Source organism: Crassostrea angulata, chromosome 6, assembly GCF_025612915.1.
Source record: "Crassostrea angulata isolate pt1a10 chromosome 6, ASM2561291v2, whole genome shotgun sequence".
NCBI lineage: Eukaryota > Metazoa > Mollusca > Bivalvia > Ostreida > Ostreidae > Magallana > Magallana angulata.
In genome coordinates, this window is record NC_069116.1 from 30,815,673 (window position 1) to 30,942,781 (window position 127,109).

General features: G+C 32.7%; 9 protein-coding genes and 2 long non-coding RNA genes across 17 annotated transcripts; 5 read left to right on the forward strand and 6 right to left on the reverse strand.

The window, feature by feature from the left end:
- Positions 1-2,232: 2,232 nt before the first annotated feature.
- LOC128189572 (uncharacterized) lies at positions 2,233-18,491 on the forward strand. 2 transcript variants are annotated; one of them, XM_052861230.1, is made up of 19 exons: positions 2,233-2,631; positions 5,003-5,125; positions 5,514-5,625; positions 6,415-6,537; positions 6,874-7,000; positions 7,309-7,482; positions 7,926-8,009; positions 8,118-8,255; positions 8,601-8,713; positions 9,162-9,314; positions 9,779-9,870; positions 10,028-10,108; positions 10,436-10,568; positions 12,210-12,340; positions 14,609-14,715; positions 15,258-15,360; positions 16,006-16,139; positions 16,533-16,710; positions 17,108-18,491. In XM_052861230.1, the coding sequence occupies exons 1-19, from the start codon at positions 2,467-2,469 to the stop codon at positions 17,231-17,233; spliced, it is 2,397 nt and encodes a 798-aa protein (XP_052717190.1). In that variant the 5' UTR covers positions 2,233-2,466; the 3' UTR covers positions 17,234-18,491. The 2 variants fall into 2 exon arrangements, with proteins under 2 accessions (XP_052717190.1, XP_052717191.1); XM_052861231.1 differs by having other exon boundaries at positions 8,118-8,246.
- A 1,446-nt stretch (positions 18,492-19,937) lies between these two features.
- LOC128189783 (serine/threonine-protein phosphatase alpha-2 isoform) lies at positions 19,938-24,108 on the reverse strand. The gene is made up of 7 exons (XM_052861542.1): positions 23,909-24,108; positions 23,118-23,249; positions 22,214-22,444; positions 21,985-22,089; positions 21,421-21,644; positions 21,184-21,318; positions 19,938-20,854 (listed from the first exon to the last, which is right to left on the reverse strand). The coding sequence occupies exons 1-7, from the start codon at positions 23,961-23,963 to the stop codon at positions 20,750-20,752; spliced, it is 987 nt and encodes a 328-aa protein (XP_052717502.1). The 5' UTR covers positions 23,964-24,108; the 3' UTR covers positions 19,938-20,749.
- A 945-nt stretch (positions 24,109-25,053) lies between these two features.
- LOC128188428 (serine/arginine repetitive matrix protein 1-like) lies at positions 25,054-41,502 on the forward strand. Of its 2 annotated transcripts, XM_052859476.1 has the most exons (16): positions 25,054-25,244; positions 25,977-26,348; positions 26,778-26,906; positions 27,356-27,510; positions 27,822-28,040; positions 28,377-28,452; positions 28,581-28,724; positions 29,094-29,302; positions 29,568-29,780; positions 30,142-30,250; positions 30,368-30,579; positions 30,922-31,291; positions 31,586-31,895; positions 33,854-34,139; positions 35,628-35,656; positions 38,738-41,502. In XM_052859476.1, exons 1-16 carry the CDS (start codon positions 25,226-25,228, stop codon positions 38,757-38,759), a joined length of 2,874 nt encoding a protein of 957 aa, XP_052715436.1. In that variant the 5' UTR covers positions 25,054-25,225; the 3' UTR covers positions 38,760-41,502. The 2 variants fall into 2 exon arrangements, with proteins under 2 accessions (XP_052715436.1, XP_052715435.1); XM_052859475.1 differs by lacking the exon at positions 35,628-35,656.
- A 237-nt stretch (positions 41,503-41,739) lies between these two features.
- On the forward strand, positions 41,740-56,182 carry LOC128190177 (potassium voltage-gated channel subfamily C member 3-like). The gene is made up of 2 exons (XM_052862110.1): positions 41,740-42,208; positions 55,207-56,182. Exons 1-2 carry the CDS (start codon positions 41,741-41,743, stop codon positions 56,134-56,136), a joined length of 1,398 nt encoding a protein of 465 aa, XP_052718070.1. The 5' UTR covers position 41,740; the 3' UTR covers positions 56,137-56,182.
- Positions 56,183-57,153: 971 nt separating this feature from the next.
- Positions 57,154-72,263, reverse strand: LOC128189220 (E3 ubiquitin-protein ligase Bre1-like). The gene is made up of 19 exons (XM_052860747.1): positions 72,187-72,263; positions 70,080-70,202; positions 69,788-69,955; positions 69,587-69,656; positions 69,112-69,465; positions 68,602-68,816; positions 67,965-68,186; positions 67,530-67,655; positions 67,210-67,383; positions 66,928-67,063; positions 66,692-66,813; positions 66,201-66,466; positions 64,812-64,896; positions 64,172-64,354; positions 61,152-61,280; positions 60,687-60,859; positions 60,101-60,278; positions 59,382-59,483; positions 57,154-57,763 (listed from the first exon to the last, which is right to left on the reverse strand). The coding sequence occupies exons 2-19, from the start codon at positions 70,191-70,193 to the stop codon at positions 57,587-57,589; spliced, it is 2,994 nt and encodes a 997-aa protein (XP_052716707.1). The 5' UTR covers positions 70,194-70,202; positions 72,187-72,263; the 3' UTR covers positions 57,154-57,586.
- Positions 72,264-72,310: 47 nt separating this feature from the next.
- On the forward strand, positions 72,311-81,585 carry LOC128190185 (ankyrin repeat domain-containing protein 27-like). Its single transcript, XM_052862122.1, has 19 exons — positions 72,311-72,423; positions 73,012-73,117; positions 74,000-74,036; positions 74,392-74,468; positions 74,675-74,730; positions 74,856-74,912; positions 75,225-75,292; positions 75,621-75,660; positions 75,909-76,025; positions 76,305-76,381; positions 76,685-76,844; positions 77,069-77,140; positions 77,268-77,343; positions 77,617-77,654; positions 77,867-77,970; positions 78,129-78,219; positions 78,681-78,888; positions 79,285-79,354; positions 79,954-81,585. The coding sequence occupies exons 1-19, from the start codon at positions 72,346-72,348 to the stop codon at positions 80,012-80,014; spliced, it is 1,593 nt and encodes a 530-aa protein (XP_052718082.1). The 5' UTR covers positions 72,311-72,345; the 3' UTR covers positions 80,015-81,585.
- A 2,138-nt stretch (positions 81,586-83,723) lies between these two features.
- Positions 83,724-88,369, reverse strand: LOC128188794 (uncharacterized). 3 transcript variants are annotated; one of them, XM_052860066.1, is made up of 3 exons: positions 88,230-88,369; positions 85,437-85,589; positions 83,724-84,883 (listed from the first exon to the last, which is right to left on the reverse strand). In XM_052860066.1, exons 2-3 carry the CDS (start codon positions 85,537-85,539, stop codon positions 84,546-84,548), a joined length of 441 nt encoding a protein of 146 aa, XP_052716026.1. In that variant the 5' UTR covers positions 85,540-85,589; positions 88,230-88,369; the 3' UTR covers positions 83,724-84,545. The 3 variants fall into 3 exon arrangements, with proteins under 3 accessions (XP_052716026.1, XP_052716025.1, XP_052716024.1); XM_052860065.1 differs by lacking the exon at positions 88,230-88,369 and adding an exon at positions 85,897-85,994; XM_052860064.1 differs by lacking the exon at positions 88,230-88,369 and having other exon boundaries at positions 85,437-85,845.
- A 22,814-nt stretch (positions 88,370-111,183) lies between these two features.
- On the reverse strand, positions 111,184-112,835 carry LOC128190518 (uncharacterized). Its single transcript, XR_008244361.1, has 2 exons — positions 112,148-112,835; positions 111,184-111,729 (listed from the first exon to the last, which is right to left on the reverse strand). It is a non-coding gene; the product is annotated as an uncharacterized LOC128190518 (long non-coding RNA).
- An 811-nt stretch (positions 112,836-113,646) lies between these two features.
- LOC128189464 (uncharacterized) lies at positions 113,647-115,057 on the reverse strand. The gene is made up of 2 exons (XR_008244240.1): positions 114,654-115,057; positions 113,647-114,209 (listed from the first exon to the last, which is right to left on the reverse strand). It is a non-coding gene; the product is annotated as an uncharacterized LOC128189464 (long non-coding RNA).
- A 3,528-nt stretch (positions 115,058-118,585) lies between these two features.
- On the reverse strand, positions 118,586-123,275 carry LOC128189880 (translation machinery-associated protein 16-like). Of its 3 annotated transcripts, XM_052861665.1 has the most exons (4): positions 123,185-123,275; positions 121,619-121,659; positions 119,952-120,192; positions 118,586-119,566 (listed from the first exon to the last, which is right to left on the reverse strand). In XM_052861665.1, exon 4 carries the CDS (start codon positions 119,562-119,564, stop codon positions 118,968-118,970), a length of 597 nt encoding a protein of 198 aa, XP_052717625.1. In that variant the 5' UTR covers positions 119,565-119,566; positions 119,952-120,192; positions 121,619-121,659; positions 123,185-123,275; the 3' UTR covers positions 118,586-118,967. The 3 variants fall into 3 exon arrangements, with proteins under 3 accessions (XP_052717625.1, XP_052717626.1, XP_052717627.1); XM_052861666.1 differs by lacking the exons at positions 121,619-121,659; positions 123,185-123,275 and adding an exon at positions 121,415-121,529; XM_052861667.1 differs by lacking the exons at positions 121,619-121,659; positions 123,185-123,275 and adding an exon at positions 120,307-120,482.
- Positions 122,662-126,199, forward strand: LOC128189879 (uncharacterized). The gene is made up of 5 exons (XM_052861664.1): positions 122,662-122,811; positions 123,237-123,510; positions 123,792-123,936; positions 124,579-124,753; positions 124,841-126,199. The coding sequence occupies exons 2-5, from the start codon at positions 123,252-123,254 to the stop codon at positions 125,333-125,335; spliced, it is 1,074 nt and encodes a 357-aa protein (XP_052717624.1). The 5' UTR covers positions 122,662-122,811; positions 123,237-123,251; the 3' UTR covers positions 125,336-126,199.
- Positions 126,200-127,109: the final 910 nt, after the last annotated feature.

Sequence of the window (127,109 nt, forward strand, 5' to 3'; positions counted from 1 at the left end):
GTGGGGTTGGAGTGGTCCTGGAGAAAAGTTCAAACTTAGCATTAAAGAAATTCCCACAGTAAAATTACCAAAATTCAACCCTCTGGCCTGGCATGTTCATGTATCCCTTGGCACCCTCCCCTCCCCCCCCCCCCCTTGAATTTTTTTTTATCTTCGTACGTAGAGAATTAGATTTGAGAGAGAGAGAGAGAGAGAGAGAGAGAGAGAGAGAGAGAGAGAGAGAGAGAGAGAGAGAGAGAGAGATTACCATAAAATTGGTTTTAATTTTTAAGTACCTCGGCTTTGCCCTTAAAATAATAATTTAGTTTATTCCATATGAAACTGTTCTGTAATTTTACTTCTTAATTATGTGTACTTCTATAGCTTTAGTATAAATATTGGGGTTAGCTTTTATTAAGTATTCAGAAATCATTCTGTTAGATTTGACATTATACAACTGAAACATTATTTTCTCCAACTCTTAAAGGGACCTAGACACGATTTAAGATGAAAAGTTTAATTTTTATATTTCATGTATAAAATACAGGTTATAAGAGGGATACCGATGTATGAATTCGATCATTGAACTTTATGGAAACAAAGCTCGAGTCTTATACATGTATTTGTTTACAAATAATGTAAAGTAATTAAGGAATCGCCATTTCTTTGTCAAACTGACTCGTGGCACACAAGATAAACTGATTCAATATTATCAACAGAAAAAGCTACATTTGATAGAAATAAAACACACATATAAAAAATAACAGGACATGAGCGTTGTTTACAAAACAACAATTTCAAACTCAGTATCTAGCTTGTAACTCAGTATTTGACTTCCAAATTTTGACAAAACATTAAAAATACCCATATTCACAATTCTAAACATTAACAACAGAAAAATAAAATTTAAATTTTTGAGCTCAAGTCGTGTCTAAGTCCCTTTAATTGGTCATTGCATCCCGTCATGAGTTGAACATTATTTTTCATCATTACGAAATGATAAATATGCATGCATATCATATATTGAATATGAATTGATTAGGTAATATTATTTTTAATTACAATTTTAGAAAGTTAGAAAATGAGTTGTCAAATGGTCTAGTTTTTTCTTTTAGAAAAAGAAGTATTTATTAAATCTCATAAGACATATGAAGGACAACAAAATTCCTGGAAGTGATGGGTACACTGCTGAACGTTTTTGAATTTTTTTGGAAAGATATTGAAAGATTTGAAAGTCATTATCCAAGCTACACCACGTATATTACCTATTTATACAGGGAGCAAGTCCGTTTTGAAAGTAATTTTAATGTAACCGTAAATAAAGGTTGCCGCGTTGAAATTAATGCATGTTCATACGGGTTTGGTCGCAGTGTTTATTACGCAATTCAAGATAAACGAATGTATACATGTATTTCCTTTCATTCCAATCTGGATTTTTTCTGGATATTTATTTTTTTTCAAAATTTTTGGTTGATTTACATGATTATTTTCCGATATACATGTACATAGTTTCGACGAAAACTAGCCCATACTTTTTTCAAACTTTGGTAAAGTAAAAAAAAAAAAAGGTCTATTGAACAGCGTATCAGTTTGGGGGGGGGGGGGGGGGAGAACATAATTCAAATTGAACCTCAAAAAGAATGTATAGGTCCAAACAATTTGTAATAGTTTAAGAATTCTTATATTTAATATTGCTGTTAATACTGGACGCCGAGGATATATATCTATATAAATTTTATCATCAACAAATAATAAAACAACATTGAAAAAAATACTGTGTCGGAGAACTGAATTATGATATATATATATATATATATATATATATATATATATATATATATATATATATATATATATATATATATATATATATATATATATATATATATATATATATATCAATAAATACGTTCGAAAAGTAAAAGAAAGTAGATCTTTTATCGGCTTAAAGATAGTACATGTATTTCCTTTTTTTTACAACAAAATCAAGTTGTAAAACACAGACAGCCCGTCGTGTTAAAATTTTCAGTTATTATAAATAATCATTGAGTAATTTAGAGAGAGAGAGAGAGAGAGAGAGAGAGAGAGAGAGAGAGAGAGAGAGAGAGAGAGAGAGAGAGAGAGAGATTTTCTGTATTATCATGTTGTAATATCATTTTTGTTTCAAAAATTTAACAATATGATACTACATATATTTTACACGTACATATACACGTACCTTTGCGTTACACGAACCATTTTCCGTACGCGCTATCCACGACATAATGGTCGTCATGAAAAAAGTGAAAGCAGAATTTAGGATATAGTTGAAATTCACGTTATCGAGTGCTTGCTACTGTAAATCTAACGTTGGCAGTAATAATGACATCTGCTTGGGGATCTGGCCTACAATGCTAGATAGAAATACCTAGGATATCGCCAAAACATCACCGGTTTCCGTAAGAGACTATATCTAGTATATTACTCATGTACAAGGAAAATTAAGTCATGGCAGGTCAGATTTCCAGAGAATATGTGAGCGTTCTTATCCCAAGAACAAGAGATTCAAGAATTCTTCTTGTGAATTTAGAGGAAAAGGGCATGTGGATGCCAACGACTCTTCGGCAGGATGCTGACACATTTCAAACAGTTGCCAGTAAACTTATAACAGAGGTATATCATGTATATTCTCATACAATGAATACTATGTTTTGTTTAATTTTTAAGGAAAGAGTGGTTGTGAAGAATTATGTGTTTACTTACATTTTAAAGAAGACATGACTGTCAAAAAGTTCAATATTGAGAACGTTGATGATGTTGATAGTAAATTTATATATATAATTTTCACCGACTGATGAAGACCGGTAACACGGTCAAAATATTTTGAAACGGTGTTTTAAAATATACATGTGTGCGTGCGTGCATGTGTGTGCATTTAAACAAGTTGGCACCAGGTGGCCAAACATGGGATATATAACGTTACAGAAAGTGGAAAACTATATATTTGGTTTTGAAAAAAAATAAATTCACATAAGTATAGACATTGAAGTAAACAATTTAGTTAGCAGACGAGCAATAGATGACTTTCAAGTTGATGAAAGATATGTTTGAATAACAATGTCATTGTGGGCTCAATTAGAATAAATCATTCCTTTTCTTTTTAATTAACATGACCATCTTCTTGGGCAGTCCTGGCAGGGTATACCAAATTAAAAACACACAATGTTTACGTTTAAAATAATTATCTTAATTTTGTCTTAGCTTTGTCATTATATATTTTTTTTTAAATTACGAAATACAATTGAAAGGATTTAAGGACTAAATTACACTAAAAGTTTTAAAATTTCAAGATGCCAATGAAAGAATGGCACAAATTTAACTGTCAAAACACTCGCTTTCAAAGGTTTAAAATATTTACAGGGGAATACTGCGGACCCAGTACTGCTAATAATGGATACTGTAAGGATAGTAACTGTTTTCAAGTAAAGCTAGGGGGATACATTTAACTTTTATGAATATGAATGTCAGCTATTAAACCTCATTTCGGATGTTCTCAGGGATTAATCAGCTAATCAAAAGGGTTCTGAAAAAATGTTCCTCTAATGTATTTAAATGCCAAGTCTTTATTGCTTGGGTTTTGGGTTTGGTTTTTTTCGTTATAAGTGAAAAGTACTAAATAAGAAATTGGTCACAGTAGTAGTTGTAGAGTTGGTCATGTTTGGCTGCATGCAATTGTGAATTTATGTGATGGCAGAACAACTTAATTGACTCTCAAAAAACATTTCACCAAAGTCGATATATCATCAGTCCCAATATAAAAGCAATGGATCTTTATTTAGCTAAGTGCAATACTTCGTATGTACTTATAGGTTAATTCATATACAAATGAATATTTATGTGAATGCTTTTCTCTTGTAATTAAGCTAGAAACTGCATCCAAGCAAAAATTACCATGATTCTAACTTAGCTTAAATTCTGAAATTCTTACTGTCACCAAGCCCAAGTTGTGATTTTTACACTTGAGTGATTATGCACCTGCTTATAAATTGTTTTAGGCTAATTACCTGCTATTGTAACAGGAAATCTACATTTTATCATGCTTGTAACCACACAACCATATATGTAAAGAAGGCTTATTCTATATATAGGAAAAACGCAATTTCTTTGATGATCACATTCCATTACTTTGATGCTAGATTCTATATATAGTAAATACACAATTTTCAGCTATGATATTTCTTTACATAATTTTATAAAAGTATCAAAGTGGAACTCCTTTGTATATACAATTAATCTTCATTAAATATATATTCCTCATTGGTTCTGATGGATATTCATGTAGATAGCTTCTATATCTGTTTGCTAAGAAAGGCAAACTATCATTTGGGTGAGAGGCTTTCAAGTTTCTTCAAATGAAGGATTTTATGCCAAGGAAAGATAATTCATGAAAGGAGGATTTATCGATAAAGCTTTCTTCAAGTTATTAATACCCATACTATCAATTTAAAATCTTTTAGATAAGCTTCCAAACAAATGTGGTAGATTTTTAATTTTTAAGATAGGGTAAATTTATCATGTTATAAATTCTGCAAGATGAAATGCTTTGTAAGAGTCTGAAATTTAACAATAAAATACTTGAAACAAATGATGACAATGCATAGTTTGGTAAAAAGTAAATGATGTGTTGCAGTAATTTAATTTGTGAAACATTTTTAATACAAGATGGAGTTGGGGTCAGTAAAAAAATACGCCAACTAAAAACACTTGATAATTTAGTGCAGTACTTCAAGGAGAAGAATGTAGTTATTTTATAAAGCAGTTTAATTCATGAGTAAAAACTTGCCATAGTTTCCTTATTTCTGAGTAACAGCGCGTGCTATCCGCCCAGCAATTGCATACTCCAAAGTTCGTGCTATTATTCTACAAAGTATTTTTTGTGGCTAAGTGCATTGTACAAATGTACTAATGATTACATGTACTATGAGTAATTACTTTCAATACAATGAACGTGTAATGACAGTGTCCTTGTTGCTGTACATTGTAGGCCACTGGACAGGACCTGGGTCAGTGTAAGGGGATCATTAAGATGAACTTCTACCACTTCAGCGGCTCTCCCACTGTCACACACTTCATATTTCTGTCCAAGCCTTTGGAGAACTGTGAAACAGTAAAAGCAAAATTCTTTGTTGTTTAAACATCTGATTTTAGTAACATCCATCAACAAAACATCTAGTATAGATTGAACCATGTCAGATTTGAAACATATCGGTACTTTATAAAAAAAATTCTAGATAATGAGTGAAGTGAGATTTTAATAAAATCAGCATTTCAATTTTTAACCAAACATGATTTAAAGTTTAAACTATATATATAAGAATTTTTTATTTATTAAGCTTTTGGAAATATGAAAAAAATATCCTTTTCTGTCAAGGTTTTTAGGAGACTAGTAAATCATATGTTGATACATAAAAAGTCAATATTGTATTTAGTACAAGTAGCTCACCAGCTCTTCCAAAATTTTCTGTTATATTTCTGTATATTATTTTCACCCACAGTGCTGTGATGATGCCCTGTGGTGTAATGTGGAAGAGATGGAACAGCAGTTGCAGGCTGAGCCAGGACTTCTGGGATTGGAGCCAATTAATCTGGCTAAACACCTCAATGGGGGTAATAAATGTCATCTTATGCTTGTCAATACAAAGAACTACGGTATGCAAAGTGAAAGGCAGTCTTAAAAAAACAGCTACACATATACTGTATGTACATGAAAATATTTGCCCCCATTTTATTTTTGTCCTTTTGACCTTGATGCCAGAGGGCAAATTTAAGAATGGGCAAATTCTAATGTCTCAAGTGATCTCTTTTTAAACACATCTTTGCACAGATGAATTATAGACAAGTGGAATTGTCCAGAATTAGAAAGGCGGAAATAACACAGGGCAAAAATACCATAACCCTGTATACAGTATATTACTATAGAGCAGCTGTTTTAAGAAGAGCTTGGACTTTGGGCAGATCGTGTCAAAATCAAATTTGATGAAGGTGTGGTCTGCTCATGGTTTATAGCTTTCCAGTCATTTTTTAAAAGATATGAATACATTGGAAACAACATTTGTTCGACTTCATCCAGGGATGTATGTTTCAGTTGAAACAGTGTCAATTTCACACTAAAAGAGAACACCTTTAGAAAAAAAATTCTGATTTCAACAGTTTATGAATGTCAGTGAGCTTTTCTAAGCAAAATTGATAGAAGGTGCTTTGTATTTGTTGTTTTACTTGTATTGATGAGCAAAAAAGATAGTTACATGAACATTCCTTTGAAACTCCAAGCTTTTGTTAAAATGACTATTATAAGTACATGTATGCTTACTGAGATTAAGTATTAACAATGATAATTTATGAAATTATATGGTTTTACAAGATTGTGATGTTCTCTTTAATGATTTTTTTTGCTAGAGACCCTGCAAATGAATGCCCTGAGTGAGATGGGCGTGGACTACATAGACACAGAGAAGGAAGACTCCTCCCAGCTCTCAGCCCAGGAGGCTGTGGTCAAGTCAGCCAAACTGGGCAAGAAAGGTCAGTTCATAGTCCAAGTGAAGCTGCACTATTTATACATGTACTTCTTGACTTGGGAAAAGCTAAAATGCCAGATTAAGCTCTCTTTTATTCTCTTATCTTGAGGATTAGATTTTTTAGTTTTGTATCTCGTTCTGCTTAGCTGAAAACTTTTTGTTGGTCATTTGAACTTATATTTATTTTCACCCATTTGACCTTGTTGTTAATGGGGTAATCCCCCCAAAAATTTTACTTAAAGATACAGAGTTGATAGTTACTTGTATAATAGATTTTGATGTTTGAGATACCAAATTTGAACTACATGAAAATGTATAACTACATGTATGTCTGTTGTAGAACAAGAACTTCTCTATTATGAGTTCATGGACTGGTGCTTGCCCTGTTCAATGATGAACAAAACTGTCTTCAAGGAATACATTGTTCACAAAGGGGCAAAGGCTGAGCAAGTCGAAGCCCTATTCAGGTAATTTTTTGATGACTTTGTTTTTGGATGATGATGATGATGATGCAATCATGAGAAAAAAGAAAAAAAAATTTAAATAAAAATATGTTGAAAGATATGTTTGAGGTTGTGTTTTTTCATGTAATTTAAATGTTTTCATGGGTCATACATGTGCTGGTCCATGCAAGTTAATATTTTTCCAAGATTTATTTGTATCTAAAGTGTGAGTAATATACAGAAATTCTCAGAAAAAAATGAGTTCCATACAGATCTACAATGAAATAATAGTAATGGAAACAATAAACATGTGTTAATTTTGTTGTTTCCAGGTCTTTTGATTTCCACAAGAAGAACGTCTTACAGTTTAAGGATATCCTGGTCGGATTAGCAGCATTAGAGCCATCAACTCAACATGGTGGAATGCCAGCAGAAGTGAGATGCAGATATATCTTTAGGTTCTATGATCAAAACATGGACGGTTTTCTGCAGTTTGAGGAATTCAAGTAAGTTTGCCTGACTGGCATCATTTGATTTATAGTTCACCTAGTAGGCAAGTGAGGGAACAATTTTGCAGTAAAAGAAAAAAATGAAGTTGAACCTTAACCTTTGATTACTTGATTACTATAAATTCCTTATTTTACGCGAGTACTTAATTCCGCGATTTAACAGATTTCCATTAAATCGCGAGAACATAAAATCGCGAATACCTGAAATTTTATTATACCCGGTAGTTTCATGTAGTTTATATATGTAAAAAATTAAAAGCGAGATTTTAAAATTCTCACGATTTTACGCAGATAATAATTCCTCGCGTTTATATAGGAAATCACTGTATTTTTGCAAAATAATATGAGGGAAAAGTTCTGCAGTTAACTTTATTTTTTACCCATTAAAAATTCAGTTATCCTAACATTGTAACTAACAGTGTTCTGTTTTTGATTTTAAGATGTATGGTCAGAGATATTCGGAAAATCAAAGGTCTATCCCTGGATGACGATTCTGTCACTGAAGATGCTCAGAAAAGTGCAAAGTGAGTACCCTCTCGTTTGCTACATCTAGCAATGGCTTGACCCAAATAGTACATGTATTAAATTAGAAACTTTGACCCCTTATGTTGATTTTCTTACTTACTTTGTAGATTATTTGGAAACGAGACAAAGAACAAGCTTCCCCTGGGGGAGTTTTTGACCGCTGTCGGACAGCTGAAGTTCCGAGGGACATCTGTTCTGTTCAGATTGCCCCAGTCCTGTGTGGCCTTGCTTAAAGGGTCAGTAAGGTAGCATTTTAACCGAGTAAATACACATATGTGGAAGGTGGTATTGGACACCTTTAGATATAAATGTGGATAATATTACATCATATTAATCAAATTATATTGATCTCACCGTAAATGAGCTTGAATGATTTTTGAATATTATTAGAAAGGTAAACAATGTATTTTAAACTCATTACTAGAAACTCCCAAACCTATTTTGTTAAACATGGGGATTGTGAAAGAAAGAGAAGATTGTTGTTTATTTTATGGATCATTTTTGAAGAAAGTATGTCTCAATATAGAGTTGTCCATGCCCCCTGAAAACATGTAATTTGGGGACTCTAATATTGTATTTTCATTTTATAGAGCTGAAAACAGTGCAAATCAAAATGGAGAAACTATGGAACCACCTTTGAAGAGATGTCGGCCAAAGCTCTTGGATTCTGTCAAATCTCCTCCAAGGAAATTGAATGCCACAGGTAAAATTCTTGTCTCAGTACCAGAAGCAGTATAGATATACATTGATATTATATATATGGTTTAGCAATTTTTAGTGTTTTGTGAAAGTCACTACCTCTTTAAGTTAATTTCTATACCGTATATCCGGTAATTTTTGCGATGATCTAATTTTTGCTTTTTTTCGCGATCTCTTTCAAAACGAAAAATATTAAATACGCAGAAATTATATCCTGTGTTATTTTCTTTAAGAAACTTTTAAAATCACCAAAAACGACTGATGCAAATTAAAAATGCATTTTCGCAAATTTTGTGTCACGCAAATAAACTGGATATACGGTACATGTGTTTTGTTGATGATAGTGACAGCCATCAGAATATAGGAGTAACTGGGAGGTCTGACTTGAATCAGACTGTAATAGCGGATGTCATGAGATTTTATATACTGGTAGATGTCATTCTCTTGAACAGATACAGAAATGGAGGTATTCAAGCTTCCTGAGGGGAGGCCTTTATCGGCTGGGAGGTTCGTCACCCACATCAGATACGAACTAGCCACACACACTGTCAAAGTCCGGCGAACAGGAGTGTTGTCTGATGTAGTCAAACTATGGGATCTACAAGGTATAAACCAACTTTATTTCGCAATTTACTAGACTAGAGATAAACTGGTTTGCAGCAACTACCGTGCACAGTCAAGATGTAGATATTAAATCTGGATAATAAAATACCCAAGACATTTGAAGACTGGTTTGCAGCAAGAAATATTCATGAAGACAAAGCTCTTTTAAACCTTATAAAAAAATTTCACTTGCGTGGGCATTTTTTTTTCTAAGGGGGGGGGGGATATCTCCTTTTAATATAGGATTAACATTGTTTTGATTAGTGTGAAATTTTATTGTTTGCGACCAACAAATCTTATTGGTGTTGGTTTTTTAAAATGAATTTTAATGCATTTGAATTATCTTTAAATTGTAGATTTTATTTTTAGAAAATTGTTTCACTCGAGTGATAGATTTATTTCTCTGTGAAAATACCATTTGATACATTTGTTCTATTTTTGATTTGATTTTGACGACACTCTGCAGGAACATCTGCTGTGACAGAAAGTGCTGCCTGTCATTTAGAGGGAGACATTTCAAGATTTCAGAGAATGCCATCTATAGATTCATTCAATGCAGTGAGTGTTGAATTTTTTTTAAAACTTAAATTCATGTGCTTACAGTAAACAGCATGAACATGCACACCTTTATCTTTAGATTCTCAATAGCCTAAACTTAGTTATAAATACGTATAAACTCTTACACCAGCCTCGCTCATCAAAGGTTTATTTGTAGAAATCTCATCCCAATGAAATGCTGACTGGTCTGAGGTATTTTGAGAGAGCTATCAAAGGAGATAATGGGGGCCCAGCAAAGGTAATTTGCAATATATATTTTTGGGTAAAAATTTGTGTCGCATGATAATGTGAATTCAAGTATATATGTATAAAAATGAAACACATTAACATGTAATTTGCTTGACAATGCTCTTTCTTTGATTCAGTGAAATATGCATGTAATTTTTATCATATATAGTTATACAAGTAATTGGATAAAAGATAAATGCATCATTTTTTCATGATTTATGATTGAGTGAATGGTGTCAAACTTTCAGCAAGACTTTATAAGTGATGAGATTTTTTTTATGAAAGTATAATACATGTCCCATATTTTTGATGTTATTTTCCTCTCTTTCATGTACAGCCTGGCTTTGACTGGGGACAGGTGGACACCAATGCCCTTGCCAAGTGTCTCCTGACCTTGTGTAGAGAGCTCAAGGACACCTTGTGTCTGGAGCCGCGATTGGTCAAACTGAAATCCCCTGTGTACATTCTTGGTAAGAAGTTGGTTATTTACATAATCAAATACAACGTACATAGATTTTTTTTTTTATTTTACAATTATAGATAGGAAAATAGAAATTATTGTTGTGTTACATATTGCAAAAATACCTGTACATGTACAGCAAAACTCGTTTATAACGAATTTCAAGGGACCCTAGAAAAAACTTCGTTATAGCCGTAATTCGCTATACGTTTATAACGAATTCGTTAAATATATGATAGCGAATTCGTTATAAAATAATTAAAGGTTTTTCCGGCTAACAGTTTTCTAAACTATCGTAAGTTATAAAATAAGTATTACCGTCATTTACCAAAAATGTCAATATAACCATTTTATTTCAATTATTAAAAAAAATTCCGTATACCAATTAAATTTGAATATTTTATATATGCATCTTAAAATTGCATGTTTCTTCAATGAAATTTGAAATGGAAAAAAATTCGTTTTAAAAATGATAAAATACGTTAAAATTTTGCCAGCGGGGGTCTTAAAATTACTTCGTTATGGCCGTAAATTCGTTATAGTCGTGTTCATTATATACATCAATTTTCTATAGGTTTATATAGGAAATTTGCAGGGACATGAATAATAATTCGTTTTAGCCGTAAATTCGCTATATCCGTGTTCGTTATATTCGAGTTTTGCTGTATATGGACAGGTATTTACAAAGTAGATATATTGTTTCAGAATCCAAGCTTAATTTGCATGGAAATGATCAACGTCATGAACATATTGAAATTATCGTCACAATATTTTCGCAATCAACATTGAAAAGAGGAAAACTTTGTACTATTTACTTATATATTTGTACACCTATTCTTTGCCCCACTTCTAGAATTACATGTACAGGGTGTCCCATAATATCTGATACCATTTAATCTTTAAATAACTTCTGATGAAATTTATTTTACAGAAAATGAAAGACATTTTCATAACTGTATATAATGTAAATTTTCAGTCAACAAATTTCACGAACATTCATAAGTTTTACACAAATGGGCATTGATTTTAAAAACACAACAAAAAAGAGAGCGCGTCAAAATGACGTCCCTCCATCAATGTCAATAGGATGAGTAAAATTCCTCGCAACGACCACTGTACGGATCCGGTTTTCTCAAATCATCTCACTATATAGAGAAAATTTTGTCTGTTGAGTTGTTTTTTCTCCAGGGTATTCTTATTTTATAATTTGTACAACCATATATGGAGTCTGTGTTTGAAAATACACCTTTAAAACAGAAGATGCCTGTTCTCTTGTACGATTCATCTTGAAATAAATTCAATGCAACCAAAGAAATATGATGCAATTCTGTGACATCGTAATTCTATAAAAAGCACGTTTTTCTCCCACACGTTTTTGTGGGAAAATATTAAACAATTTTACTTTTTTGGAGTCACAATTTATATGTTTTAATCAAACATTACAAAATTTATATGAATTTCAAATGGTATCAGATATTCTGGGACACCCTGTACATGAATTTGTTTCGGACATGACTGATGATGAGTTAATCTTAAATTTGATTATTTTATTTGTCATGGTGCATGTACAGTATGTAAAACATTTACAATGAAATGTTATGTTTGAAAATTTCTATGGCTTGTCAAAGACCAGGATTATTGTCTGTTACAGGGGATATCCATGGCAACTACAGAGATTTGGTCTGTTTTGAGAAGGCTCTGTGGAGGATGGGGCCCCTGCTGACTCCAGCTTCCTTCCTGTTCCTGGGGGACTATGTAGACAGAGGGGAGTATGGAATAGAGGTGAGTAATGTATAGTGTATGAATCAGTAAAACAAATATAGGAATGTTAGGAATATCATTTTCATTTCATTATCAGACCTTGGCCAATGGCAAAACAAGGTATTGGAGATTGATACAGACACAGTGTATTATATTTAAGAGATTTGATTACGTTGATAATCATAATCTTTCGCAAGGTATATTCAGCTGTACATGTACATTTTTACCGGTAGGTCACCTGAGTAAACTCAGGTGACCTATTGCTATCCGTTTTCGTCAGTCGTCGTGTGTTAACTATTTACATTTTTAACTTCTTCTTAAAAACTATAACTGAAGGCTGATTGTTACCATCTTTGGTAAGAGGAATCTAAATTGTGAAATTCATGGCTCTAATACCCCCGGGCGCCACATGTGGGGCCAAATATGAAAAAAAAGCCAAATTTTCAAAAATCTTCTTCTCTACTTACGCACATGTGAGGAAAAAACTGATTGCATAGTTATGATGTTCATGAAGCCCTCTACCAAAATTGTGAAATTCATGGCCCCTGGGTCAGGGGGTTCAGACTCTAGGGTGGGGCCAATATGGCCATATAATAAAAATGTATTAAATCTTAGAAAATCTTCTTCTCTACTCCCATATTTATTTGTTAAAAACTAAATGCATGATTATGATGTCCATGAAGCCCTCTACGTAAATTGTGAAATTCATCACCTCTGGGTCAGGGGTTCAGGCTCTAGGGTGGGTCCAATATGGCCATATAGTAAAAATGTATTAAATCTTAGAAAATCTTCTTCTCTACTTCCATATATATTTGTTAAAAACTAAATGCCTGGTTATGATGTCCATGAAGCCCTCTACCAAAATTGTGAAATTCATGACCCCTGGGTCAGGGGTTCAGACTCTAGGGTGGGGCCAATATGGCCATATAGTAAAAATGTATTAAATCTTAGAAAATCTTCCTCTCTACTCCCATATATATTTGTTAAAAACTAAATGCATGGTTATGATGTCCATGAGGCTCTCTACTAAAATTGTGAAATTCATGACCCCTGGGTTAGGTGTTCAGACTCTAGGGTGGGGCCAATATGGCTATATGGTAAAAATGTATTAAATCTTAAAAAATCTTCTTCCTCTCTACTCCCATATATATTTCTTAAAAACTAAATGCATGGTTATGATGTCCATGAGGCTCTCTACTAAAATTGTGAAATTCATGACCCCTGGGTTAGGTGTTCAGACTCTAGGGTGGGGCCAATATGGCCATATGGTAAAAATGTATTAAATCTTAAAAAAATCTTCTTCTCTACTCCCACACATGTGGGCAAAAAACTGAATACATTGTTATGATGTCCACTAACTCCTCTACCTAAATTGTGAAATTCATGGCCCCTGAGTCAGTGGTTCAGGACATGGGGGGGGGGGGGGGGGGGGGTAATATGGCAATATAGTGTTAATGCATATAACGTTTAAAAATTATCTCTCTATTCTCACACATCTGTATAAAAAACTGATTAATAATTATGTTTACCAGGAAGTCCTCTACTGAAATTTTAATTTTCATGTCCCCTCAAGGATGGGTTTTGACTCTAGGGCAGGGCCAAAATGGATGTATAGGTGTTAATGCAATGCCATATAATGTTAAAAAATTATCTTCTTTACTCCCCACACCTGAAAGGAAAACTGAATTCATGAGTTTGCAGACCAGATCTTTCAGTTTTTCGCCAAAATTATAGGTTTGACAGTTCTTTTTTAAAGATTTCAGTCATTACAAATTTATAATTTTTCTACTCCAGTATGAAACCTAATTAATTAGATGCATATATGAGACTCCTCGACAAGTTTGTGTATGGGTTATATGCTACTCAGGTGACCTTTAAGGCCAATTGGCCTCTTGTTTCACAATTATATTTACTTTCTTCCTCAATTGATTTAATTTTAATGCAACAATATGTATCTGCTTAAAAATTAGAATTTACCTATTAATTTGGCCACTTCATGTACAATATCCTTGCTATTTTCAGTTAAAGTTTATTAAAACCCAATCCAACATATAAATAAAGGTTTCACTATTAACTACCGTAATTTGAAAATACATGTACTGACACTTGAAATTCTGATGCTGCTATATTCATGATACTGTACTTAATATATATGTAAAACTAGCTATTTAGTCTGTCATCAAAAGGTTGTCCTTTACATGTATTTATTATATTATAATAACAAAGAGATCTGAATATATCTAGTTGTTTTGTGAATTGTAATTTCGAGTCTCGTTTTTTGTTTTCTAGGTCATTTCTTACCTGTTTGCACAGAAAATGCTAGCTCAAAATAAATTTTATCTGCTGAGAGGAAACCATGAACTGAGGTCGGTCCAGGAAATGTTTTCTTTTAAAAAGTAAGTATGAATACTGAATATTTCCTGTTCATACTTATAATATTCTTTCACATGACAGGTGTTTTTTTGTTCTTTGATACAATAAGGTAAAGTGTTAAGTTTCTACCAAAAGAACCACCACTGTTAGAATGTAAGGTTCAATACAATGAATTGTTGTTGTATTCAAGTACCATGGCTTAGGGTCCTCCACACCAGAAAACTTCTGCAAGACTGATATGGATTTCTTGCATATGTTTAATTTGAAAATGACAGTTAAAAAAATCAATTTTGGGGGAAAACTTTTAGAATTTTACTGCTATTCATTAAATTAGATGTCCCTGCAGTTTTCAACCAGGGACCTGCAGGTTAGTAGAGTAAAGCTACATCCATTGTGCTACAGAGATAGTCACCAAAATTTGGCAAAATAACTGTTCCATAACGGGTAAAAATCCCTGTGTTGTGATGTACTGTCAGAAAAAAGTAGAAGTCATGGGATGTTGAGGATTCTTAACAACTAGAAATTTTTTATAAAACTGTATTTTTTTTATGTTGTGTTTTGACAGTGAATGTGTTCAGAAGTTTGGGGAGTCAGTTGGACTCCAGGTTTGGGAAGCTGTCAATGAATGTTTTGATGCCATGCCAATAGCTGCCACAGTGGATGATAAAGTGAGTAAATAGCCAATATCTGCCATTAATAGTGTATGATAAAGTGAGTGAATAGCCAATTTCTGCTACAGTGGATGATAAAGTGAGTAAATAGCCAATAGCTGCTATAGTGGATGATACTGTAAATAGCCAATAGCTGCTACAGTGGATGATACAGTGAGTAAATACCGGTAGCCAACAGCTGCTATAGTGTATGATAAAGTGAGTGAATAGCAGTAGCTGCTTAATGGATGATAGCTGCTACAGTAGACTAATTAAGTAAATAAAAAGCTAATAGCTGCTACAGTTGATGGGAAAGTGAGTATAAAAAATAATTTGCCAGCAACTGCTAAAGTGGATGATAAAGTAAGTAAATTTCTAGCATATAGCTGCTACTGTGGATGATAAAGTGAGTAAATATTTAACCAAGAGTTGTTACAATGGATTGTTACATTAGATAACCACATGTGGATTTGAACTACTATTGTTTGTAGTCAAACAATGATAAAACAGGTAGTATAAAATGAGTATGCACTATTTGTTCAGGTACATGGATTACACTTGTACTATCATTTAACATTAGTATCAAGATTAATTCTTGTTTTAATGCATTTTAAAATGTCCATGAACGATGAGAAAACTTTATGTCTCCTGTTCTCTCTCTAGATATTCTGTGTTCATGGTGGAATCCCCTGCTCGGATTTAAACATTGAGAACATTAACAAGATCCCGGTGCCCCTGAAGGACCCAGAGTTAGAAAGTCCCTTGGCATGGGAAATCATGTGGAGTGATCCTGTCAGGTAGATACACATGTACATGTATCTTGTCCTGTATAAAATCTACATATCCACAAGTGATTTCACTTTTGATATTAAATATTTTGTATGTCATAATATACATGTTGTTCTTTCTTAAAAGAACATCTAATTTTAAAATCAACACTATCTAGATCAGGAATTTGATTGGATGAAAGTTTGTGAATTTTATTTCTGTCATTCATATGTACATCTATGACTCTACTGTTATGTTTACGTAAAAACTTTTATGTTCACATCAGTTGAGTATTTTACTCCTAAATTTTTTAAGTAAAATTAATAAAAAATGTCTTATGGTACTGTTTAAAACTAGATAAAATCAGCAAACCAACTGCATGACATGTCCATGATATAATGAACAAAATTTTGATTTTAAAGCATGGATCTGATGACACCAGAAAATATTAAAGACTTGAAGGAACACAATGGATTCATTTACAACACTAGACGAGGGACTGCCTATTTCTTCAGTTGTGAGGCACTAATGGCTTTTCTGGACAAAAACGGACTCTCACATGTCATTAGAGCACATGAAGTTCAGGAAAATGGATTTCAGGTATTAAAGTTTAATACAATTGTACTTAAAAGCCAACATTTTTCACCAAGCCATCAGGATGGAGAGTAAAATTTAGCTGCAATAATGTTGCCCTCTCCCATTTCATTAACATGTATTTATTTACCGTATATATATTTTTTATATCAGAGAGGGCTACATCATTGAAGCTAAGTAAACTAGAACAGAGTCACTGTATTTAAACTACATTTATTAAGTAATGCTTGCCTTATTTCCTAATTAGATGAAAAATTGATATGTCAAACTTAGGATATAAAAACCAAACTTACACAAAAAACCACTAATTTTAGTATTCATATACAAATAAGTGGATTTTTTCTGTCAGATTGATGAGATTTGAGGATACTCATAGTATAAATTTGTTTGTTTTTTGGTCCAGGTACAACAACAAGGTCGGCTGATGACAGTTTTCTCCTCCTCCCACTATTGTGGAGGATCTAACGAGGCGGCGTGTGTATTGGCTGACAATTACAAGCTCAGAATGATCAGGATTGACACCACGTGAAGTTATTTATAAGCAGAGTACTGTCCCCGAACTTACCCTGTGTGTGACTTACAAACCCAGCATTCAATTGATACTCCCAGAATTCATTGAGCTTAGAGTCGGTGATCTCAACGACAGGCAGCTGTGTAATAGAACACCCGCAATGGCAGAGAGGCGAATTTCCATTTGTGTATTTTTTTAAATGAAAACAGAGAATTCTGCTTGTGTTTTATTTTTAAATAACATTGTGGCATACATTGAAAACATTTTATCGTAATCGCAAACATTCCTGTTGTTAAATACATGTAAATTAATGTTTGTGTAAATATTTTATCTACATGTACATTTTTTAAAGATTTGTTGATATTAACTCAAGGTATTGTAAATTCCTTTGGCAATCTGAGCTGATTTCATTATTAGTTTTCTTTTTTTTTATTTTGTCAACTTAAGATTTTAAGGAACATACCAGTAAATGTATGTATTATCTATAGGTATATCCATGGTTTTATTTTATTCAGTATATTTTGTCAATTACTTGTATGTTATTGACGAATTAATGAATTTTATTTTACAAGTACATGTATTTGACATGACAGAGTCCAAAGTATTGAACATGCATTTATTTATTGGGTAGGAATTGAGATTATGTTACTGTAGATTCTTAATTTGATGTGAAGAATTAATATCCGCGTAAAACTGCGAAAAGCACATCTCGCAGATTTTAAAATCAAGCTTTTATTTTTCGAAGAGATGTTAACAAACTGTAACTTTGATTAGAAATCTGTGTTTGCGATTTTATATTCTCACGATTTGATTCAAAACGGTTAAATCACGGAATTAAATACTCACGTAAAATAAGGAATCTACAGTATTCGTGTTTCATACACGATATTGTGTTTTCAACAGATTTACCTGTTAGGTGCTTCTAATAAGTGAAGACATCACACATTTGCATGGAATTCAAATACCAATGTTTTCATTCTTTGGTCTTCTGATTTTATATATACATGTACCAAATAAATCTTAAGACCTTTTAGGGCTATATATACAGGTAAATTTAGGGCTAAAAATGGTCCCCATAAATAAACATTAATTATCATATTAGGTAAACTCTGTACAGATTTACATGTATATAGGCCCATATGTAATTTATTTATGGTTTTATGTTTGGGTAATATTATACTTGTATATTTTCAAGCATATTTCAATCCAGAAAACATTAAAAGCACTTGATCAATCAGATTTTTATATTTCATTGACTACCAGGTAATCACACACCTGTTCAAAGATGCACTATGTTTTTTCTATTTGAAGAACTAAGGTAGTTAAAATGAATTTTTATCAGATTCTTAAAGCAGGGCGATTTCTGACATCTTACTACAGTATATTGCTAGTGAGTGCAGAGACAAATAGATCATAAACAAACTATCAAGCAAAATGTCAAAACGTTGATTTATGGGGACCATTTGACCCTTATCACATTTTATGTATTTGTTGGATAATACACACATTTGCCACTTTGATGTGCATATTGAGCTCACATGACCTTGATTTGACAGAATTTTTAAGCAATTCAAGAATGTTTGCAATTCTTATGGTATATATGAAATGTGTACCGGTAATTTTTTGTCCAAATTTTGTACAAGTACAAAAAATACTTTCCAGTTTGCATTTGTGAGTAAAATTTGCTTAATTTATCAACAATGGCTTTTTGAGTTTTTGGAGGGGGTTGTGGAAATGTTCTCTCTTGACAAGTTTCCAGTATTCTTTCCATGTACAGCATGTTTGAAAGAACATTGCGGCATAATGAATGAATACGATTTTGTCACACAAGACCATGTTAAACAACTATCCTGGAGATCTCAGCTGTTGTGCAGACAAAACAAAGAACTAGGATGAACTGCATTTTGTGTTGAGCATCAAACAAGAGAATTGGGGACCTTGGGAGATTATCAAATAAGATAAAATGCTTGCTAATCTTGCCAAAACAATCAAGACTCCTCTAAATCTGTGGTCATGTCCAAAGAAGACAAGTGCTCTTGGGATTTTAAATGGCTGTGAATTACCAAGCTATAAATCTTCCTTGAAATTGTTGTACAATTATGTCATGCTCTTTCCAATTCAAGCTGCACTGTATTATTTACACACAATCCAATCTTCCTGCATGACCCCCCCCCCCCCCCAACAACATATAATTAACTTCTTTAATGCTGAACACATTACTCTTTTATAAAAAAGGCATTGTCCCCTATATTTCTTTTCTATTGCAGCTATGCTATTAGCTGCAGACGGTCTGACCTCTTAACAGTTCAAAGTATTTTGCTGTAGAGGTCTCACCTATGTGGACATACATTTTGTATTAATTTCATGAATTTTAGTAACACTCATAAGCCTTTAAGTACAGCAACTCTCAATTTTACAAAAATATTGACAGGTACTTTATCCGAAACTGTCCTTTGCTACCATAAACCTTCAGCTTTAAAAGAAGAAATACTTCTATAACATTTTTGTCATTTCAAAACATTGGCAAATTAAATGTACCTTCAGGTGGCCTTTGACCTCATGATTCAGTGACAACTTATACATAATTTGTTCACATCTATTTGAGAGAAGATTGGTTAAACATACATGTACCGGTAGCCTACAGACAGCTAGACCACTCTGAATTGGGCATACCTAAAGATTTTCCTTAACATTAACGAATGTAATATAAACAACTCATAAAAATAGAAAACATCCTTTATTTGTTCTTCATATTTATAAAAATTTCTTTCAACAGCAAATGCATCCATTGAGATGCTTTCTACTGAAGGACATCATTATTAATGCGGAGTGAAAGTTTATGTTTGGCTTACTTGCTATTTCATCGTACACATACTATTACCAGGAATGCAGTAAAATGACCATGCAGTTACAATAAATATTGATAGTAACATTATTTACACAAAAAATAAAATAACACTTTCTATTTGAGATAAAAGTTATAAAGGTGTACAGTATTATCTACAAGTATTTGAGTACAACAGCAATTACACGAAAGATCTCAACTCACATCAAGTTTTGGAGGAAATGAGGACTTTGAAAGAAAGCCGAAGAGCCCAAGCATGTCTTATATTACAACAGATATAATATACAGTTTTTGCACTTTCTCCTATCCCCATCCGCATTTCCACCAGTCTATTATAGTCGGGGCCTCTGACAGTTTGCTCCTAGCTCTTACACAATTCTATCAATTACACTACACAAAAGCTATAGGAAAGTCATTACTCTTTTTATATCTCAAATGCACAACACGTGTATATACAAATGAATAATTCCCTAGGCTTGGATTGCCATGAGCTTTTTTTTTTAAAATCACAATGTATTCACCAATAACAACACTGTCGGCTTCACAAAACCGTTCTATGCAATTCGCAAAGTTCATGTCGCCCGATGAGTACAGTGAAATCAAATGAATCTGGTGATATGGTGTTTACATTTCTGTGTTGTCTGAGTTACACTAAAAACTTGAAGGTGGGTCTTTGTTTTGCCAGTCCCTTACATTTTTCCTTTGCCCTTAGCCTGACCCCGTGGAGGGGTGACAGGTCGGCCTGCGTTTAGTCCACCATAAGGAAACTTCTTCTTGTCTGCAGGTTTAAGTATCTGCAAAACAAATACATGCTGAATATTAGTATGAAAATGGGTTCGAAAATGCGTAGGAAACCCCAATACCATATTTTACTTACAAAATCTACTTCTTAAGAATTTTTTTAAAATAACATCTTAATAATTAGTCCTGAAAACATTCAAAGCATTTAATGCACAAATGTTTGTACGAGAGTAGTTCATAATAGCTCCAAAGAAAGGCATGTCTACTTCAAACTTTCATGTCATGAAACAGACCACCTTCTAGTGCTAGATGTAAATTAAAAGTTTTTAAAACGATATCGTATAAAACACAACTGACATTAAAATGCAAACTAGTCACTCACCTGGAAGGAGCACATGAGTGTCTCATCCACACTCATCATAGCACCTGCATTGTCAAATTCACCACAGTAGTTGGGCGCTGAGAATAGTGTGACCAGCTGTCTTTTTGCAAAAAATTCATATCCATCCTCTACCACCTGTCACAAAAATTAACAATCATTACAAGACAGGAATTTAACAAGACCACTGAAAATTAAGGATTCAAAAGAAATGTAAGATTGATTAGGTTATATACATACCTGATGAGCTCTACAAATAAGGTCAAGATCGTGTTTGTGTAAGAATTTGGCAACAACTTCTGCTCCGAATGTGAAAGACACCCCCCTGTCGTTTTCTCCCCATCCCATTGTCTCTTTGTCTGGATCAGACCACAAGAGATCACATAGAAGACCTTGATCTGGAACATCTGTGGGCCTCATGATTCGTCGAATTTGTTCCATGGACTGCAAGTCAGGACTTAAACCTACAATAAACATGTATAAAATTGCAATGAAAAACCATTTGTTTCATTAGATTCAAGCAGAATATAACTCAATTAGAAACAAATTTAACTACATAAAAAGTCATTGAAGATAAAGCAAAACTGTTTCTCAATTTCCAATATTAGAGAACAGATAATACTTTGATATTAGATATCAGAGATCGAAGTTATACATTCTTCATATTCATATTTTTCAAAAAAATATAATGTCATGATTCAGAATGTTATGGCTAATGTGTCACCTGGAAGAATATATTTTCAGACAATTACTTCATGTTCTATTATTAACATGAAAATTGACACAGCTATTACAATGACCTACCGCCATGACAACAGAATATTTTTTCATCAATAATGGCTGCAATTGGTAAGCAGTTGAAGCAATCTGTGAAGGTCTTCCACAACTTAATGTTGTATCGTCTCTTGCCTGTAAAAAAAATAAAAGTATTAATATAGATACTGTTGTTCATTATCATATATAAATTTACAAAAGAAGTTAAACATTCTTTTGCTTATGCAACATGGAGACATTAATATTAACAGGAACTTACATTCATCATAAAACCCATAGATTCTGTTGATGCTGGCACACTCGTGATTTCCACGGAGGAGGAAAAAGTTTTCTGGGTATTTGATTTTGTAGGCCAAGAGAAGACAGATTGTTTCCAGTGACTGCTTTCCTCTGTCTACATAATCTCCGAGGAACAAGTAGTTGCTCTCTGGGGGGAATCCACCATACTCAAACAATCGTAATAGGTCATAATATTGACCATGGATGTCACCTATAGAATAAATCATACAGTGTACACAATAGAGGTTCTCACTATTTTCGTACATTTATAGTTTCATCATTTTCACTATCATTTTAACCACTCCTATACCCATTACTTTAGCGAAATTGGATGGAGTAACAATAAGGAACACTGATTTTCAAGGAATAGGTGCATTTTCCTTCAAGAAATGATGGTTGAGTTAACTTTTTAGGATTGGAAAAGGAGTACTGAGTATGAAAAAACAAAGGGTCATGAACAATTATGAACGAGGAGAAGAAATTGTCAAGTGATGGCCAATACAGGCCCCAATGTTTTACATGTAATGTCAACCCTCTTATGCTCAATTGAATACTTTACACATATATCCTACCAAGATAATCAACAGTATGTTTGAATGTATTAGTTATAAATATTGCGCAAACAGTTACCTAAATATTGATCAAAACAAAGATTTGTTTCACTGCAATATCCTCAGTTATTTTAATTTGTTATTCATTAAGATTCAACCTTGTTGCAAATGCAGACACTCAAAAGTCTTCTTTTTTTGTTGTTATATTTCTTCCCAATGTTTTTTATATGACCCAATATCTGAACATCATGTTGATAACTGTGTTGCAGTCGAATTGTGTGGTGCCTGCTGATAAGTGAGAAACACCCATAATATTTTAATCAAAAAACTTACCACATATTTTCAATGGGGCCTCCAATTCCAGCAATATAGGCTGGCTTAGGAAAATTTCCCGTGACTTAAGGCAGAGACCACGGATCTCTGACTCTGTCAGCTGAACATTTTTTCCTGGTCTAGATCCCCTAACTATATAGAAAGAAAGAAATGAAAAACAAAATGTATTATTAAGATTTCATGATGAGTATACACTATATAACCTATACTGATAAATGTTACACTACAGAATAATTCCGTATCTGTTTACTCTCATGTCAACACTAGTATCTACCACCTACTGGTAGAATATTTTATACTCTGAAATACATACTGGGTTGGAGCAGCATATGTTTTATAAAAACAGCTTTGCTCTTTATTAGGTGAAAAATGTTCAACCTACAGTTTACATTCAGATACTCTATAGATATTAAATTCATTCATACTGCACGAGTAATGCAACTAGTAAGTCTGATATTAAAAGAGACAATAAACGAGAAAATGGTATTTTCTTGTAATTTGTGTGAAGACAACATGAGAAATCAAATAGTTCAGTCTCACAAAGTTATCTCTGTTTTTGATCAACATAGATCTGCCATTGAATCTGCTACCGAATAAACAATGCGCAAAATAACATTAATCACACATTCTTTCATGCAATTTTACTATAGACTTTTTTTAATAATTTGAAAGAGGTGAAGTTTTGCCTGCAGTCTTTGGAACTGCGTAGGTTAGAGCAACTGTTTTTCACCTTTTTCAGCCGGAAGAACTACTTGAAAGATTGTTTGACATATCTAACAACCAAAACTTACCTTCAAGTAATCTAGCTATAATACTGTCTATATTAAGTTTATCCGTATCTGCCATAACAAGAATGCCTGAACTCCCTCTTCGATAAGTTATTTGGCTTGCAGGAGTTCAAATAAAGCAGATGATGGTGGATTTATTTAGGTTCCCCCCTCTAATCAAAACAAGAAAGAAAATGGCGCACGTAACGAAGGATGTTGATTTGTTAAGTCGTTCGTGTTCTACTCGTGTGACATTGACCCGGCGAAACTCACCTACCTGAACATATTGTCTAATATTGGCTATCGAATATTATAAAACTAAGAAATTGGGGATTTTTAAAAATTTTAAACAACTTTAAGTGTATGACATTTATGAAAAGTTGCATGATATTTCCACAAAAGATTTGAATGGGATTTTTAATATTTTTTTTAAATAATTTTTTTTATTCTTATTTAAAAACTTTACAACAGACACATTTATATACGTCTCTGCTTGCAAGAAAACATTTACTGAAGATTTCTAAATAAGAAAAACTTTATGCATTTTCTGCAAATTATCATCTTTACTTTTATCAAATAAATCTTACATTGGACGTAAGTCAAATATATATATACTTGTCTGCATGGCCAAATCTAACGCAAACTAATTTTTCTCTTATGAGGGAAGAGAAAAAAAGCAAAGGTTTTTTAATGAAAAAAGCTGTTTTATTCATGATAAATTCCCCCTTATTAACCTTTTAACAACATTGTAATTTAATTAAATTAATTGTTAATTTCTTTAATTTATGTGTTTGTAGATGACCTGTGAAGAACATATTTAAAATTATCATTTTTTTCAATATGACAAGAATGTGTATTATCTTTTTTTAATTCTCTACAATGTCTTATATGAAAAGTACTTCTGAAGAGAAACGAAAGGAAAATTTATCGCTAAAATAAACATGCCTCCCGCCGTTTCGAAGGCGGACGAATACATAGCAACAGAATGGCGCATGAAAATATAGTTCACGAGTTTATTGGATATTATTTTGTATAAAAATGTTTTAATTAAAGAAATACTGCTAATATAAAGCATCCAATTTTTTATTATGAAATTTCTAATCAAAGAATAGAGTAAATATTAGGATTTATTTGATATTTTGATGGCAATTGGAACACTCTTCCGCATCAATTGCATCATGGGAAAATAACAAATGGCTGCCGAGGGCACCTAACATGGGATCATAAACATGATGGAGGTCAATAAACCCACGATGGGTACTTGCGATTTATCGCAGTCCTCAAGATTTAAGCATGCACATTAATTTCAATGTTTTTGACAATTTTTTGTGACTGAACAAAATGGGAATAAAACGGAAAGGTAAGCTGAACAGGTCGCAACGAACGTCTTATCCTGTAAACAAACTTTGATAGCAGTGCGGACATCGAGTTCAAGGATTAATGAACAATTTCAGCTATATTGCACCATGCCAGTTTACTCTAACGCAATTTTATCCGTGATATGTTTTCATTAATTACAAAGATTTTCAAAATCCATTTCTTTTAAATTATCCTGTCCTTAGTCTGCACCACATTTTACTTAATTTTTCTATATTTCAAGGTACATACTCATTCACTAGCATAAAAGAATTTTAAATTTTCTTCTTGTAATGCCTTTTTGCTATGTTGTACATGGTTGTATGTAATGTTGAAGAACATGGCTATAAAACTGTTAAGCATGTCTTGGATCATACTATTGAGATCCTGCACTGCAAATGACATTAGGGTACTTTGGTGATAATGCTGAAAAGTTATTTTAAAAACCCTCAGAATATTAAAAACAAGGACAGATTTATTCCATCTGCATAAAAGATATTTTTCAAGAATAAAAGAACCTCAGACATAGTATAGATACTGGCGTGCTACCATTTCTCGCGGAGTACCATTTCTCGCCAGTGCAATTTTACAACATTTTATCAACACATACAATTACGTATGAAAATGATGTAAAAATTCACTGGTGAGAACTTGTCGCACACCAGTAAACAATTTATTTTTATTCAGAGAATGGGATTATATATAATTTACCATGAATTTCAATTAATTTTGATAGATTTCCAGAAGGCTGCTGCTTTCATTAACGAGTTTCTGCTGAAACTAAATGAGGATGCAGAAGGTTCAGAACTTAGAGACACCCTAAATTTAGCTCTCCTGCATATGCAAAAGTATTATCGAAAGTTACAAACTAGATCACATGAAAAGAATGCAGAAAAGACACTTTCACTCACAGCAAGAGGATTCAGTCCTATGACACCATTTGTTGATGCTCCGGATAAATTTCAATGGAAGTGGGTAAACTTAGACAACCTGAAAAATTTGCAGGGCATTATGACAGATGAAAGTATGAATATCACGACACTGCCCCACATAATGCATGCTGTAAAACAGAAAGATTCAGATTTACTTATGGAGCTTGTTCAAGGAGGTAGGATATTTTTTATGATAAGATTGATTGTTGCAATATTTCTGAATCAAAACTTTAATTTCAGTAGGCATAAAGTGCAGGGTTTGATCATTATCTAGGATTATTTTTATAATAAAATTTTGCTTCCTCAAAACCTTTAAAAAGAGAGATGTCATCATGAGTAAAAAACAAATATTTTTGATCAATAGATATTTAAACTGTTACCAGTATTACCAATATGTTTTACTGTAATATGATCTGTGACATTAAGAATTTATGTTCTCTTGTGAGAGCATGACCATATTGATCATAAAGTTATCATTCTGTTAGTCAGTGCCTTCTCAGTGCAGTGCTCACGTGACTGTTAAGACTCATGGGCCCCTTATTAGAAGTGTAACTTTAATTGCTCTTGTTTGATCTGATTTGAGAAAATATGTTTCATTTTTCCAGACCCAAGCTGTATTGATGAGCAGGACGGCATAGGAAGAACAGCACTCTTCTATGCTGTACACTTTCATCAAAATGAAATGCTGAACTATCTCCTGGAAAATGAGGCAGATGTTAACATTGCTAGTCATGGTAAAATGCTATTTTTTTTTTTAAATCCCTGAATGTAAACACCATGCTATTTGACAAAGGCATTTTGTCTGTTCAATTTTAGCAATTCTTTTCATGAAAGAGAAAGTAAATTAGAATTTTGGCATTATGCCATAGAATTTGAGAAAATTCATTTTGCTTTATTCAAAATTCATTTAAATGTATGATCGAAGTTTGTTAATGACGCTCTATAGTAGTTTATATTTAATAATGCCAAATTATAATGGAACATCAGATTTTTTACAGAGTTAGCACAAAGAATGACTATGAAACATGATAATGATCAGAATTTTGCATGAAAACCATTATGCTTTTAGCTTAATGAGAGAGTCGGCCAGCCATGTACAGTGGATCTTTGTGGTTGTATGCATTATTTATGAAAGATACTCTTGATAAGTTTATATGAAATCTGTATCTGATTTTTCACTTAGATGGATCTACAGCACTTCACCAAGCCTGTCACGATGCTAACCATGTGGCTCTCAGCCTTTTACTTCAGTACGGCGGAGATTTCACAATTCAAGACTCGCACGGTAGAGCACCCATACACTGGACAGTGACGACCAAGTCTACAGAGTGTCTGAAGGTATGGGATAGTAAAGCTCATATACTCCATGTACTGTTTGTGCATTGCAATGCAAAAGACTTAAACTAAATTAATACTCTAATGGAGTGGTAATCGCCTGTAAAAGCGTCATGCGTCATGAAAACGTGCAGTTATTTCAGAAGATATTAGCACATAATCATTGAGTGATTGAAAATACTTATATATTTATTATTATTGTTTCTTAATGAGGAGATAAATGCATTGTCATTAGGTACTACATGCTGATGTCACTGAGGCATTGCCTTTGAATGTCCTTTCATTCATGGATTGTCGTTAATTTTCGGTTACAGTACTTAATTCAGCACAATGCCGATGTCAACATCCGTGACAAAGATGGCCTTACACCGTGCATGTGGGCGTGTCGACTGGATCACATCAAACACTTTGAGTTACTAAGTAGCTCCCCAAACTTTATTGTGGATGAAGCTGATGGCATTGAGAGGGACTTGAATGGCAAGACGTGGATGCATTGGTCTGTCAGAAGAACAGAACCGCTGGAGTGCCTACAGGTAGTTTTCTCTCTTTCTTCTCTGGTTTCTGGGTTTTCTCTCTTTCTTCTCTGCTTTTGTGATAATGATTTTCCTGACAAAACTATATATATTATCAATAAACACCACACAACTGTAGCAAACTTTAGGGGTTGTAAAAATTTGACAATTTTCTATTAAATTTTAGAATAATGAGATTCTTTGTACCTGCAATTGCAGGTAACAAATTGAAGGCAGCAGTAGAACTAATGTTGGACACAGTATTTTGTACTTCATTTTAATATTTCTACCTTGATTGAAAAGTGTTCTTGAAATGTAATTGTTTCCTGTCTGATATAAATTTTTGTTTTCCTACAGACCTTACTGACCTCAGAGACTGCAAAGATCAAAGATGAAAATGGTAAAACTGTTCTCCTATTGGCTGCAGAAACAGGTAATTTAACCAACTCATATTTGATTTAAAATTGCTAACTAGGCCTGCAACACTAAATATAAAATAAAGTTGTTTTATGTTATGGAGTATTAAGGATTTTAATATATGTGTCGGACTGTCCTCTACAGGTTCATTACTGGCCTGTAAAATAATTCTGGACATAGCTGGACGACAGCGGGTGGTGGACCGGGACAACAATGACCGGTCAGCCTTACACCTGGCCTCTATCAATGGACACGGGGATGTCATCAACCATCTGTTAGACTATGGAGGTATGTAGTATTAGTTTATTGCTAAGTCTTCGATGCTTGTGAAAAATTTGAATCCTTAACTGATGACTAAGTGAACTATAAAGCAGTTGTTCTATTAAACTTTTGTTGGGATACTCATACTTAGGTAAGTTGAGTTTATCTAGTCAGTTTGACTTGAGATAACTGAAACAATTCTTCAGTTTATTTACAATCGAAGAGATTTAGTAATCACAATTTTATTCGACTTTTCTAGACTCATTTCCAAAATCTGCAAAATACTAGACCAATTTTTGAAATATTCTTAAAGCAAACAATTGTGTTGACATTTTTGTTGCTTCCCACATTTATTTTTATGTCAGAAACATTATATAGGTATACATTTTTTTTCAGCTGACTTAAACTTGCTGGATAAGTTTAATGCCACAGCTTGGGACTATGCCAGAAACAAGCAACTCCATTACTGTCAACTGATCATCATGTCCCACCAGCGACAACGCCTCCAGAGTAACCCCAGCACCCCCATACCTAACCGCATGGGCCTGTCCATGACCAGCTTCAATGGCTTGGGAAACGGGGATCTGGACTATGAATATATGATGGTGAGACAGTGCAAATATATATGAACCCAGACCATTGAATTTTCAGTGAGAAATTAAATATGTACTGTGTAAAAGATTCTAGATTTACATGTAAATTAGATATGTTCTTTGAAATCTGTTAAAATTGCAATTAAACTATTTTTTACCAAGAAGTATTGTTTAGTGATAGAGATTTCAGTATCACTGATAATGTTTTTATAATTCTATTTACTTTTATTAGATTTTCTCTGTGATGTATTTATGTTTTTACAAATTTGAAATACAGGGTAGCAGACAGAGCACTGATTACAATACCCCCATCACTCCCCCACACCCTCCCAAGCGACCCAGAACCATGTCCACCCCACGGACACCCCTCAGGCGGTCACAGAGTTTGGGACTGTCAGAGAACAACCAGTCCTCCAACTTTATGGAGGATAACCGACAGTCGTCTAGTGCTGGGGGAGAACTCAATAACAGGCGGAAAGAAAGGATAGAGGTAACTGTCTTCCCTCTTTTTAAGAGGGCTCGATGGTCATGGTCATTTATTGGACTGTATTGACCTTCTGTAAAAGAAGAGCTCTATATAAGAATACAGGAAAATGCCTAAATTTAAATGTAAAATATATGGATTTTTTCTTTACTAAATAATTGTTTTCAGTTAGAGACATCGTATCTAAAAGAATTAAGGAAGATCTGATGACTAATTCGTTGACCACGAATTATAGTTTTACTAAAAAGGGTTGGGGAGATAAAGTCTTATTTACTTATAGGCCCTACAAAATTACTGTAGAAATAGAAAAGATAGTGTTTAGATTTTGTATTTGATCTATTAAAAGATCCTCTTGTAAATATTGCAGGTTCAGCTTAACCATGGTAGAAGAGGTATGGTGAATGGGGAAAGCCAGTACACTAATCGAAGTCATCGAGAGGACATTGCAATGATGTCAGATGATGAAGCTGTGCAAGGTTAGGATTTAAAAAAAAAAATTGCAAATAATCCAATTCAAAAGGCATTGAAAAAAAATGAGTGAAGATACACTAGGTTAATTATGTTCTGATGGAATTCTTTTATTTCACTTGTAGATGAGGAAGATGTGGATGGAGTGAGTGTAGGAGGGATGGATGTGTCAGACATTGAAGATGAGGAGCATGATGGCATGTCCATGGCTTCACATCAGACTGGGGGTCATGCTAGTCAGAGGAGCTACAACAGTCAGGGATCACTACAGCCCCGCCCACCCCCGCGTTACCCCCACCAACCCAGCCCACCCAAACAACATTTCTCTCAGTCTCAGGTAGGAAATGTAGCTTCTCATGGGAAGTAACTCTGTTACGCCTTATTGTGTTGGCATCTTGATCTTGCTGTTTGATTGAATACCAATACTCAAGATTGCTGCATAAAACTCTGTAATACATGTATTATTATGTATAACAGTTTAATTTTTTATACCTCTATTTTACCTCTTTTCCCGTTTTCCTTAAAATAACACATATTTTAAGTGATATTATAGATGCAATTTTTATTTTATAGCAAAAGTAAGAATTATTTGAGTTTTTTTAAAATAAATACTTGAAACATATTTTGACCATCCCAAGAAGAATGTCATTGTACAAAGATAAATTGGATGAACTTTTAGGAAGGACCTTTGACCAAACAAAGGGAAGAAAACCAAGATGGCTTCCAAGTGCAGAGAGGAATGCAACCAAAGCCGCCTCCAAAATTTAACCAGAGGGTGATTTCTCCTCATTTTAATCAGAATGTGAGTCTGCAAGAGACTTTTCCCCCTAGTCGACCCAGGCCAGCCCCCCGTCAGGCCAATATCTACAGACAGAACCCCCCTAGACCCCCTCCCCCTAGGAGGACTCCCTCACCAGTGCGGCCGAACTCTGGAAACAAGGACCAGGACCGGGGAAGTTTCAGTCCAGAAAGTCCAGAGCAGAACTTTTCCAAGAAACCCTCTCCTCCAAGCGAGCAGAACAGGCCAGACTCTGGAAGCAAACCCCCAGGTTAGTCTTTTAAGATTGATCTTCACCAATAATATTGTTGTTCATCTGAAATGTATATGTATTGTTTTAATCAAGTAACACTAAAATTTCCAGTACAATTGACATTGAAATTGATAAGAATGAAACTTAGCAAACAATATTATCAGTATTTTATCACTATGTTTATTAGGAACTGATGTATAAAATCCATTTACAAACAACAACAAATAAAAAACAACAAAGCATTGAAAAACTAATACACAATACTTGAATATGTTTAAGATCAGACCAAATTGGGAATTCCTGTATTTTTAGGTGTGGTTGAAGGCAGAAAAATTCCTCCCCCAATGCTCACACCTTTGGAGAATGCTCCATTGCCACCTTCTTTCAACTTATTTGAAAAGAAAGAACGAAAAAAGAAGAAGAAGAAACGTGAGAGGGAGAAAGAAAAAGAGAAAGAGAGAGAAAGTGACATAAAATCTCCACCAATGGATATAGAGCCGCCCAGGGGATATGCTGCACCCCTGCATCCCCCACCCTCAGCTAATATACGCTCTCAGCGAGCTCAGTCAGGGATTCCAGCACCAAGATACTCAAAACAGCAACCTCAGAGGCACGAGTCACGGTAAGTTGTCCTTAATCAAAGTACTGAGAGTACTGACATGCACAAAGCACATGTTCATGATCACATCTTGTTGAATATGGTATTGAAAGTAAATATTTTAAAGCTGCTTGGTCCAATTTTATATCAAATTTTATGCACGCTTTTAAACAATGGTTTTGCTAAGTATATGTATAATAATAGACTTTGCAGTCAATTTAGCCAAATTTCAATGAAGAAAAATATGTACAAAATTTGATAACAAAACAAACGACATAAAAGGGTACCACATTATTTCGCTTCATGTTAAAGTTCACCCCTGACAACGAGATGGGAATGGTTGTATTACGACTTTGACATCGCTTTAAATAAAGGTCGAAATGATTAGACAAATTACAAATAAGCAAGTGTACATTTTGTTTGCTAATATTTCTGAAGTTTGCTTTCTTTACAATCGATGCATAGCATGCCAGTTGAATAACCCCAATTATTCGGGGGACGAAACCAAACGGTTTCCTTTTCTAAACATTCCGGTGATGCATTTTGGTTTGTTTTTTTGTTTGCCCAAAAAGAAATTATTTTTATTTACTTTGAATATTTCTAACTTTGAAAGGAGACTGACTTTGCTGGTGTAAGTAGGAGAAAGTCCATAACTCTCTAAGATAAATGGTTTGTATAGAAAAAAAATTATACTGTAATAACAAAAAAATCAGAGCAAGCAGCTTTAAAGAATTGACCTGGTCACAAATAATTTGCTTGGGAATTCACTGATTATTTACATATTGTTTTGGAATAGAAATTCAGTGATGTAACATATGGTGATACCAGTAAATACACTGAGCTATGCTGTATGCTTAGTACCGTGATATTTGAATTGGCATGTATGATACTTTTCTCAGTCTACTGAAAACAACATGCATAAATACATCTCCTACTTGTTGTGTTAACTACCATTGAAATGACAAAAGTGTCATAAATTATGCAAGTTAATTTCAGGAAGTTTGTTAATGTCACAATGCATGACTGGATAAGTTTTCTTAAAACATCTAAAACCCTTTACTCATTTGACGGTCATGAATTAAACATAATTACAATTACGTATTCCTTTGATGCTCATCCTATTAAGGCTTTCTTGGCAGGAAACATCAACAATTGAATTATACTTTGTGCATTTTTTTAAAAATTCCTCATGATATAAAGAGAAAAATACATTCTGTTGAATCAATTACGGGCATATCCGTGTGATCAGTTTTTGTGCATTGTCTAAAACTCGCTTGTTCGTGGGGTTGATTTATCTAAGGTTTTTTTAATTAGTACATGAACTCAACTTGAAAGAGCGTCAAATAAATGGGAAGATATATTTAAGATACAACATAAAAAATTCAAACTGGAGATATGATTCTGCAGTACAGTTACTGGTTTATACATATACAAATACGAGACTCTTCTAAAATTTTGTTCATGTAGGACTTTTTGTAGGTCAATCCCTGTTTAACCAACAGTATTTTAATTGCTCGTTTATGAGGAAAATAACATTATTGGGACATTCAACTAGGTACCACATGTAGATCATAGGAATTATCATTTGGCAGTCACATTTTACAAGATTTAACTAAGTATCTTTTATTAAAAGATTAATATTAGAATCAAATGAGATGAATTCATAATTTTCTTTGATCTCTCTCAGAATTCCTGAATGGTCTCTGCTTTCTGATACAAAATAACTTTTTTTTAAATAAACTACTTGCTATTGGAAATTGATTGTAGTGAGAAGTTCTTAAATCACAAATAAAAATAAATGATGTATATATAAATGCTTGGTTTACAATATAAGCTTAAGCAATTTTCTAAAAATGAAATGTTTTGTCCAAAAAAAAAAAAATCCTCATGTTCTTTTTAGCATATCGTGATGGTTTCTATGAAACTTCCAAAATGGCATTGAGTGAAAATAGAAATGTAAGAAGGTGAATATTTTGTTGCAGGTATGTTGATGAGAGTATGGATGAGGAATACCGAGAGGACACTAAGGGCCCCATGGTGAACGGCCATGCTGTCCCAGTGAGGGAGTCCCCCCACAAACCATCCCCCTCCGTGCCCCGCCTACAGAGCATGGACAGTGAGGACTACCCAGAGGAAAACGGGGACACAATATTACAGGACATCATCAATGAAGAAGATGACACTGCTGGACCCCTGATACCTCCACCCCAGGGATTCCGAAGCCCGGGTCATGCCCAGGGTAGGGCGTTGTCCCAGTCAATCCCTCAGGTAGGCATCTTGCTATTTTTGTTTCTCAAATACCTATTATTATCTTACATGTATATACATTATACAGTTTATCAGTATTGATTTATATTTCTATGTAGAATATTATGTTGTAATTTGATAAGAAAGAGACATCCATTTTGTTTATTGTGTTGTCAATAATTTATCATATCCTCTCAAAGGTTAATATTAAGCACTGTTACAAATGCACAAAAGGTCAGTGTTTTGAATTCTAATTTTAGATTAAATATCTGAATTGGGAAGCTTACTGATAATTAATAGCATAATTGTGGATTTTGTGAAGTCTCATAATACAATCTGTCTTGTATCTTCTTTCAAAATTGTCTATTCATGAAATTAGGTACCGATGTTATTATAAAATTCTGATTTTCAATGAGATTGAATTATTTAATATGAATTGTGTGTGTTGTGAAGATAAAGTACATGAATTTGAGTTGGTTTTAAAATGGAAACAGAAAGCTTTCCTGGATTTTTACTTTCCATTTCCTTTTAATCAATGTAAGAAAAATTTCATCACAAAACACTCCAAGTATCATTGAAATATACTTGTCTGTCAGTTGCAGATGGTTACCCTCACAGTGAATACAACCTTCAATTCATTTCCATTTGCTACAGACCTATATTTCATAAAGCCTTCATATTTATTTGTTGATTGATTAAGTAGGCAATATTAATTTTTTGGTAGGCCTCTCAGTATATGTGTATTTTATTGTGTGTCTCGTGACATACCAAAAGTTAACAAAATCCTTTTAAATACTTTTCTTCAGAAATAGATTTTGATTGTTTGTTTTACGTAACTATATGTTGAAAACGCTCAATAAAATTATCTCCTCGTTTATTCAAACGATTTCACTGATGGGGTTTACATTCAAGCTTATCAGTTTGTGTACTAAGTAACCTGTAAAAAGCCAGAATATTTATAATTCCTTTCGACCTTAATTTCAATCTAGACCTGGCACACATTTCATACAGTTAGCAGTGAATACAAAACAAGGTCTTTGTTTCCTCTCTAAAGTATTTTTTATAGATTAAAAAAAATGTTTAGATATAATGAAAGTACTGAGGAAGGAAAAACACATTGCATAAAAATAAATATCATGAAGTTTGAAAATGGTTAACAAAGCATTCACTTTCAATGGAATTTGCAAATGCATGTAATGCAAAAAAATATCATTGAAAAAATACCATGAGACCTAATATGACTTGTAACACTTTTGTCACAGAATTGTGTATGTACAGTTTTCTATGTTGCTTTTAATACATCTGCAATAGCCAAGTAAGACTTCGATGTTTTTAAAACTTGCAGAAATTGAAATTTTGCAATGTCAGAGCACATCACAAGTACATTTTATTATTAATTAACATTGTCTTGTCAGCATTTTAAATAGGGGTAATAGGTAGTTTGCAACACAATGTTCTATCATGGAATATAATCAATTTAACTGATGTTTTGCACTTTGTTTATATAAGGATGAAAATCTCACTGAGAAACCAGCAGAGTAAGTGACCTTGACCTTTGTAATCAAGAGCATGTTTAGTGTTGTTGCATGACCAGTGGCAGGGCTCATTTTTTTGGTGTACATCATTGTGTAGTGCGTAATAACACTAGTACTACTGTCAGCTGTATAATGGACACACCATCACTGCCATGTCAAGGCTTATTGGTGTATTCCTTGCATGAATCCTTGACAAAAAGTCACTTTCATTTGTTTAAAAAAAGTCAGGGTTGTCAAAAGATAAGTGATAAAAATGAACTACATTGGTCTGATAAGAGATTCTCCATAGAAATTGCTGCAATTATGTCTGGGGTCGGTTTGTTCATTGTATTAGATGACTGCACAGACAACAGGTTAAGAAGTTTACATACTGGTAGTTACAATTTTAAAATGATAATGAAACATTGAGCAAATTGTCCTATTTCGTGTTAATGATTTAAGAGTCTAAATTTATAATTAATTCCCATTACTGATTTGGGGGGTTTTGAAAAATATATGAGGATAATACTTGTAAGGACATATTAACTCTGTGTTGGACAACAGGAAGACCTATGTGTGCCCAAAGGCCTGGAATATTGAAGCATATTTAGGACTTTTCACCAGCATTTGGTGACATTTCAATATGAAATGAAAAAAATCTTGACAGCTGGTGTGCTAAACATGCAAACAATCATGTAAAAAAATAATCAATCAAAATTATTATTTGAATACATTTTTCAAACTAATTGATATAGTGGTAGGGTTTTTGTTTTTTCTTTGTTTTGTTAAAAAGTAGTTTGGAACCGTGATATCAGAACACAATTAGTACTTTTTATAGTCCATTTATTTAAGGGTTAGTGTGCCAACCATTACAATAAGCCTTGACATTGTGAAAATGTAGACATACTATGAATTTACTAATTATTTTGTATTACTCAAGATCAGTATCATATTCAGCTACATATATTTTCATGACAATAATCAACCATACTCCATATTTTTAATGTACCTGGTTTATGTATCCATGGTAACATAGTTTTTCTCATGTTTATTTGTACTTTGAGGGAAATGCTTTTACTAATGGGATACAGTCAAACTTTGATATCTCGAACATATGTAAATGGTATACAGTATGTTGAAGTATATGTGTTCGAAGTCTCAACTAGTGTGTCTCTCTGTTATTATTATTCTACAGACCTTGGATATCTGGATGGCTTTCCTATATATAGACCTATTGAGTTCAAGATAACAATGTTTGACTGTTTGACTGACAAAGGTCAAGGGCATGCAAATTCAAGCAATCTTATGAATTCAATCGAAGTTAATGGAACAGCAACATGATATTCATTGTAAACTTGCCAAAGAATTTACGATTAATGTACCTTTGACCAGAACAAAAACCCCCAGTTGAAGAATGGCAAAACACTGTTTATTTTGAATTGAATTAGAAAAAACAAAATGTGTCAAATCTAATCAGTATTTGATTATCCATGAATTACTTTGCACTGCTATCTCAAATTAATGTCTGAAAACAAAAACAATAACTGGATAAATGTTTGGAGTAAGCCAAGTATACTCTTTACTTCTTTTATGTGTGCAAATGGACAACTAAAGCAGTGACAATTTTTGGGAGCAAGCTAGTACTTAAACATTTTATCTACCAGGATTTTCATTCCTATGCAGTTATTTTTATCAAATCTGTTGTTCATCACTAGTCTCTTGTATAATACACAATTATAATCATACTAAAAAGTATACAGGTTGATTATTCCCTCAGAATATAAAAGAAAATCCGGGACCAGGAAATGCAACGCACAGACTATACAATAAGCCAATAACATGATATTGTATGTGTTTATAGTGAAAGTCTAAAAAAGTCTGTTGGGAAAACTGATTTTATAAAATGAAACTAAAGGAGATATACTGTTAGATTGATTTGTTAGAAATGCAGTTCTGAAATAACAGAGAAAATCGATACTGTCAAAATACCGGTACTCATTTGGAATTAGTTTTCCATTATTCTTAGGAAAGAGGGTTAGAAGAGATGATCATCCAGTACCAGTAATACATGTGGTAACATTCATGGTAAAATTAAAGGATTGGAAGCCTGGGTGTATTTAAGTAATGGTCTATTACCTGTTATCTATATGTATTAAGTAGCCACAGATATTTTTCATATTTACGGTACATGTTTTATAAAGTTCTAACCAATTTGATTATCTACTATGTAATCAAAGCAAGAGTTGTTGAAAAATAATTAGAACAGACTGCAGAAACTGGTGCATTATACTCTACCTTCAGTACATCTTGCTTTTAAGTCGAACTCTGTGTCGATTTATAGATAAAGTGTAAAGAAAGTCTTGTAATGTTTGTACAGTACTTTATATTTTTTTTTTGTTTTGTAGTGGGAGCATTATTTAGATTATTTTCAAAGTGTGTATTCATTCAAATAGGATGATGTCACCCTTTACATGTACATGAATATTATATATCAAAACTATCACTAAAATTTTGAAGTTATTCTAATTAATATCAGGTATTTTCATGTATCAATTATTCATAAATCAGAATGCTTTTCATACATGGCTTTTTGATTATGGCTTAAGTTGGGGTGAATAAGCTTTATTTCTGGAAAAAATTCTATTAAACTTAATCTATTATTATCTATCAAAATTTCCTGTTACAGTTACTGTATTAAATTATTTATTGAAAGTTATAAAGTAATATTTTGAAAGGTGATACTTAAAATTGGTTGCCATCCTTAACTGCAGAAAAATCTTTGTTTTCTCAAAGGTTGTTTCTCTAGTCTTTCCATCTTATGTTTTGATTGCCCTAGGATGGGGCTACCCATGATAGAAAAAAAAAATTAAAAAGCAAATGAACAGTATTTTCACAGAAAAGGAATAACTGCGTTTTTTCTCTTTTGTCATTTGGGTTGACCCCACAAAAAACACAACTCGATTCAAAGTGTGGATTGGACTACTGTAAGAGTAAAATATACTGCTGCTCTTGATGTCTTTGTTAGATAAAGAAATTTTATAACATTTTCATTACATTTTTATTACATTTCTTGTATATATTACATTTTGTTTGATGTTATTGTAGGACGGCAGAACCGCCAGAATGACCCCCACAAGTGCTAAACCTCCAATCCCCTCCGGCAGGAGCAGTGCCCGTAGCAGTACGTACGGGAAAAGCCCCTCCCCCCACACCAGACGTTCCCGCCCCCCTACCGGTCGATCATGACCGCCGTGCCTCACCGATCAACTGTGATTTATTCAATCTGTTCTCGTGTATCTTATTTTCAGCCAGAGTAGAAAGTGGAGTTAGGTTTTTATACGTCAAGTAATGTGAAGTGCAGCTTCCATTAAATTATAGTCTGTGATATAAAGATATGTATTATACTGTATATATTCTCAATTCTTTAATTTATTATTGGTCTGAAAAAGGAAAAACGAAGAAAATTTAGAGCACAGTTATTTATTATGTGTGGGTGTCGAGAGTGTTATCGGAGAATACATGTACATGTTTTGTGCAACTTAGAGAGGTTATCGTGAATATTTATGTGTATTTATACATTTTGACTTTGATTGATGAAAATACCTTTACTATGTTTATAATAAATGTCTTTTATAAATCATTGTGTAATAGCTAAGCTTACTAGATTGATTGCACAAAGTTGGAGCACAATTAAACAGTTAGGAACAGAAAAAAGAGATAGTTTTCTTTTATAAATTTTTTTGTCAAAAATCCGTTATGTTTGACAATACATGTATTCATATAAAAGTTTCAATTTGAATAAAAAATGTTTTCAACGTAACTAAGCAGTAACCAGAATGTAATTAACTTTTGATATATTCCTGTTAGTCAATGAAAAACCAGGTAGTGAATTAATTTTTTTTTTAGTCACTGTGTAAACGGTACGTTATATTATAACATGAATACATATTGCAGTCCCTCTTTTTTACTAAAATTTATTTGAATGTATGGCAAATTTTATTATAGATATGAAGAAAAGTTTGTATTTATTGTAGTCATTAAATCCGTCCATATGTGTTATATATACCTTGAAACGTTTGTTCTAGGTATTTTACAAGATGTGTTATTTATTGCTATCTAGTTTTGTATTCAAAGTTTATTACATTCCTACATTTAAATGTAAAGCCGTCCTCTGTATTACCTTGTTAATTTTTTTTTTCTTTTGTTTAGTCTTTTTCTGTTTCTTCAGTTGTATTTTGATTGTTGCACATGTTAATTAGTCACTCATAGCAACTCCCACTCCATGAATGATGAAGTTTTATTCATTTTCATTTTGTATTTAATTAGTAAAAGAGAAATTTTAATTGTACTAATTTGCAGGACTGTTCTGTATTCACCCTACTTGCGACTTGTATCTGTTATTTAAAAACAGAATCTGGAAAAATCTAGGATTAGACAATGCTTTTTCATCTTAGTCGATATTGATTGTTCTAAAAAAGCAGATAAAACAATTAAATTATTTATCAAGATTTGCTTTGTAGCAGTTCCATTACTTCAAAATTCTCTTTGGATTGAAATAAATGCATAAAATTTGGACATGATAAGTTTAACTCGGTGATAAAAAGGGGGGCATTACATGATTGTAATAGTTTTTTTTTTATGAAGAGAAGAAAGATGTAAGTAAGGTGAATATGGTAATTGTCACATTAATATAAACGAATAGATTTAGGATGGCGGTAACTGGTTTCTAAGGTAGTCTGGGTTCAAGTCTGTTAAGCACTGACTCATACTTCTAGAATGGTATTAGATTTTGCAAGCTATAGGGCCTAGTCCTCTTTAAGCCATTGAAAAGATCAAGTTCTTGTGGTCTTGTCACATTCTTGTACAAATAATTTTGTCTGTCAATTGATGTAGAAAAAAATCTGTGATATTATACATTTCTTTGTTTTTTGCATATTTTAGTTATACATTTGTATTATTAAAGGGCCATCTTTTTTGAAAACTTTTAAGTCATATCACTTTGTAAAATTATATACTAGTATAAGATATATATAAAAAAAATGAGGAAAGATAAAGTAGATATATTATGTATACATGTATTTATATACAGGTGAAATTAGTCATCAAAAATGTGATTTTAGGGGGAAGAGTACCAGTATTCAAATGCTGTGTTAAACTTAATCCTTGATATTGAATTTTTTAATTGAAAAAGTGTTTGTGTATTAAACATTTTGATTTTATATAAAAAAGGCAAACTTTAACAGAATAGCCGCAGATGAAGGTTTTCTTTTACCAGCAGGAGAAATCTCATTCAATACTGTTACAATACTGAAACTTTTAGGCATTTATAAAAATCTATCATTATGTATTCAGCTAAACTCAATAGGTTAAAGCAAACGTTTATTATTTTTTAGAATAGCTTAAAGTAACAATATGATGCTGATATGATTCTGGGCTGTACATTATTTAATAATTTAATAACACAGTATTTGAACACGCCCAAGTTCCATTTTTTCTACATTTTATATTTAATTAATAGTTTACAAACTCAATAATTCTATTGCAGGGGTATTCGGTCAATTATACATATTGGGGGAAAATATGAAAAGAAATGTATGTATTTCTAAAGAAAAAAAATGACCGTGCATTATTGGTTGATTAATAATGCAGATTTCAGGAATTACGGAACCCCAGGGTTTGTTGACAGAAAATACCTTGTTCCCCAGAAAACGCTCTCCTAATCTGATATTAATGGCAAAATGAAAATGCCTTTTGTAACCTCTATATAATTACGATGGTTAGTCTCTTGTTCAATCTATGTATAGATAGCAAATATTCAATTAAAATATAGATCACTTTTTAGCGAATTAAAAATAAAGAAAATAAATGGTCTTGTTTTTCATTTCCTTTTTTCTCTTTCTCTCGTGAATGTATGTGTAAGTGATCGATACTGTACAATATCAGTTTTGACGTTGAACTACAAATAACAAGGCCCGAGTTAGCTTGAGTGTTTGCTTTGTAGTGATTTAACTTAAATCAATGAGTATTAATTTTTTAATGCCGCTTACTCTATCATGCCTCACTTTCATCTTTCGAAATCATATTTCTATCTGCCGCTGAGAGAGCAGGATGGCGGAATATATTATCAAAATTAACGTTGGGGGATTAGCTTTTGAAACCAAGACTTCAACTCTCGCAAGATACCCGGACACTTTGCTAGGAAGACTTTCGCAAAACTCCAAGTTTTACGATAACAAACGGAAATGTTATTTTTTCGACAGAAACCCCAACATTTTTGTTTCCATCCTGGATCTTTACCGTACAGGATCCCTCCATTTTCCCTCGTATCTCTGTGGAACTATCATTCAAGATGAACTCGAGTTTTGGGAAATTTCGCCCGGATTATTGGGTGAATGCTGTTTTGAACAGTATCTGAAATCGGAGGGAGACATGAACTCTACTCGGACGCTGAAGGAGACATTTGAGCATTACGGTCTGGATTACACGGATGAAGAGTGCCGCACAAGTAAACGTAAACGAATTCTTCGGAAAATTTGGCTGCTCCTAGAAGAACCATCTTCATCTAGACTAGCCAAGGTCATTCTCTCTCTCTCTCTCTCTCTCTCTCTCTCTCTCTCTCTCTCTCTCTCTCTCTCTCTCTCTCTCTCTCCTAGTGAATTCCAATTGAAATAAGGTCTAAAAAGTGTATTAAGAGATGAAAAGTCGTCATAACGAGACGATTGAAAGTAGTAATTAAGAGATGTAGAGTTATTTTTACGATATAACGAAATTGTAAGTCCTTATGAGATACGTCGTAAAATACTACAGAAAAAGTCATTACGTGTATGACAGTATGTCCGTGAAGTTCATTAAGGAACTCGATATTAATTTTGCTTGGGATGACAGCAGAACGACTTCTATTTAGAAGAAAATGGTAGATAATAGATATCGTTGATTCTAGTATATATTTTTGTGAAGTTTACGATCATGCAGTTCGATTTCTAATTCTGCGTCGGGTGTTTAAAGCAGACGGCAGTTCGGGTATAGGTACTTAGTATCGTGCTGGACTTCGTGTGTCATAGGATCACTTTAAAACTTTCTAAGGGACAGGAAGAGGAAACAATTATACATATATAAACCGTACATTATTTTGCATCTTTTCTTTGTCATTATGTCACGTTATTATTTTATCCCGTTAATAACGACTATGAAAGTATTTTTGTTTCCACGTCACGACTTTTTATCTCGTTATAACGACTTTTTTTATTTTACCTTTATCGTCGGCTGAACTGAAATCAACATTTTGGTTGCTTAAAAATGTATACAAATAATTAAAATTATGAATATTTACTCTCAAATTTTTCGCCTATAGCTTCCTTGTGAATAAATACCGGTAATAGCAATCGGGTTTCATGTAATTATAGAATGCAATATTAACATGAATATATTTGAGTTAGGTACGATCAGTATTTAAAGATAAAAAATAAACAAATAAATTTATTTTTTTAAATGGACAAATACAGTAAAAGGTATTATATAGACACTCGTGTCCACTGAATACAAATAACTTCCGTTTTGAACCGGCGCATTATTAGTTTTGCCTTTTCGGATAATACATAGGAGCACTTGTAAATATTTCGGACAGGACATTCAAAAACAATTGATCTGCTAAACAGTCCGACTATTTTGGTCCTTTAATGGAACAAAATTGATATATTTTATACCTACTAGTATTTACTTATATATAGTGGTGTACTATTCACAAGATGGTTTTGGCTAGTGACGCTACGATCTTTATCACATATATATACAAGTCCGTTTTATTACCGTTCTCAACATATGCTGATACATGTACATGTATTAGGGGGGAGGGGGGGGGGGGGCCGAGATGAAAATAAAATTTTGATTTTAAACTTTGGTTTGCCCATTAAAAATCAAGTATTCAGCTTGTGCACGTGCACACGTACGAAAGATGTTTGAGCTCAAGTATTTTTGCTACTTAATAATATATTAATATATACATGTATATTCTATAGGTGTAATCGGGGGTTTTTTTTTCAGTCACATGCAGAAATTCGTATATCTCTTTTACAGAAAGATATAAATCATTAGTCTTTTTTAATCATTAAAGATTATATCAAATAAAAAATATCAAAGATGATACAGAGATAAAGCATGCACCTTTTTACATTTTTTTTTAGTTTAACAACTTTTTTTTTGTAATACAGCTTGTGTTAAATTTTCCAAGTGGTAAAGGAGGTTTACTAGTATTTTTTTTAAGTGGAACGCTCTATATTGCAATTAAGACATATCGTACACTGTGTGCAAAGTTTAGTGTTTATACGAATAATTGAATGCGTTATTTATTTGCGCAAGTAATGCGTTTATTTACGAAAGTTGCGCGTTTATTCGCAAAAAGTTTGCGTTATGTCGCAAAAAGAAAAAAATATCCCTAAGAAAATGACCTCAATGGGTTTTATGTGTACATTGAATCAGTGAATTTTATTTAATCTGAATTAATAATTTGTTTAATCTAAATTTAATTCAATTTACATGTATCGTCTTTCCTTCTTTTATATCTTCTATTCTGTTTCCTAATTCATAAATTACATTTGAATATAATTGTCTAAGAACAAATTTTTTTAAGTTGTAAGTTAGAACTAGCATTCAATTATCTTTATGTACTTGTATGTAAATATGTAACGATATGAAATATTGTTCAGATCAATTAAAACCCGTCTTTTACATGTGATGATATCTGTGAAGTCTACTTAGATAACAGATCATCAAAAGAACACCTCCAAATCGAAAGATATCGTTTTTTCTACATTTATAATAATGTAACAATGGATTGCAATTTCAAGTAAATTTATGTGTTTAGCAAATGCACAGTTATGAATGAAAGGATTGGTTTATTTTTCTAACTATTACACGTTTTAATCACGGAACAGTAGGTGTTTAATTTACATTCATGAGTTTATGGGTGTATAGTTAACAATTGTTTTTAACACGCACGGCCATAATTTGTTTTAAAGAAATTCATCGGCAAACATTTTGCTACGAAACCCGAGAGCGGTAAACATAAAAGATATCGTTGAATTAGCATAACTTCAATGATGGTATTTTATAATGACCTTTGATGTTGTCATTTTTTCGTTATAGTGTCAAGTTTTCACAGGTGTTTACAGTTTACATAACTTGTACCCGATCCTATTGTATATACCATCTTAACAATAGAATATGTTCAAACCAACTATAATGACCACTTTTATTTTAGATAAAAGCAGCGCAATAAATAAATAACAGATATATGATTAATTAATACATGTAAATAAATACTACTGTAATAACAGCAATTGGTCATGGACAATGAGTACTAGATAACATCTAACGACGTTTTCTAGACAGACCCGTTGCATATAGTAAATAAAAGAAACCAAAAATAGAATCCCATATTTTTAACTTAATCCAATTTTAATCAATATGGAAACTGAGAGCATTTCTGAATATTTTAAGACCAAGAAATCATGTTGAGTATCAAACTTTTCAACTTCTATTCTATTTCATTAATGTATTCTTCTCATTAGCGATGTTCTATTCCGATCAATTCTATTTTAACCCAAAGTAATGAAAAGAATCCCCTTCACTGCATTGGAAATATATTTTACAGGAACCAAACTTCCTGCTAAAATTTTTGTTTTGATTGAGGAAAATTTCTTTTCTTTTGTTGAGTATACATACATGTAGAGGTATTTCGTGAATTGATAAATCTGTTCATAGCGTATACAAATATACTTTTATATCTATTCTCCCCATGCATGAATATGTGATGGTTGTCCCGACAGGTTCATTGGTTTATTTTATCTTTATGTTAGATTTGATCGCGCCCCGACCAACATTTTCAAAGAATGATTCCTTAATACTTATATTTATATTATATTCAGCAATTGTACGTTTGAATATTTAAATATAAATAAACCCCGCTTGCGCCCCAATTACACGTTGAATTTATTGGATGTATAGTACAAAATTGATTCGTTGTGTTATCATGTTGATGTGTGCAGGGAAAGGCACTGGAACATGTTAACATTTTCATGAAATTAGTGTGTCTTATAGCATGCATAACATGTGCTGTACATGAAAAAAAATAGTGGTTTTAAAATGTTGTTTTAAAGTATAGAAATTCGAAATAATATAAATATAAGTAATAAGAAATCATTCTTTGAATATTATGAGGTGATAATTTCGGTCGGAGCGTGGTCGAATCTATCATAAAGCCCTTCGGGCTTTATTGGATTTGTCCACGCTTCGACCGAAATTATCACCTCATAAAACTCGATCAAAGAATGGTTCTTTATTTCTTAAATAATTGAACCTTTTCCCTCATTTGCAAATAGAATGCATTGTAGAATTTCACATCTCCAAGGAATATAGAAGTTTGGGATTGTATGCAATACGTTTTCCAGATGATTGTGTTGATGACCTTACATCTAACCAACGTTGACACAATTTATAGCGTGTGGTTCAAATTATGATAATTTCAATCGCCTTATTTGAAAGAAATAAATAAAATAGTAATATCGGTAATGATACAAAAATATTTCCTCTGAACTTCCTGAAATCTATTTATTGATCAGTATCTAGTTTATCACTTCATATAATAACCTATGTAAGGCAATATATGGCGATTTATGACGAAACCCGAGGGGTAGGCTTGAGTTCGTTTAAATAATAAATAAAGCATATTGTATAGTAGAACTAAAACGTGCTTGATATTTCGATGAATTTTGTTTTAAAAATGTCAATTGTTTATTGAAAAAGAATATAGTATTTAATATTTGTAAACAGTTTCACCCAGGTAATTAACATCATACCGGAAAAAAATTTCAATGAATATTACCACGTCAATAAAACTTGTCCAGAAACAATAGCTCAGCCGACGACATCAACTTTGCCAACGAAAGAGACAAGTACACAATCTCGTATGTACATGTAATAAATACAACCCTTCTGTTTTGTGATGGGATATGATTTTTATCCAACGAGCTGTGCGTTTTCTGTTTTCTATCACCCAATGCTTTTTTTTTCAACGTTTAATCCCACGGGCCTATGACGTTATTTAAACCTTTTTCTAATAACGAGAAAAAAGTATTGGGATATATTTTTGCGACAGAGATAAATAAATAACGTTAGATTCACTTGTATGATTCAAATAAATATACCTAGTACAAAGCATGCACTGTTATTCTTCTTGAGCGGACTCAAAATATTTTTTTTTTGGGGGGGGGGGGGGGGGGGGTCAAAGGAATAATAGGGTTTGCCAAAGGGTTCGGTGCCTATTTTTGGTTAAAAAAAAATTATGAGAATTTAATAAGTTTGAATTTTCCGAGGGGGGGGGGGGTCCGTCTAGATCCACGCATGTTTTTTTTTTTATGTTTAAATTTTCTATATTACCGTGTTTAAAATTTTACTTCTGTTATAATTCCTAATTTATTTTGTGGATGAATACCTTTTATAGATAACGGATTACTTTAAATGTCTCGAAGGTTGTACGAAACACCTGTCAAATTTATTATCTGAAATATTTTCTAAAAAAAAATCGTCAATTTCCATTTCTTTATTCACAAAATAATTGCTTAATATTATGTAAAAGTTCATTTCAATCCATTGTCTTAAGAAATATAAAATAAATAATACCAATGAGTTACTCAATGCAGAAAAAAAAACTGAGGTATTTGGTGATTTGAAAACCTACAATTGAATGGTGTTTATTTGATTTTTGTGAAATTTAGCCTTCTATCATAAAAAAAAAACAAGTAAAAAGTGTTCTTTTCATAGTAAAACCTGAAATTTAAACGCATTTATAGCTATTGTTCAGACTTACTGTCCATCAAATTCAAGGTAATATCAAAAGGTCAAATATGATGACGTCATCTAATTTTTTTTATTAATTATCACCTCGGTCAAATATACTTAAATCTCAATCAATATAAAACCCACCGACAAATTTTCATTAATTTGAGATATATTATAATAACATTCATACTATTAAATTTTATTTAAATTTGAATTGAAGGCCGTCAAGTGCTGCAAATCTTTGTCCAAAATAATTTACAAACGCTAGATTTTACATTATATTCCATCAGAATTTACCTAAAGATACCAGATAGAATTTATTTTAGTGTCTCCAAGTAACAAAATATGTATCTTGTATAAAAAGCAACATTAACAGTTGGAATATCTTCTTTCTTTCTATTTTATCAGCATTGGCATAGCAAAGGACCATTTCATTTTAAACTACAGTAAAAGCAACCCCAAAGGGTTGATATAAGGCGATATAGGCAAAAATTGAGACGTCGGACCTCAAAAATTTACAGGTTTCATAAATTAGAGGAAAATGTTAGCTTATCTTTTGCGTCTGTAAGAATAAATGGCTTATTTTTTTTTAAGCCAATATGTATCCATTATTTATTTCATTATGTTTTAGAATGTACACATTTTGCAAACGATAGAAAAATGTTTTATCCAAGAAATACTATGAACACCCAAAATATTATAAAACGAGCTGATGAATACTTATGATGTAGAAAAACTAAAAATATTGTCAAGATTTGTTAAGAAACTTTTCTGTATATTTGTATAAGTCCTTTTTATTACTGTTCTCAACATTTGCTGATACATGTATAACCCCCCCCCCTTTTAAAAAAAGTGGAACCGAGATGAAAATAAACTTTAGTTTGCCCATTAAAAATCAAGTATTCACCATGTGCATGTGCACACGTATGAAAGATGCTTGAGCTCAAATATTTTTGCTACTTAATAATATAAGGTTGTTTTTTCTTTGTTTTTTTTTTACAAACAAATTTTACCTTTATGCAACTAAACACTAAACTTTCGCGGATTAATGCGAAACTTAACAAACAGCGACCATGTTAAAGAATACCAAAACGAATTTGTTTAATTTTCTATAGGTGTAATCGGGTTTTTTTTCTAGAAACATGCCGAAATTCGTATTTCTCTTTCACAGAAAGATAAAAATTATTAGCCTCTTTTAATCATTCAAAATTATATCAACTAAAATATATCAAAGATTATACAGAGATAAAGCACCCTTTTCCTTTTGTTGAGTTTGAACAAAGTTTTTTTTTTGTAATACACTTGATTATGTAAATTTTTCCAATAGGCCAAGGAGGGGGGGGGGATCCGATGTTTGCTAGTATTTTTGTCAGTGGAAATTTCTATATCGTACTGTAACACATTTGTTACACTGTGTACAAAGTTTAGTGTTTTATTCGAATCATTTAACGCGTTATTTATTTGCGCAAGTAATGCGTTTATTCACGAAAGTTACGCGTTATATCGCAAAAAAGGAGAGAAAAAATATCTCTACGAAACTCAATGGACTTTCGTACATGCTGAATCAACGAATTTTATTCAATCTGAATTAATAATTTGCTTCACCTAAATCTAATCCAACTAACATGTATCTTTTTTCCTTCTTCTATATTTTCTTTTCTGTCTCATAATTCATAAATTACATGAATATATCTAAGAAAATGTTTTTAAAGTTGTAAGAACTAGCATTCAATTATCTTTATGTATTTGCATGTAAATATGTAACAATATGAAATATTGTGCAGATCAATTAAAACCCGTCTTCTATATGTGATGATGTCTGTGAAGTCTACTTAGATAACAGATCATCAAACGAACACCTCCAAATCAAAAGAGATCTTTTTTTTCTACAGTTGTAATAATGTAACAATGGATTGTAACTTCAAGTAAATTTATGTGTTTAGCAAATGCACAGTTATGAATAAAAGGATTGGGTTTTTTAACTATTGCACGTTTATAATCACGGAACATTAGGTGTTAAATTCAATTTACATTAATGAGTATATGGGTGTATAGTTAACAGTTGTTAACACGAACGATTTTAGTTTGTTTTAAAGCAATTCGTGAGCAAACATTTTGCAACGAAACCCGAGAGCGTTAAATGTAAAAGATATCGTTGAATTAGCATAACTTCAACGACGGTATTTTATTATAACCTTTGATAAATGTCATTTTTTCGTAATAATGTCAAATTTCTAGATTTCACAGGTGATTACAGTTTACAGAACTTGTACCCGATCCTATTGTATATACCATCTTATCAATAGAATATGTTCAAACCAACTATAATGGTCACTTTTATTTTAGATAAAAGCAGCGCAATACTTTAGTAAATAGATCAATAATAAATAAATAATGAATTAATACTTGTAAATAAATACTACTGTAATAACAGCAATACTGGTCATGGACAAAGAGTATTAGATAACGTCTGACGACGTTTTCGAGACAGACCCGTAGCATATTGTAAATAAAAGAAACCAAAAATAGAGTCCCATATTTTAAACTTAATCCAATTTTAATCAATATGGAGATTGAAAACATTTCTGAATAATTTAAGACCAAGAAAGTATGTTGAGTATCAAACTTCTATTCTATTTCATTAATGTATTCTTCTCATTATTTGTATGTTCTATTCCGATCAATTCTATTTTAACCCAAAGTAATGAAAAGAACTCCCATCACTGCATTGGAACTATATATCACAGCAACTAAACTTCCTGCTACAGTATAAGTTTTATATTTTTATTGGAGAAAAATCCTATAGGCTATCGTTGAGTATAGAGATTGTTCGTGAATTTCATATAATACATCTATTCCTAGCGTATAAAATATCTACGTTTATATCTTTTCTATTCTCCCCATGTATGGATAAGTAATAATTATTCCGACCTGTTCAATGGTTTTATTTTGTCTTCAGTGTCAATATAGGAATTAAAATTGCAAAAATAAAATATAAAAATGCTCTTCGGGTAATGATTTAATGATCCAAATTTACAGTCTTAATTAAAACATGCTAGTCCACTTTTGTGGTTTTGATCTTTTCCAGGTGCCTCAGCAAAAAAGAACCCTCGATCGATATACACTTGAGCAGTGATTAATAAAGATACTTTTAATTCTCTATGATTGAACCCTTTCCGTCATTTGTAGGTCGAGTGCATGGTTGAAATTTCATATCTCTAAGGGATTAGATGCTTAAAAATATAATTATTGTTTTTGTTTTGAGAATATACTCTTCATTACCCTGGATACTTTTGTCATGTACATTTTGCACACTGCTTTGTTCACACGCAGTCTAATACAAGATTTTGATGTCTTTAAAAAAATGTCTACCACTGTTTGTTCACTTTACTTATGTATATATGTTAAATCTATGAATCGTATTGTTCTTGGTAATAAACAATACAAATGGGCTTGTATGCGAAACGTTTTCCGGATGTGTTGATAACTCCTAAACCCAACCACCACTGATACAAATTATACAGTGTGGTTCAAATTACGATACAGTGTAACTTGCATCGCCTTATTTGAAAGTAAGAAATAAAATGTTTATGCCCGTGATGATAAAAAATATTTTCTCTGAACTTCCTGAAATCTATTTACATGTACTTTTTAGTATTGATCTGTATCTAATTTTTATTTTTATATAACGCAAAATATGGCGCTTTATAAACGAAACTCGAGGGGTGGGCTTGGGTTCCTTTGAATAAAAAATAATGCATATTGTATAGTAAAACTAAAATGTGCTTGATATTCCGGTGAATTTTGTTTTAAAAATGTCAATTGTTCATTGAAACAGTATAAAATATTTTTAAACAGTTTCCCCCACGTTATTACATGTAATATATTACCGGAAAAAAATTCAAGGAATAATTGGGTTTGCCAAGGGGTCCGGTGCCTATTTTTTCGGTTTAAAAAAAAAATTATGAGAATGAGGTTGAATTCTCCCGGGGAGGGGAGGGGGGGGGGGGCGTCTAGATCCACGCATGTTTTTTTATGTTTACATTTTTCTAAATTACCGTGTTTAAAATTTTACTTCTGTTATCATTCCTAATTTATTTTGGGGTTGAATACCTTTTATAGATAATCGATTACTTTAAATGTCTTGAAGGTTGTACGAAACACCTGTCAAATATATTATTTGAAATATTTTCTAAAATATACACAAAATAATTGCTTAATATTATGTAAAAGTTAATTTCAATCCATTGTCTTAAGAAATATAAAATAAATAATACCAATGTGTTACTCAAGGCAGAAAAAAACTGAGATATTTGGTGATTTGAAAACCTAAAATAGAATGGTGTTTATTTGATTTTTGTGAAATTTAGCCTTTTATCATTAAAAAAAAAAAAACAAGTAAGAAGTGTTCTTTTCATAGTAAAAACCTGACGCATTTATAGCTATTGTTCAGACTTTATGTCCATCAAATTTCAAGGTCATATGAAAAGGGCAAATATGATGACGTCTTCTAAGTTTTTTTTTTTTCTTAATTATCACCTCGGTCAAAACTACTTAAACCTCAATCAATATAAAACCCACTGTCAAATTTTCATTATTTCGAGATAACTTGAATATTGAAAAATAATTTGAATTTTAGAGACCGTCAAGTGCTACAAATCTTTGTCCAAGATAATTTACAAACGCTAGATTTTACATTATATTCCATCAGAATTTACATAAAGTTACCAGTTAGAATTTATTGCAGTAATTGCAAGTAACAAAAGGTATCTCTATAAAAAGCAACATTAACAGTTGGAATATCTTCTTTCTTTCTATTTTATTAGCATTGGCATAGCAAAGGACCATTTCATTTTACACTACAGTGAATGCAACTTCAAAGGGTTGATTTGAGACGATGTAGGCAAAAATTGTGACGTCGGACTTTTTTCTTCAATTTATAAATATTTAAAGGTTTCATTCCAAAGAACAAATATTATCTTTCCAGCGAAAAATGAATTATAGGAAAATGTTTGCTTATCTTTTGCGTTATACCTTAATTGGGAAAACGTTCCGTAAGAATAAATGGCCCAGTATTTTTTTTTAGCCAGTATGTATCCGTTATTTATTTCATTATATTTTAGAATGTACACATTTTGCAAACGAGTGAAAAATGTTTTATCCAAGAAATACTATGAAATCCAAATATTATAAAATTTAACGAGCTGATGAATACTTATGATGTAGAAAAACTTCAAACTTTTCAAACATTATTTTAAAACGAATTGTCTCATGAAGTAAAGGATGAAAACAAAATGAAAGCATGTCAACTAATCGGAAGCGCTTTGGTTGATCTTGCAATTTTCCAACTAGTAAACGTTAATCTTATTAAAATTGATCTTTTAAGAATAGAAAATTAACTTTAACAAAAATGAATTATTGCGGAAATTTGCATGTCTAGAAAAAAGTGATAGTTGAAACATTACGTACATGTAACATATCACACATGGACACAAAGAATGTAGCTAGATTAGGTTATCATTATAGTCGGGGGGGGGGGGGGGGTTGTTAATATTTCATGACAAAATCACAGGGGCCAAGCCCGTTTTGACATTAATTTCAATGTAACCATAAATAAGGTTACATTGAAATTAATGTCAATACGGGCTTGGCCCCTGATGACAAAATAATAATATAAAGCGTTTATATATATATATATATATATATATATATATATATATATATATATATATATATATATATATATATATATATATATATATATATATATATATATATCAACTTATCTTGCATGGCAATTAGTTTCTAGTCTGTATTTGAATTACACTTTTTTTATCATATGAATTTTTAGACTTTTCCGACAAGAATTTCGAGAAACCCAATATGAATCATGTTGTGTAATATTTAAAGATAGATTTCAAACTATGTATTAGTAATCGAAACAATTCTAAGAATCGTATGGATCCAGATATCGAAATCTAGTCTCGTTCAACCAGATGCTCGGCTGTCTCCGTTAATCGACGACAAGCAAGAGAGCCTCTCTGCTTGTCGGAGATTTACGGAGACAGCCGAGAGTCTGGTTGAACGAGACTTTATTAAACTATGGCGTAGGAACACATAAGACTACAAAAATATCTAAATTGTTCGTATTATTTGAAATCTGACTATTTTCAAAGTGTTTATAGATAAGTTTCCTTGAAAAACAATGCTTCAGCATACATAACATCGAATATTTCTATTATTTTCAAGAACTAAGTCTTGTCAGCGGTGATGATTTGTGCTAAGGTCCAAACACTGTTTCACGTTCGGTTTGAGTAACTGCATAGGAGAGTTGATTAAAATCAACTCCCAAAAATTGTTCATATCAACAGACAACTCTGTAATGTGTTGCTATTTAGTATGAAAGGCAAAAAACAAAAAACAAACAAAAACAAAACAATATCAACACTGGGAGCCATTGTAAACAAATACACCCCTGCGAATGTTATTGTCATTTAAATTTAGACCACATGGTTTTATTTGACCCTTTCAGTTTCGCAGTAAAAATCGTGCCTCGTGTTTATAGTCTATTTCATAGAATCTATAGGTACTTGTAGTCAAATATAAAATCCAGACGTTTATTGATTTTAAACTTTATCTTAATTAATTAGAGGATAAAACGAGTTCTAGGAATAAATATGACAATAGAAAATATAGGTTTTTTCTACAATTAACATGCTTAGTAGCGGTCCCCCTTTTATTATTAATTTTTGATCCGCGCCTGACCTAGTAATAGCATCAATAGTGAAACAGACTATAATATTTTATGCAGAATGTTACTTGAAAATAGCTCGATATACGAAGTTTTTATACAAAACAGACACCCATTCTTTTTTTAAAAAACATGGTATTGCACGCCAAAAGCCTCAAACAGGGCTATGATTTTATTAAGCTACCCAATGATTATACTTTCAACCACGTGTGTGGTGAATGAACACGAGCGATAACTCTGTTCTGAATATCATCGTTTAATTTGAATAACCTCTAGATGATCAAATAAGACATATATCTTAATAGATTTTCATGTTTTAACATAAATCAAAGAAGGATATGATATGGAAATGACCAGTACTTACGTATTTTGAGAATATTAGCCAAACACTTATACTTCCGCTCGAAATTTGACAGGAACTGAACAAATCTCGGTGAAGTCTCGTAAACTTTCATTCGAGCACCTCTGAATTAATTACATACTTAGCAACGACAAAGAAAACATCCCGAACACATTCGCATGAGTGAAATATATTATCATTTATCTGGACACTTCACCTATTCGGACGAAAGACTTTTAGACTGAAATAACTGAGGCTCCACTGTACGTTGGTGAACCTCATATATACCAGTGAATTGGTCTTGAGCGCATAAAAATATTTAAATTTAATTCAAAAACACCTTTTACGATATTAAACGCATTACAAAAAGGTCTGCTTAACTGTTAGATTAATGTGCGTTTCCTATTCGTACACGTATCAAAAAAGTGTATTTAGTAAAAGATGTTGATTATTACAAAATGGCAGAAAATAAATGACAAACAATTTAAAAAATGCGCGCCAGAGCTACGTCAGCTTCAAACACAAGAAATGATAACACACAGCATCAAGGGTTTTCAGGACCAACCGTAAGAGTATTTACACGACGATTTAAAGAATATGTTTTTGATACCAGGGCACGTGAACATTACAGCTCAATTTCTATTTCAGGGATTCAATGTCTTCTTCTTGACAGTTGTCGTAATTTCCATGGCAACCTTCGTCCTGGGATCACAGCCATCCTTCAGAGAGAAAAAACTGACACACAGCTATCTCTTGTTCATCATCGCGTACTCAAACATTCGATTCTTTGATGAACTAAATTTGCAAAACCCGAAAGAAGTCATGCTTGGTACATCGTTGCCGAACAAGGCAATAAGGGACTGTGAGATTTTCACCTCGGTTTTCTTCACCATAGAAATGATGTTACACTTCATTTCTTGTCCCAGAAAGGCCCGATTTTTCACGTACCCACTGAATGTCATTGACCTTCTGCTGGTAATTGCCATGTGGGTGACCTATGCCCTCGAACAAGACTTGACCTTACTAGTGACGACATATGAACTTGTGCAGTTTTATTTGGTGATGAAATCGTTGTTTGTGTTGCGTCTTTTTCGAGTTTTCCGCTTGATGAAACTTTACTCAGGCTTACGAATAATGATCATGTCGATCCGCGCGAGCCTTAAAGACCTTCTACTGCTATCGCTGTCGTTTCTTCTGGCGTCTCTGTTCTTCGCCAGTTTTATCTACTATGCAGAATTCTATGTGTCCGACACGTTTCCAGACATTTTCATAGGAATATGGTGGTCGGTGGTAACTATGACAACCGTTGGATACGGCGACATGTTCCCAAAATCGACCTTTGGTTACTTTGTGGGTGGAGTCTGCGCTTTCTCGGGGATGCTTATTTTAGCAATGCCCGTGGCAATTCTTGCAACGAACTTCAACGATTTGTACCAGAAAAACAAATTGCGTGAGATGAAACACAAACTTTTACAAACCAAAAGTAAAAGAGAAGAAACACTACACATCCACGTTGCAACTGTTTCTCCTATTGAAACTCAAGGAAAACGTCCTGCCACAATAAAGTGCAATTGGTGATGAATTCAACGGTTTGTTTTTGTTTATGAAATGCAATAAAATTAGAAGTTGGTCAACGCTGTTTTTCATTAATACATGCATGTACTCGAGGTGGTATGGGACACCTGTCGATATGAATGTGGTTAAAAGTACATTGTAATCAAAATACTTTCACCGATTTAGAAATTTCAAATTTTACAATATTTGACCCCAAAAACCCCGTGTTTTTTGAAATGTTTGGAAATGTAAAAGATATAAAAGCCCCAGCGGGATTCGAACTCATGACTTACATATTCGTAGTCAACGATCTAAACCATCTCGTTACGCTGTTAGATTACAACTTGGGGAAAGATAAAAAAATATAAAATTATATTTGTTTTTATTTTTTTGAAAGGAAGTACGTCACAATATGGAGGTGTCCTATATTACCCTAAGGCCCAGTATCATGTGAAGAAGTGATCAATGGTAAAACTATTCTAGAATTTGCAGTCAGCAGAATAATGCACATTTATTATTCTGATAACCCTTTCCTTGACACTGGTACCCAATAGGGAGTTATTTTCAAGTTGTGGGGTCATAGATAAAATGAATGCGTGTCCACTCACTACTCCGTGAAAAAGTTGACCCTTTGGAAAGGTACACAGTCAACAGTATACAGAACAAGATGGGACTGTTTAAAAACTTCGAGATATCCGAGTATTTGAAAAATCGAGGTTAAAATAGTGAAGAAATAAGTGGTTGGGACTTACAAATCACGTAGACAAATCAACTGTATTCCAGATATCAGTGTTCGAGATACCAAAGTTCAACTGTATATGTTTCAAAAACATTTCTTGTTTTTTATTAAAGTATTTTAATTTTTTTGTACATTAAAAATATTGAATATAAATTCTATTTTTATAAACAATACTACATTTCGTTTATCTCACAAAATCGAAATGACGTGAGTAAACTTACTTCATATTTTGACGAATACAATCATAACAATATTGATCTCTACATTGTTTTTTTGGTTATAAAATCACTACAACAAACAAAATGTATAAAATTAATTTATTCATATACATGTATCTACATTTATAATACAAGGGCATCAAAATATGCCTTCCAAACAAATTTCGTAATTCACACACAACATACACATCTAAAACTTTCGTATAGAATCCTAGATCAGATCCCAATCCGGATCAAATCTCCCATCCTTACAAAATGAAGCATCTCTTTTTCCACAAGTCCAAACAAACACAAATATGATAATGGAATAAAAATGTTGATCGTATAAATGAATGATCATGTGCCCACAGGAACACCTTTTAAAATGTTTCCGTCAGACGAGAAGAAGTTAAAGTTTTTCTGGCAAAAATGAACAGATTTAAATATTGAATATTAATGATGTGAGGCGAACTTCTCTTCTCCGATACCACACTCTTGACATATAAAACACAACTCGTCCACTCGCTAGAATGCCCTGCTAGGAGATGTATAGTCGGTGATAGTCGTTGGCGCCGAATCCGCCGTTACACTTGGGACACTTCCTTTGTCTGGTCTCATAGCGGGTCTTTAGACACTCCAGACAGAACACATGGAAACACTTTGTCAGTACTGCATCCTTCTTGTTCACTTTGCACGACGGACAGGTTAACTGCTCCTGTGAAGGAAATAAAACAAGATTTATTGTTGAAGAATTGTTGTCTTTTAATCTTGCATGGATCTAGAGGGCGGGTCAAGGGAAGCCCCCCCCCCCCCCCCCCCCCCCCCCAACGATAAACAAATTTCTTAAATTTACATAGTAAAATTACCGGAAATATGCCTTATTCCCCCCTCTTACCACTGGAAAATTTTTCTAGATCAGCATACATCAATTTATTACTGGTAAATGAAAAACCATTTTTGTTTCGCTCTAGTAAGATGATGGGTTTGTAATAAAGTCAGTGGTAGATGAATGGTACCTGCAACTCACATCAATGGAAGCGTTATGCTATTCAAACTGTATATTCCTTCAAAATCTTATCATTTGAATAAGTCTCTACAATCATTAAACTATTAAATTAAAAGGATAACGAAATTCTTTTACAGAACCCTTCATTCCTTATTTCTTTTAACACTAAAATCAGTTGAAGTAATCTAATTGCTATAATAATGAATACATATATATGTACCAGCGCTTTTATATTCAAATACATGCAGAGAAATAGCTTCTTATTCAATATAAGTATATAAGACTACATGGACCTTGTTTCTTCCCATCTGCATTTCTATTAAGAATTCATACATGTACAAGCAACTGTGAAATGAACTATTTTGAAGACAATAGAATGCTAACCACACTATTAATCATTCAACAGCATGTTACACTTGCAAGTCCTTCAAAAGGGTATGTTCCATCACACTAAAACTAAACTGATTAATGTTTAAAAGAAATATGTTGTTGATGGCCTTAAAAAACTCCTTTGTGAAGTGGATGATGGCATTTATTAATTGTTTTGAAAGATAAAGAATGGTAAGAAAACGGAATTTAAAAATTTGTCACAAGAATTTTTTTTTCCATCATCACAAGTAATGCCAAAGCAGTCACTTGTCTATTACTCTGGAAGCAGAATGCAAATGCATATTCTACACTGTCATCTTTGTACAACACAATGAAATAGTTTACGATGGTTTGTTTTATAAACAAAATTTCTACTTTGTCATAAACATAGATGCATAGACTGGGGTGTTAGGACAATGTTGTACTGTAGATAAAAGGAATAAAAGTATCTACAAGCAATAACAAGTCCACATAATACTTGATTTTGCTGGTTTTTATATGATCTCAGGATACAACCTTTTGCCTTCATATTTCCTAAACATAGGAGTTCTACAAAATCATTCTCATCTAACTTTTCTCTCGAACATGTTATTTCCTTTATTCTGCAATTCATCAGTGGTACACTGGTTTGAAGCTACTTATTTTCACACTCAAGACTACGCAAGAACTCCTAAACAAATGTGTAAGACATTAAATTACTAGATCAGGCTCACAAATATTTGCTGGGATAAGGTTCTCACAGACCTTGAGAAATTTATTTTCCTAGAATGCAAATTAAAGATAAAGTACAGGTACAGCAAATATCTATCAAGGAAACTCCTCAGACCTTTAACTCAACTTACCGGTACTAACAGGTATCAATCTAATTCAAACCATCATCCCTCGTATAACTCAGACAGTAAAAAAATACAACACCTATGACACAGAAATAAACATCAAACAAGAAGACCCCACTGACCTTATACTCAGCTATTTCTGCCATCAGTACTTCATCGGCAGCTCCCGCCATCTCTATCTTCTTGCTTCTCTCCAACTTTCTCTGAAGTTTAGCTATCTCCTCCTGATGAAAGAAGAACAGATATGTTTTTCTTTACCAGGGTATATTGTTTACCATTTTCATTACACGTGTCATCATTCAATACCTATAATTCTTTAATATCATAAGTGCACGTCCATGTAATAAAGAAAAACTACATGCGCCAATGAAGAATTGATATACATGTATTGTGTGGCAGCTCAATTTTCATGGATTTCATCAATAACCTTCACTCAAAACTTTACATCCATCCCTATGGAATTTAGAATCTTTTTTTCAGTTTTCATTCAAGCTTATTCATGAAATTACATTCCAAAAGAGCCATCGAAATGCGAAAATTAACAATCCATGAAAATTGGCCACAAAATGAAATGATTCTAAAGTCCAATTTTCATGAGATTCTATTTTCAATTTACATGACAATTGCTAGGGTAAAGCAGTTTATGTAATGCTTTAAAAAAAAAAAAAATTCACTCATAAATGTCCTAAATAAATCAATGAATGTCAATCACTATCACAATCCTCAATTATAACTTCAAATTTTTCCGAATATCAAGGCCTATCATACTTAAGGTTGGGCTCAAATGTGTTCATGTATATCAGTACCAAATATTGCACTGCTTAATATGTAACAAGCTTACCTGCATGCGTTTATATTTGAAAGATTCCTGCTCCAGAGCGCCTGTTTTTTCAGCTACCGAGACTTGAGCCTCTTTGAGTTGGGCTTGGTATTTGTCAAGGTGAAGTTTTAGATCAGCCGCTGTTTGCGAGCTCTCCACCGCTTTCCTTTTGTGCATCTCCATTGCTTGCTGTGTTAACCTACAGAAAAGTCATACTTATGTTTAAAAAGCTAACAACACGATGGCTTGGATAAATAATTTCAATAACAATTAACATCATACATTAACATTTGAAGCACACATACAGTTTAAGAATTTTATCGATATCAAATGACCATGCAAAAGATTATCATTCTACACTATGCATTTTTCATGACCACACTGATTATAGATGGGAGTTGTTGATTTGTTGACTTTATCATGATGAAAAATGCATAGTTTTTCGAAAACTCCCATCTATAATCAGTGTGGTCATGAATTATGGTGTGCAATTGATAACGTAGGAACAGGACCAGGACCTATTTCAAAATGTTTAATACATTTACATCGAAGTACTTTGATCATAAGTGCATTCTACTGACTGAGTGTCAGGCTTGAAAGTTCTTACCCTAGCTCCTTCTCCATGGTGGTGACAGTGTTCTGCAGGATCTGCTCTTTCTCCTCCAGCTTGCGTACAACCAGATTCTGGGCCTCCACCTGAGACTGCAGGGTCGCCACCTGGTCCGCCAAAACTTCCTTCTCCTCCCTCAGCAACTTCTGGATCTGGTTGGCTTTTATTCTCTGTGTATTCAACAGAACATGTATCTTATGATATTGCTTCTGAGAGATGTCAAAACTTATGCAGAACTCGTATTCAGCTACTTTTACTTACTTAAATTTCATACATTAATTATAATTTGACAGGTTAAGCCTTGTGCAAAAGCCAAATGTGTTTTTAATTTGATTCTTCAAGGAACAAGCTTCAGAAGCTTCATATAAAGTAATAAAAGCTCTAAAAGTTTGCACAATTTTCTTCATACCGGCAGAGTCCCATTAGTTTAGGAGTAAAATCAAATATCAGCTGCTTCATTACCTCTGACATGAGTTTAAAATTAGCATCATCCTTCTCCTTCAGCTGCTGAAGAAGCCTCATGTTCTGTTCCTGCATGTCCTCAAAAGCCTGACCCGTCACTTCCATCTCACTCAGTAAGGCTTCTTCTCTCTGAAATACAGCATTGCTATTGCTATAAATATATTGATCTTAAATTCTGTGAGTAATGCTATGATTTTGAATTATGTGCACACTCCTTCATGTCAGACTCTATTCTCCATAGAATACTGGTACTCTCCTTTTACAGAATTGGCACTCTACTAATTCACAATTACAAGTTCAGGTAGGTGTCCTTCTATGAAATTGCTATTAAGCACATCTCTCAATTTTTGATATGAAACATAGGTAATCATAGATTACTAAGCTCACCGAGACGGAGCATCACCCTTATGAGACATCACCTTTATAAGACCACCTTTATCATTTTATATGAAAATCATACTTTATGATCTTGCCAAAAATGGATATTCATGGATTCTGTTTTGACAAAATATCGTATATCATCTGACAAAATTTTTTATGATAATCATATGTTCATATGTTAATCAATACAATGATATAAAATGAAATATTGCATCATGTCATATTTATAATATATATTATATAATACAATAAAATACCGTAATAAACAATAATGAGATATGATATTGTAACGTATGATATGACATTGTATTGTGTTATACCTTATTGTATTTGATCACATAATACAATATCATAAAATATAAAACAATATAGTATTATATTACAATATCATATTATAAAATACATTATTATATTATACATATTGTATCATATGACACAATAATATATATTATAATATCATATAATACAATTTCATGTGATATGATAATATATCATATAAACCAATATCATATCATACAATATCGTATGATACAATATTATATAACATTACAATATCATATTATACAATTTCATGTGATATAATTCTATATTACTGAAACCAATATCATATTATACAATATTGTATGATACAATATTATAGAATATACAATATTGTATCATAGGATACAATATAATATTTTGCAATATCTTATGTAATTGTATCATGTGATAAAATAATAAATTAAAAATACAATATAATATTACAATATTGTATCATAATATACAATACTATACATAACAATATCATGATGCAATATCATATAAAATATAAAAAAAATTGATACAATATCATATCTTATCGTATAACTTTTTATAATATAACATAAGATATCATATTGTATCATATCAAACAATATTGTTTCATATCATACAATACTATATCATAGGAATCATTTTATATCATTTATCAACAAACACATCTATCTATCGAGCTGGTTTGAGTGAGGTAGGAGATTTCTTTAGCATCCTTGATAATGGAGATCAGGCTCTGCATCTGAAGCAACCTCTGCATTTAATTTATAATAAAGTTAAATCAACTATGCAAGCTATCATCTATAAAACATGTGACCTGTTCCAAAAAACTAAACCTCATCCAGCATCCGAAACCTATGGCTCAGATTCAGCATTCAAGCCCATCAGGTGCATTGGTATCATAAGACGCATCATCCATGCAAGTTTGGTGAAGTTTGGACCAGTAATAACTAAGATATCATCATCAGAGGGCACTAGCAATTAAAACCTTAACTTCCTCCAGCATCCGCAACCTATGGCTCAGATTCAGCATCCATGCCTGTCAAGTGCATCTGTATCATAAGACACACCATCCATTAAAGTTTGGTGAAGTTAGGACCTGTAATAACTAAGATTTATTTTTTAGCATCCTTGATAATGGAGATCAAGCTCTGCATCTGAAGCTACCTCTGCGATTCATTCATATTACAGTTAAATCAACTATGCAAGTTTGAAATAGTACTATCATCTATTAAACATGTGACCTGTTCCTAAAAACTTAACTTTATCCAGCATCCGAAACCAGACTCAGCATTCAAGCCTGTCAGGTGCATCAGTATCATAAGACACACCATCCATGGAAGTCTGGTGAAGTAAGGACAAGTAATAACTAAGATATCATCATCAGAGGGCACCTGTTTCAAAAACTTTATTTAACCAGCTCTTGAAACCTTAACCTCCTCCAGCATCCGAAACCTATTACTCAGATTCAGCATTCAAGCTTGTCAGGTGCATCAGTATCATAAGACGCACCATCCATACAAGTTTGGTGAAGTTAGGACCAGTAGTAACTAAGATATAATCATCAGAGGGCACCTGCAACAAAAACTTTAACCAGCTCTAAAAACCTTAACCTCTTCCAGCATCCGAAACTTATAGCTCAGATTCAGCACTCAAGCCTGTCTGGTGCATCAGTATCATAAGACGCACCATCCATACAAGTTTGGTGAAGTTAGGACCAGTAGTAACTTAGATATTGCTATCAATGGGCACCCGCAACAAAAACTTTAACCTGCTCCAAAAACCTTAACCTCCTCCAGCATCCGAAACCTATAGCTCAGATTCAGCACTCAAGCCTGTCTGGTGCATCAGTATCATAAGGCACACCATCCATGCAAGTTTGGTGAAGTACGGACCAGCAGTAACTAAGATATTGCTATCAAAGGGCACCTGCAACAAAAACTTTAACCTGGTCCAACAACCTTAACCTCCTCCAGCATCTGAAATTTAGGACCCAGATTCAGCAACCAAGTCTTTCAAGTCCATAAGTAGGTCCAGATGCATCACCCATGCAAGTTTGGTGAAGATAGGACAAATAATAGCTTAGATACAGGACCTGCAACAAAAACTTTAACCAGGTCCGGACGCCGACGCCACCGCCGACGCCGACGCCGAGGGTATAGCATAAGCTCTCCTTGACTTCGTCTCGGTGAGCTAAAAATTGCCTTGACAAATTCAATTAACAGTTTGTACAAAATCTTCTTAAAAGTACATCAACTTAAATTTTATTCCCAGTTTCAATATTATCTTTTTAACGGAGCTGAGCATGACTTCATATGCATAATAACCACCATAAATATACCCGGTACCTGTTTTTGTGTAGCTAGGTTTTTGGACAGCTCAGATATTTTCTCTTCCATTTTGTTGATCTTCTTGATGGCATCTTCCTCAGCAAGCTTCCTCTTCTCCTTTCTCTCATTCTCCTGCATTCTTTTGATCTGAGCTTTGAGTTCATCAATTTCTTGTCGAAATTTCTTTTCACAAGCCATTAACTGAAATCACCCAAAGAAAAAATAAAACAGTTATAATACAATACCCTTCAGTGCTAATAAACATGTACATGAACTAACATGAAAACGACTACCTGGTATTTAAAAAAATGCAGTCTTATAAGGCCAACTTTAAAAATTCTTTGGTTTAGAATTGCTGCCTGGAGGTTTCTAGACCAAGGAGGTAGGGAGGAATTTTTTTGTTTGTTTTTCAAACCTGAAGTTTCATCAATCAAAAATTGGTAAAAAATAGAAATCTCCATATTGATAAAAAGAGCTTTAACTTTTGCTAATAAAAAATGTTTCAAATAGGTGGGAGGCAATTCAAAACAAGGATATTATTTTAGCCTTTACCAAAGTCGCTAATTGCCATGTGTTGTAACACACTCAAAATAAGGTCTCTTATTTTCATGTGGTTTTTTTCATTGGAAGTTATCAGATACAAAATACATGTACACACCTGGACTTTATCTCTCTGTTCCTTTGGAGCACTCTTGTACATATCCAGTAACAGTTTCAGCTCCTTCTGACTGGCCTGCGACTGTCTGAATTATTGGGAAAGAACTTGTCAGTATGCTTTAGAATATTATGATATATCCACATATAATAAATCTATACAGTAGTAACCCTAATAATCTAATAAAAAAAATTTCCCATAGAAATAAAAAAAATTTTTTAGTTTAAATACATAGCTGTTCTTTAATTAATTTGCAGAAAAAGATGAAAATAACATTGTCAGTAAATATTGATATTGTGTTTAAAGTTTTGATGATTTTCCCTTTTTCTTCATTTACATGTAACAACTTCTAAGTTTTCAAAAGTTTTGAAGGCATAAAATGAGTATTTTCTCATTTTGTAACTTTCAAAGTACATTCCTGTGTACATCTTCGGTTTCTTCACCTTCTTACTTTTACATGCAATTATTGATTCAGTCCCTGTCCAAATCATTGTAGCATAAAACAAATGAACATCAGAAAATATAAATAGAAAATCATTTTTCTTCCACTTTTGAGAATTAAGAAGGCTGAATGGTGTGGCCATTTTTGGACTAAAATGATCTCCTTGAGAAGAAAAGCTCTGAATCCAGATAAAGGAAAGTAAAAGTTAAAACTAAAATTATATGGAATTTTCTTTACCAGAGAATAGTTTACAGCTAGAAAAATCATAGATAAAATTAAATTAAAATTTTAAGGTAGATCTGATGACTGCGCAGCCTTCTTAAAATCTATACAATGTAGAATTTAAAAAAATCAAAATGCATTCAGCTGTTCACACCATACCTTTTATAAAACCTAATAAAGAAATGTTTATCAACCAACACAGATTAGAATTTGTAAATCAATTAAAAGTTTCTTTCATATACATGTATGTGCTGACATAAATGTATGAAACACTGGAATATCATATACTATGGTTTCTTCAATACATCTGAAAGATCCAATTTTCATTAACTTCTTTGTCAAATTCAAGAACTCATAGAAATAAGACATGCAATTACAAATTGTATTGGCAATACATTGTACCAATGTCCACAAATTTAAGTATCCCCAAATTTGTGAATTTTTTTTAATTCCATAAATATTAATGAAACCAAGGTGTATCAAATGAATGTACTCTGTATCTTCAGTATGAGTGCTTCTTCAAGGCCTTAGTGGATTTATGTTTACACTATATAATATGCAGATTTATGCTGTATATAAACTTAATGTAAAAAGACTTCTACAATTGAAATATTCAAGATTGATTCAATATGCAATGTACAGAAATAGAATACAATACATGTAATCCAACCATTTTCATACATTTCATCCATGGATATACACAATATCACAGATAAATCTCAACTTACTTTAACTGAGCTCTCAATTCCTTGATGACCTCCATGTCTGTTTTGCCTTTTTCTCTGTAATCAAACTCCTCTTTCTCCTCCTCCTTCCCGAGGTCCCCCTCAGTCTTCATGCCTGGGTGGGGCGGTGAGGGGGCTGACTGGGTGGGGGTGGAGGTCCCTGGCTCCCCTCCCCCTCCTGATCCCCCACTCTCACCCTGATCACTCCCCCCTGCAGGATTTTCGGTCTGTTCTGGCTTCTCCTCAGGTTTGAATCCTTCTGCCTTCATCTAGTTCAGAATGAAATAGGTTGTCTCCTCATCAACTTATCCACAATCTTTTTATGCAAAAGTTATTGCTTGTAGACATAAATAGCCCTAAGGGTATGTTACTTCACACTTTTTACCCTCTCAAACATTTGGAAAGAGTCATCAAAGACACATAAAAAAGCGATTTTTTTCTTTCACAAAAAGATCCCTGTCAGTTTTTTTGTAAATCTATTTGCATTAACAGACCTTGTTCATATCTGCCTGAATTTCCCGAGCTCTTCTTCTGGAGCGACTAGCCTCCGCTTTCAACTGCTGGTTATGTTTCTGTAGACTCTGGATCAGGCTTCTCATTTCATGGTTTATTGGAGCTAATAGAAGTAAAAGTAACATGCAACTATCTTTGTCATCATAAAATAATCAGCAAAATATATTTCAATGAATTGTATTCTTGAACACCAGTCATTCTGGTTATGGAGACTAACCTGTCTGTTCATTCTGAGCCAGTGTTCGCTCAAACTCGATCCTCAGCATTTCATACTCTCTCCTGACCTGAGCCAGATTGTCTTCCAGTTGTAAGCACTCTGACCTCAGCTTTTTCTGAGTCTCAAGTTCATCACACTATCAAACATAAAACATTCTCTAAATATATTTCTTTTTAAGCATCTAGCATTTCTTTTAACATTACACATCTGCAACATCATAGAGTTTATTCACAATTAAAATGCAGTCCATATGAAGATTAGTACATGTATTAAAACAATTACTTCAAGTTGCTCCAGATGCCTGAGATGTGTGTTTTTGCTGGTCTGGAGTAAGTTCCGGGTGTCATCCAGCTGTGTCCGGATCTGCATGCTGTCATTGTACAGCACAGAGAACTGGGACTGCAGGCATTTGTACTCTGTGCTGTCCACGATTATATGTTCTGGCAGGTGTTGAAGCTACAAACACAATATGGCTAGCCCAATATTGACCAAAAAAATGATAGAGCCTTTTCAGTAAGACTTTCAGTTTGATGTAACTTTCTAGTTTATGCAGAAATTGTTCTTTTATCCCAATACAATGATGTATGATGCATGTAACTTACATCGGTTTTAAGTTTTTCTATCTCAGTTAAAGCCTCTTGATGATCTTTGCTGAGTTTCTCTAGCTCTGTCAGTCGATTCGTGGCCAGCTCTTTTTGTTCTTCTAGCTCGTACATCATCTCATCAAACTATAAACAGCAAATTACAAAATCAAATTACTATTGTACATAAAATACAATATTATCAGACAAAAGAATCAACAGTTTGATACATGTACAGTAACAATCAGACCCAACCGATGAGAAAACACCAGATTCTGATATTTTTTGTAACATTTTAAGTATTATCTGTTCGGCGAATGAAAATATAGCTAGTTTCGAATTAGAATCTTCATGCACCTTTGAAATAATTAAAATAAAAATATCAACAAATGTGTTAGGAAAGGGCTTACAAACAATATCCAAAAAGGTGACTTATGCCAATATATGATAATTTACCTTGCTTTTGGCTACACCTGTAACACCTTTGCCAGAGCCGTCATGCACCACAGTAGTGTCCTCAAAGCTCTTCAGTTTCTGCAGGGCATCATTTAGATGTCTATCCAGCTTATCCACCTGTTGACTGGCACAGCCGTGGTAATACTCGAGGTCATCCATTTTGTTCTTCAATTCCGCAATCTCCGTTTCTGCAGCTGTCAATTTATCCTGCAACTCAGCGACCTGTAAAAAATAACATCAGCATTGCCTTATACCCACTTGTACTATTTAAAAGTGCTATAATATACATTTTTTATGATACGTTTGCACCAATATGCAGTGGATAAGTTTTTCACATTACACTGTGATGACGTCAAACTGAATATTTACACAATACTGTTGAAATGCTATTAGGATCTATGTTTTATCAAAAACCCTATAAAATAGGAATGCTCACATTAAAACCCAACAAAATAAGTGGGAAAAAGAATCTCTCTTGATATGTGATGGTAAATGATTTTTGTCCACTTATCTGAGTGAGTTCTCATCAAGCCTCTCGGATAGAAAACACATTATGAGTAGGAAAAATGGTTCGAATATTTGGATAAAAATCTTATACTCTGACAGATATAATATTTTTTTTGCAATGTACAATAACCTCAAGTGTGTGCTCATGATGTCTCTGGTGTAGATAGGTGGCAGTGTTGTGCAGGCGACGATTCTCTCGCTGAAGCTCTGCCAGTTCTTCCTTTACGATCCCCTGGAGAGACAGGATTTCTGGCTTTTCTTCAGAGGGCTCCTCTTCCTTCACTGAGACTTTGGTCTCAGTTTCTGAGCTTTCTTCTTCTTTCTTGACTTCAGTTTTCTCAGTTTCTAATATAGAAAACATTGAAATTGATAATCGTTATATATTAAATAAATACCAAATAGGTAAACGTACCAGTACACGGTATATCATATATTAATGCAAAATACAGTCCTTTTTATCACTGTGTTTCCAATTCTTGGGAAAGTGTCTCAAGTGTTTAAAATTGGTAATAAAGAATTTATTTATACCCTCTGGAGATTTTTTCTCCAGCTCTTTTTTGATATGTTTTTATTTAACAGTTAAACTAAATTTTCAAGCTTATGCAAAGTGTTTGGTAATTTGTAAAACATTTATCCATACCCTCAGTTTTATCCTCTGGCTCAGTTTTGATCTCTTTATCCTCTTCGGTCTTGACTGACTTTTCTCCCGCCTCTTCCTCGGCTTCCTTCTTCTCATCCACCTCCATCTTAACATCGCTGGGTTCTTTTTTGATTGAGGTTGCCGAGAGATTCAGCCCCTCCACCTCTTGATTGACCTTTTCCTGGATGCCTTTGTTGAGCTTTTCGTTTCTCTGTAACAGTCTATCAAATGCCTGCAGTAACTTTCCAATGGCACGCTTAGAGAATTCCACTCTCTGCCCAAGTTTCTGCTCAAGTTCTTGTTTATCCCACGTTGATAACAGAGTCAAAAATGCTTTTGTTTCATCACTTTCATCTACAAAATAACAAAAAATCAACTGAATTGTTCAGTAAAACTGTTGGAATACTTTACTACAAATGAACAATATTTGGATTATACCAGTTGAATAAAGCAGTAGAACATATCACCCACTCACTTTTAGTCTCTATTTCATCTGCTGTTTCTGCATCAAATCTTTGCAAAAGAAGTCTTATATCATCATCAAGCTAAAACAAGAAAAAACAAAAAACAATTCATTACTTGTTTATTCATTTTATATTTTTAAAAAACCATTTCAGTTTCACAGATTAAAATCATATTGATTGAATATCAATTTGCAAACAGACAATAGACTGACCTGATTCCAGTAACGATTGACAATCATGAGCACAGCATCATCTGTCCTCTGTCGATTCTCCAGCTGGTCAATACGTCGCTTCAGCTCGTCCTCAGCCCTCTTTCGCTGTTCTACTCTTTCAGCAAGCTTTTTATTTTGAAATCTCAAAACTTTCATATCAAGCTCTTCCTACAAGCATTTTAAGAAAACGAATTAATGAAATAGTACAAGAAAGAAAACTCAACATATCGATTCAGAAATAGATAAACCAGGACAAACATTTCAATGCTTTTTACATGTTTGTTACACTTACAAGGTTTCCAATGGTGCCAATCCGCACTGGTTCAAATCTGGTTAATAATTTCTTTGCTGGGGGTCCAGAGCTGGAGCCCCCACCCTGATCCTCAGCAGGACGCTTAGATGACATCCTGGATTTCTGCAAGAAAATAATGATTCGTAATATAAGAATTTTGACACTGTGTCATCAACTGTCTTTTATTCTAGAAAAGTAAACTTCACAACTCTGGAAAGACAGGTTTTTTAAAAAATTGTATTTAATTATAAAATCATGATAATAATTACAGCACAATATTTCATTTATTAAATAAGTTGATACCCAAATCCTAAACAGTTGAATATCTTAAAGTAACATCTTTGAAGAAATTAGTTATAGTCTAACTTGTACTTTCCATATTCTGGCTATTTATTTATTATTGTCTATACAATAATTTGATTTAATTAATTAATTAAGGAATGAATTCAATATTTATTTGTTTTATATGATTTAAAATAGTTTGGGGTAGTTTACATTTTATAAACCGCAAAAGCGGTTTCTAAAAAAGCGTAAACTGTTTCAAACCATTTTATATCGTATAAAACTAATAAATATTGAATTCATTGCTTATAATTTAATTTTTTACTCTTCATTGTAGATAAAAAAGGTCATTTGACCTTTAAAAGTGTACAAAATTCAAATGCAACGTCAGGCATATTGATACGTTTTTGACGTTAGTCTTACTATGACGTATGCAACATTCTTTATACGATATAAAATAATTTTTTAGCCAATGAGAAAGTACATAACAACCAGAATTAAGTTATTGTAATTTGATTACAAATGCAAATATTACTTTCAGCTTAAATTAATACATCTTATTAGTTTTTATATTCATGTAAATTGAACTTCTTATTGTGATTGTTATATTTCTAATTGCATTCGAACTATAATCTGCAGGCTAAAGAATTTCTTAAAAACACCACAGGAGTCTGTTTTTAATGCAAGATCCATTATAATGTGATTTCTGCTCTGCTTACAATCAAAAAGTTTCCATTCTTTTTTTGATTACTACCCATTTCAGACTTTTCCCCACACTGATTATTCATTATTGACTCTAAAAACCCTATTAGCGTGTTGATATATTAATCAGTGGGGCACAGATGCTTGTGAAGAAAAAGAAAATGTGGGTACCTCAAAAAATTACATGGGTGGACGTCATCTTGGATACCGCCTCCTTCATCAGCTAATTTCTCATTTAAAACATTAAACTAGACATATGGGCTGATTCGCATTCTTTGATATATTAACTCTGTTTTAGTTATTTTTTACACCAAGATTAATAAACTTGTTGATTACTTGTGTTTTCAAAATCGACAACTCCTTGGCTTCTGCAAAAGCGAAAGTACAGCACGTGAAATCTCTTGCCATACGATTTGTTCTGGGAAGAGCTAAGGAGTTTTAGATTTCGGATGTCCATGCAAGAAAAAGTGAACATTTATTGAATGAGATGTTAAATAGAGTTAAACTGGAGGTGAGGTCTTAAAGAAGAATCAGTTATAAAGGAATATGAATCGGCGCAAGTTTCTAGTTTACATTTTCAAAGAGAAATCAGCTGATGAAGCGAGGCGGTATCCAAGGTTGCATCCTCCCTTATTATTTTTCCTTCGAGGTCCCCACTTTTTAAACTTTTTTTTTTCTACACAAGCCTATGTGAGTGGAGGTGATGATTCAATGCTTATGTTTTAGGATTTTCACTATGCAAAAACACTTTCATATCAACTTGAATTTGGAAAGATTATTCTCTCTAATGTTAAACTGTATTCTTATCTTGGAGTTTAAAACTTTTTCAGAGACGTGTAGAATATTTTTCCATTTATGTCTTATGTTGAGAACTTCTTACTCATGTGCATGGCCATAGAAAGTTGCATATCCATATGTAAGATCATGCATAAATATATATGACAACATAGACGCTAAATTTTATGGTTTTAGGTCTTGTGTTAAAATTGATTACAATAGATAAAGGATTATTCAACATATTTATATAAACAAGAACAGCTCTAATCTGGAATGTGTTACAGGCAATTGCCTTACTAAAAATATATTCATAATGCATCAATATAAACATAAAATGCAAACATACAAGAAATTTTCCCCGCTTTTGATCACTGCGCTTCCATCTTGAACTTGCCCGGATGAAAAAAATTGGTCTTCGGTACCCCTCGGATATTTAGGAATCGGAAACGAGCAAAAATTTAGGAGAAACCCGAATAAACATAACTTGGATGAAAATGACAGTCACATGAAATACACAAATATTGGATATAAGATGACAGAGGTTGATGAGTTAGATGTTAACCCCCTTTTTAGGGCATTGCAGGTAATTTAGGTTTTATAACACAATTTTGATGCGTAAAATGTCGAGAAGGAGAAGGCCGTGTAGCTCACGTTTTAGCATCAAATGTGATGTGACACTGTCGGACACTTGTACCTGTGTACACATATATATATGTACTAACGTTATACAAATCACATGCACAGACAGTCGGTATGGTAAATTCGAAATCTTAGCCACTTATAATCAAGACAATGTCTACTTAAGTTTATTACTGGTATTGTAATGACAATTAAGCGCATGTGAAGAATTGATAGTGTCAGTACACCCCCACTCCAACTTTTTTTGTGTGAAGCAGAATATACAGTTGTGATGGACACTGTTCTAAGGGTTTTGAGTGATTCATCCAAGGGGGGGGGGGGGGTCTAACTTATACTGGTATATATTGGTCCTTGACTTAACGTGATGAAATACTGAGGAGTTGGATTTATTTAGATGTTTTAGATAGTTTGAATTTAAGTCATATATGCATTACAGACTCCAGTGAATAGACCACATTTTAAATCAAAAAATGTGTATATATTCAGATTCTAGTATCATGGATTATTGATCTGAATCTATTACTTTTTGCAGAAAGAATACCTGGGATTGTATGAAAAAGCACAGGAGAATTGTTACATTGTGTGTATTCCACAGACTTCCTCTTTGGCAAATATTACAGTCACAAGGAAACTAGCTGGTATGCTCCGACTCATCCACTGTTATGTAATGTGATATGATGGTACTATGAATTTTATAGTCTCTTGATGAGGTCATTAATACTTCATGTACATGTACTTGTTATATAGACCTTTTGAGAGTACTATTATTATTACTAATTATACTAACAGAAGAAGATATATTTTCAGTTGCTAGATTTTGTCACATTATAATGATAATACTTTACTCTGTCCCAGATTGTATTTAAGGGGTGGGTCCTTGATAATTTGTAAAGTAGCCCTCATAGAATTTTACGAGTGTGATGGTTGTAAAATAATTTAGACGCATTTATGAGACTGAATGAAGAGTGAATAAGCCTACAACTCTTTGCTACTTCTTTTCACATCAATTGAAAATTTCATATAAAGTTTACTGTTTCTAGGTTAATGTTGATACTGGTACATGTACTGTTCATTTCAGCAGTGTGCAAAAGGTGTTCTTTGCATGTCATAAGGAAAAATAGATACCGTGGAATCATTTAAATTCATGGGGGTCAGTTTTCTTGGATTTTGGTTTTTTTGCTTATTTGTGGGAATTTCATGGATGCATCGGTTTTCAGTTTTAGTAAAAGAAGTAACTCTCTCAATAGTTTTCGTCAGGGATGTAAATTTGTGGGGGAGGCTAGCTACTCATGAATACCAAGAAAAAATGAGCAAACACGAATTCTGATGATTCTACAGTAGGCTATAGAATACAATGAGTGAGATAATTAACATGAGATAAATTATTTACCCCAAGGGATCTTATAATAGGTTCAAATAAATGGAGTATCATGATGTGAAAAAAACTATTTAATTTTCAGTGAAAACAATCAGTCATAAATTACTCAACATATATTGAGGGTATCTAATTTGAATTACAGAAACTCATATTCTGAAGCCATCACCATACTTTAAAAGGTAAGATTTTTCTTTGGGCAAGTGTTGAAAGCAAAACTTTCACCAGACATCAAAGTGAGGAATTCCTATGATCTGAGCAAAAAGTGTTTTCTAATTACATGTACCGACTACCGGTATATTCAGAAAGATTAACTTGAACAAAAATTGATATGCCAGTAATTAATTTTAGTGTTCATGTACTAACTAAATTTCTATTACCGGTATTCTAGTGTGTATTTTTAAGCAGGAAAAATATGATTCTTGAGTTTTTAAAATTTGTGATACCATTTAAAAGAAAGAAAAAACCCCGAAGTCAGTGAATATTGCCAATTCCTGAGTACGGGTACTTGACCTTAATATTTTTATTCTTTTTAAGCCAGTACCAAACTCTGGAATCATCTGCCAAAGTGGTGCAGCTCGAAGAGAATGGAAAAGAATTTCAGACAGTGGAAGGTACGCCAACTTATGTTTATGCTTGTACTTACTAGATAAAAATAGATGAAAAAATGAATTGAAAAACAAATAATAAACAAATAGATGAATAAATAGATAAATAAATAAATTATAGATGTAATGGGATAACAAAATATAAATCTGGGTACATGTAATAAGCAATGATAAGACTGATAAGCCTTTGACAATATATTTGTATGTATCAGGTTTCTCTGAAAAACACGCTGTGAAGATTTTAAATGAAGAGTTGGGGTACAATCAGGTAAATAAAAAAATGTCAAATATATATATATAAATTTTGTTTTCAAATAAATTGAAATAATCTACATGCTTGCAGGTGTTTTAAATCTTTGAATTAAGTGATAATATTTGTGTTCATATTTGTAGGATTATAAACCATACAAAATACTTATTTTGGAATGTCCATTTGATCCATCACTAAAGGTAAGATAACACTTCTATCTTATAATATGACTATGAGTAAGTTATTAATTAAGTGTTTGCATTTTCTAAATGTCAGACTGCATACAGTTTCTCAGAATGTGCAATGCCCAATAACCAATAAAATGCTCTGATTGAATGTAAGAATTTTTTTTTTGATAACTCTTAAGTGGTTAAGAAATAAACAGCAAGTAAAAAAAGTTCACCAGGATATGAATTTTGTTGGTCACATGACCAAATCCTGTGAAGCCCCTAAGTATTCGGTTTTTTTGTTAGTCTAGGCAGTTTAATGTTGGAAATTTCTTGTTTGTCTAGGTTAGAGCAACGAGGAATGGGACACCGGCCACTACTAATTCTTTCTCTGCTTTTCAAACATACACAGAGTAAGTGCTGCATTAGTACATGTGTATTATAATTGTTGAATTCTAAACTTTTCAGTGAATGACATGTACTAATCAGAGTTAAATCAACTCTAATGTGATAGCTATCAAAACAATGCATAATCAAAATGAGTATAAAAGTATGTTTTTACAGAGTATTTTTAACTCATATGTCATGCCTTAGTGGTCTGCTATACTTTATGTCTATTTAGTAATTAAACATTACAAAATAATAAATTTTAAAGATATTCAGATTTTAGTCCCTGAAATTACACTCTTACCCCAATTAACAGTAAGAGAAAGAGTGATTTGTTTGTTTATAATTTTACAGATCTTGTAACTTCCTAAAATCTTTTGCCGAGTACAAAATGGTAAGAATATTTTAATTGTCATGCTTAATTTTGATGTTCAAAATATCCTATTATTACATGTATTAAAAATTTTTGTTAGATTTTTTGTGTGTTTTGAAGTTGGAAAGCATAATTCAGTACAGTTTATTCCCCATTCCCTGACCACCTCTATTGTATGACTACAAGAAGGAGAATCTTTAGGAAAAAAAACCCCCCAATATTGTGTACAAATATGAGTGGTCACTCGAGAGTGTGGCTTTATTTTGCAGGTTTTACGACAGGTGGATGAGAATCTGAAACAGTTTAATGCTAATTATATGATCCTCAAGGATTACCTCTCTGAAGTCCAGCACAAACTAAAGTCTCTATGCCAGCAAGTTACTCAGGTAATTCTTATTTTACCTGTACATGATTGTATAGATTTGTCTCCATGATTAAGACACTGTAAATAAATTACATGTGAAATAGCATTTGCCATTCATAGTCAATAAAAGCTAAAAATATTATTTCATACTGATGTGTATGTTCCAGTATTTGAAAACATACCAAAGGTTAAGGGCACATCTGGTAGATTTTTTCTTGGATTTTTATCAAGCGCAGTGGATGTTTAGATGAAACTTTTATTAAGAGTTTGTGTAAATGTGTGTATATATTTTTATCCACAGGATTGCTTAAAATGTTCTCAGTATGCTAAACAGCAGGATCCCAAATTCAGAGAGACATTAGATTACAGTGTCGAAAGGTGTGTATTCAATTTTCCACTTTTCTCACTTTACAGCTTAAAGCCATTATTGATGTAGAATCATTTACATGTATAACCAAAGAGGACACTTTACGGATTTTGGGGAGTAATTTTGCAGAAAGAAATGGTTTTCCTGAATAAACCGTTATTCAACTTAAAAAGTGGGTCACTATACATATGAAATTGTGTTGTCGTAAACTCATGGGAAAAGGTACCCACAAATTTCTTGGAATATTGTTTCCAACAAAAAATGTCATAATTTTACTGTGTGTGGATTTTCAAATCTGTGGTTTTTGCTTTCAGCTATGTAATGGGTACAGTCCACAGTAAGGTGTTTTCTGTTGTCAAGGAAACATATGAGCGAGATGATAAATTACTATTTACCAAGAGCAGACAACTCCACAATGTGACTGCGGAGCAGCTAGGGGTCAACAAGAAGATAGCATGTCCTCTTCCTCAAGCGGTTAGTCTTAATTTTATAATTCATAAAAAAAATATGCTGGATTGATTATGGTACATGATATAAATCAGCATTTTATGCACCATTGGAATATTGCTGTTTGTACAAATCCATAGACATATGAATGTAAAATGTTTTTGACTAAGTTTTAAATTTTGTTCAAAGAAAGTCTAATGTAAAATCAAAACGTTGATGCATACACTATTGCAAGATGTATTTTATTGAAGGTTGTAGAATTGGCAAATCTGGATGGACTCCGGACGCCACTGGAAAAATTGTTCTGTCTGAAATCAACCATTGTAAGTATTATTTTAGGGAAAGTCATGCAATGATTTTAATTTAGGATAAAAAGGATACTAGAAGATACTCTACGTCTTTGTCTAAAAGTAAAAAATGTTAAGTGAGAATGTTTGAATTTATTTGAAGGACAATGCAAGCCAAACCATACAGAATCATTTAGAAGAAAACCGAGTACCTCCTGTATCAACAGCCGCTGAGGAAAGTAAGCAACTTCTCTTACCTAGAACTTACAGAAATATAAAAACCTGCTTTTTAATATTGTCCATTAATCTGTTATTTATTTATTTATGAAGTTTTTGTTACTATTTTGAACTGTTGGGCTGATCTTTGTACCTTTTAGAATATTCATTCAAACTTGAATAATGTTTCTTCAAAATATTAAATTGTTATACATGTAAAATTTATTAAATAATGTGTATCATATTTAAGTACAGTATTTTTCTTTGTATTATCATGAATTTGTTTTATTTTATAGACTATTGTTTGACCTCAGATGATCTCATTCCTATATTGGTAAGAATACGCAATTTATCAAACTTTCCATTTAGTGATTGTTGATTTTTTTTATAAAGTATATGTATTAAAAAAAAGAACTTTAGCACTATCCCATTCCTTTAAAATCATCCCTCTTGTGTAGGATTATAATTGTGGAAAAAGAAATTCTTGAGGTGAAGTTATTAACATGTATTGTATGAAATTGAACCTTTTCTTAAATTTTGCTGTAGGTGACAGTTATTGCTCAGGCCCAGTGTCGATATTTTGCCAGCAACATCCACTACATAGAAACATTCCACTGGGCATCCGAGGCCAACGACAGAGGCAACCTTAGGTGTGTAAAACATTTATATCAAGCAGAGTAACTCTTTAGTGAAATATTAAAAAGATCTGTGAACAATTTATATTAATAATATTTTGTGTATAGCAAGATGTGATTTTAATGAAGGTTCTGTATTGACAAAATACCTGTTATCATGGATTGTGTTTCAGTTACTGTTTGGTGACCTTCAAGGCAGCTGTTGAATACATGAAAAACACTTCTTTTGATGAAATGGAGAGGCAACCTAGACTCAAGAGAGAGGTGAACACACATGTAAAATGGAAATTGCAAATACTGGTTCAAAAATATATAGCATACAAGTCAGACCACAAGGTTTGAATACTGTATAGGTACAGGGAAATATTCATCCCCGTTTTATTTTGGTCCCTTTCGCCCTCGTCGTCAGCGGACAAATTTAAAACTGAGCAAATCACAATGTCTCAAATTATCTCTCTTTAATCACAACTGGGCGAATTCAAGATGGGTCGAAACTGTTTGCAAGTGAAGAAGGGCGAAAATAACACGGGGCAAAAATAACCCTGTATACAGTATGTATTTATTTAGAAAATGTTTTTGTTTAGAATAAACAAAACAATATTTGTCACTTACTTATAGGCTACATTTATGTGTTTTTCATGTTTATAGAAAATGTGTCAAGTTGTTTTGAGCTATATATTTCTTTTCTTTTCTACAATGTTGTCACATGTTTGTTTGAATTACAGATAAGTCTAGAGGAGTTGAGGAGAGCCACCAATGGTCAAAAGGCTGCTGACCTCAGCAGTCCTGTGAACGGTTCCTCTGTGGTTCAGTCAGGTGCAAGTCACTATGACCGACAGCTGGAGCGAATCTCGCAGATGCTAAAAGAGTCAAATGACGAACTCAGGAAGACGGAGAAAAAGCAGTCCAATCACACTAGCAGTATTTTTGGAGGTAGGTTATTTTGTATCATTATTTATCAAATACAATTGTACAAGTACAGGTTTATTTATACTTGTATAGATTATAGATGTTGGCAACCTTTGTACTTTAATATTAAAACAAATTATTGATGTACAATTACAATTACATGAATTATCTTCCTTGGCTCTGAATGTTTAGTTTATGCATGAATATATTTTGTTAATTGGTGCAGTTTTTTTGTCTTAATGACAATAAAATCTTTTGTGCATGAACATAGTTAATGTACTTGATAAGTATATAGAATTTATTACTGGTAATTGTAATCATAATTTACCTGTTATTGAGATTTTAGAAAATATACCAGGTCATGAAATATCGAATACTGGTAGATCTATAGGTAGTCATCTTTATATTTCTTTATATCAGAGAGTTACGAGAGATTACAAAAGCCGGCAGAAGGGCTCCCAACCAGAAAACAAGACAAGGAGGACTTAGGGTAAAACATTTCAATTTCCCGAAATACTGTGGAATCATTAAAATTCGTGAGGGCTAATTTTCGTGGATTGCTGAAATTTAAATTTTTTATACCTACAAAAGTAGGTATATGACTTTATAACCCTTATTTATTGATTCATGGAGGATGTTAATTCATGGTTGAGAGGTACCCACGAATTCCATGAAAATTGAGCCACCACAAAATCTTATGATTCCACAGTATTAGAAGGTGTATACTGTGGTTTCATCAATATTCGTTGAATACCAATTTTTGTGGATTTCGTTATCAAGTTGATCCACGAAAACAAGTATTCATTGAAGTACAATTTCTATTAACATTTTGTATTGATAGGGTCATTGGCCATGAATTTACATATCCTTGAAACTGTGATTTTCACTTTATCCACGAAAATTGATACCCTTGAATATTAATGTAACCACAGTACCATATTTACCTTAAAAATGACTCCTTTAAAAACTAAGTTCACCTTGCCAAATGGGTTTAGATTGAGATTTGGTTTGGGGAAAATCTGATCCTTAGTAAAGGGTTTAATTATCTATATCCATGATAGTCAGAGAATTTTTTGTATTTATTTCCAGGGACTTTCTAACCTCCCTACAAAATGACATGTTTGGAATGAACTTTGGTAAACAGAGTTGATGGCCTTTTTTCCAGAGACAGTTTGTTTTAGAACTCAATTGGTTTTGAATTGAATGCAATAAGCCAAAGAAGACTTTTTGATATTCATTGCCCAATTTGACTGAGGTTTAATTTATTGAATTGAGGATTTTAACTATCAAGTGATTATACAGAAAAAAATGTCCTGACAAGGGTTATGCATGTTCACCAGGTATTTATGTATGATTTAAAGGGACTTGGACACGATTTGACCTCAAATTTTCAAATTTTATTTTTCCATTTTCAATGTTTATACTGATAAATATAGAAGTTTTTAATGCTATATGTAAAAATTTGAAAGTCAAATATAAAGTTATATAAGGAAGATACAGAGTTCGTAATACTTTGTTTTGTAAACAAAGCTGAATATTGTCATTTTTTACACATTTGTTGTATTGTTGTAAGTTTCAATCAAATGTATCTTTCTTTTGTTGATACTAGTATTTATGAAGATATTGAGGAAGTTTAAAATGTTTTTTTACATGTCATTTTGTGAAAGAAATGGTAAATCTCTGCATTACATATTTTGTAAACAACTATAAGACTCGAGCTTTGTTTACATAACAACCAATTCTTACCTCTGTATCTCGCTTGTAACTTGATTTAACATTCAATATTTTGGTCAATCATTTAAAATGCACCGTAAACCATTTTATACAGTAAAAATAAAAATAAAATTTTTGATCTCAAATCGTGTCCAAGTCCCTTTAAAATGTGTATCAGGTATTCTGCTGATAATTAATGCTGCTGTCATTTACATGATTTCTTAGAGGTTGTTAGGCAGCCCCAGTATTTCCATTTTACCTCTTAAAGTGTCTATATAGAGAATTTATCTGCCCATAATTTTACAGCAGAAGCCTTCTGATATTTAAATTAACATACTGTATACACGGTTATTTTATCCCTGTGCTTATTTTGCCCTTCCACAGTTGCAAATAGTTCACCCTGCCGCCAATTCGTCCAAAATTTTTTAAAAAATTAACAGTTATTTAAACATTATTTTGAATTGACCTAGTCTTAAATTATGCCGCTGAAAACAAGGGTAAAAAGGTGAAAATAAAAGGGGGTGAATATAATGAACACAGTACTCATACTAATGTCTAGTAACTTAATATTTTCAATTACATGTATAGCAATTTTAACATGGGCATATTAAAAAATTACAAGTCATTGGGCAAATTTATATGAACTTGGGTCCTTCTGGTCTCTGTGTCATTTGGATGAGGGAAATGAATTTATATCTTCTCATCCAATGATATTTTTATCAGAGGTAGGATTATTTATTTATAATGCTATGTAATGTGTTATCTTTAGTACAATGGGATAGAATGTGTTTTCCCCTAATCAAGTACATGTATTTATTAACAGTACATGATGTCATTATGTGATATTAAAGGCTCCACTTTATTTAACCGTAAATCTCTGATTTGATAGATATGTTATCATTCATATGTACATGTACATGTATATTAGTACATGTATGATCAATTTTCAGACAGGATTGTATAGGGTAACAGTTTGATCATATATATATATATATATATATATATATATATATATATATATATATATATATATGTATATATATATATATATATATATTTATATATATATATAAGGAATGAATTTAATTTTACCTATGTTATACGATATAACATAACTTGGGGCAGTTTACACTTTATAAACCGCGAAGCGATTTATAAAAAAGCGTAAACTGTTCCAAGTTATGTTATACTCGTATAACATATGTAGAAATTAAATTTATTCCTTATAATTTAATTATATACTATTTAAATTAGATAATAAGGCCCATTAATTAATTAAAAAATGTTAATTTGTACAAAATTTAAATGTAACGTCAAGCGGATTAATACGTTTCGCTCGCGCGTCTTATTGTGACATAGGCAAGTTATGTTATACGATATATATGAATTTGTTTAGCCAATCAAATGAAGCGTTACAATCAGAATTAAATTTTATATATATATATATATATATATATATATATATATATATATATATTAAAAAGGTATTTATAGTTTTAGAAACGGTACGTTAAATTGATCTTCACCGCCACTAGTATGGTATCAAAAGAATGCGGTGCCTTAGTCCCTAATACTATTTTAATAAAATGGTGAGAATACTTACCATAATTCATAAGAAAATCTTACGGACCAATATTGGTTGTTATTGTACAGTGTCCTTCAATTTATTTGAATTTTTCAAGTATTAGAGAAGCCTGTTTAATCCCTTTTTCTGTCCATTATGATAACAAAATGGCACTGTCGTTTATGACAGTTTGTTCATTCTACAGAAATAATTTTTGAAATGTTGTAAGTTTGTACAGGTTTTACTGTATTTGTAAAAGTACATCAGTACATATCTGCATTCAATATTTTGATCATATATATTGTATATGTAGCAGCTCGGGCTTAAATAAATTCAACAAATGCGATCTGTTCAACTCGCTGAGTTACAGTGAAATTGTTGAGTTTTTTACTAAGTCATTTTTTTTAATTTATTTTAAACATATCTGCAGTTTTTTTTATTTTTACATCCTAGCTAGCCAAATTTTATATTCAATATGATGTGATATTCTGTGCTAGCATGTGCAAATGTATACTTAATATGTATGATGCAAATGTTCATTGTTAAAGTTATTTCTATTGACCTTAATAAATATCATACTACAAGTGCTGAGTTGAATTTTGTTTAATAATCCAAGGTGGGTCGCGGGTTTACCCCATAAAAAATCTCACGAGAAAACATACCCTGAAATTTTGTCAATTTGTTTATAAGCATTTAAACTTTGCTATATAAAAAAATTATTAACTTAGCCTAAATTATTTTCATGCAAAACCGCCTCAAACTTAGTATTGTTCCTGCACTTCCTCCTTATAACTCATACATGAATTTTAAAAGCCATAGAATCAAACGATATCTTTTTCAAAGTTATATAATGTAAATAGTGTGAAATGTCTCCATCGATCGTGATGTCATAAACAAATGTACCCACGGTACACAAAACGGCTGCTCAAGTCGTCAAAGTTGTGTACAGAAATTGATGATGAAAGCAAACCCGCGACCCACCTTAAAACAAAATTAATTGTTCTAGAACTTAAAGTTTCATTCAAAGCTAGGGTACATAAATGATCTTTTCCTTTTTGTTGGAGAATTAAAAAAAAAAAACAACTAAAGAGGGTTGGTTGGTTGGCAATTTTTAGACTTCATTAAACTTTTTTTGAAGAGCTCTATCTTAAGACATATATGAAAACATTCAAATTTTAAAGCTAAAATAGTTGGAATTTTTCTTTGATGAATAATAGGTAGTTTATGGCTAAAAATACCATATCAAAAAAATTTAAAATCTGATGGGTAATTTGTTGACCATCCAGCCTCCTTAAAGAATTGGAAATATGACAGTGAGTGGTTAAACAATCATATCAGAGGTATTTTTGTAGTAAAACTTTTTTTATACAGAAAGTCCTGGGGAAAACGATATTTCAGTTTCTTGAAATGTGATTATAATCCATGTAATTGGTTTTTTAAAAATCAGGAGCATTATGTACGAACAACAAACAAAAGATTTCTGTACAAGGGATTTCCCTTTTTACTGGAAAATACATCGGAACCAGGAGAATAGGACGTTTTGATCTTACATTGTCCTTATATGTACACAAAAACAAAAAGCAAGAGTTACATTTTAATTTGTAAGCTTTTATATACATCCCATATAATGCAGCCATAATTTAATGCACAGGATATAACTTATTTACTGAGATGACTAATCCTGAATACAGTTGCTACAAAATCATGACTAAGATTAATTAAAAAAAAAGGCTTACACTTTAACTATCATTGCCGCTTTGTTAGTACAATAACTTATTTGCAAACATGTAGATTGTAGTGCAATACAACATTTTGGATATTTAGTTTGTTTTTTGTTTTTTGGGTTTTTTTTTAAACAAACAAGAGTCATGCTTTTCAAACAAGTACACAATAACAAAGTTGTACAAAGTACACGCAGAATAAAAATGTGACTTTTATAATCTGATATGCTATGTAAACATTTTCTCATTCTATCAAAGAATTATGTCATTGAATTTGCTAGAAACAACAATTAAATGTTAATACATCTGACATTGCAGTCTTTTAAAGGTTGTGTGTGTCTCTTTCTCCCTTTGTTATTTTTTTCACTTGTTTAGATTTTTTTTCACACACATGCAACCATACATATTCCACATTTTTTTATTTTTCCTCTTTTTCATTTGTTGATGCATGAGTACATTATGGAATTTTTTTGGAATCTTCAAAATTTCCCTCAAGATGACCAATGAAGAATCAAGTCACTCGCTGATATTTTTATTTTCACTCTCACAAATTCATGTGCTTGGTATCGTGGGTATGATAATTTGTGATTTTTTAAGACTCCATAGTCTGAACCTGGCTTTAGTGAACTTCAGAAATCCGTTGAAAGGAATGGATATAATAAGCTTTTTGCAGCTCTTTCAAGCTACTTTACGTCATCTTCATACCCATTGGCATCTTCTTTGCTTGTTTTCATACTTTTCATGAAAGGACGGGGCTCATCATATTCGTCTGTCACGGACCTTTTGCCATTTCCTTTCTCATGGTTTTCTCCTTTCGAGCACTCCACCTGTAAATCTGGAGCCTTTACACTAATTTTCAGAGGATTCTCCTTATTGGAGGTAGCTTCCATTCCCCCCTTTTCATCTCCCCCATCTTTAGTCTTGTGCAGCTTTTGTTTGCTGGGACTTCTGATTGAATTTTTTGACATGGAAGAGTTGGGAAAATGCATATTGGGAGATCTTGGGGATAACGGACTTGGATCTATAAACAATTCAAAAATATTGATAAAGACATTATGTATAGTTCTATACATGTGTATAAGTATGTTTCTGTAATTATAATTTAAGAATATTTCTTTCAAGTTAACATAGTCTGAAGTACAATTGTAAACATAGATACAAATAATAATCTTTAATTAGTAAATAATGGGCAGGCATTTAGTTATATTCTTGACATTTAAATTGATTTTCAAAACCTTGTATGTTTGGGCAAGTATAGTGGTTGTGACGTCACTGGTCTTTTTTAAACATATTATACCATTACTTACCTTACATTTGCACTAAACATGCTATATAACATTCTAAATTTAATGCTTACTTACATATACTTCCTCATTAGGTAGTATCAATTGATTACTTATCAATGACAAATGTAATTTCATAGAATCTCTCTCTGCGTCTAAGCAGAGACATAAATAACATTTATGTCTCTGGTCTAAGGAAAAGGCCCGTTTGAAAACAACGAGATTCTCAATAAGCTACCTTAAAGACTGGTACTCTCTCTCTCTCTCTCTCTCTCTCTCTCTCAAACATACCTTCAATAGAGACCATTTTGTTCAGATGGGGAATCCTGATTTTCCCTGGTCTGTGATGCAGTGCACAAGCAGTTTTATCGGCGTGTGGTCCTTTCCTGGGCATTGTTGTATGGTGAATGCGTCAGCTGTGTCGAATCTGGAAGTTACGTGGTACTAAAAAATTAAGACATTGTGATAAGGTTTGTCCGCTATCTTGTTTTTTTTTCACCCTTCACAGATTATGTTCACTCAAACGCCACAGTAATGATTGGCCCTATTATCAAATCAACACAATTCAACCCCGTCAATCGAGTCGCAGACCTCTGATTTCTACAAATGTGTGCATGGTAAGGAAAATATATACCCTCTCTATGCAGACATGCATTTAAATAAAAAAGAAAAAAATATTCCTTCTCGGTATGCATAAAAAGACACTATTATTGAATTAAACACCCCCCAAAATAAGCAGTGTTAGCCTTACCGATTTTTTAACAAAGACTGCCAGTTAATGCTTCCTTATATATATGTATATACTCTCGCTCTAATTCTTTTGTTGTCATGTGTTTGTGTATATAAGCAGTATGTTACACTTTTTCCAAGTTTCAGTTTCGAAAAAATATGATGAAATGTTCTTCAGGCGCGGGGTAATCAATAAAATTAGAAACAGTTTAATTAGATATTAAGATAAAGGATTGACAATAATTTGTTCTTTCGATCGTATTGTTTTTAACACAGGATCAATATACGTAGAGGAGTGGTACATTGTGTTAATTGTTAATTAGTTGTATGCAAGTATATAATGGGGCTCTCTGCATTTTGGAAAATCCGATTTAAAGGTCTTAATCTTGAATAAAATAACGATATATGATATATGTACATCATATAATTTAAGTAACAAAATCTGTACTGTATTTTGTAAAACCAACAGTGACCATTAAACATAAGCGAAAAAAATATCATGCAGCTGCGAGAGAGATCGAGAGATCATGCAGCTGCTCAAACCAAAACGAAAACAAGATTAAATGTACATTACTCTCTTTTGTTATTCCTTTAATTTTTACGTTAAAATTTGAAATTAAAACAGAAAAAAATGCTAGCCTGGTACAATAATATCCGACAAGTAAAAGGCATATACATGTATTTATGTATTTAACTGTACTTACGTTTACTAATGCATTTTGTTAAACTTAGTGTTTCAAAATTGTACACTAAACACACAAGGATGGCTTTAAAGAGAGTTGCCATGTTTTATATAAGATATACTTTATTACTGGATATATTATAGATTGAGTGATTGAATAGCTTCGGGGTAAGCGTTAGTAAGAAACATGCTTTTTTCTTCCTTTTTAAATACTGCAGGGGTAAAGTCATATCCCTTGCTACTTGTTTGCTTCAGTAAGAAAAATGTAGTTTGATTTTTCCAACTGAAAAATTCAAACTGCACGGGCCAGCAGCCCCCCCCTTTCCCCTTTGTTTCTACATGTCTGTCAAATGCACAATCACCCTCTGAATTTGTTATCGATATGCATTGTATGAATCATCAATGACAACAGCTACAATCAATTAATGGGTATTTTTACATGCAAAAGTGAACATTATATGCCTAACTATATCACCTAAATGATTCACATAGTAAAGAATGTCCTCGCTATATTTTAAAGAAGAAATTTGCATGTTAAAATTAACGCTGTTTTATAACGTTGTCAGTAGTCACAAATATGCAATTTTGGTTTTGTAATGTTAGTTATCATTATTATCCCCCCCCCCACACACACACAAAAGTAAGATGTTAGTAGTAGTCGCCGTATATTCCATAACGTGACCAAAATATAGGTATTGTAATGAACAGTATCTTGTAAAGAATAATTGTTAAGAATAATTGTAGAATTTAGATTATGCATTGTGGCCCTATAGCCTCTTGTATCATTTCTGTGGTGGAACAGACCAATATACTTATAAATAATATATAATGCGCGATTCACATGCTATATTGGTTTCGAAGATAAAGAATGTTACTTGTACACTATTCACCTTCGAGTGGTGATTGGCAACGTTTTTATCAGTGAAGGCTTTTCCATGCTGTCTTACATGTTGCCACATTTAGCAGAAAATGCGAAGTTCCAGATAAACCGCTATATATATATCGAACACTATCTTTTACTGTACATGTCCTTCTGACATACATGAATTTTTTTAAGCAATCAAAATATGCAGATGGCTAATGCATATCTTTATTGCAAAGTAAAATATGTCAGAAGGACATCACCCTCAAGGAGACTTTGAAATATGATATGGTTTTGCCAATAAACTTTTATTTAGTCAGGAAAAAAATATAAATACATCTATTTACAAAAAACAAAATACAGGTTTTTAAATATACTCGGATTATTTTTGTAACAAAAAAAAAGAGATTACAATATTCTTTTAAGAGTCTACGGACTTCCACTAGTAAATTCCATAATAAATTCATTTAAATCTTGTGTTATAAAGTATATTTCAAATTTATAGTAATAGATCACTCTAAGCTTATACATGTAAAGTCAGTGTTATTTTGAAATCGTATTCGAATTTAGTTTAATCTTCTTTAGATATAGAACACAGGCGTACGCCTATTCTATAACACATTATTGATGAATTTAAAAAAAAAATAATAACCAAAAAACATTATGCTACTTGATCATCGTGATCCTTCAAGGTTCGATAGTTGAACTAAGTCTGTATTGATTAATATAGCTATCCTTAATATAACAATCTTGTAAATTTTATCATATTTCAGTTTCTTATCTGTCCTACTAACAGACACTTATAACACACCTTCCTTGTCTTTGCTCTTTTGCAACTTCACAGCTGAATTCTCTTTCCGAACCCACTGACCTTGCCTCTCCGAAAGCCTCATAGTGTCACAGCAGTTTCACCGATAGTTCACTACAAAATTACATTTATTTCAATTTCTATATAAAATCAATAAGGAAAAAATATAAACATGTGATGAAATGACTCTTTTAATTTCTGAATGAATCTATGCGTCATAAGCTGTGGGATAAATATCACGCTAAACAATGAAATATGTTTCCGGGTTGGGGGAGGGAGGCTCACAGCTTATGACAGGGTCACAAGATAGGATTGCTAGTACCTGATAATTGCGTTGGTGTGTGAATCGATTATCATCAAGTGTTTTAAAAATCATTGTAGCAAACAGAGGAAACTTTTCTGGCATAAATGAGACTTCAATGGAAAATGAAAAAATCAAGTGAGACCTACATGTATACGGTAAACCCATGATTCCATATAGTATTTTTAAATAATTAAATTAGTGTGTCATCGTTTTCAAAATAAATCTAGTAAGTGTATTTACAAATTAAAGACCCAGAACCCTTTTTGGCAGAAATACTACACTAGTATGACATTTTCTAAACAAAGAACTCTTAATTTATACAGAAAAATCTAAATTTTTTACACTGGACAGAAGCATTTCGAAATAATTTTTCATTGATTGCGCAGTTTTTTACGCGGTTTTTAGAAAATTGTAGAAAAATTCTGTTCCTCTATTAAATAATTTTTATTTGTTATATGCTGATTTTATGTGACGACATTTTCACCAAAAAAGAAACTGATCTACAATGTATATGTCTAAATGTTCTAACTATATAAAGATTAAGAAGTATGAACCCTTGTTTTGAAACCTTTTTCTAAATGAATCATTTGATACCTGTCACCATGGTTTACAAACAACAAAACTATTTTTGTGACCGAAATGTAATAAACAACTTGTTTTATCAAGCCTTATCTGTAACTATTTGTTCTCATGATAAAGAAAAACTTCACTAGATTTATATTTCATGTCACACCAAAAAGTCACGTAGCGTTAGTACTCGAAAGTGTCCATCGACTTTTAAAGTATCGGTTAGACAGCCTTGAAGGTTTTTACGCCCCCCTCCCCCCCCCCCCCCCCATTGTATTTTTATTTGGTCATTTTCAAGTCTAACACATGCTAAAAACCCATATATTTAAGTTGTTAAGAAGAATGGACTTGTATGCAGAACTTTTCCCAGGTGTGTTGAGGACCCCCAAGTATTTCGATAAGGATAAACAAACCCTGCTTGTGCCCCAATTATGCGTCATTTGAATTTATTGAACTGTATAGTACAAAATCTATAAGTAGTGTTATCACAGGCAAAGGCGCTGAAAAATGTAAGTTTTTCTGTATAAAAACAGTTAAAACACAATTCAAAATAAAGTTATAACTTTGCACCTACGGTTGCATGAAAATCAAAAGATGCGCAAAGCCATGCGCACTCAAACTGTACTTGGCCTCGTTAAGATAATGATTTGTTCAGCTATATAGATTCATGGAAACATTAAAGCTTGTTTAAAATTTTCCATAATATAATTAAGACAGTAAAGATCATAGTAAGATGTCATTGTCATTTATTGAAAATGACACATAATATAGAAACTTTATTTTAAACTACATCAAAAATTACTGGAAGATCCACACAGTTGAATAGAAAAATAAAATACATGTATATATAAGTATAAACAAAAGGGGTACCTTAGCCAAAATAATGCTAAAAATCTACAAATTCGAAATACAATGGAAACAAATAAAAATTATTATTCATGGAATAGCCACAAGATTCAAAGTCTGAAAGCAGCCATGCCCATTAAAGCAATATGAGCTGCGTTTTTCATGTTGACTTTTTTTTTACTAAAATGTTCTATTCTATTAAAATGACAAAAATATCGTGGTTTTAAAATTTCTATTAGCCATATATTTGTGGAAAAGGCCGTTAAGAAGCCTTTTTGGAGCAAAATTGAATTATTGTCGTCCTGTACAAAAATTGATTTATGTTTTCTCATGCTGCACAACCTCACCGCAGCTCCGTTTTTGCTGTCTGATAAATGAACTCAACACGTACTTGTGCATGATGAAATATGTCATTTATTAAAAATGACGAAAGTAAAGAAAAATATAAACAACATAGTAGGGGATCAGACCCAAAACTGTTCACACAAAATGTTAAATAACTTATCAATATGCTGATCCCCTTAAAATACAGAAAAACAATATTTTGTTCAAAAGTATATACAATATATACAAAAACAGCAAAAAGATGGCACCTCAAAAATAAAATATGCCACCAAATGTGAATTGCATAATGACAATTGGCAATTCCATTGTGCCATCTTGCTATATATTCCTTAGAAGAGAAATATTTCCTTTGACGAATATTAATGATTTTTTCAAATCTTATTTATCATAAAAGTTTAAGTTATATGCAGACTAATAATACTAGCAGGTTTTTGCAGCAAAATACAATTCTAAAAAATACAGCTCATATTGCTTTAAACAAAATATGATCAACAAACAAAATAAATATCGTTCCGAGGCAGTACGGTTGCCATAAACTTGCTTCGTTCTTTGGATGGAGCGTTTTGAGGACATCTTATTAAGGATTATTCGATGATCATTGGTTGGTCTTACTGACTACCGGCTTGGAGTGAGTCTTGTCAAAGTATTCTTCTTTTTCTTCCATGTTCGCATCAGGATCTGTTGATAAGCCAAAACTCTGACAATCAATGTATTGTACAAATGAGTGCATATTTCGTTCTATAAAGTTTAAAGACATTTAAAACAGTATCTTACAAACAAACATCTGTCTTCCATAATGAGGAAATTCGTATATTTCCGGGAACATGGAAAGTGTCCATGTCAGATTTGTCAGCAGTTACAGGAGGCAATGCTTTAGCTATTTTAATACTTAGTTGATGCTGATATTTGTTGTTGTTGGTTTTCTGTGGAACGTTATTCGCCGAAAGCAGTCAGGAATCTGCTATATATACAATCCTATACACAATCTGCTATATATACAATCTGATTTATTCTTATTTCATCATGTTTGTAATCATAAAAAATGCAGTAACTGTTATCTTTGTTGAAATACGATGCTGAATCTTTACCTTTGCACAATAAAATTATACGGACTTTCTTTCTTTAATAATTATAATTTTTAAAGTTTCTTTGATAATTATGATTTTTAAAGTAGCATGAATAAAAAAAACCTCAATGTTGGAATGATAAAAGAAATTCGTTTTGCCAGTTTTGTTTCATGAAAATGTTAGTTTGTCAGACATTTTAAATTTTTTTCTCAATTTGATGCATAAGGAATGTACTATGTATGTACACAACATTGTGATTTGGATTCAAAAATTCGAGTACTTGTCTAAGTTTGCACTACTTCGTAGATATCGAGTAATAGGTTACTGTTACTTTATGCGCGGGTCAAGAAAATCTTTCGGGGGGGGGGGGGGGGGGTAGGTGTCCGAGTGATAATTGTATTTTCCAGGGGAGGGAGAGTGAGTTTTTATTGAATATGAATTTATTATATTTAATTTCGTCAAAGGGGTTCGGGGTGGGATGGGAAGGGGGGGGGGGGTCCGGACCCCCGGCCGCCCTCTTGGTCGTTCATGTAGACTACCTTAGAGAAAAACTAATTGGTTTTGGCAAATATGCATATCAAAAAAGAAGACACAGTCAGGCATTGCCAACTTAGTCACTAATTAATTTAAATAAAATCAATAAGTCATTACTCGATAGTTACACATCATTAATAAGTCTTTTTTGTGCAAAAGGAGTGACTCACACATACACTGTAGGTCACAATGTAGGATTTCCTGTATTGGATATAATAGTTAGTTTTCGTAGTTGGGTTTAATTCCTTCCGTAATCGTACTTTTCTTTGAAATCAATTTTCGTACACAAAGATTCTACTTTGGATACTAAAAGTTCTACTTTTATTCATAAAGTGACACCATTCTTATCCTTTGCACTAAATAAACGTTTTTAGTTATTTCTGAATAATATTGTAAATTTTGAATTAACATAGTGGTACAGTTTTAAATTGTAAACTAATTTTGTCATCTTTATGGTTAATAACATGGGCTATTTTGAGCTAACGATATACATGTATGTATCTGATATGTATAAATTTTTACCTTAAATATTTTTTACCAAAAAATCACCATTGATGTATTAAACATTTTGTTTTTCGGATCTACCAGCGGAACATTTGAAGTATTTAAATCAAACAGAAATAGACAAATTTTCAGATTAGAATTTTTTAAAAAAAAAATCGAATAACATTAGAACAATATTGATAATCATACGATTTGAGGGATTTTTTTTAGAACATCAACAACCTCTGGTTTCATATTTTTATGACAAATTATCAGAATATTAAATTACTGTATGTAAGAAAAAACTCGAATAACTTCACAATTTATAACTATTACTATGTTAATTCAAAATTTACTAAGGCGATGAGAATATTTTAAAACAAAAAAATATATAAAAGAAAAAACAAAACTTATCTCTACGTCTCTACGTATACATTTGTCGGTATTTTCTCGTACATTCCTTCGCTAAAAAATTATTAATCAAAAAATTAAATAATCATGTAATGAAATTAAATCCGTTAATGAATATAATTGACCGTTTACAGTTTTGAATCATGTATACAAACGAATAATATATTTATTAAGCCGATGAGAATATTTTAAAACAATAAAAAATATATAAAACAAAATCAAAACTAATCTCTATGTCTTCAAATTAAATGTACATGTATTTATGTATATTTACATTTTCCATTGTCTTTGCCTGTGATAACACTTTGTATCGATTTTGTATTATATAACCCATAACTTCAAATGACGCCAAATTGAAGCGCCAGTGGGGTTTGCTTATTTATATTTAAATATTTTATCGTACGATGGTTAAAATTATATCATTCTTTGAATATTATGAGATGATAATTTCGGTCGGGGCATGATCAAATCTATCATAAAGCCCTTCGGGCTTTATTGGATTTGATCACGCCCCGACCAAAATTATCACCTCATAATACTCAGAAAATGATTCATTATTCCTTAAATAAGTATATGTTGATGTAAGTTGACATTTAATGAACAATATAAACTTTAACCCATTGTGTCAGCAAGTAAAACTAAAAAGATGGTCTGCATTTAAAAATGAGATAATATTTTTTAATTTTATATGCACATGCAATGTATTCTAGTATACATGTAAGCTGAGTTTGTGTCTCGTCTATCATAGGAGATCAAAATATTTAGAACCATTTTAACAAGACCTTGGACTTTCGGTAGGACGTAACTACATGTATATATATCTTTGCAGCTCTGGTTAAAATTGTTCTATTCAATGCTCCGACACAAAGTCAGGTTGTCAAAAAATAAAATATAAAGCCTAAATATTGAGAGAATAATAGTAATATTTAATTGATGTAGGCCCTACATCCCTTCGCTAAAAAATATTATGATGATAAGATATTATGATTTAATGAAATTAAATGCTATGATTATTCTTAGGTTTCGACCAATCGATTAACGGGGCATATAGATTTCAGTCCTGTCTGTTTCTATATAGCTATGGATTAACTATAAGTTTCCGTAATAAATTGAGGGTATCATACTTGTTGTTTATGGGCGATTCGTACGCACCACGAGCAATTGGTGTACGCTTATCGTAAATATGACTTACGTTTACCGTGCGTTCAATTTATATGTTGATGGTGAGAACAAGCGACTTGCAGTCAACGTACGTGTAATGCAAGGGACAAGTGAAGTTTCCTTACGTCATTCGTGCAAGTCAAATTGTAGGTTCATCTTACAGGTTCCTAGAGTGAAGCGTAAGTGTAGCCTACGTTTTCAGATCTCGCAAGGAAACCGTTGGGATTGTTGTGCATGTCCAACAGCCACCAAGCGGCGTGCTTACAGGAATGGTGCGTCCTTCCCAAATCGTATGATGCACTTGCGTGTCCCGCCAGATTCTCCTTAAAATCCGCCCATAGACCACCCGTAAAACCACGTGCGACCAGTTGTGACTAAGGCTTAAGCTGAGGAGGAGTACCGGATGTCGTAGGAGATCAGAACATTTAGAACCATTTTAACAAGACCTTGGACTTTCGGTAGGAGTGACTATATATCTTGCATCAAAACAAAAAGGAGTGACTATATATCTTGCATCAAAACAAGTTAAAAATGGGTGAAATATGGATAAATTGCGTAGTCCTAGTTTTTAAAGCCAAACAAATCTTTTTGACTTCAAAGAGCCGTGGCTGAGTGGCCAGCATTGAAACAGACAGGCCTACGTCACGTTGCTGTTTGACACAACTACCCAAAGTCTATGCTCTCGTTAAAATGGTTCTACATGTATTCAATGCTCTGACACGTCAGGTTGTAAAACTAACATATATAGCCTAGATATAGGGAGATAGGTACAACTATTGGAAAAAAAAACCCTTGATTATTTCAACTGATTTCACTCATACTTAATATTAATAAAAATATACTAGTTTTTTTTAATTGGAAAATTGGCGATATTTTGCTGTAATATTTTCTCTGATTTTTAATTGGAAAATTGGCGATATTTTGCTGTAATATTTTCTCTGATTAACACTAGGTTTCTATTGTTTCAGGAAATGTGGAAAAAGAAATCATTTCAAGGCTTAATGATACGATCGAGGTGTAAATGATTATATTTACATCTACCAAGTATAATTTCCTCTATTTCTTACGGAAAGTTATAGTTAATTCATAGCGGTATAGAAACAGCCAGGCTGAAATCATCGATTGGTCGAAATCTACAGCGGCTGAAAGTGACAGAACTGAAATTGACACGCCCTGTTTATCGATTGGTCTGAACCTACATCGAACTAAGTAAAATCCCGGACTGAACGAATTAATCTTGATGATGCCAGACTCAAAGTCTCAGAGGAGACAATTTGGCTGTTTCTTTTAGCTAACGTACTTATGTACATTAACAGTAAATTAGTGAATTTTACTAACTTTTCATAATCAATTTATTAATTAGTTAAAGAAAGATGTAAATATATACAATAAAATGCTTACTTTTATGATTCATGCGGGTTATGAAGGTAGCGATCATTGCAGAAAAAATTTACACAACCCGCTGACGCGGGTTATGTATTTTTCCTGCAATGTCGCTACCTTCATATTCCAAATGAATCACAAAAGAAAGCATTTTATTGTTTAAATATACACTACGCACATTTACCAGTCGACTCAAATGCCAATGAGTTCATACATGGAATTGTTCAAAACTGTGCTCTTCTTCATGAGTCATAAGGAAACCTTTTAACCAAAACATGTAATTACATGAATATATTCATAACTGACATAATCTTTGCTCTGACGTTTTAAATATCAATAATTCGTAAACATTATCCAGTCATTCCTTATAACGCGTTTTGGTCATATCATACGAGTTTCAAGCCTTTTTTTGGATAACACCCACTCGGAGCACTCATGACAGATTTCCTCTTTCTCTTGTTTCATGATATCATTAAAATCTTTTGATAAACAGCCAAACATCAGGCAAACACATAATCGGTACAACATACTAATTCATTAAGTTATATTTAAAGTGTCTCACATGATGCATATGGTTCGATTAAATTTTTGATAAAAAATGATAAAAATAGTGCTAATTTAATACAACACTATTGATTTGCTAAAGACGGATTCGGTTACTCGAGTGATGATGTTGCAAAACTATGAAATCTTTGTCAGAGCATATTAAGCAACATGAACACAGTTTTATAAGCTGGAAATCAATCTTTGATACATGAGGCAAATATTAAATTATCAATCATAATTGTTAATATTTTTAATCATAAATCGGCAAAACTTGTTTCTGAATAAAAAAAAAACTAGTTCAAATACAGTCAAGAATAAAATTGAAAATAGTGATATGTTTTTAAAATCTAAGATATATATTTATTTATTAGACATGAAAAGACTTATAATTTGTGCCCCAGATATTTTAACATATCAATTTTTCATTACAGTCCATGTTAAGTATTGTAATTCTTTTAAAAAAATGTACTTATTAACACATCTTAGTTTCGTTCTCTATAACGTCACTACCTAAAATAGGCCAATACGTAGGAAATATTTATTATATTCCTTCCAGGAACTTGTTGTTTCACGTCATTTGATAGTTATAGACTTTATTTAAAGGAATCACCTGCTTAAACAACAAACTTTATTTACATACCAACAAACAAAGACCAGGACTGCGTTCAAGATAGTAGCAGCTAGCATAGCCGCCCAGTCGTAGTATATCTTGGTTTCACTGATTCAAATTTGGAAATATTAACTATTACATCTATTTTGTTTAAAAAGGGGTTAGATATTGATATAAAAAATATACATAAGACCAGTGATGGTAGAAAAATACTTGTCAATTTTAATATTAGTGATATCTCCTATAGTTTAGTTAACATTTATGCACCGAACAAAGAAACCTGCAGAATTGATTTTTTGAAAGGAATGAAAAGATTTATCATTAGAATTCTATAGACACAGAAAATATTATCTTATGTGGAGATTTTAACTGTCATCTTGATGGGGAAAATACTGATAAAAGTTCAAAAATATTGAGCGACATTATTGTAAGTTTACATTTAAATGACTTATGGAAAGATAAGTATGTAAATAGCAATGGTTACACCTGGTGCGATGCAGACAATATACCAAAAAGCAGTATACATGTAGATTATATCTTTATAAGCACATCTTTGTTGATAAAAATAAAACAAATAAGTATTCGTAGAATTCCCGGTACTCATAACAACGGGACCAGAATGTCTGACCTTAGAGCAATAAAATTTCATCTATCTGTATATGATAATGAACGGGGAAAGGGGTATTGGAAACTAAATACGCCACTTTTAGGAAGTAATGAATATAAATAAATAATCACAGATATAAGTAAAAAAGAAGGTTCTTCTATTTAGGAATGGGAGTCTCTAAAAATATCAATTAAAGATTTTTCTATAGCTTTATAGCTTTTTCCATCAAACGCCAAAAAAACATATAAACAATTAGTATTCCAAATTGATCAAGAAATTTCCGAAATTGAAAATTCTAACCATAAAGCAATGGATATGAACAGAAAACGTGAATTAGAAAATCAGCTAAACAATCTATATGATAAAAAAGCACAAGGGGCACAAATTCGTTCGAGTGCAAAATGGGTTAGTGATGGTGAAAAAATAAAGAATAATGAAAATATACAAGGCTTTAAAGCTAACTTCATGGAAAAAATATACAACATGCCGAAGACATGACATTAACTCTACAGAATATTAAATCACTTAAGCATGCTTTAGAAACAATAAACAAGTTCTGTATTCATGCGGGATCTAAGGTTAACATTAGTAAAACTGAATGTATTGTGCTTGGTCCTTTTACAAAACATGTTTACAGAAATCGAGGGTATATCAGTCACGAACAAAGCAGTAAAATGTTTAGGTATTCATGTAGGTCATGATAAAATTGAATGTCATAATAAAAATTGGAGACTACAAAATATTGTAGAAACATCAGAAGGAATCGTATGTAATTTGAAATTATGCATTCAGAAATACTTAGAAATTCTCTTCAAAACGCTTTTGGAATTGTAGCTAATTTTATGTTGCCATGGGTGACCTGGTTTTTCACATAAATAGGGAAGTAAAAAAGAGACTCTGTGATGACAATGGATCTACCTCCCTATAAAACGCTTTTCTTATTACAACCTATCAACTTCAATATTTCTGTACACTTCTCTTTATTCAGATCAATCAATAAAAATATTATTTTTGTAAAAAAACAACAAAAACACAAAAAAAACCCAACCCCCCCCCCCTCCCCCAGTACTATTTAATAGTAACAAATCCTATGTTTTGAATTTCGAATTAAATGTATATGTATCAACATATGAATATGCAATTAACAATTGAAAAGATGTTACACCGACGGGAATTCAAAGCTTAATGTTATTGAAATAATAAATTAACATACGTCGCGCAAGCTATTAGTGTCAATATTTGTAACGTCAAAATGACGTTAAAACGCAACATTAAAAACAACAAACGTTATAACATTTATATTTTCAATACATGCATCATAGTTATAATTTTCAAGTTAGGGTTTACGAGCGTCAGTCGTCAAACAGTCACCAGGTATTATAATTACTGCAGTGAACGTGAGTTTCTCATACATTCTATTATTTTGAAATGTATGTCTTTTAATATAATTATTTCATTTTGGGGTTCATTCAATGAAAAAATGTATAAGATTGAACGGCACAATTGCATATATTTTTGACAAAAGGTTACATTTGAAAGAGTCATCTTTTGATTAAGAAATAATATACTCGAACGATTTCAGCTCCTAACTTGTACGATGCGCCCCATTTGCCTGTCTCCTCGTGTTTTCAATGGTGACATGCAGTATATTATTACAATATCAATTTAATATCAATGGATATGAGTTTATAATAAATGTAAATACATGTTTCTGTGATAATTTGCAGCAAAGACGTTTCAGAGAACACATATGTTTTATCTGTACAAATGTCGCGTGATATTCGCAGCCTTTGAGTCAGTTTGGTAACGCAAACTGTAATTGGTTTGCGCTTGCTTTTATGGGTAATTGAAATAAATAATGATAACTTAACATTTGAGTTAGCGGCCTCATTTTTGCTCTTACAAAGCAATATTTAAGAAATAAAAATGTATGGTTTACCTCCATCATCACATCGCTAGAAATCATTTGTCGAGTCGTGACGGCTATATAAGGTAAATGCCTCCTCATTCCCCTACCCACAAATCAAACAAACTCACAAATGTGTTGAAAAATTTATTGATCAGAATATTATGTATCCTTATCAAAACATATAAACATTGATGTACATCATACCTGATATCAATAATTTGAGTAGAACAATAAACAAAATACTGTAAACTGTGTAAAAAAATATTTTTGGCAAGATATAATATACAGATACAGATTCTTTATACAGATACAGATTCTTTATACAGATACAGATTCTTTATACAGATACAGATTCTTTATACAGATACAGATCAGATACAGATAATTTTTTTCTAATTCAGAGTCCAGCACATACAAGTACATGACATATTATTATAATGACAAGAGAAAGACATGCCAAAGAATAGTGTAAAAATTATTAAAATATAACATTTATAGCAATTGACAATTTTAATTCCAACAATATTTCACTTAAAATGATATGTAGAGCAGAACGAGGTAACAGAACAAGGTAAACAATGCATTAAAACTTAAGTAAATTATTTATAATACAACGTGATGACAGAAGGTGGAGAAATAGGCCAATAGGCATACATGTATGGCAAGCCATTTGAAACATTGAGATCATAAAATTGACTAGCTCCTAACATTGACTAGAACATATTATGCAACAATCCAAAAGAAACATTTGTGTAAAAATTCAATTCAAATTCAACTTTACAAATTGGAGGCTCCCAATGAGGCAAGCTGCGCATGTTAAAATAATGCTATCTACAAATTAAACGTACATTCGTTTGATTTGCATAAAACCATCTAAAATTATAAATTGTATCTATCACATTGTCATTTTAAAACGTGGGGTTTTTCATTTTCACTTAAAGTCTGAATTTTCTCAGAGTCCTCTTGTTCAATGCCTTCTTCTTCTTCATTATTTGCAAGAGGATCTCCTGATGAAAAAACAATCATGTATTAATACAGGTACAGTTTCCAAAGATTAAATGACATATTTAGTCATGTTCTAATCAGTTTTTATCTGTTCAACCGCTCATGATAACCGCATTCTTTGAACATATATTACATTACGCCTACATCATTTATTGACTAACGAGTCGGTCAAGTATGGCAAACGAACCATTTCATATACATGTATGGAAGAATTTTCCTTTCGGCTTTAAAATGTACATGTTAACAATAACTATTCTCTTTTTCTCTCACTTTTTAAAGATAAAGATTCTCAGAGAGAGAGAGAGAGAGAGAGAGAGAGAGAGAGAGAGAGAGAGAGAGATCTGTTTTCTTTCGTGCAGCATGTGGTCGACAAAAAAAGAAATGCACAGAATATGGGCATGCCTCAGAACACACCAACTCCATACCACTTAAACCAAAAAACCACCTAAGAAAGTATTCCATTGTTTCAGTAAATATCTATTTCAGAGATTTTACTTAACTTACCAATAAATACTTGTTCTCCATTGTGAGTAATCCGTATTTCCCCGGGAAGATGAAAATTGTCCATGGCAGATTTGTCTGCAGATACAGAAGACCTTACTTTAGCCATTTGGATGTATGGTCAGAATTATTTCGAAGTTGGTTTTCTGTGGACAAGATACAATGTGTGTTGTTTCTGTCTTCTTCTTTTGTTTAACAATAAACGCTAGTCGGACCCTGTCTGTAGGTAACTACGTAGTAGCTTTTAATGGCGGCAATTCCAGGAATGTTACCTTAGTCCGATCGGAATGTAGAAGGGCGGAGTTAAGAAATTGCTGGTCGTGAAGTGAGAAAGAGAAGGTTATATCGGCTATTTTACGTGCTCGTCAACAACACAAGTTAAATTTGTCCGCCAATTTTACTGACCTTGATCAGTTTTATTTTAGGACAGCCAATGAGAATTCAGGGGCGAATCCCAGACTGACTATAGGAATTATCCCATTTTAAACATAAACAACGCGGCGAATATGAAAATCTCATTCCATCTCGTTTCTTTACTTAAATGATGTTTTAGAAAAAGAATAAGGTAAGATCACTTATATACGCTGACATTCACGTTATCAATGCCATCTCATGCGTAAATCCCATAAAATCACGCGACAAATGTCATTGCTGCTGAAGAAGACAAAACATGCTGGTGTGTTTTATGTGGTTTTGATTAATAGCCGGTTAGGTTGTTCTACCTGAATTAAAAAAAAATCGTTGTATTTAAAAAAAAGTCTTACATAAAGTTAGCCGGATGAAAAACAATCCTTCTTGCACCATTACGGAGATCCTATAGATGTTGTAGCCCTTTCCAGTTACATCAGATATTTAAAAAATCGGAGAGAGCTACATTATTGCAGCTAATGTTAATCCTATTTTGATGTAACTATGAATGAATATTGTTAAAATTGCTTTGGCCATCGACAACAATGTAATATCTACAAATAGGAATGAAGTTACTGACCAAAGCAAATTTCTTTGAGTTGAGAAATGCTGATTTATGAATTAAAATGCAATGAATCGGAAAGACAACACAGGGGTAACTTTGTGGATTAAAGGCTTACAAATTCGTCCTGAGATAAAATGCTTCACGTCGAGTAACCATGAAGAAAAGTTATTTCTAAGTAAAACACTATATATACCAACGTGCATACAAGCAAAATTAAATTACAACCTTTGTTTAAGTACGGAAAAATTCCTCATACCTCATTGAATTTCTTGAAGACTTACATCCGAAAAGACCGTACTATGTGATGTTTATATAACAAGCTTTATAAAAGGGGTTTGTCATGGTCGCCTATGCCATACATTGGATTTTTTTCCAAGCTCTGCTAGAAAGGGCCGAAATGTTGCGAATGGTCTCTTTGAGGATTGTCAGGCAATCTCAACTTCTCGGGCCTCTCTGGCAGTAAAAAGAACCCAAAAACTTTGTTTTTAATTGATACAATCTGATAACCTCTGTCATTGCCGGTCCAAAGCCCAGATGAGAAAGAAGGAAGAATTTTATTGTCCCCCTCGACAGCAACTATTTCCCAATAAACTTTCTTTCGTCCTCATAGCCAGTAAATAAGTATATACTATCGACCAATTTCACAAGGCCATGAATGATGCTGCGATTGAAATCATAGGATACAGAACATTCGCCAGATCAGAATGGTGAACCAAAGACAAGTACATCATCATTCAAGAGAGGAAGCATCTAAAGAAAATCCTCCATAGACTTAGATCCGACGTCACCTAGATAGAAAGAAAAGACAGCTGCCTTGTACAGCGTAAAAAGATAAGGAAGTTAATAAATCAGCAAGGAGATTTAAGCGTTGTTACACGGACATAGTTGCCAAGAAAGCACAAAAAGCCGCTGAAATTAAAGACATGAAAACCGTTTACTAGATCACAAAGAAACTAAGAGATGGCCACGGTCCCAACCAATAACTTCTGTAAAAGCAGAAGAGTGTTCAGCAATTACAGGGGAAACGACAAAATTTGAGAGATAGCGAGAACACGTTGAAAAGATTATGAATCGACGAGATCCACCAATACCCCCCCCCCCCCCCTACATTGATGAGGCAGAAGTAGACCTTGAAATAAAACTGGGCCCCATCACGCTAAATGAGGTGTAAAAATGCATCTTATAAACTGAAAAATGATAAAGCCCCAGGGGAGGATATTGTTTGCCCCGAATTCAGAAAGGAGAAAACATGGGTTGACCATGCATATATTTGTACTAAGATACTGAAGCAGTCATGCAAGATTTTAAAATTCGCCTGTAGACTACCCATTAAAGTACGTACTACCAGTTGTGACTAAGACTTAAGGCTTGATAATTGACTTTTGATTAAGTACTTAGGTAAGGGTGTTATTCTTTTTACTCATTTAAATATGTTGTTATCATACTGCATTCCATGCGATTCATATTTACATTTACATATTATATACTGGTAAGTTCATCTCCTATTATCAATTTTAATATATAATTATAAAATGTGGTATTGAAAATGATGCTAGACTGTTTCAGAATATATTTTCCCTGTCCCATAACACTCAAATAAATTTTACCTCTAATACATCGCTAGAAAACAATAAACTATTTGCTTTTGAGCGAGTAATTTTCTATTCTCTTAAATATTAGCTCCACTGAAGTATTTGTAAAATACCTGCTTTGATTGTATCTAATTCCAATAAGAAATCTTTGCACGTGTGTTCTGTTCTGTTAACACCACCTATTATTTATATGCGTGTAAAAATGTAAAATTTGATTAGAAGGACTTCGGTCTTATCATATTTATTTTGTAATCTGAAAGGACAAATAGTGATATATATGTGTACATTTTATATATATAAAACAGAAACTTTATTAAAACGTTATTGTTTATCTTTTAAAAGAACATTTGTATGTACTAGTTCAGTTTATTTTGCTCGACTGAAAAATGAGAAACGTATATACAATGTGTACTAGTAAATAATAATAGGGACAAATCGTTAGAGGTACAAAATATAGAGAAAAAAGGGGGAAGCGGAAAAAGGGCACAAAATGGAAGTTCTATATATGCATATAACATTTTGATGTAAAGATCAGATCAGGAAAACAACTAAGGCAAACACAGACAGCGTTGAAAATATTTTAAATGATATTCTTTTATGTACATAGTTTCCCGAAAGATTTGTTATTATGGTTTAACATGGCTTCAAGAACTTAAAAATAATAATTTGTCTTTTACAACATCTAATGTGTGTTGTTTCATAATATTGAGTGAAATTTGAACCAAACACATTATCTGCATCTGCATTTTAAAAAAATGTCAAGGCTTTTAAGGGCGTTTCCAAATCGATAATAGCTGTATGCTATGCGTAAGGAAATGAATATAGTCAATACCTGTTATAAGTGACCTGATTATATTACATCAGCATTACAAGTAGAATCTATATTTAGCAGGTATTGTTATTGAAGTGTTGACCCCTTACAAAGCGACCTGGATATGATTACTTAAATATCGGTTTCAGAAGTCATTAGGCAAGATCCTTTAAAGCAAATTAAAAAATGAATCTATATTTTGTGCCTGCCTAGCTTTATAGTTTAACTTTCTTTTTTTCACATTGACCATACACTGCATAAAGTAGGGCATTTTTAAACATGACCCGAACCAAACAAACCTACATGTGCATTGTACCATATATCTAAGGTTGATTTGATTGATATCAATATATATATATATATATATATATATATATATATATATATATATATATATATATATATATATATATATATATATATATATATATATATATATTCAATAAAAATATTTTGATTCTCAGCATAATGAAATAGTACTAGTATTTGCAAAGGTTTCTTGGACTGTTTGATTGATGTATCCGTTGTTGTCACGCAAAATGGTGGTCCAAACACTCTGCTGGTCTGGTAAGGATGATGGCAACACAAACAGATGACTCATATTCTAATGTGAAAAAATAAAAAAACTCTGTATGGGCTTCATATCATGCATGGATACCAATGACAAAGCAGTTATTATAAGATAGCCACTATATGCACGAGGGCCCAAATTTTCCCTTGCATTGATGGAATATTATTTGCGAATAAAGTTATTGTAACTAATTAGGCATGAAAATACTCTGAAAATAATAATTCCTTTATACAATTTTGTTAATCATTTCTACAATGTACGTTCAATAATTTATTTTTCATGTTCTATATAACGACAGTAAGTGATAACGAAGACAAAATATGTTCCTGGTTAGAAAGCTATCTATACACCAGGTATTTATAAATATCAAAATCTTGGCACATGTTCATGTAAAAGTCCATGTTTGCAAACAGTCAATGGCGTAACATGAATAGGTTCGTCCCCTCTAGGAATTCTACGAAAATCAATTTGTAATTTACTCATCAATTGTGTAATTATGTATCATAATGAATCGTGTACTTATTTTTCTTTTCGCTATGAATAAACCATTGATATGTAACTAATACTACTCTGGTTAGCGCGAAGGAGCATGTGATGTTTGCAAACATGCTATTGATATAAACTTAGAATCATAATCATTTTTCCATGTTCTTCCTTATTACCCATAACATATGAACAATACTTCCTGATTTTGAATGAATCGAACAAGAAAAACAATCGATTAAATCAAATATGGCACCGTTCACCGAGGTATTCAAATGATGATAATTTATTTTTGTGTCTTAATACTGGAATGCGTTTTACAAGAGAACTTAACGACAAAGTCGTAAATATTTTCAGTTTCATCGATTCATCTTTATTTGACAAAATTTATATAAAACCATTTATTTATAACTATTTTGACTTCCATAATCAAATTCTACAGTCACTAGACTAAAACAGTGATTAGTTCGTAATTAATTGAAATTCCTTTAATTGGTCATAAGTCGTAAGTTCTTTTTTAAAACGCAGCCCTGATATCATCAAAACCGCTTCGGTTGATTTTTCCGATAACGTCATCATCAATTCTGTCAGCTATGTTAAGCATAAACAATATACGCCGCCGGTGAGAAAACTTTATGATTGGTCAACTCCTTTTTGTACACGCTTTTACAATGCCAGAGCTGACTGATATCTCAGAACATTTCATCCCCCCCCCCCCCAATATCGACTATCCTCTCTGTAAAACTATTCCTCAGTGCATGTGCTCATTTTTTTTTTATGACAAATGTACATTGTTGAGAATCAAAATTTGCTCAAATGATTTCTAACAATCTTAATTTCTGTGTTTTAAAATAAAAAAGTTTTGTAACTTTTTTTTATTTTTCTCTATCACCCATGCCCACATGATATACCTTTCCCAACCATATTTGTTTTACAAAGAAATTTGCGTATAAAACCTTCTTGTTTTACTTATTGTGTACATGCCATGTCAGGGCTATTTATACGGGGAAGAAAGAAAAATGCGTTTCTCATTGAATGAATGCTGTTTAATATAAAATCATATATGAAACAATTTACATGTACAATACTAGTGACGATTTCCTTACTCTATTTATTGTTATTAAAACAAATACAAGTGCATGTAATGGTAGCGAATGATAGTTCACGTAAGAATCAGTTTTACAAATGTACATGTACGCTAATACGCAACGTATACACGTACATACATGTAAGGTCAACTTGACGTTCTCGTCTTTGAACAGCGGTCATTTTACTGGTGTTCAAGCTTGCTTTTTTGAGCACATTTATATTTCCTTTATACTTTTTATCGTCTCGAGCAGTAAGATCACTTTTAAGCGTACTTTAGTCCCTACATTCACTGCTCACTCAAATGGCAGCGATAAATATATAAGGAAGTATCCACAAGTTTCCAATCAATCCACTGACGAAATCCTGTTTTCACTAGTCCATGCATGTCTTGCATAGCAACTTCTGTGCATGCATAAGCGGATATTTGACATCGCAAGGTAACCTTGGGCTTGGTTCCGTTCTTCGGATGTCCTTGAATTCCGAATCGGCGTTTGCCTTTTCCAGAAGATCAGTCCAGAGAATGTTGCTCGAATCAATGGTCACTCTTACTGAACTCCTGGATTTGCTCACTGTCTTCTTGGTCAATGTCTTCGTCAATATTTACCTCAGGACCTGTTAATGAAACAGTATTGATGTTTGGAGCACTGCACATGATTTGTACATGTGTCATATACACTTGATTCTGCGTTTACTAAGTTTTTTTTACATGTATACTTTGGGGTAAACTTTATTCGGAGACAAGTGTCATTATTATAAAAATAGTGCCTGTTTAAGAGGGAAACTGTTGAAATTGACACCCCGAGAAAACCATTGTCAACCGATGCAAAGCGGAGGATGACAATGGTTTTCGAGGGGTGTCAATTTCAACAGTTACCCTCTCAAACAAGCACTATTCATTTTATTATACTGAATGTCTTATTCTTAAAGAAAATTTTATTGCTTTTATATAGCAATGAAGTGAATTCTACGGCGAAACGTACGCGCAAAATTTATGCACCTGTAACAATTCGTTGTGTTACCCGTTGCCAAGTGTGTTGCTAATGCTGAGGGTAATAGAACGGATTACCAACTGCGTCTAAACCATTCAAATTTCAGTATTTAACATGAAAGTATAATAAAAATATATATTCACATCTACCTAGTATGATTCCCTCTGTTTCTTACAGAGATTGATTGTACAGTAATAGCTCTGTAGAAACTGACATGACTGAACTTTACACGCCCCTTTTATCGATTGGTTGAAACCTTCAGCAATCTAAGAAAAACCACGAACCGCACGAAATAATCATGCTGATATCAGACTCAAATTCTCATACTAAGGAGCCGATTTGGCTGTTTTTTTTTTTATCCATTGCGCTGCTGTACATTAATTATAATTTGGTTAATTTTCCTTTCTTTTTACGACAAATTTATTAGTCTGTTAAAAGATGTGGGTTATGAAAGTAGCGTTCAATGCAGAAAAAATTACATTATCCGCTAACGCGGGTTATTTTTTTTCTTTAATGTCGTCAACCTCATATCCCGCATGAATCACCAAAGAAAGCATTATATTGTTAAAATATACACGTACAGTCATGTACTTTTGGGTAAACTATTTAGTTGGAATGCTGTTACGTGTCATTAAACTTTTATCAAAAGAATATATAAATACTGTTGAAACAAAGTCATTATTATTTTTTTTTTTACAATAGTTACAATTCAGTCCAGGTCTACTACATACTATGAATAATATAAATATTTATACGATACATGTGTATAATGTTTTAACACCACAGGTATTGTTTTTACTTACAGACAGAAACTTGTTTTCCATAGTGACGGACCCTTATTTTTCCTGGTGCATGGAAAGTGTCCATAGCAGATTTGTCAGCTGATACAGGAGGCAACGCTCTAGCCATTTCGGATGTTTTAGTCCGAATTATTATTTCTTTTTGTAGTTCTCTGTTAAACAGTCTCGATGTCGTTTTCTTAGTTGATCGGTTTTATAATGACAATAATGCGTTATCGTTTACATATATATATAAACCAGTGGAAATAAAATATTGATCGCTTGTATATGGGGTTTCCCGATTGGTTGTAGTTTCAATTTAGATATATCGACGGCACCTTTATTATGATCTAATGCTGATGAACACAACTGTTTCTAGGTATTATTAGTAGACCATTTTCATCGTATACAACCCATAACGCGGCGGAGTCGACAAAAAGTATGAGGGAGTTGATTTCAACGTATTGGGGAGGGATTTAGCTCACGCCTTTTGTAGGTGTATATAACAAGTATTTCCAAAAATATATGCTCCAGGCAAAATAGCGATAGTCAAACTTTGTGAGGGTCAATTGTCCGAGTGCGCTATGCGTCTAGTAGTCTGAAACACTTCGATACCATTTGGCAGATTTCAAATTCACGGTAATCGGGTGATCAAAATACGCATAATTTGTAAAATATACGATTTGCTTTGTGTTACAGACAGTTGAAACAGTCGAACAAATAATCAACCTTGTAAGTGCAGTAATCAAATCTTAACAAAACTTCCGAAAAATAAATAATCGGGGGCATTTTTTTGCTAAGATGTAACGGACCGATTTCCTTACATGTACTTCTCAAAACGTTCAAGGCTTTTAATCTGGCGTTTAACTATTGATATGATCTGTATGTTATGCATTTGGATATAGTCATAATTTACTTTAAAGGGCCTAGTAAAAGTGACCCGATTATAACATTAGCATTGCTAATCGAATCTATATTTAGCAGGGGTGTGGTCCCTAGAACGCGGCCTTGATATGATTACCTATTGATTGTTGGCAAAGATCCATATATGCATTTAGTAATAATATTTTGGTTTCCAGAATTAAAAATAGTATTTGCAAAGATTTCTATTCTTGCCTAAATATGCTTCGTTGTTGTTCCGAACATTGGGAGTTCGAATGACTCTCCTGTTCTTCTAAGGGTAATGCTGAATAAAAATATTTAGAAATAATTATTCCTTTGTCAATACTTTCTACGTTAAATATTTTATATTCATAAACAATATCCCATTTGGACATGTCTGTGTTCTAAATAACGACAGTTGTTTAAAAATAAGCGATGACAAAATCAAAATATGTTCCTGGTTTGACTGTTCGTGTATTCCAGTATACCTGATATACATATATGTCATCAGATTTTGTTTTGTCTTAAATAAGTAGCCAAAAAAGCAAACATAGATTGAGCATTTTAACGAGATAATTGACTTAAAAACAATCTCATTAAAATAAGATGTTAGATCTGCTCGCTCACACGCGTTTGCATAGCGAGTAAGCGAGCGGATCCAACATCTAATTTAATAATTAAAGGAACGCTTATCCCGAGTGACGTATGGTCTATATTTATACGTAGACAAAACTTATATTCAAAGTTCGACAAATGGTGTTGATTTCCAGTGGAGAATGATTGATCATGAATGGCAGTGACTAAAGAAAATAGAAATGTCTGTGTCATATTGTTGTTAACACAATTAACACAAAGTTCACGTAAATGTTAAATAAAATGGTTCTCATGATGTGATAACAAACATTATTATATTTTCATGTTAAATACTGAAATCTGACTGGTTTAGACGCAGTTGATAATCCGTTTTATTACCCTTAGCAACGGGTAACACAACGAATTGTTACATGCGCGTAAATTGTGCGCGTACGGTTCGCCGTAGAATTCACGTCATTTCTATATAAAAGCAATATAAAAATTCTCTAAAATCAGGCACGTAGCATCAGGGGGGGCCAGGGGGGGGGGGGGGCCTGGCCCCCCCACTTTTTCTCGCAGCAACAAATTTTTTAAAATTTACATATAAAAAAATGAAATATAATGGAGTTGGCCCCCCCACTTTTTTGGAAGTTAGTAAAAAATTGATATGAAAATTAGGAAATGAGTAGTCAAATTGAAGATACCCCCTCTCCTCTCCCCCCCCCCCCCCCCCCCCCCCCCCCCACGGATTAGGAATTTCATGATTTGGAGGGAAAAATTTTTTGGTAGGGGAGAATTTTTTTTTTGGAAGTATAGTATAGTTGAGTCTACCCCCCCCCCCTCCCACGGATTAGGATTTTGAAAATTTTTGGAAACTTTAAATTTTTCCTTTTTTTTTTTTTTTTTTTTTTTTTTTTTTTTTTTGCTTGTCAAGATTTTTTGGATGGGTCTGGCCCCCCACTTTCAAAAACGATGCTTCGTGTCTGAAAATTAAGACATTCAGTATAATACAATAAATAGTGCCTGTTTGGGAGGATAACAGTTGAAATTGACACCCCTCAAAAACCATTGTCAACCTCCGCTTCGCGTCGGTTGACAATGGTTTCCTCGGGGTGTCAATTTCAACTGTTACCCTCCCAAACAGGCACTATTTATATATTACGACACTCAACATTTTAGTGGAGTTTTTTCTATTTCTGTTCTATGAAACAATATCAATATGGCGTCCTACAATTATATAGTTTTGTGTTTCGATGAACCTGATATTGTAACCTTCATCAGTATTTTGTTCATATACTATATGTTCATTCATTTAAAAAAAATTGTTGTTACACAGAAGCATCTCAAATAGCCTTAAAGATAACAACACACAAGCATCCGTTTTTGTTTCAAAGACCCTTTACTATCTTATGTATTTCTTCAGAACTTCTGCATTGCCGATGTCCATTGCCCATGCCATGTTGTGGTTTGATCGTTAAATAAATACCTTTCGCATACGCTTAACTGTGGCTATTGAGTTATTATGTAATTTCAGATAATACATCTTTGAAAATTTACAAAAATTAATATTCTTTTTCAATATATGTCCTTTAAAATTTAGATTGTTTAAAAGTAAATTTGTACAAATCTTGATTCTCAACAATCTAAGTGTTTGTAAAGGACACATGTAAGAATTAAAAAAAAGTATTGTAACTGTTATCTATTCATTCATTTTTCGTTTTTTTTTCTTTATCACCCATGTACACAGGATTTCACCTTTCCTAACCATATTTGTTCTACAGAGTAATTTGTGTAAACGTTCATGTTCTTATTACATGTAATGTCTATGTATTGTCACGGGAAATAAACTATAAACAAATAAACCTGAATTTTTCGTTTTATGAAATGCTGTTAATGTTGTCTGATAAAAAAGCACAAACTGAAAAAAATGCTAAGCATGATTTCATCACTTTAATGTTATTGAAACAAATACAAATGCATTTAATGGAAGTTTATGACAGTTCATGTAACAATCAGTTCCCAAATTTATGCTAAAACGTAACGTACACATGCAATGTCATCTTGAAGTTCTCGTCTTTGAACGGCGTTCATTTTTCTGGTCTTCATGTTTGCTCTTTCTAGCGCTAATAGTCCTTTCATACTTTTTATTGTCTTATAAATAGTAACTTCATTTTAAGCGTATTTTTCATTCACTTCTCACTCATATAGCGATGAGTCTAGTCGCCAGTTTCATGGGTGAAAACCTGTTTTCACTTGCATGGCAACCTCTGTGCATAAGCAGAAATTATAACATTTTTATTTGGCATCGTAAGGTTGACTTGTTTTTTGTTCTTCGGATGTCCTTAAATTTTGAATAGGCGTTTGGCTTTCCTAGGAGAAGAGTCAGTAAGAGTCCGCTCGAATCAATTGTCATTTTCACTGAACATTTGGATTTGCTCACTGTCTTCTTGGTCACTGTCTTCATCAACATTTACCTCAGGATCTGTTAATGAAACAGTTTTTAAGTTAAATCCAGTACAAATGCAGTGTGTCAAGGACACTTGTTTCAGCGCATAAAATAATACATGTATATATTATTTATACATGTACTATAGGGTGTAACAAACAAGTTAATGTGCAGTGAATAGATATTTTACGTGTTTCTCGGAATGCTTTGGTATTTTTGCATTATGAATTTAGATTGAATTTGAATTGCTACTGGCAAATTATCTATCCGCCTTATTTCAAAAGAAAAAAACTGTTTAAATAACGCTGTTTTTTTTTGGGGGGGGGGGGGGGGGGGAACCTTACTATATTGGAATTTAGTACATGCAGCTTTTATATACTACACCATGCCATTCAGACCTTGATTTAATATTGGTTCGATATGATGTCGATACAAAGGACATTTTTATACTTACAGACAGAAATTTGTTTTCCATAGTGAGGGACCCTTATTTTTCCGGGAACATGGAAAGTGTCCATAGCAGATTTGTCAGCAGACACAGGAGGCAATGATTTAGCCATTTTGGATGTATTGGTCCATTATTTCTATATGTAGTTGGTTTTCTGTTCAACGTCTCGATGTTGTATCTCTGACAAGGTTGGCAAAATGACAAGACTTAGTGTAAAATATTGATTGATAATAAATATATGTGCATGCTTTTAGGGGTTTCCCAATTGTAGTTTCAATTTAGAGCATATATCGACAGAACTTATATTCAGTTTAGAATTCAATTCTAATGATCACAACTGTTTTTCTAAGTATTATTACGGACATGTTTATTAATAATTTTGTTTTGATAGTTATTGTCATAATAAAGAATTTGAAGAAAAGACAATGAAAAAAAGAATATGATAATTATTCTTGAACATGATTTTTACCATACTCTTCCTTATTACTGTACTTCCTGATTTGTGTGAATATGAAGAATCGAAGAAAAAAAAAATCGATAAAATCATATTTTGTACCATCTCCGAGGTTCACAAATGATGATAAATTTTTTGTGTCCTCATACTGTTATTTACCATTGCATGAATTTTATTAATAAGTTATAAATCAGGATGACCAGCAATTGCATGCATTACTTCAACTTATCGGATTTTGTTTCTTAAAAAGTAATAGCAAAAAAAAAAAAAAAAAAAAAAAAAAAAAAAAAAAATAGATGGACCATTATAACGGAACCATGGAATGGAAAGGAACGCTTGTCTCGAGTGACGTATGTTCTAAGTACGTTGGTAAAACTTAAGATTAGACAAATGTTGATTTCTAGTAGAGAGTAAGTGACTAAAGATAATAACAAAGCCTACGTCATTATTTTGTTGACACTAACAACATGTGATAACAAACATTACGACACTTAGCATGTTAGCTATCGTTTGTATCTCTTCCCAATGAAACAATATCAATACGGCTTCTTACACGTATTTGATTTTATGTTTCGATGAACCTAGTTGTGTTTTTTGCCACTGTGCTATCGATGTAATTTGTTTAAAAATTTTCCAAAACAGGCATTATAAAAGTAATTAAGAGATATTTTGTGTAACTCGTGAAACTGCTCAAATAGCATTAAAGATAACAAAACAAAAAGATTTTGAAAAATTGTTTTAAAAACCCTTTACTATCGGACGTATTTCTTGCGATGAACATTGTCCAATGCCCTGTAGTGGTTTGATCGCTGATATCGTTAAAATTAGCTGAACTGTGAGTTATTTGTTTTCTATTCATTTTTTTTTCTCAATTTTTTCATTATCACCTGTGTATACCTGACTTCGCTGTTTCTAATCATATTTGTTCTTAAGTAATTTGTATAAACTTTCTTGTAATCCTGATTATTGTGTAATGTCACAACAAATAAACCTGCATTTTTCGTTGTAGGAATGATAGTTAATATAAAGGCACAAATTGAAAAAAAAAATGCATGTTTTCATTACTTTAATGTTATTGAAACAAATACAAATGCATGTAATGGAAGTGTATGACAGTTCACGTAACAATCAGTTTACAAATGAACGCTAATACGTAACGTATACATGCGATGTCAACTTGACGTTCTCGTCTTTAAACAGCGTTCATTTTACTGGTCTTCATGCTTGCTTTTCTAAACGCATTTTGGTCCTTTCAAACTTTTAAATGTCTTATGCAGTACGGACACTTTTTAAAGCTGTTCACTCAAATGGCGATAAATAAGGAAGTCCCTTTAATCTTTCATCAATCCATGGGCGAAACTCTGCTGTTTGCATGCGCATAGCAACTTATGAGCAGTGACGGAAGTTATGAGGGATTTATTTGGGCGTCGTAAGGTTACCCTAGACTTGTTAGAATCTATTCTTCGGATGCCCTTGAATTATGAATCGGCGTTTGTCTTTCCTAAGAGATGAGTCCCGTAAGAGGTCGCTCGAATCAACTGTCCTTCTCACTGAACACTTGGATTTGCTCACTGTCTTCTTGGTCACTGTCTTCATCAACATTTACCTCAGGATCTATTAATGAAACAGTTTTGATGTTTAACACAGTGTACACTTTATGTGTCAAAGACACATGTTTCAGCGCATAAAATATTATACTAATAATGGTTAAGTTTTATCGCAAAAACAATTTTTATTGATATATACATGTACTAATGGGTATATTAAACCTATCGTATTACAGAAACACTTTCGTATGCTGTATATACACGTTTTACATATTTCTCGGAAATGAATTTGTAATTTTCACATTTTGCATTTTGAATTTGGACAAGCAATTTACCTATCTGCCTTATTTTAAAAGAAAATATGAATATTGTACAAATAACGCCATTTTTCTTGGGAAAGGACCTTACTATATCTGAATTTAGTACATACAGCTTTTTTATACTATACCATAACTTTCAGACCTTGATTTAATTTTTGTACGATATGATGTTATGACATTATTTTACTTACGGACAGAAACTTGTTTTCCATAGTGAGGGACCCGTACTTTTCCGGGAACATAGAAAGTGTCCATGGCAGATTTGTCAGCTGATACTGGAGGCAATGATTTAGCCATTTTGGATGTATTGGTCTGAATAATTATTTCTATTTGTGGTTAGTTTTCTGTTTAACAGTCACATTATTGTTCCTCTGTCTGTCGGCTTACAAATGACAACAAGTGCGATATCGTCTACATATATGTACCAGTGCAAATATTGACGACGTCTCTGTTTATAGGGGTTTCCTGGTTGTAGTTTAAATTTAGAGCAGATACTAGTATATCGACAGCACAGTTTATGATCTTATCCTAATGCCACAGCTGTTTCAAAAAAGTATTACGTAGAGGATCATTAGGACTTTCATATAGACACAAAAAAGAGAATCTGAAGGAAAATATATTGAAAAAATATTATAATTAATCTTTAGCAAACATGTTACATGTGTAATAAATTGGGTTGAAATAATTGAAATTAAGTGGAGCTGTTTTAAAGAAACATGATCAGAAAAAAAAACCCAATAAAAAACATGGTACTTTTTATAAAAACAATTAAGTACTACATATATGTAGTATTATTTTAGGATGCATTTGGTTCGTATTAACCTGAATTATACGGCATAATCTAAAACCTGGCTTAGCCTCAAAATTAGCTTAGCCTCACTTTTGGCCTCAAATTTGGCTTGGCCCAAAATTTTGACCTGGTGTTGCAACCACTATTGAAATAAATTATTTCAATAGTGGTTAAGGATACGTTTTCTTTCAACCACTATTGAAATAAAGTATTTCATTAGTGGCTTTGATGCATTTCAGTTTTATATCTATTATTCCGTCTTTGTGTTACACCCTCCTTTCTGGAAGGAGAATTTCTTAATATAAGAAGTATGTCTCATGAGATGATGAATTCCTTTTAAATAATGATATTCTTTGATTTACCTCTATATGGTCATGTTTTCCATACCACCCGAGTACCTGTCGTCTGGAACCGAAAGTGTAATAATAGGCTTTAAGATGACATGCATATCTACCACTATTGAAATATTTTATTTCAATAATGGTTGTAATGAACCGCATCCTTAACCACTACTGAAATAAATTATTTCAATATCAAAGTGATTCGCTTTAAAACTAAGAGCCGCCTCCCCCCCCCCACCCCCTTTAAAAGTAAAACATCATTTAAAGAGACTGACCTGGTGGAAGGATTTATAAATATCTCAAACAATTGTAAACTTGTACATAGCATCAAACTTCTATCACTGTGCAATGCACTTCAATTTGCTTACATTACCTGTCAACACCGATTAAGCCCCCCCCCCCCCCCCCCCCCTTCCAGCAGAAATTCGATATCACCCTTTTGTCGCTTATCTATTACATTAGGATCAGGTGTATTGCCTGCTTTGTCGTTTGTTATTTGACACAGTCATACTTAATTTGAGGCCAAAAGTAATGGCCAGACCGGATTTTAGAGTATGCCAAATTATAATGAGTCTTGTAAACCACACACGTTTGTTTCATATAGTGCGCTTATTTACTATAACCAATACTAGAAACAACAATATTATTGTCTACAGTAAATGAGCGAACTGCATGTATGAACAAGCACCTGTTGTGTAAATTGCCTGTCTTGGTCTGTGTGTACTTCTGTATGCCCGTGCTCGATTATCTATAATGACTTTTAAAGTCCTCGTCTCACCTATATATTGGACACGGTTTAAATTATTATGTACAGGACTAAGTAAATATTACAGGCATATAAAGTAAAAAAAAAACCCGCCGTTTAAAAACCCCCAAAACAAATCAAAGATGAACGTTGTCAACGAATTCCGATTTATTCTAATACTATAAAAAGAAATATGGGCTGATTTCATTATCTGTACGTCTGAAGGGTGCAAGGCTTTCATTTGGATTTTCCATAATACACGTACATACAAAACCCAGGGAGGTACAAATCAGCAGTACAATGTATATAATGCACCAAGTTAAAGTTGGTTACTTTTTTTTTAGACCTCTTTGGAAATTTGCCCGACGATACTAGCATACTATTACATCAGCTTTTCTAATTTTTAATAGTAGAATCTATATTTAACAAACATTGTTATAAAAAGAACATAATTCCTACCCCCTATCAGGTTACTTAGACACATGACTGCCCAAAATCGGCTGCAGACGTCATTCTAGTACTAAGGTCTTCTTCTGGCTTTAGTGCAGTTCATTCACCCTGAAAATTCATACAAGTTGTTCAGGACGAACCTAAAACATTCAATCGACGTTTGATTTCATCGTTAACTAAGTTAACACTTCATTTTCATTTGATAAAAACACTTTACGTAGTGTATTTCACTTAGAAACTTTATCTCCTGCGTGGATCATGGGGATGGGTCAAGTAACTTATAAATTCAAACATCTTAAATTCCCAGAAAAAAGATACCAAAAATAGTCCTTGAACCCCCATCCTTCACGCGCAAACAATTATGTCCCTCGGACATCCCCCCCTTCCTTGACAAATTTTCTGGATCCGCGCATGATCTGTTAAGTCAGTGCATATGACGACGTCCAGATTTTTTCGATTATTGTTACACAGAATAATACCTATTCCACAGATTAATCTAAAATATATTTTTACAGAAAGCACCCTTAAACCCCTTTTTTATATTAAATACAATTCCCGTCTTATTTTTTTTTTATTTCATTTGTTGTCATGCGGGGGTTTGTTTTAATATGACTGACTGATATGCAATGCCTAATGGTTGCATGGTAGTGATCCTCGACCTATCTAGCGTGTTGCATTCCTGATTTGCATCACAAAGATAGTTCATATGCTGTATAACAATAGGACATTTAATTTTAGATTACATGAACAAAATAAAACGGTTTTTTGTAAGGAATTGATGCAAAATTGACCTTCATAGCCCACATGAATCGCCAAAGAAAGCATTTTATGGTTTATACATGTACATGAATTTACATACACGATAGAGGGAATCGTACTTAGGGGATGCAAATGTAAATAATTTAATTCTGGTTGTAACGCGCTTTCTGATTGGCTAAAAAATTATTTTATATCGTATAAAGAATGTTGCCTCCGTCAAAGAAAGACTACCGTCAAAAACGTATCAATACGCCTGACGTTACTTTTGAATTTTGTACAATTTTACGTCATTTTAAAGGTCAAATGGCCGTTTTTATCTACAATGAAGAGTAAAAAATTAAATTATAAGCAATAAATTCAATATTTATTAGTTTTATATGAAATAAAATGGTTGAAACAGTTTACACTTTTTTATAAACCGCTTCGCGGTTCATAAAGCGTAAACTGCCCCAAACCATCTTATATCGTATAAAACAAATAAATATTGAATTCATTCCATAATTATACATATAGACTTCAATATGTATCGCTGACTTTATAATATAGCAAATAAGATTCAAATCAAAATAAAAATTTCAGTACATTTGCCAAGAGTAGGACAATCTAAAAAATCTGTTTTATTCTGACAAACATCTAGATTTGGTCTCTTTCTGGGTTTGCATGACGCGTCACTGGTTTTTTTTTTTTAAATAACGGTGACATCATGTCTTTGTTTTGTCAAGGTCTGACGTTGCTTAATTTACGTTAAATCCATCTTTTCGTTCTCGATGAAAAACAAACAAATTAAGTTCCTTTCTAAGAATTCGATTGTTTGATTTGTTTTTATTGATCAATGATCGAACTGTCCTTTGCTGAATAAGGACGTCTTCCGTTAAATGAGGAAGAACTTCTTTACTGTACAACTGATTAGGTTTCACTTTTAACTGTTTAACTTGACTCGCAAAATTATTTTACGGGAGATCCTTGAGTAATAAAACAAAACCATTACTTGGGTGGAATTATATTTAAATGGTCAAAAATACAAGCGTAACAAACGACTTCTTGTTACACAAATTTATTATTAGTGAAAATAGAATATAAATTTTCCATCATTTCATTAAATCGCTGTTTAACAACTTCCGTTAATTTTATTTATCAATTCTTTAACTCCAGACAGTTGGAGCCATAAAAAACAATGACATGATACATGTATGAAGAAATAATGATAACAAAAAACCTCGATAATTAACAAGCAGAACTTTGCAATATATAATGTTTCTGAACAAAGAAAGACAACTCAGATACTACATAATGAATCAAGATTAGAAAATGCATTAAAAACTCTTCATGGTAATCTTAACAATCTGCCTCACAACAAAGTAATTAATAAAAACAATTTTAAATTAGTCAAGACTTGAAATTGCAAAGAACGATTAAACATTCAAGTGGCAGATTCTGGTTTTTCCTTCTCTTTTTCCTCCTCTTCATCCTCCATTTCTTCATTCTCATCACTGACATCTTCAGTAGAGCCCTTTTCTAAATCTTTACTTGATATTTTGCTCAACTTGATATTTTTAACATACTTAATTTCCCCATTCCAAGCTCGGAAAAATGCCAAGTTTTTAGCATTGAATACATGTGGAACCTCAAATGACCCCTCATCGATCTGTCTCTTCTCCCTTTCAATGGTCAATTTCACAGCATTCTCTCTTGAACTATGAGGATTTCCCTGTCTTTTCCCTACACTCCGAACAATATCTATCTGCTCAAGTTCAGAATCAAAACGCTGTAAGTACTCCTGTACTAGAGATCCAAAATCAGATTTTGTAAACACTTTCTTTTCAGGATCTATTCTCTCTTTAAACCAGAGTAACTTTTCTGCCAGGACTTCTAACTTTAGAGATGACGCTTGCTTAGACATCTGCACTCTCTCATTGCGATTCACTTGGCCTGCCAAATATGCAGCTTTTCTGCTGTTTGGATGAATCACTTTCTCAGTTCTCACTTTTCCTAATTTAGTCTTTGGTGCTTTTGGCATCTCTGAATTGTGAAAGAAACTACGTTAAAAACCAATTTATGTACATATCAGAGATATAACATGGTACATGTTTAATTTATTAAATCATATTTTGGGGATCGGTACTAACGAAATACCGTCGACCTTTAATTATGTTGTTTTCAGACATTTATTCCTTGGATTCTATTCTTTTCAAAAAGTATTATTGGAATTAAAAACATATACTATAGTTCATGATTCATTGGATATATAAATACATGAGTGAAGATTACCCACTTCATGTACATGTAGTAGTGATGTACATATACAAAATAGGGCCATCATGAATTCCACTCAAATATTTTCATGGTGCAAATATGTATACTGTATAAGTCAGATACAAGACTTCTTGAATAAATATGTACTTACTTTCTGATTATATAGCTGAAGTTTTTCTTGTCACTCTTGTGTCAATCTCCTATTTAGCTTCACTACTCTGTACCTTTAATTTCTCTTCATATAACTGCTGCAACTTTTTATCCTGACTGTCACTTTCCGTTTCACCTTTGCTGGTGAAATATCTGTATCCTGAAACCCCAAAATGTGACACTGGAACTCCGATTATGAGGGTCAAGATCACTGGATGTTTCCAATTGATACGCATGTCAATCTGAAATAGAAAATAATACTTGACATGTGCGAATTAAAATATATTATCATCAATTGTTTATAGTTATATTATAAAAATTTGATGCAAGGTAAACTAAAAGAAGATATTGTTTACCTTCTTCTACAACATATAAGAACATCAGCTCCTGAGTCACACCAAAACTCATTGTATATACTGGTACCCGGGTAACCATTATATGTACATGTACATGTAGAGTTTGTAATCACTTGAAAGGTCCCTCTTTTAAAATACATACAGTATGCACCACACAAGGTATTTAATGTACATTTGCTTGCCAAGGATCTTATCTGTTTATTCTCATCTCCCCTTCCCACCCGCTGTCAAATCATTTTCTCAACTTCTATTTTCCGGGTTTAAATTATGAGATCACTCGCTATATTAAAAGGTATTTTTCTTATAATTTACAGAGGTATATAGAACAGTTTTACAACTTAAGACAAATTAACAAAATGCATACGATAAAATAAGTAACTTTTTCACATAACACAATGAAAACTCTTTATTTTAATCTTTGTTGGATGGTATAGTAATCAATGTTCGTTTTAATGTTTAAAAACAGCTGTATAGAGCAAAATTTGTCACCAAAAGAGATGGTTAAAAAGGGAAGAAATACCACTTTGTAATTTTGTGACTCAGTATTCGTTTGTACATTGTAAGATTAAGATTATGTTGATTCAGTTACGTTTTCGACATTATTGTCTTAAATAGATTTCTAATTTTATCCGAAACATAAACATTTAATCCGCGCTGATCTAGATAAACAATGTGATACACAAAATTTAAACCCCGGATGTAGAAGTTGGGAAAATGATTTGACAACGGGTTAGTATTGATTTTTTTTGTGATATATGGATGCCATAATGTTTAAAATGTAGAAATAGTAGGTCTGTTACGAAAATTCAGGGAAACTGGAGTCGAGATCTATATGAGTCGAAGCGTAAACCGTCTTTGGTTCCGACATTTTCACATTTTACAGAATCAAAATATGAGGGCTTGCAAAGAGAAGTGGATGTAGGCTATGCCTGTCCACTTCTCAAAAGAGAATAACAGCGTTCACCTATTAAACTTAATTAAATTGAACGTGTTAACCAAATGGGTGGATTTAGGATTCATGTAGAGGTCGAATTGGAGTTTTTTTAATATTTCATATTTTTTTAATATAATTTGACCACATTATAAATCATAATATTATAAAATTTACCACTATCTGTTTACTTTATCGAGCAACAACGGTTTGTCCTTTAGTCATACATTGAGTTGAAGGTCAATTGAAGTTTTTGGCAAAAAAAGTCATAATTTCAAAACCCTGCAGCTTTCCTAAATCAATCATCAATAGGAAAAATAAAATTTCTATAAATTATTTAGTCTTAAATCTAGTCAAACTGACGAAATACACTGTACCTACCAAATTCACGTGTGATGATCATGCAGGAAACACTTTATGGACTGTAAAAGAACAAACCAAATGAGATGTAATGAATTCCGAAATAAAGAATCAATATTTCCGTATGATTTTCTTTTATAGAGCTTTATTAAATAATCTTGAATATATAAATAAACCTCAAATCTAGATGGGACTTAAACAATTTTTTTCTACGGGGGTTTATTCATTTTATTTTGTTTTTATTAATAACAGTCTTATGAGAGGAAATTAAAAAAAATCAAACTTACAAATTTACATGTCAGAATTACCGAAAATAGCCCCGGACACCCCACAAGCAAAAAATAATCCCTCGGATATATTTTGATTTTTTTTTTTTTTAGATCCGCGCATGATTGAAATAACAGTTACATTTATAACGGGCGCTTTCTACAGCCAAATTCAATGAACAGATAAAAAATTTCCTGATTTGTATTCCTATGAAAAAAATATATAGCATACATGTATATAATATATAAAATGTGATCCGTGGTTAATGTCCAAATTTTTCTAATAACTGTAACATTGCATCAGCAGAAGTATTTCATAATTTGTACTGACTAATGTCAGAATTTTGTATACCATCCTCTACCAATTATTTGGTAGATGATGTATGATTTTATCATGAGGAAAATATATAATGTCAGGTGCCTGTGATTGCGCTATTTGCTATTTTTATTCAGCCTTGTATCAAGAAATATATGCCATGGAATGATACGATATAAAAAGAAAGGATTTTATTTTTTCAATTTTACAGATAAACGATGTTCAGTTTATTTCTTTAATTTGACTGCACAGGGATTTATTTCTGTAACAACAGTTCACTATGCATGTATGTTACATTATCACGATATAGGATGAACTTTTATTACAGAAATTAGTGTTTGTTAGTGTATGAAAAAAAAGCACCCAGTAAAAGAGTGACCTGGAAGAAATGTTGCTAATGTGTAAACATGGACAGACGCATTTATGTTAGATGCGACAAGTTTTGGCATATTTGAAATACAGACTAATTCATAGTATACACTCTCGATCGAAGAAAGACATTTAAACAGTGCTTCCTGCCCATTGAAATTGAATACACAGATTTCACACAGCGAGCGATCTTGTGATCGATATTTAAATTCCAAGGGCTAGATAAAGTCGCTTACACCCGAGACAAATTCCCCCTTATCGAGGTAAGTCAATAAAACTCAATTGACTGGGATTTTTCGACATGAAATAAACAGATCTGACTTTTTTTTTTTACCATATTAAGGTTTATTGATAAAGAATTACATTGCCCTTGTCTACTCACAATAGTTTCTTGATTGAATATTTCTTTTATAATATGTTTTACCTGGATTCTCCATTTCAGTTCAAATGAAAATATTTTGTATCTTTCAAGATGGCGGACGCTTTTAATGTTTACAAATCATCCGTTGGCGACTCTAAACATGAGAGAGAGAGAGAGAGAGAGAGAGAGAGAGAGAGAGAGAGAGAGAGAGAGAGAGAGAGAGAGAGAGAGAATTTTACAATGTTTTCAAACAAGAAGAGATTGTTTGACTTCACCTGTCACCTGTCATCGTCTTATTCCTAACACTAAATTTCTTTCTTATTTCAGGGATCATCTGCGACCATGAATTCATTGTGGCTTGTCATTTGCTATCTGTTAGGGGCTGCGATAAAGGGTTCTCTAGGTTACACCGGCTGTACAGATACCTCCCTCAACTACCAGGGCTACACCTATACCATTGACCCGACCACCCAGCAGAAAGTCTGGTCACACTGCGGCTTCCCCAACCCCAGCTTTGACTACGCCCTCTGTGGCCTGACCTACACAAGTGGGGAACATTTCCTTTGTGATCCGGATGGACTCTTATCGTCACAGCTCGAAAGTAAGAAGATGTCACATATTAAACATGTGTTATTCGGTCAACTGATTTTTAACTGAAATGTTTGGAAGGTAAACGAATTGGTAAACCTATATGGTGTATGCCATTCAGTTACTCTATCTTTCAGCCACTTTCGGCGGAGGTTCATCGATCCTCTGTATATACAATTATTGAAACGTTTCTAAAAGTCATAGGGTACAAGTTAATGTATATATTTTTAAAGATAAAAACACCGCGATTCTATCGTTGATAAAATACAAACAATTGTTATAAATTCGTTGTAGTTGATGGGATTGATCTGGCCCTTCGGAATATCCAGGCGAACACCTCCACACTCTGTAGCAGCGCTGACGGAGACTCCGAAAGTTTTACCGTGTCCATTGCTCTCGTCAATCGAACACGCATCGCGGACCTAACGTCCGCCAGTCTGTAAGTTATAGTAAATTTTATGGAACAAAATTTCTAGATAACAGTACTGAAGTTAAACATGTTATAATTATGACAAATTCGCTACTAGAGTATTTTCCTGTTGTAAAACTGTCTGTTCAAAACTATCTGGGTGACAGTAATGTATGCTATATTTGGGTCGATTCATTCATTATCAAGTGGAAAATCATATCAATGACATAGCATGATTATCGTCACGAAAATTCTTTTTGTTACTAAACAATACTGTCTTGATAAATCTTAATGTTTGAAATCAACAACTAAATCTAATCATGTCTCTCCGGTTAGATACATGTACCACGTCCCTAGCTAATTAGCCAATAACGCAAAATTTTAATTATGAAAAAGTACAAATTTTTTTAAAAAGTGTGGATACACTACGAAAGATAACTCGACTATCTTTAAACTTATCACATACAAAATCGACTTGAGGCATTTTTTTGTATCATATTACAACGTTAATCAATGGTGAAAAGGAACATAGGTAAAAATTTAAAATTTTAAAATAAAATTTAAGGTCAATATTTTGATACGATTTTGTGATCAATTCATCAATGGCGGTGAATTTTTTGCGTTGAAATAAGTACAGGAAAGAATGTGACGCCACTGGATTTATTTATTTAGTTGCATCAACAATTGTGGAGAGCTTCAACCGGTTACAAACATTACCGCCAGTGCACTCTCAGACAGCCAGAAGACGGCCATCGCTGAAAATTTCGGCGACTACCTCAGAACTGGATGGGCCTTCGGTTCATGCGGAAATGACGTCGTCATTTTTTATGCCGAGGATTTGAACAAGGTATATTGCACTATAGTGGTATTGGTGTTGTACTTTTTGAATATGTTTTATTTAAGTCTAAGAGTTTGATTTATTTATGATTTCAAGGTCCATGTTGCAGTGGGATACAAAGCAAATAGTCTCGTAACATCTGACGTCATAGATTACATCAAAACGACATTTGTGTCCTATAAAAACAACGGGAGATTGGCGGAAGGCCTTCTTGTGATCGCTGAGAAGCTGCGCACAACTCTGCGCGGAGTGACGCCTGCGCACATCCTTCTGATCCTGAACATGATTGTGGTAGTTTTGACAGCCGCTTTTCTAATTTTTTTCCTCCATCTCCGATCCGTTGAATTCAACGTCTGGGGTCGTGAAGGATTTTGGAAGATTCCGGAATATTTCTTCTACCTGATTTCCGGAGTATGGATGATCAACGGTCTTTTGTTTGGCGTAATTTACATGTCTAACAAAGCGCCATATTGGGCCACCTTCTTCTCTGGGATTATTGGATTGGCGTGTATTATTATGTACATATTCGAAGAGAAAATATTTGACACTTATTCCAACAGTGGATCCTACACTCTCAACATCACATCGTAAAGGACACGAAATTGCAGGCAAAAACAGTGTTACGTTTTTTTTTATTTGATTCTAGTGCACACGTTACACTGTGCTCTGACAAACATGTATAATTGACATTATAAAAACTAACCAAGTAACATAAACTACGATAGATGGTGGATTCATGTCTCCTAACTATTATACTCCTGCAACTTAATATGGCCATTACTTATTAAAAAATTGATTTATTATTCCTTAATTAAAGTTCTTGGATAGTAAGCTTATGACGTTATTTGCAATTATTACTTTAATCCGTCCAATATTCGTCTTTTATGTACGGGTCATAAAACCATGCCTGTTTCTGTTTGACAATGTAGATGTTCACATGAAGCCTTAATTATTGTCATATTTTCCTTATTTTCTCTGTATTTTATCTACAGTAACTCATCATTACTTCGTGTTATTTTACTACATCTACATATTATTTTTTTGAAATCCCGTCCGATTTTTTACTTATCCGTATACAACGTAGATATGAAAACTTCTAAAATAACTTTTATGAGTCGTATTCATCAAACAGAATTATATTTTCCAACTATACTAGTACTGTGGACTGATTTCGTGGTTTGTTAAAAACGAAAAATACTTGTTCGCGGGGATGTATTTTGGAGGATGATTGCCCCGAAAAGAAATATGTCCCTCTTGTTTATAAATGTTTAATATACCAAGTTCTTTTGGGTTTGAATTCGCGGATAAGTGATATAGCCACGAAAAATCTACTAACAATGACTACCACGAACATTTCACAGTGTTAAATACATATTTTTTTCATTTGATTTACATAGGATGCTGGTCATCCGACTATTTGTTAGACTATTATTAATAAATTATTCAACATCTTTATATTTATAGAGTATTCATTGTATAGTCTGTATTAACCGATACCATTATTCATTGTTGATCTTGGAGAATTTGATTTGAGTTTGTTTTTTGGCGTCGTCGCGCCGAAAGCTTTGAGCAGATGGGACAACACGTGTTAGTGCGTTAATATGCTGATTTGTCTTTGGTAACTTATTAATAAACGCGAAGACATCAAAATTAAATCACTTAACGTTTAATATTAAAAAAGACCGTTGATGAATTTTGATGTTAGAAAATCTTTGTTTTAAAAGCTATTTTTGTGGAATAAACTTTATTGATACATTAAATGAGATGAATATCCTATAAAAGTAATACAATTTGTAGCTATTGAAATTGTAAGAATTCATATGTCACAAGTAGTTTGTGGCGTTTACATGTATATTAAACGTTTCACAAATTAACTATAGTCTGTCCCACGGTATTTTTGCCACACATTTTCTTAAATTATTCTATATTCATAAATACCTCTTGGTTCAAACGCCCCCCCCCCCCCCTCTAGCTTGTCAGGTTTCTATACACGGTTAAAATTAAAATTCTACGGGGGATTTGTGATGAATGTACCCGGGCAATAACGTTGAAAAATTGTGCTTGGTATTCCAAATAACTTCCGAGTGGAGGAAAGATGTAAACATTTCCCATTATAAATCTCCGTAAGAAATCGGTTTTCGTTCTTGTGAATTTTACCGAGTGAAAATGATAATGTTTTGATGAAGATTCCTTTTATCGATTTTAATTGCACTTCTTTAACAGGCAATGTGTATTTTTATTTAAAAAAAGATGCTGGAATATTATCTTGAGACAAACTATAGGGACTTCACCTGAACCTAACAGGAATAAACGGAAAATGTAAATATGTAATAAGCAACTCAAGAGAGAAGTGTTGACACAGGAG

What these genes read in the sequence shown, in the direction of transcription:
- LOC128189572 (XM_052861230.1), top strand. Translation starts at nt 2,467, where the DNA reads ATGGCAGGTCAGATTTCCAGAGAATATGTGAGCGTTCTTATCCCAAGA. An exon ending in CTATAGATTCATTCAATGCA is followed by an intron (nt 9,871 to 10,027) that starts GTGAGTGTTGAA and finishes GTTTATTTGTAG; the next exon opens with AAATCTCATCCCAATGAAAT. An exon ending in GAAATGTTTTCTTTTAAAAA is followed by an intron (nt 14,716 to 15,257) that starts GTAAGTATGAAT and finishes GTGTTTTGACAG; the next exon opens with TGAATGTGTTCAGAAGTTTG.
- LOC128188794 (XM_052860066.1), bottom strand. Translation starts at nt 85,539, where the DNA reads ATGCCCAGGAAAGGACCACACGCCGATAAAACTGCTTGTGCACTGCAT. An exon ending in CAAAATGGTCTCTATTGAAG is followed by an intron (nt 84,884 to 85,436) that starts GTATGTTTGAGA and finishes AATTGTTTATAG; the next exon opens with ATCCAAGTCCGTTATCCCCA.
- LOC128189783 (XM_052861542.1), bottom strand. Translation starts at nt 23,963, where the DNA reads ATGGCAGATACGGATAAACTTAATATAGACAGTATTATAGCTAGATTA. An exon ending in GGCCCCATTGAAAATATGTG is followed by an intron (nt 22,445 to 23,117) that starts GTAAGTTTTTTG and finishes TTTATTCTATAG; the next exon opens with GTGACATCCATGGTCAATAT. An exon ending in CTATGGGTTTTATGATGAAT is followed by an intron (nt 22,090 to 22,213) that starts GTAAGTTCCTGT and finishes TTTTTTTTACAG; the next exon opens with GCAAGAGACGATACAACATT.
- LOC128190185 (XM_052862122.1), top strand. Translation starts at nt 72,346, where the DNA reads ATGAAATACACAAATATTGGATATAAGATGACAGAGGTTGATGAGTTA. An exon ending in AGAATTTCAGACAGTGGAAG is followed by an intron (nt 74,469 to 74,674) that starts GTACGCCAACTT and finishes TGTATGTATCAG; the next exon opens with GTTTCTCTGAAAAACACGCT. An exon ending in CATGTCCTCTTCCTCAAGCG is followed by an intron (nt 76,845 to 77,068) that starts GTTAGTCTTAAT and finishes ATTTTATTGAAG; the next exon opens with GTTGTAGAATTGGCAAATCT.
- LOC128189879 (XM_052861664.1), top strand. Translation starts at nt 123,252, where the DNA reads ATGAATTCATTGTGGCTTGTCATTTGCTATCTGTTAGGGGCTGCGATA. An exon ending in CTTATCGTCACAGCTCGAAA is followed by an intron (nt 123,511 to 123,791) that starts GTAAGAAGATGT and finishes AATTCGTTGTAG; the next exon opens with TTGATGGGATTGATCTGGCC. An exon ending in GACCTAACGTCCGCCAGTCT is followed by an intron (nt 123,937 to 124,578) that starts GTAAGTTATAGT and finishes TTATTTATTTAG; the next exon opens with TTGCATCAACAATTGTGGAG.
- LOC128189880 (XM_052861665.1), bottom strand. Translation starts at nt 119,564, where the DNA reads ATGCCAAAAGCACCAAAGACTAAATTAGGAAAAGTGAGAACTGAGAAA.
- LOC128188428 (XM_052859475.1), top strand. An exon ending in TATGGAGCTTGTTCAAGGAG is followed by an intron (nt 26,349 to 26,777) that starts GTAGGATATTTT and finishes TCATTTTTCCAG; the next exon opens with ACCCAAGCTGTATTGATGAG. An exon ending in AGTCTACAGAGTGTCTGAAG is followed by an intron (nt 27,511 to 27,821) that starts GTATGGGATAGT and finishes TTTCGGTTACAG; the next exon opens with TACTTAATTCAGCACAATGC.
- LOC128190177 (XM_052862110.1), top strand. Translation starts at nt 41,741, where the DNA reads ATGGCGGAATATATTATCAAAATTAACGTTGGGGGATTAGCTTTTGAA. An exon ending in CTTCATCTAGACTAGCCAAG is followed by an intron (nt 42,209 to 55,206) that starts GTCATTCTCTCT and finishes TTTCTATTTCAG; the next exon opens with GGATTCAATGTCTTCTTCTT.
- LOC128189220 (XM_052860747.1), bottom strand. Translation starts at nt 70,193, where the DNA reads ATGTCATCTAAGCGTCCTGCTGAGGATCAGGGTGGGGGCTCCAGCTCT. An exon ending in TCAATCGTTACTGGAATCAG is followed by an intron (nt 69,657 to 69,787) that starts GTCAGTCTATTG and finishes TTCTTGTTTTAG; the next exon opens with CTTGATGATGATATAAGACT. An exon ending in GGCTCAGAATGAACAGACAG is followed by an intron (nt 66,814 to 66,927) that starts GTTAGTCTCCAT and finishes TACTTCTATTAG; the next exon opens with CTCCAATAAACCATGAAATG.